Source organism: Elgaria multicarinata, chromosome 1, assembly GCF_023053635.1.
Source record: "Elgaria multicarinata webbii isolate HBS135686 ecotype San Diego chromosome 1, rElgMul1.1.pri, whole genome shotgun sequence".
NCBI classification, from domain to species: Eukaryota; Metazoa; Chordata; class Lepidosauria; order Squamata; family Anguidae; genus Elgaria; species Elgaria multicarinata.
In genome coordinates this window covers 133,627,188-133,771,366 of record NC_086171.1, presented here as the reverse complement: position 1 = coordinate 133,771,366, position 144,179 = coordinate 133,627,188, and positions in this window count along the sequence as shown.

The window sequence follows — 144,179 nt, the reverse complement described above, 5'->3', positions numbered from 1 at the left end:
AGAGCTTCGGCTATTGGGTGGTATAAAAATGTAATAAATAAATAAATAAATAAATAAATATGGAGGTACTTATTTAATATCATTATTCAAGACGTTAGTTATCTACGAATGATACCCCTGCCCCACCCTATACCATTTTGTAAAACCTTTGTTTGCCTTTTTATTTCATTTGTTTAAAAACCTGGATGAAGGGTACTACTCCCATGCCATCCAGCTTTGGGACTGGAGTGCCTTCCTAGTGGTGTACAAAAATTAAGGTGTGTTTCCATTGTAATACCATTTTGTGGATCTTTTGTTTTAACTACCACATTTTAAAATTAATTAATTAGTTCTCCATTACAAATGAGAGCGATAGGGAGAGACTGGACAGGAAACTCTAGGACCTGTAGTGTGTGTGTGTATGTGTATCAGCAAAACAGAACTGAAAATACATTTTGTAAAGAAAAATAAAACATTATATAGGAATATCATCATTTTTCATCATGTATACCGTTCATAAAAAAAAAAGGAGAGAGTTATACGGATTTCAAGAAAAGCAGACCAGATATCCGTGTATTTATCCACTTGCAAATTGTGATTATATAAAAAGGACCTGTAATTTAAAAGACAGTTGGATGTATGACCACCAACTGACGTGATCTATCAAGGACTACAACTCCCAGAATTCTGTAGTTCTTTGTGGCATTTGCTGGGCACAGGCAAGAGGAGCCACCAGGCAGAATGAAAGAGGATCAAGTGTTATGATAATTAGGGGCATGGAAATCCCTGGGACAGCGGACTCCTGCACTGCTGATAAGTTTTGCAAAAATATGAAGTAAATGAGTTAGGCTTCTAGTCTCCAGACTGGATAAAAGTGTTGGCAATAGAAGACAGGGACAGGGAACAGAATCTAAAGGGCATTTGTCTATGTTGTATATATATTCATGCCACAGTACCATTTCTGGCTATAATATAAATTAGACAGAGCCAGAAACATATGGAGCTTAAACAAAGGGAACTAAAAGAAGCTAAAAGATCAGAGCCAAAGGACGTGTTACTCTAATTCCTCAGGGTTATCTTTTTATTTACTCTAGTGGCCCTGATTCTTGTAAGGATAATTACACTTCAGAGAGGAGAATTAACCACCACCCCCGCCTGACTGTTCCCCAAATACTGCTGCTTAGCAAAAGAAAAAAGGCACCAGTGGCATATCCCATAGTTTCGCTCTAAATCCTCCCATATTTCAAAATAAATGCTCTTTATCAAGGAATCGATTGTGGGTTTATGCATTACAATTTTGTATGGGACATAAGGTAACGGTGTGCTGGCATGTTTTCACTGCTTTGTTTGTCATAGCTGAAACTCCAGTCATTTATGAACAGAAATTTTCCTCTTCTTCCAGCAAGGATCACTCTTCAGCTGCCTCCCTCCCAACTTTTAAACAATTTTACACATAAACTAACCATAAACAATTTACCTAGATTATAAAGAACTTGTGTGGTGTAGTGATGGGAGTGTTGGATTGGACTTGGTAGACCTAGGCCATGGCTAGAACTACCTGGTCTAGTGTGGCGGAGGGGTGAGGATCTTGCGATGTGGTTATTATGAGATCTCCCCTTTGTCTACATGCAGCTCACAATGTCCTAGGAGGAACAGGATGTCACACCCACCATTTTTTTTAAAGGGGACTTGTGCATAAAATGGTAAGTTTTTTTTTTTAAAAAAATAATAATTTCCCTGCTCTGTGCCCCGTGCCCAGCTCGTCATGGTTACTCATGAGGAGCCAGGACAAACCGTGATGGTGGGCCACACTTTCCGCAGTCTTGGGATCATCCTGAGACCATGGAAAAACCACAAAAAGGGGGTAGGGTGATATCCATGGGAAAGGGGGGTGGATCATCCCTTCCTGCTCCCGGGATCCCCTGTGCATTATGTGGACACACAGGGATGATCCTGGGATGATTCCCGGGATATCACCACATCTAGCTATGTCCTCTATCTACACCAAGCAGGATATAGTGCTATGAAAGTGGTATGAAAGCAGTATATAAAAGATATAAAAGGCAGGAGCCACACCAAGCAGGATATAGCACTATGAAAGCATTATATGGTATGTGTCAATGGGCCGCAATAGTTGTCAGAGCACTTCAATACGGCTATAAAGCCGTAGTGTGGCTCCTGCCTTTTATATACCGCTTTCATAGTGCAGTATCCCGCTTGGTGTAGATGAGGCCCTAGGTTCTTGTCCCCACTCAGCCATGAAACTCACTGGATGACTTGGGCCAGTCATAGCCTAACCTACTTCACAGGGTTGTTGGGAGGATAAAATGGATACACCACCTTGAGTTTCTTACAAGAAGAAAAAATGGTGGAAAATAAAAAATATAAATAAATGTAATAATAAATAAAATAAAGTTACGCAAGTTTAATTTCCCAAATCGTCTAATTATACAGAATTATAGAATTGCTGCAATTTAAATATGTTCAATAACATCTGCAATCTAGAAGTAGTGGATGTCTGGAGAGACGAGTAGAAGGGAAACATGGTTGTGTCCGTAGGTGCACATAAATATTCACTGGAGTTAGATTGCACTCATCCACCACTCCAAGATTTAAGTTTTTGAGACCCCGTATCCCTCTCCTAAAGTCAAAATAGGGGAAAAATGGGAGAAGGCAAATAAGAAAGTGGTGGTGGTGGGGAAGGCACAAAACCTGGTAAAAAGGGACTGCTGGATCATATAGTATTTACAGGGATGGATAGAACTGCCAAATCCTGTCCCTATTTTTGGGAACCTTTTCTTTCTCTGCTTTTTATGCCTCTTTCACAGGGAGGGGGAGAATTTTGGAGAATTTTCTCCTTGGGAAGGGGAACAGCATTTCCACATACCTTTTAAAAGTGTAGGCACCCCCTAGGGCCAGTGCCAGGCTCTTTGGTGCCCTAGGCAAGGTGAGCTGCTTTCACACACACCCCACTGTATCCCCCCCACCCCAGGTAGGCGGAGACAGGTTACCTGTCCCTCGCCTGAAGTCCTCCTGGCTTGGCGGGACGCTGCGGTGGGGTGGGCGGGCAGCTCCAATTCCGTCCGTTCGCCGCCCCCCCCCCCCCAGCATCCCGGCTTGTCTTTGGCTGGGAGCCCCCAGCCGAAACCAAGCCGGGAAGGTGGGGGAGAGCAGTCAGACGGCTCCATGTTCTGACTTTCGGCACGCACCAGAAGTCAGAACGTGGAGCCGTTCCTTCCCTCCCCCCAGCGTCCCGGCTTAGGTTTGGCTGGGAGCCCCCAGCCGAAACCAAGCCGGGAATCTAGGGGAGGGCAGTCAGACGGCTCCACGTTCTGACGTCCGGCGCGTGCCTGATGTCAGAACGTGGAGCCCCCCGCCCCCGCCCCCCAGTGTCCCGGGTTGGCTTCAGCTGCTGGGCGGGCGCCCAGCTGAAGCCAAGCCAGGGACGCTGGGGAGCAGGGTGGAAGGCTTCGGAATGGCGCACCCGGAAGGTGCCCTCACTTGGCCAGAGCGGCTCTGGGAATGGGAGGGCGACTTCCAGGTGCGCTGTTTGGCACCCCCTTACCTTGGCGCTCTAGGCGGCTGCCTAACTGGCCTCTATGGAAGTGCCGGCCCTGGCACCCCCATAATTTGGAAGATCCTGGGAGTTCTTCATGAATGCCTATTGGAGACCATGTGACCTCATCCTCTCCAATAGGCATTCAGGAAAACTCCTGGGCTCCTGCAAGTGCCAGGGGTATTTGTTTTTTTAAAAAAAGAAAAGAAAAAGAAACAAGAGCTCTCAAAACTGCCTACACTTAAAAAGGTATGAGGAAACCCTGTCTTTCTTTTTACTCAAAGAGAAAATTCTCTGAAATTCTCACCTCACCTAGCCTCTTTTGCCATAGTTTTCATTTCCCCCCCACCCATGCAAAATATCAAAAATGGAATAATCAAATTTTTAGCACTTGATAGAATGTTCTAATTCCACTTAATGTCACTTTCACTTGTTCACTCATAACTCTTTTTATTTGCATGTAATCTGTTATTTTTTTTCAAAAAAATCTACATGAAATCATATTTAGTATTTTTTTTAACATATTTTCTTTTCGAATATACATTTCTAAATACATTTTCTCTGAAAACACATGTTTTGAAGTTAGTTCCTATGGAAATATAGATTTAAAAATGTATCTTCATATGTTTCTGAGCTAGGAACTGCATCATAACATTTGGAGAAATGCAAAAGCCGATTAATTTGCTAGGTTCCAATCCAGACATTAGTATGGGGAGTATGGATTAGTTGAGTTTGTATCATAATTCACAAAGATTGAATTCCTCAAGCATCCCTATGGGTCCTCCTGCCAACCACAAATGACAATGTCGAACATACCAATTTTCATCTACATGTGAAGGTTCTAACCCGTAAACTTACAGAGCTCATCAGACCATGGTTCAAATCCTGGCACTATCCCTCAGCAAGACCACGGGCTTTGCTAGACCTGCCGGGATAAGCCAGCAGGGAGGCAGGGCGACAGCGCACTGATGTTAGCGCACACCGCCCGGGCTTCTAGACGCGGGACGCGCAGGGACGTCGGATCCCTGCAGCGTCCGACTTTTTTTTTAAGTTTAAAGGGGCCATGTGCGGCCCGAAGACTGCGGAGAAGGTAAGGGTTTTTTTTAGTTAACCCCCCCATCCGCTCCTGTGTCATCTCTCCTTCTCCCTCCGTGTGTGTGTGTGTCTGTGCTGTGTCGTCTCTCCTTCTCCCTCCGTGTGTGTGTGTGTCTGTGCTGTGTCGTCTCTCCTTCTCCCTCTGTGTGTGTGTGTGTCTCTGCTGTGTCGTCTCTCCTTCTCCCTACCGGGATCTCCCCCGGCCGATGGGCACAGCGCTCAGCGCTGTGGCCAGTCCGCGGCTTTTTGCGGCTACTCGCGAGTAAGCGAGTAGCCGCAAAAAGCCACGGAAGTAGCTAGACGTTCCCCAGCCCCCGCCTCAGGCCGGGGCTGGGGAAAAGGCGCGCCATAAGCGACTTCGCTTATGGCGCGTTAGAGGAGGCTTCAGTGCGGCCTGGAGCCGGATTCCCCTGTGCGTCATGTGGAAGCACAGCAGGGAAACCGGCTCTCAAGGCGCGCTAAGGCCTCGTCTAGGAATGCCCCACCTCTCTTTATGTGGAGGCAGAATGTATTCCTATTTTCCCTGAAAATAAATTGTGGGAGCATCATGCATAGTCTGCTATGCATTCTGTTATGCATATATTTCCTGATCATGTGCAAAGGTCCTCTAAAGACTGAATGTGAAAGCTGAGAAAATACTGTTCAGCGCATTATTTAGTAAGATAACCATAGCTTTGGGTTTTCTCCCTTGCCACACAAATCGTCCAATTCATTGAATGCCTGAACATCATTAGCTAGTCTTTGTTTTCTGGGAAAGTGGATATAGCATCCTTCCACCTGCAAAGAAATCATTACTCTGCCCATGGAAACCGGTGCAATCTATTTAGAGAACGCCAGACAAACAAATACAGAAATGCCTATAAATAAATAAAAGAGGTGGATTAAAACCATTAACGTCCATGTGGGATCTGTGTTAATGAGTCTCTGCAGAGGTGGGTGAGAGAACCATTTGCAATAAATAATAATAATAACAACAGCAACAACCCTTTTCATATGTACAGTGACACTGAAGGTCTGAGGATAATTCATAATGAATAATTTACCTGGGTAAATGGAGCTTCCTTTGCTAGCTAGTACAAATTGTTTGAAAGGAGATCACAGTTTCTGCAAGATTTATTCATATTTATTAGATTTGTTCTTAACTTTCTGGATAAAGAGAATATTATCCAGCCAGCCAGCTGATGCTGCCCAAATCTGTATTTCCTGGCTCAGAAATAACTTTGGGGGCTTGTAATGCTCAGGCATCATGGCTGTATAATTCATCTCTAGCTTGGATTTTAGCATGGGCTGGAGAAAAACTAAACTCTTTTCTTCCCATGCCCCCTTCCAGCCCCTAAACACCATCCTTACTGCCCCAGAAATCACCCTCCCCTCTTTCTCATCCAGATAGGTATTGAAGCACACTGTTTGGACACATAAAATCATTCTATATACCACTTTCCTAGTATTATTTCCTGCTTTTTATTCCATATTATTCAAATTACCAAAAGAGATGTCATTGTGTGTGCTACGAGGTATAAATGTGCAGGAGGGATATAGTGTTCTCATGATTTGACACAAGATGTAGATTATGGCTCAGTTTTCTGGCTGCGGTCCTAACCCTGGCAGGATCTACACTACTGTCTTAAAACACTTTATAACAGTTTTGACAACTGTTGGGCCCCAGGACACACACCATATCGTTTTCAAATGTTTTCAAAGTACTTTAAAGCACTTAAAAGCAGTAGTGTAGATCCCCTAATGCCAACCTCCAGAGGTGTCCCTTCAGAAAACACAAACCCGTAAAGTCCTGCTTTCTGCTTCAGTCAGGCCTGACACAGCACAGATCCTTCATTCTCTCAGGGACAGATGTTTCTTCTGATCACAGTAAGTGATCACATGCTTCTTCTGATCACAGATCTGTTACTCTTGGGGGCTGTCTATACATCTTATTTACCCCGTGGTGGCTGTGCGGTGGCACTGCATTGGTTATATGATGCAGCTGCCAACTCACAGCCACCACAGGGCTTTTCCCCAAAGCTGTGGGTTAAAAAAGTCACAGACTTACTGTGACTTTTTCTTTTACTGTGAGGTCACCATTGTCTACCCACAATCTGTCGGTGGTGACTTTGCTTCAGCTTTGAACTGGGAGCATGGGAGCATTTTGGGGGTGGATCCTGACCAGTAAGTGGTTACCAAAGAGCAGGAAGGGTAGCATAAGGCAAGGAGTGGACTCAACAAGCCAAATGGCAACCAGAAAGCCTGCACTTCATCCTACCAAGGGGATTAACTGTTCCTACCCCACAGGTCCAATGCCATGTTGTTTCAATGGAATGCAAGGCTAAAGCAGAGCCGTGAAGACACCCCCTTGGTGTTCTGCTGGCTCAGGTGTTTATTCTCGAATTCTTCATCTGTTTTTGTCTTCCTCTCATGAAGACTTTATTTAGCTTCTCACTCAGCCATAACTCCTTCTTCTCTCTGCTCTTCTCTCACTCCCCCCTCCATCAAATCAACTGTCAACATTTCTTTTTCCATTTCCTGGCAACTTGCTCCCTTGCCCCACCCATGCTATATCTATCTGATATTGTAGAGTTCCTTCTACAATATTAAACTTGTCTTTATGCTATTAATAAAGCCAGTGTGGTGTAGTGACTAAGGTGTTGGACTGGGAATTGGGAGATCCGGGTTCTAGTCCCCACTTGGCTCTCAGCCCAACTTACCTCACAGAGTTGTTGGTGTGAGAATAACATGGAGAGGAGGAGGATTATATATGCCGCCTTGGGTTCCTTGGAGGAAAAAAGGTGGGATATAAATGTAATAAATAAATAATATGAGAGGTTCAATCATCAATATGGATGTTCCTGTATATTCTGAAGCACATAGATATATTAAAAAGATTATTTCTAGGAGCAAACTTTCATGGATGCTTGAAATATATACACCAATATAACACATATTTTCTTAAGCTGTGTCTCTTTTGAAGGACTTACCAATTAAACATCCTACCTGAAATGAATATTGTAGATATCTATTAATATATATTACTTGGTAGTTGTTCAGTTGCTAATTATCAAGGGAATAAGGTGAACTGTGTAACACAAGACCACATTCAAGGTGCTATGCCACTCAGATCAGGTATTCACAGGTCCATCAGAGATGGGAGGAAGAAATTACACCTTCAGTACTGATTAGTAGAAAGGATTGATTGCCCTTAATTTGCATTAAGAAAATGAAAATTATCACTGGAATTCTTATTATTTTAAATAAGAATAAATATTATATTTTAAAAATAAAACACTATCAGGATCCCATTCTATGTTTGGCAGAAAGAAAAGATGGTTTGTACAGGGGATTTACTAAAATGATCCAAACCTCTAAACCAGCTGAAGATTCATCTATACTAACCATCTTTTCAAAGAGCACATAAATGACTACAACCTTACAGTCCTCTGGGATACTTGAGGCATAATTTCATATTGTTTTAACAAGATGCACAGGCTGAATTTCTATGGTTGTATTCAGCCATGCCCTTTTATTCTTACATGTCAGAGTTTACGATTTTTCTATCTGCAGATTTCTAATTAAGACCATGTGGTCTAGCTTTTATTTTTACACACACACACAGGACTGTATGATTCCTATAGGCTCTGCCAATTGTAAATGTGTCTATTTCCCATCTAACTTGTGGTCCAACTGTGTGCAATAAGAAGGCAATTCTGCAGATGATCTTTGGTTACATTCGATTGCTGTAAATTGCTGCTGTCCTCTAATGGCTTCTAAAATGTAAACCAAAAACAGTTATTCTGAAATAAATGAAAATGAAGAGTACAGTGCAATGGAGATGTTGTAATTAGTGTAAGATAGGCATGTGGCAGTTTCATTCATATCTATAATGCTTCTAAAGGGGCATTGCAGGTCAGATCTTAGCCCCATAACACGTCTCCTGTTGCATCACTACCCTCAATGATGCTATCCACAACATCTCTTTCACTGCCACCACCCTCTTCTTTTTTAAAAGAGGGAAATTTAAACCTTTTTATTTATTTTGTGGGTGTATACCACCAATTGACAGCAACAACATTAAGACCGAGAAAGCACAGTTAAAATAACAAAACAATATTGAAAACCTTATTTATAAAGAAAAAGATATTTAAATACAACTTATGTTTAAGATTATTAAAATAAATATACCTCCCAGGGAAAGTTAACCACCTCCCAAAACTTCAGCCCAGTTTTCTAATCCTACCCCAATGAAAGCCCATCCTTCTCCCCCTCCCCCTCCCCCTCTCAATGCTCTCTTCGCCCACTCACCACTCAAAATGAAACAGCCAATCAGATGACACCATTCAAGCAGCTCAACGTTCTAACTCCCCCTACTTACCATTGCCTGTAATTAAAAAGGATTTGCCAAAGCAAATCAAGCCCTCAACCGAACACTCAAAAATATACATATAAGCAACAAAATAAAATATTATTTCGTCATGCCCTCTTTCTTGTAACAATATGATAGATAAGCTTCCCCTCAGTAATAGCAATGCAGTGAAATAAAAAAAAGAAAAGGAAAAAGGGTAGAGCTGTATGATGTGGTTGTTTTAGCAACTGCATCTTCATAAAAATGTACAGGGGGCGCTATGAAGAAATACGGCAACTAGATAAGCCCTTCCACTGCGTCCTGGTACTGGCCGTGGAGACGTAGTTGCGGGCAGGGGGAGGAGAGACGTGCTCCCTACCCATTGGGGGATATTTGGTGCCATTGGGCCAGGGGCTGGACAACTGCACTTAAATAGGGCAGCTGTGCCCAGCCCTTCTGGCACGAATTTGATACCATATACAGTTGTCTCGTCTCGTTATTTCCCCCTTTCGGCTGCAATTTATGTTCTCAAAGTCTTAGCTAGAACAGTAACTCTTGAATGTGACTTCAGAGGGTGCCAATAAAGCTAGTCAAATAACTTGTCAATGACCGCCTGCCCCACCCCACCCCCTTCACTTCTCAAGAAGTGCTGCCGGGTTACTGGAAATGGGAGCCAGGAAAAGGGGGTGGAGGCTACATCTGTGTTAAAAAAGCACTTGCTTGAGCCTTGGGCAAGTGTGCAATTGAAGCTGAATAACCCATATGAGAGTTCAACTTTTAAAACCCCAAGGATGCAGTTGCTAAGCAGGCAATCTGGTCCCCTTTCTCTGAGCTGTCAGTATCAAAGCATGTGCAAATTACCCACTGGTCCTGATTTTCACCAGCCACATATGGTTGTCCCATCGAAAAAGAATTACTTAATATTCAGCCCTAGGCTGACCATATGAAAAGGAGGACAGGGCTCTTGTATCTTTAACAGTTGTATTGAAAAGGGAATTTCACCAGGTGTCATGCAGCACCTGTTGATATTCCCTCTCCATCACAGCAGTTAAAGCTGCAGGAGCTATACTAGAGTGACCAGATACAAAAGAGAGCAGGGCTCCTGCAGGTTTAACTGTTGTGATGAAGAGGAAATTTCACCAGGTGCTGCATGCATACAAAAGACACCTAATGAAATTCCCTTTTCTATGCAACTGTTAAAAAAGCTGGAGCCCTGTCTTCTTTTTAATATGGTCAGCCTATCTAAAGAGGATACATTTATACTCCTGTGCTCTGTGTGGATCATTCTTCTGAAAATAACAGCCAGCCTAGATGTGTCACTAAGGAAGAAAACTGCAAATTTTCTGAAAATTTGTGCAGTGGTTTATATGTATGGAGAGTCCCAGTTTTTTTGTGGGGAGGAATGAACGATTCGTTTCTGTTTCCTTACCCCACATGGCTTTTGGGCAATTTGTATAAAAATTAGACACTTCAAAGAGGTGTCTCCAGTGAGGGATGTCACAGGCACCTGACTGATTCTGGACGTCCGATGGCCTACCTTGTGTCCGCCTCCGCAGACCCAGTCAGGCACCCATGGCATGCTCACAGACCCACATTCTGAGCACCTGCAAGGCCTGATGAGAGCTTGGCAGCCATCCGACCTCATCCAGAGCCTCTACTGTGCGCCACAATGGACGATCCAGAAATTACATGCTTCCCCCCATTGCTTAGATGGGCCTTTATGGCTGCCATTTACGCGGTGGGGGGGGAAATGCACAATTTTTGGAACCTCTATTGTAGTGCACAATGTAGGTTCCAGAAATTGTGCATTTCCCCTGTTGTGCAAATGACATCTGTAAAGGCTCCATTTATGCAATGGGGGGGGGGGAATGAGTATTTCCTGAGCAAGGACAGATGTCTGCTGAGCACTTGTCTGGCTTTGCTGAGCCTCAAAAGAAGCTCGCACAGCCCTATGAGCAGGGCAAATGCAGCGGCCATTGGATGTACATCCAACAGATCTCGCATGTGTGTGTTCACCCAGCTGTAGCAGGGGTGAAGAGGTTTTTTTTTTTTTGTAAAAATGTAAGAGTTTTTTTCCCCATAGCAGAGCAGCTGGCATTCTAAGAATGGCCATCTCATAAGAGCATAAGAAGAACCATGCTGAATCAGACCAAGGTCTGTCAAGTCTAGCATTCTGTTCACGCAGTAGCCAAGCAGCTGCTTGTGGGGAAACCCAGAAGTAGGACATGAGGACAATGTTGGAGTGCATAGCAATTGAGTACATAGGCATACCACATGTGATACTGGGGGTAGCATATAGCCATCAAGTCTGGTAGCCATTGATAGCCTTATCTTCCATAAATTCATCATATCCCCTTTTAAGGCCATCCAAATTGGTGGACATCAGTACATTTTGTGGTAGCAAATTCCATAGTTAACCATGCGCTGTGTGGAAAAGGATCTGGCTTTATTCTCCCACCAAGCAGCTTCATAGGATTTATTTATTTATTTATTTATTTTATTTAAGGATTTTTATGCCACCATTCAGCCAAAAAAGGCTCTCACGGTGGCTTACAAAAGTATTTCTTGACAGTCCCTGCCCACAGGCTTACAATCTAAAAGACATGACACAAAAGGAAAGGGGATTGGGAGGGAGGAGGAGTTGCAAAGTTCAGCAGTTACAGTTGACAGCAGGAGGGAGGGGGCTCTCAGCTGGAGCTGGACCCAGGCACGGTGGAGAGGTGCCTGGCTGCTGCTTCCTCCCTCATTGGTGGCCTCTGCAGAGACAGTTGGTAGCAGGAGGGAGGGGGCTCTCAGCTGGAGCTGGACCCAGGCACGGTGGAGAGGTGCCTGGCTGCTGCTTCCTCCCTCACTGGTGGCCTCTGCAGAGACAGTTGGTAGCAGGAGGGAGGGGGGCTCTCAGCTGGAGCTGGACCCAGGCATGGTGGAGAGGTGCCTGGCTGCTGCTTCCTCCCTCACTGGTGGCCTCTGCAGTGACAGGATGACCCTGGGTTCTAGTATTATGAGAGAGGAAGAAAAATGTCTCCCTATCCACATTCTCTAAACCATGCATAATGTTTGACACCTCCATCAGATCTCCCCTTAGCCTCCTTTTTTCCAAGCTAAACAATCCCAGACATTGTATGATTTTGGCAGTTCTATCTCCAATGCCTTTCCTATTTATGCCTAGCATGGGATTTGTCTTTTTAATGGGGCTGATATTTTCCTTGAACTGTCAAACACAACCCCAAGATCTCTATCTTTGGTCAGCCAATGCTAGCTCAGATCCTATCACCATATATGCAAATTTGGGATTTATTTATTTTTGCTCCAGTGTGCATCACTTTACACTTCCCTCAGACCCAACGGAACCAGACTGAAATGGCTTATTTATTAATTAATTATTATTTATTTAGAATATTTATATACCGCTCCCCATTGAAAAATTTCGGAGCGGTGTACAAGGTAAAATGAAAATAAAAACAGAATAAAACAGTTAAAACAAAATTTAAAAAGAAGCAACAACAGAAGCTTGATTCTGCTTTGGGCATCAGACTTTGTCCAAATCTGCTGCATATCCCTAGCTGATGTGCAACAGATTGCCCCCAATTTACTGTTTTCTCCATGTCACCCATCTCCTTGCAGATGCCACAGCCATACCACCCTCCTATACTCCTAAGTGTTCGGGCAGCAGTGCAAATGTTTGCCCTGCTGCACCACAGAAATAGACTTGCTCTGTCTGGACCAAAAACCCAAGGTGTCCCTTTGTACCCACACTGTGAGCCTGTTATGAGATATTACGTTCCACTTTGTAGATTTAAGATGCTTCAAATAATAGGAGACTTTGTGTTCTATGTTTGGCTCCATTTCTATATCTGTAAATTGCACCAATGAAATCCCTCTAATCCCGGCGAGAGAGTTCAGTGTGTATCGAAACATTCTTTCACCTTTTCTTCTTGATATTTACCTCTGGATGGATTGCAGGTCCAGACCTGCACTCAGAAGGGACTAGTAATATTGTTTTAGGGTTATTGGTTTTAAAGATGGCAAGGGAGAAATTCAGGGTCATTATGCCACAAGCACCTGAAGTGAGAAAACCTGTGACGAGGAAACAGGCTTCTGCGGAGATATGAAAGGGCTTTGGGATTGATGGAGAGGCACATCGCTAAGGCTGTCTGTGCGCTGCAGATATTGTAGCATTACAGTTTGGTGAGCTCAAATTGTGGGCCTGAAATCCAGCATTATCTTTAATGGCTTAAAGAAGTGAAAAAATATTCAAGCCCATGTGTCGAATCAAAATTCCTTAAAGGCAGCTATGGACTAATTCCAGATGTTTAAGTTGCTTTACCTTAATGCAGTTCATAAAACAACAACACCTTTTCTGCTTTTAGGAGTAAAGTGCTGGATAGGGACTCTGCATATTTCACTTGACATCATTAATGTGGTATAAAGTATAACAATCTCTGTGCTTTTTTTCAAAAAGCAGGGCTGAGAAGTTAGGGGCTTCTCTCCCACATTCTTTTGCAATGAACTGCAAAGATACTCAGTGCTTGAAAAAGAATGCTTTTTGAGTCAGAACTTGGCATTCCAGAATTCTGCCCCCAGGTGTCAGCCACTAATCTTACCCTCCCTGCTGTCTGTCTTGGATTTCACACAGAATCTAGGACAAAATTGCTTGGTGCTCTTTCCACTGCCAGCACTGCTTTGTCCGGCACACCTCAAGGTCTCAGTGGTAGAATCCTAGAACCTGGCAAATGCCTCAGTGAGATCACAGGGACTATTTTATGGCTGTGAAGATGCAAAAATATGGAGATCTCTTAACTGATGATATAGACAAAGGCACTAGGATAAACTTTAGGCCTTAACTTTATAGCAACTGAAGTTTACTAAGTTGTTTTTATCATCGTCATCATCAACTGGTTAAATCCAGTGGATCTCCACTGATGTAATGGAACTTCCCCTTGCCTTTCTCCACCTTGCACCCCCTCATGTACCCCCCAAATCCCCTCTGGGTGAACCCTCCGAGCAGAGGGATGTATGAAAAGAGGATCACGGGGAAAAGGAAAGCTATTTGACTTGTAGTCTCCACAGGTAAATTGCCAATGCTGGATCTGACCTGTTAACACTGATGATCATGATGATGAAGATTCAAATAATTCAGACAGATATCCCTGCAACCTGGCATCCCAGGCATCTGACAGTAAAATCAAGTGGCAAAGCCCAGGGTACTCTCATCATACAAAGTTGCATACAGACTTCCTTAAATAAGTTGACTTCTCCACAGTATTACAAGGGACTGGTCAGTCAGGCTGTAGCTAGACCTAAGGTTTATCCCAGGATTGGCCTGGAGTCAAACCTGTTCATCTAAGTGCCACACAGGGCATCCAGCGCTCAGGCAGGGGCGATCCTGGAATAAACCTTACGTCTAGCTACGGCCTCAGTCACTCATTTGCCCCAGCTTCCCAATTAAAATGTGAAAATATAACCAGGTGTATTCCTATGGTTCACTGAGCAAAGTTTACAGCTCAGTTCCTTTTTAGAGCTTCATCCCACGTACCTGTTTCCCTCGAATTATCCCCTACAGCGCTAAGCTGTTGGTATTGTTGTTCTTGTTGCTACCGGGCAGCAATATCCTTTACATACCAGGAAGTGGGTTTAAGGGGGAAAATGTAAAAATAAAAAATAAAATCAACAGATGACCCAATCTAATTCAAATTTGGTATGCTTAAAGCTCTCCTTAATATCTATTACTGTGCCAATTTTGATGTCTTTATCTTTAAAACTTACACAGATGTAAGCATTTGTTTAATTTTTCTTCAAATCCTGCTCCTGCACCCCAGTGGCCACTCGGAAAACAACAAATGATACGCTCGAAAACTAGTAGCAAAATACAGTGAGTCTTTTGCCTTTATAGCACAATTAAAGCAGGATGCATGGGAGTACTTCACAATAAAAGCAGATTATAATCTGGAAAACTTCGGAATCCTTTGCACACAATTTGCAGTGATTGCACAGTATAATGCTGGTGTGATAAAGCCCTTACAGAAGGCTTATAATATCCCAAGCCTTGCACACTGCAGCGATGATCAGGAGAATCAAAGCTCCTAAGAGGTCACCCATGAAGAAAAAACGGCAGCCCACTGTACCATTCCTTTTCCCAAGAGTTGCTGTATGGTCCCCACCCAATTATGGCCCACATATACTGGGCCTGTTCTGACAACATGCTAAGCCACGGTTAGCCTGCTAACCCTTTTGCGGCAAATGATTAGTGTACATGTTTAAACTGTGGTTATGTAGCCACCATGGTTATGTAGCCACCATGGTTAGGAACGTTTCACATGACATGCTAAGTCATGGTTCACATGACACGCTAAGCCATAATGTTTAGCCCAACATGCTTAAACACCATGGCTTAGTGTGTCATCTGTACAGGGTCACTGGAATGAAAATGGGACCCAAATGGAGAGCTACAGCCTGAAAGAGGAATTTGAAAAACCACTGCCCTGTGACAGGGAGAAGAACTTTTTCCTGGTTCTAAAGCCAGACAAGCCCTGTTCGGGTATTCTGTACCTGAATAGAGCAAATACATGAGGAACCGGAACTGCTTCAGTCCTGCTCCTCTCTGCCATTGCATTTGTGCATAGACCTCCAGGCTGAGGTCTATGCACAATGGCCTCATCACCTCAGACGTTCATATCATATGACCATATGGATGATGGGAATGGGGCCATCTGACACTGGAAGTGGAGCTAAAGATGTGAGTCCATAGCTCATTTCAATATGTCTCACCCTTTTGTGATAGTAATGTTTGGAGGGGGCTGAAAGCACCCCCAAATCCATGACCATTAGCAAATGTTCTGTCCACTTACCTTTTTCTTGCTGCTTTGACGTATAGCTTTGGCTTGAAGGCATCTACCTTTTAAGTGGGTAGGGTGGGACACCAGGGTATATAATCAGGGCTTTTCCATCGAAGTATAGGCTATCTGGTACCCTCCTCCAGATGATTTGGACTACAACTTCCATCAGACCCAGCCAGCATGGTCCATGTTCAGGGATTATGGGCATTGTAGTCCAAAACCTTTGGAGGATACTGTGTTGCCTACCCCTGTTCTATCAACATATGAAACAGCAAAGCATTTTGATTAGAAAAAATGTTTTAATCAGCCAAAATATCAGTGTCAAAAATAATTTCTTCTGCATGAGACGTGAACATTTCATCTAATATCAAGCTTGATGAGAATTATTTCCTCAGTAGCTATTTAAGAAGTCATGTCATTGTACATCAAGTGATATTAATTTTGGGTTGGCATGAGCTAATGTAATTTTATAACAAATCTAATTTATTGTGCATTGCAGAAATTAATTATGGTGAAGATATTTAGAGCACATATTTGTCATGCTATGACACATTGACAGACGACGGGTCATATTACATCAATGCATCCTTTATGGAGCCATGTTAAACAGGATGTTTTGAGATTTTGTTTTCCACTATTCCAAAAATTGAGGGAGGGGAGTTTTCTATTGGCCAAATAATTCATATGTATGGGAATAAAAAGAAGAGGAAGAAGAAACGTAGACTTTCCATTTACCTAAAAAGTAGCATATGCCAAGTATATGAAAGTAACAGATATGTGGGACCTACAACAAAATGCTTTATTTATTTATTACATTCACATCCCACCTTTTTTTCTCCAAGGGACCCAAGGTGCTGTACATAATTCTCCTCCTCTCCATTTTATCCTCACAACAACAACCCTGTGAGGTAGGTTGGGCTGAGAGTCTTTGACTGGCCCAAAGTCAGCCAGTGAGCATCCATGGTTGAGTGTGGTCTAGAAACCAGATCTCATGACTCCCAGTCCAACACTTTAGCCGCTATACCACATTGTAGTATGGAATGTTCCCTGTTCAGGATTCCAGACATTCCATTCCCAAAATTTGACTTATTATTTTTGCTCCTCGTGACAGTCTGCAAAGCCATGCTCCCCTTCCCAAGGAGAGTCCAAACATTCAGGCAACTGTGTTGATCCATATCAACAAACCAGTTCTACCAAGGCCATAGCTAGACCTAAGGTTTATCCCTGGATCATCCAGGGGTCAAACATGTTCATCTAGGTGACACACAGGGGATCCAGTGCTCAGGCAGGGGCAAACTCTGGATGATCCCAGGATAAACTTTAGGTCTAGCTGTGGCCCAAGTTTCATCTCCAGGACCAGGTCTTCTGTAAATCTAATGGGTCTGAATTGTCCATTTCCTACAAAATGCTTTGCATTACTACAAGGAACAATATATTTTCCCCCCTCTGAGCTACTGTGAGAATAGCAGCTAAGCTCAGACAGAACAGGGAATTCTGAGGATGGTGACAGATGTCGGCATCCCTGCTAATAAAAAATGAGCTACTGTTACATCTTTGTGAGCCTTGGCCTACATCATTGTCCATTCCATGGCCACTTAGCATGCTCAGTCCTCACTGGACAGTTTTTGGGGTTCCCACCCCCCTAAGGTTTTCTTTTTCCGAAAGACTGTACTTCTATAAACTTCAGTGTTTTCTTGAGTATGTTGATAACACACTCATCTGTCATTTTGACTACATAAGGACCAGCCTTTGGAGAATTCAGATCTAAAAATTGGGGAAAAATTAGAAACCAAAGTTAGCTCTACACTACTGCTTTATAGCGGTATCGAAGTGCACTGATAACTGTTGGGGCACAGGACACATTCCGTATACCACTTTCACAGTGTTACATCCTGCTTTTTATTCCACTTTTGTAATGATTTGTCACAAGGTTTAGATCTGGCCCAAATTTTGCACTTTCGAAACTGTTTTTTTCCTTGAAATATGCACTTTTCTGAATTTTGCAATGGAGTTCTCCAATCAAAAAATGTGTGCAAACTTTTTGTATATTAGGGGACAATGGATACATAAAAATACATATATGTGAAAAGAACATTCTAAAATGAATTATGTTAGGGAAGTTGCTTGAAATTATATGCATATGAGGCAAAAATGCAAAATGCACATGGGTTTTCATGGGAACTCTTTCCTCAAAGTTTGGGATGAATTGAATTTAAGATTGGTAAAATTGTCAAAGCTTTGGGATGAACCAAACTTAAGGTTGGAAAAATAAGAAATAGAGAGAACCCCAAATTGACAGATTGCCCCATCAATATTCAGACCACTATTGGTATATATAAAGAAATATCCAAGAATTTGTTAGGTAATATTTCTTTCACAGTCCAACTTCTGCACTGATAATGTGCAACCTCCTTAGCATGTAGCACTTGAACCATAAAGTTGCAGTACATCTGGTGCCCTCAACAGGAGTAGTCCTGGTCAGGTTCCGGACAATCAGCCATACCTTCCACCAGGATATTATCATTTTGTAAGGATTTAAGCAATGCAATTCTCTCTCCTCCCTGGCTGCTTGTTTTTCCATGTTTCTTTTTCCAACTGGCATTCAACATTTTGACCTTGTGAAAGGTCTATTTACATGTAGGGGGCTGTTCAAAAGGAGATCCTTTTCAGATGCAACCAGCAACTTCTCATAGCTGAGGCTTGGGTTTGACAGCCTCTGCATAAAACTAACAGTTTAAGGCTGAGAGTTGCTGGAAGAAGTGTTGATCAGGTCTTCTATCCTGTGTTCCTTGCTGCTTTCTAGTATTACTTCTGGATTGAACTATGACTCTTCTTCTGCCTGCTCCTTGTCTGTTGTGTTGCATTGGAATTTGTTTGTCTATGATCTGGACAGTTGAGTCCTTGTGTTTTGCCTAATTCTTGTTTATACTGATCATCTTGGAAGTCTTGGACCCTTGAACCAGTTGGCTCAGACTCTGGAAACATGACTGTCATGTTTGAATATCAGCTGAGTTTAGGTTGAGATTGAATCATACATTGTTGTTAAACATGAACTCTGCACAATAGTTTAACTATGAACAACCCAGAAAGAGAACCCATGCATTGTTGTTGTGTTGTGAACTCTGGGTTGCTTGTGGTTAACAATGCATTGTTAAATTATAGTGCAGATTTTGTGTGTAACAACAGCGAACAATTCAGCAACCACCCAGGCTTCAGTGAAACCCATACCCAAACCACATTCTAGGTCATCTTGTATGAACCAGGTTTCTGAGTCTCACAGTGTCTGATGATCATGATTAATGCTTATTGAGAATGGTTTTTTGGGGGGATATATTGACCATTTTTAGTTTTTTTTAAAATATCTACTCCTTGCTATGAGAGACAAAGGCAGGATCTACACTATTGCTTTATAGTGGTATTGAAGTGCACTGACAACTGTTGGGGCCCATGACACATCTACACCAAGCAGGATATAACACTATGGAAGTGGTATGAAAACAGTATATAACATGTGTTGGGGGGTGGGTTTCATCTACGCCTAGCAGGATATCACACTATTAAAGCGATATGAAAGCAGTTTGTAAAAGGCAGGAGCCACACTACTGCTTTAAAGTGATATTGAAGTGCACTGCAGGAACTACACTACTGCTTTATAGTGGTAATGAAGTGCATTGACAACTGTTGGGGCCCATGACACATCTACACCAAGCAGAATATAACATTGTGAAAGTGGTATGAAAGCAGTATATGGTACATGTCATGGGCCCCAACAGTTGTCAGTGCACTTCAATACCACTATAAAGTAGTGTGGCTACTGCCTTTTATATACCGCTTTCATACCACTTTCATAGTGGAATATCTGCTTGGTGTAGATCAGCCTATAGGCCCAAACAGTTGACGATGCACTTCAATACCTCTATAAAGCAGTAGTGTAGATCCTGGCCTTTGCTAAACCTACCTTAAAATCCGGGCGAGAGGAGGGGAGATCCCGCAATGCTAGTATCGCTGGATGTCCCTCCAGTCTAGACATCAGATGCAACGAGCTCAAGAAGAGAGCTGTCATGTCCGCCATTTTTCATTCTTAAAGAGACAATGTGCACAAACAGTCGTTTTTTTTTTACATTAAATTCATTTCCCCGCTCCCCCCACCCTGCCCCCTGTGCGTGGCTTCTCCCGGCTATGCATGAGTAATTGTGCGGAGCCAGGAAAAGCTACAGAACAGGCTTTTGAAAAACTGGGGCCAAAGGGTAGGCTAATATCCCGGAGCTAGGCAGGATTGATCCCTGCCTGAGCCCGGGATCCCCTTTGCATCATCTGGACGCACAAGGACAATCCCGGGTATCACTCTGGGATATAGCTTGGTCTAGCAAAGCTCCCTGCCTCTGTATACTGCTTTCATACAACTTTCATAGTGCTACATCCTGCTTGGTGTAGATCTGGCCAAAGATACACAATCCACAGCAAACAAGAATTCAGGGTTTTTGAAAAGTATAATAATACATTCCATGGCATGTTCTTGATAATTCACAGTTGAAACAGACAGAGTTCTAGGTTTCACAGAGGTGAGAAGTGTTTCTTGCACTCATATGGAAGGAAATCCTAAACATGAAGGTCTACAGGCAATAAAAGTACTAGTTGGTAATAATGGACAATAAAAGATGGATAGCACAGATGATGTTCTCAGAAAAGGTTACCAGCCTGGCTAATGGCTTAAAAGCAAGGATGGGGCTGCAATAACACATGTCTTAATGATCTAATTGACAGGGGATTTTAGCCCATAAATGAGCCCAATGCCAAACACGGCATTTCTATTTCACCCTCTTGAGTTGATGTATCAGCCTGTGTGACACCTCTGAAAACCCTTGTCCCTTTTACTAGTGTTTCATGGAGAGGCTGTTAGCTTTTTTAACCATGACATTCATGGTCAAAAACTAGCACCTAGCGATTGAGTGAAAATCTGCTGGGGCCTGCAAGGGCAAAGGACACCCGGCAGATTTTTGGCCCATCACTGCTGTGGGACAAAGGGCATGCAGGTCTGTGTGGAACACACTTCCGCCCTCATCTGCATGCTCTCTTGTGCTTTCCCCCGCTACAGTAATGGTGGTTGGTAAAATTGAGTATTTTCTCCATCCTTTGATGCTAATAACATGCTGTGGGAATTGTGTACTTTCTGGAGGCCCCAGAAAGTGCGCATTGCCAAGTGCTCAGCCAGTCTGGGTCCGGGAACAGGCCTGGCCTGGCAGGGCTTGGCAAACTTGAGGTGTGAGCACCCCACAGGTTCTGCATTCTCTACTAGCACCTAGATGGGAGTGCTCCCTGCTTCCCTCTGCAAAAATGGATAGAGATAAGTTCATGTTCATTTGGACGTTCCACAGGCTGATTAGGCCCACACCAGTTCTTTCCCTCCTCTTGCCATTACATGAAAACTAAGCATAGCCGAACCCTTAGGTCCTCTATTGCTTCTCGCTACAAACCTGGGTTCCAACCCCTTCTGGACCACATCTGATCAGATTCTGGGCCCCAGCAGGAGTGCTGCTGAGTTGTATGCCCCCTGCTATTGAAATTCATGACCCCAAAAGCCAAACTACACTCACCTGCGGCCTGTAAATGAGGCCACAAAAGTTCCTGATAAATCCTCAGTATATAAATAGGTATATCAACCCAGGGCCTTGCTAGACCTACATGATAATCCGGAGGAGAGGAGGGGAGATCTCGTGTTAGGAATAACGTGAGATCTCACCCTTATTCAGACGGCAGCTGCAACAAGCTCTGGAGGAGAGCTGTTGCGGCCGCCATTTTTTAATTTTTAAAGAGGCAGCAGGAGCCAGGAAAGGTAAGTAGTTTTTTTTAAGTCTCCTTCTCTCCCCTCCAACCCCGTTCTCCTTCTCCCACCCACCCCCACCCGCGATGTCCGATCCCACACCCAATGTCTCCCACCCGCAATTCCCCCCCATGTCCCCGGCCTCCATTTCCCACCCCCCATGTCCCCGGCCTCCGTTTCCCGCCCCCGATGTCCCCGGCTTCCGTTTCCCTCCCCAACATGTCGCCGGCCTCCATCTCCCGATGTCCCTGGCCTCCGTTTCCCGCCCCCACATGTCCCCGGCCTCCGTTTCCCACCCCCCGATGTCTCCGGCCTCTGTTTTCCCGCCCCCCCCATGTATGCATACATTCCCCCTAATGTATGCTTTTTTTTTTTTGCAATCACTTTCCCTTGATATATGCCTTTTTAATGCTATTTGTATACTACTTTTATGTTTATGCGTCTGTTCACACAGGTAGTACTGTTAGCAGAAGTCTCTCCATTTTTAACAGGAAACTGTAAAGTAGCCATCAAATTGCAGGCAAAATGTCATAATGTCATGTATGTGAAAATATCTCTTTGTGTGCATCCTTGCATCTGTCTTATCTAATATAAACAAGAGCTCCGGCTCCAGTATTCCTGTGTCAAAGTTAACTTTCTGTAACTTACTGTAAGGCCAAAGGTATTGCTTACAGAATAGAGAGAATTGTTTAGCATAATTAGCTATGCCCCAGTGTTATGTTCTGATTGGTTAATGCTGCTACTGGGCCCTGCCCCTTGCAGGCTCAAATGCTCTGCTGAATTCCCAATGTCTTTGTCTGATTGCTCCCTTTGAAGAGACCAGGCCTTGATTACTAATCAATAAAGCGCTTTTGAACCCTCTGTCGCTGGAATGGTGGAGTCGTGCTTAAGGGCTGTTTGGATTTCGTCCTTGGGTGAAAAGAACATTGATCTAACAGTACAGCATCTCTCTTCTACTTGTCTGCAATAATACTAATGTTTCCCATTCTTTTTACTCATTTTCAAACATGAATGTTTTGTTTTTGACAAATATGGACTAAGTATAATGAGCAGGAGTGTGACTATGTGTTCATATTATTGAAGAGTCAGTAGCAATGGTTCATCTCTCAACACCTGTTTATGTTTTATTTTAAATCTGTAAAAACACTTCCTGCTAATCCCTTGATCTGTACAATAATTTCCCTTTGTTCCAGGATGTTAGAAGTGTCTTTGAACTACCCTAAGAGGCACTCTTCATCTGTTCCCTTCAAGGCAGGGCCACTTTCATCATAAAAAATGAACATCATAAAAAATGAACACCAAAATCAAAGCAAGAAAACAAAGGTGAAGGAACTGTGCCCTGCAATAGGATAAAAGTCAGGCTAGCTGCAGAAAACTATCAGTCATTATTGCTTTAAATTGCTCTTGATTTGTAGAGGGGGAAAAGACCCTGGCGTATTAAACTGACTCTCTTCCTAGAGTTATCTTTTGTGTTTATTTCTTCCACCCTGACTTTCTGAAATTCTCTCTCATTGTTTGACACAGCCGGGAACAAGCCTGTTAAACCCCCATCTTGTTGATAAGTAGGCGTTGTTGCTTATGGGTATCCCGCTGCGCTAGCCTCCTGGAGTCTTGAATTTTCCTGTTGTTCAAGCTACACTGATTTCAGGGCAGCATTCATGATGGAATACAATGTCGCCTTGAAAACTTGTCAATATAGGTTCCCCAAATAGTCTCAGTATTAGTGACTGCAAATCGCCTCCTATCTCTGTGTATGTTTCCATGTGACAAACATAAAAGCAGCTGCAAATGGATCTTTAAAAAAAAGAGAAAGAAGAAGAAGAAAGGAAAAAAGAAAGAAGAAACTAGCGCTCAAAACTGTTGCTTGCTGGATAACTGAGTAAACAGAATGAGAGGCCATCCACATTTCAGCGGTAATCTGAATAGACAGTGAGGATTAAAGAAGATGCAGTCAAATCCAAGGCCAATCAGCAATAGTTTAGTGCATAATTCAGACTCCTGTACAAGCCAAACAACTAAATAAAAGATGGGGATAAGAGAGATGCAGAGGCCCCTGTATAGAGCAAAATACTTCAGGAAGGTAATTTTATGGCTTGACCATTAAATTAAATTAAAGCATATTCAATTTAAAAATGCACCCTTTTAGTACTAGATAACAAATTTCTACTCATTTGTCCTAACAGAGCAGCTGTGTTGCATGAATTTCATGCTGGTTTTATTTGGAACGTGTCCTCAATACAGATTTTTGATTTTAAACCAAAAATACCTGGTTAGTTTATTTATTTATAGCATTTTTATACCACCCAATAGTCAAAGCTCCCTGGGCAGTTCACAAAAATTAAAACCATTCGAAGTATAAAACCAACAGTATAAAAACATGATATAAAATACAATATAAAAGCAATATAAATTGCACAACAATATAGTTGTGCAATAAATCAATGGTCTTCAAACTTTTCCCTATAAATGCTCTACCTTTCCTTTTCATCAAACCCAGGTGAGGTAGTGGCTGTTCTGAACCAGTGCCTGGGCACAGTAATAGACTGGATGAGGGCTAACAAACTGAGACTCAATCCAGACAAGACGGAGGTACTGATAGTGGGTGGTTCATCTGTCCGGCGAGGTGATGTTTGCCCTGTCCTGGACGGGGTTGCACTCTCCCTAACGGATCGGATCCGTAGTTTGGGGGTGCTCTTGGATCCAGAACTGTCACTTGAGGCAACTATGCCCTTATCTGGATAGAGATAGCCTAGCTACAGTTATCCATGCTCTGATAACCTCTCGTTTGGATTACTGCAATGCGTTATACGTGGGGCTGCCTTTGAAAACGGTCCGGAAGCTTCAGCTGGTACAAAACAGGGCAGCCTGTTTACTAACAGGGACTGGCCGGCGAGATCACATTACGCCAGTCCTTTTACAACTTCATTGGCTGCCAGTCCAGGTCCGGGCCCGATTCAAAGTGCTGGTATTGACATTTAAAGCCCTAAAGGGTTTGGGGCCAGGTTATTTGAAGGAACGCCTCTTCCCATATGTCCCTGCCAGGACCTTAAGATCATCTACAGGGGCCCTTCTCCGTGAGCCCCTGCCAAAGGTTGCACCCCAGTTGTGGAATGAGCTCCCCAGAGAGGTCCGCCTGGCGCCTACACTGTACTCTTTTCATCGCCATCTGAAGACCTTTTTATTCTCTCAGTATTTTAACACTTAATTTTAACTTAAATTTAAATTTTACTGTTCTAACTCTGTTTTTTAATCTTATATCAATTTTGCTGCGTCGTTTTATCCTGGTTGTGCTTTTTATACTGTATTTTGTATTTGTGTTTTTAACCTGTTGGTTGTTTTATTATGGTTTTAATTTTTGTGAACCACCCAGAGAGCTTCGGCTATTGGGCGGTATAAAAATGTAATAAATAAATAAATAAATAAATGAATGGGTAAACTCTTTGATTTTCTGGTATCATTTTTGTTTGTGGTTTGTTTGAGAGCCATGTGACTCATGGGTCCAAGAGATAATGGGAGATTGGTATGGGCTCTGGAGAGATGAAGAGAGAAATTGTGTGTGTGTGTGTGTGTTGAAGATGCAGTGCTCTGACACACAGGAACAAATGGAAGGGCCAAGGCTTACAGGCAGAGCCCGGGCTCTCCATGTAGAAGGTCCCAGGCAGGATCTACACTATTGCTATATAAAGTTTAAAACAGTACTGACAATTGTTCAGGCCCAGGACACATTCCATATACCATTTTCAAATCATTTTTAAAGTGTTTTACCCTGCTTGGTGTAGATCTGGCCAAACTTACAATCCATAGCATCTCTGGGGGAAAGGATCTGTTACCAGGTGATGTTTCTCGCCTGCCCAAGGGCCTCTACTTCCCTTGCTCGGCTCCGTCCATTTTCTTCTGCTGCCCCTTACGCCTGGAACGCTCTTCCAGAACATTTGAGAACTACAAGTTCAATCGCAGCTTTTAAAGCTCCACTAAAAACTTTTCTTTTTCCTAAAGCTTTTAAAACTTGATGTTGTGCAGACCTTATACTGTTAGTTTTACCCTACCCTGTGCCTGCTTACCCTACCCTGTGCCTGTTTGCCTTCTCTTCCCCTCCTTATTGTTTTACTATGATTTTATTAGATTGTAAGCCTATGCGGCAGAGTCTTGCTATTTACTGTTTTACTCTGTACAGCACCATGTACATTGATGGTGCTATATAAATAAATAATAATAATAATAATAATAATAATAATGTGAAAAATGTCTGCCTGAGATCCTAGAGAACCAATGCCAATAAGAGTTCAGGATGGGTGAGAATGTCATTTGGTTCATTCCCAAATAAAAATTTACCAACGTTTGCAAAAGCATTCATTAATGCGGTGGTAGTTACTTTTAAAAAGACAAATATGGGAGAAAGTGAGCTTGGCAGATACGAGCAATGTTTGAGCTCTGAGAATATCTGAAAATACTTAATATGGAACTGTAAGAAAATTCACAACCATTCCTAATTTGATTTTTGTGAGTTGTACTAATTGCCCCAATACCGAGACCAACGTGCGGATTAGAATTTAGTTATCCCCTCAAGAACACGTCAAAATATGTTTAAAATCAACATTTTAATAGAAAATAATTCAAAATGCATATTTTGACAGAAAGAGGCACCTGCTTCTAAGTATGCATAGAACTGCCATTCAATAACAAAAAAGAAACAAAGGTGACAGAAACTCACAAACATGCCTGTTTATTTTGCGCCAGTCTGCCCAATATTTCAGAGATTAACTGCTTCCTCAAGGGCTTCCTAAACATAGGACTAAATATAATTTTATACACATATCCAAAATATACAGCAAAAAATAACAAAATAAAACCCATATACTAATTAACTGCATCCACTCACAAATCCATTCCAAATTTCAATAGAAGAAAATCCTCAAAAGAAACTCAAAAATAAAAACTCATACATGAATGTATTTATAAACAATGAAATATAATGCATGTGTTGTTGTTGTTGTTGTTGTTGTTGTTGTTGTTATTATTTAAATAGATGAATGCAGAAACAATGGAAAGTGCATATATATATATATATATATCCTGAGAAAAGAAGATTAAATAACACTGTAAATGGTTTGAAATTTGTATTAGGATGCTAGTGCATCCAAAGTTTTGAAACTGCTTGGGATGAATGTGCTGTATAGCTACACAAAATATTGTAGCTAAGACCACTCTAGGGAAGAACCATTCTGAGTTGCTTTTTCACATGATGGATGTAAGTGATTTTGTGAGCAAGATCCACTGTCCTTTTTGTATTACATTTTGGCAATCCTAGGAGAAGAAAGTCGCTAAGGGCATCAATTTTGATACATATATCCTTTAAAGCCTTTAGGTTGGGCACTGCCGCTTTAATATACTACACACCTGGTTACGACTGTTGTTCTATTCAAAATCATGCTGCTGTAATTAGCCCTGTGTATCAAGCTGAGAACGTGATCAGAACAATGCAATCAATCACCAGACCATGCACAATTTTGATAACACTCACAATAATGCATGCATATCTCAAAACTATTATTTCATGCAAAAGTGAGGGTCGATCTTTGAGTGCAGAGGAAAAGAGTTTGCGAGGTAAAAAAAAGAAGCTGACAGTCAGCAGGGCCACATGAAGGTGAATGCATAAATCAAATAACTATACCATCTGTTATACAAGGAAGAAAACTAAAGGGGAATTAGGTGGCTGATATTTTCTAAAAATATCTATCTTCACAGTTTGCAAAAAAAACCAAAACACAAAAAGTCTTGAGAGCTATCTGAGGAAAACCTTGGCATTGAACTAATTAGTAAGTGGTGTGCTTTAATGCAACTGTATTAGGACAAGTGAGCACAAGCAGAAGTTATTAATCATAAAATCCGAATGCCAAGAAGAGAACGCCATAATCCACTCTAATTTCTTTTCAAGATTAAAAAGTGTTTTGTGAATATTGTACAATTCAAATGTACTTAAGCACACACACACACACACGTTGGTGTAAAGCGGCATGACATCAAAGAAACAAGGAGGCTCTGGATCCACTGTGGATGCAGTCAGTCTTAAGGGGAAATGTATAAGAAAGGTAGAAAGACTAACTACGGAATATTAATAAACATTTTATGCTAAATGTTTTGACTTCTATCCTCAACAGTAGGGCTTTAGCTAGACCTAAGGTTTATCCCGGGATCGTCCCGGGGTCGTCCCTGCCTGCTCCTGGGATCCCCTCTGTGTCATTTACATGAACAGAGATGACCCCGGGATGATCCTGGGATAAACCTTAGGTCTAGCTAAGGCCTAGCTGTGAGGTTAAATGGGTATCAGGATTGGCAGTTTGGAATGCCTGGAGATGAAAGTTGTGAGAGACGGAGGACGCATGAAAGAAGACACAGACACCAGAGCTTTGGGTATAACTAGGGCCTCTTTATTAAATGACCATGTTAATCCAACCCTCCCTGGATCTGAGTGTGACAGTGCGGGAATCACTCTGCTACTCAGGCCTACTGCCTGTCAAAGGGCGAGCCATTCTCCAAAGCAAGAAGCCGTTTCACCGGCTCCCTGCTTATGCGACACTCTGAGAGTGTGGGGAGACCCTGCCACTGCACCCCCGCCCGCTGCCATAAGGGACAGCAGGTAGATGCAGCCAGCATGGTCTCCAACTGCACACCATAGCCTGACTCATGAGTCGCACAACCCTGAGGAGCAGGACCTCTGGATATGCAGCTCACCGCCAAGGGTGCCAGTGTGCTCACCGTCCCTGTCCTATGTTTACATTCCCGCACCTTCCTGCCACGAATTAACCTAATTATAACCCAGACCGCCCTAACGTCCCTAGAATAAAGTAGGCGTTGTGGGAAAATTCCTACTTAGCCCTCCTTCCAAAAGGAGCAACTGGCTAATCCCACACTAGGAACGGGTGGGCGGGAGGGAGCCGAAAACTGAAAGAGGCCGAGCCTCGGGCGGTGCGGCTTTTATAGCCGCGGCCCCGCCCGCGACTCACGAGGCTCAGACTCAGGCTATAGCTAGACTAAAGGTTTATCCCTGGATCGTCCAGGGGTCAAACCTGTTCATCTAGGTGACACACAGGGGATCCAGTGCTCAGGCAGGGGCGAACCCTGGATGATCCCAGGATAAACCTTAGGTCTAGCTGTGGCCTCAGAGCCACGTGAGTCCTCTTCTTTCCAGCCCCTCCCAACTCACAACCGTTGCTTTCCCACCCAAACTTAGGTTGGGCGGGAAGCATATTTTCTTAGAAAAAACAGAAGTATGATTGAGAAAACTTTTATGAATTGTCCTCCAGATTAAGGCCATTTGGACTAAGAGCTCTCATTCTGTAGATCCAGAAATGTTCTCTTTTGTTAAGCATATCAGGATCTTTTGTTTGTTCTATTGGAACCAACTGTAAATCCGAGAGACTATAGGGCTCATCTACATCAAGTAGGATATTCCACTATGAAAGTGGTATGAAAGTGGTATATAAAAGGCAGGAGCCACACTATTGGCCTTTGCTAGACCTACCATTTAGCCCGCAACAGAGGAGGGAAGATCCCGTGATGTGTTTATCATGAGATCCCTCCTCTGTTTACATGCGATGTGGGATGACCTCAGAAGGAGAGGTGTTGTGCCCATCATTTTTTTAAATTAAAGGGGCAGCAGTGTACGAACGCTTGTGTGCTAAAGGTAAACGGTTTTTTAAAATTTAAAATAGTTTCCCCGCTCCCCCCATCTTACTCCCAATGGGCGCAGTGCTCCTGGCTCCTCGCAAGGAATTGCGTGGAACCGGGTCAACTCGTGGCACCCAGGACCACGGAAAAACTGGGGCCAAAGAGGAGGGTGAGATCCCGGGGCAAGGGAGGGATCATCCCTCCCTGATCCCAGGATCCCATGTGTGACATGTGGACACACAAGGACGATCCTGGGGGTCACCCCAGATTTTGGCCGGTCTAGCTATGGCCTATGCTTTATAACTGCATTGAAGTGCACTGAGAGCAGTTGGGTCCCATGGTAATACATCTACACCAAGCAGGATATGACACTATGAAAGCGGTATGAAAGCGATATATGGTATATGTCAATGGGCCTTAACAGTGGTCAGTGCACTTCAATAGTGCTATAAAGCAGTAGTGTGGCTCCTGCCTCTTATATACCGCTTTCATACTGCTTTCATAGTGGAATATCCTGCTTGGATAAAAAAACTGCAATAAATAATTGGTGTAGATGAGCCCCTATGTGTGGGAGAGTTGCAATGTCTTACAACAGGCTGCTCCAGTTCTTTGGTAGAAATCTCAGATTTGTGGTTATGGAATCTTGTTCTTAGGTTCATAGTAGTTTTCCCTTCATATTGTATATGGTGTCCATTGTTTTTTTTTTGTTTGTTTGTTTGTTTGTTTACATTCTATTAAATAAACCACATTAGTAGAAGTACAGGTGAACTATTGTCTAATGCAATATGTTTTGTTGGTAACTAGGCTCTTGAAAGAAGCGGTCTTATGAAGGTAACATACACAGACAAATACACACAGAAAGAATGGGTAGGGAAGCTAAACTGTTTCCCTCGTTGATGTGGTTTCGGAGGCAACCTAAGGTATGGAAGCAACCTAAGACTAGAACACATGAAAGAAACATGCATATAAGGATGGAGGTGGAAGCAAAAAAACAGATACCTGTACTACTTCTATGTGACCTCTTCTTCTGAGGAAAAACAACAACTTCAATGGTCCCATGTGGTCCCATTAGGTCTATACTGTATCAATCTTCTAGTTGTGAGGAGTGAGAGCAAAACAACTGTGTTATATAGGAGCATAACAAGTCACAAAGTTCCTATAAACTGCATGACTGCTGCAGATGTTTCTCCTCTTCTAATTACCACAAGACTCAAAGAGGGCACACTGGAACCCATGAACTGCATGCAAACCTACCTCTCTATTTCAACAGGTATTCTGACTGCCACACATTGCATGGTGTGTTGGGACACGTACTCACAAAACCAGAGATTTCCAGTTTTGGCAATGTAGCTCCAGATCATTACTGCGCATCACATATGCATTCCTATCTGCAATTGTCTTCATTGTGCTTCAGCTTGCACATATTGTGTGGAGCAGGCTTGTGAAACTGCTGATAATGTTCTCAGACTTGCTACCAGTTATCCTCAAATGGTCATCTATAGTTTTCCCTTGGGAAGTCATGTATAGTGGCAGCATCCCAATGTAATATGATTAGAGACTGTGGTGAAAGTCAAACTGCAGAACAAAGAAAGAAGAAGTTATGAGGTCAGATTCACAAAGTGTGTTTAGTTAAGCAAAATAACAACTTTTGCTTTGGAATAAATAAATAAAAAAAACAACCTTTAACGTCCATATCTGACTTTATGTTTGTTTGGTTGTTGTTTCTAAAAGAATGATATGTGGAATGGCAGAATTGGTCTGAAATTTAAATGGCTGGATGTGGGAAGGTATATACAATGCTTTGAAGTGAGTATTATTTATTTATTTATTTATTTATTTATTTATTTATTTATTTCATTTATAAACCGCCCCATAGCCAAAGCTCTCTGGGCAGTTTACAAAAGTTAAAAACAGTGAACGTTAAAAGTATACAAAATTTAAAACCATCAAAAACATAAAAACAACCGTATAAAAACAATGGTATCCATTTAAAAACAGCAGTTCTGGGGTCTGTTAAAAACAAAGAAACATAGTGTTGTTAAATGCTGTTAAATGCCTGGGAGAAGAGAAAAGTCTTGACCTGGCACCCAAAAGATAACAGTGCTGGTGACAGGTGAGCCTCATTGGGGAGATCTTTCCATAATTGCGGGGTCACCACTGAAAAGGCCCTCTCCCTTGTTGCCATCCTCCGAGCTTCCCTTGGAGTAAGCACTCGGAGGAGGACCTTAGATGTTGAGTGCAGTGTACGGCTAGGTTCATGTTGGGAGAGGAGTTCCATCAGGTATTGTGGTCCCAAGCTGTGTAGGGCTTTATAGGTTAAAACCAGCACTTTGAATTGGGCTCAGAAATGTATATGTAGCCAATGCAAGCGGGCCAGAATCGGTGTTATATGTTCAAACCTCTTTGTTCCAGTTATCAATCTGGCTGTTGCATTTTGCACAAGCTGCACCTCCTGAACTGTCTTCAAAGGCTGCCCCATGTAGAGGGCATTGCAGTAATCTAATTTGGAGGTTACTGGAGTATGGACGACTGAAGCTAGGTTATCCCTGTCCAGATAGGGGCGTAGCTGGGCCACCAACCAGAGCTGGTAGAATGCACTCCGTGCCACCGAGGCCACCTAAGCTTCAAGTGACAGAGATGGTTCTAGGCGAACTGCCAAGCTATGAACCTGCTCCTTCAGGGGGAGTGCAACAGGATGTGGCTACAGGATGTGTCTGTATATATGCACAGGCATGCACGTACACACATATTTTTATTAAAATTTTTGTACAGGTGCTGGCATTACTTGTAGACATTTTTTCATAGGATAATACAAATTCTCAGAAAACATTTGTTATTTTTACATAAGTGAAACTGGTCATTTATTTTGCAAGCTGAATCTCTACAGAAGCAGTCCAACTAGTCAATGTGAAGAGTCCCTCATACTAATAGTTTACTCTAGGCAAATAATACATAATAAATGCTAAGTTCTAGACAAAAGCCAAATTCCATTTGGGCAGGTCAGACATCTATTCTTGGGATGTCATGCCTGAAGAACTGGTAGGTGGATATAAATTTAAACAATCACTTGACTGTGGTTTTACTGTAGGAACAGTGAGAAGTGCTCCCATCATGGCCTTTCACAGCAGTGTTCAGATGCCCCCAGAGGTAGTTCTCAGCAGTAGTTCTTTGTTTTCAGAGCATTATTTCATGCTGTAAGATCCTGAACTATGCAAGCATTCTTGGGCTGCCTGCGTTAGAAAACAGCATGAACAGTTCAGAAATAAAAGAAATAATTTGTCATCGGGATATAATTTTGGAAGTGATCTACTTACCAGGAGGTGTCTTATAGTGGGAATGCAAGCTTCTATTTGCTTAGCTCTTTAACACACACATACCCCTCCTTACAAATATATCCTCAGTTACTATCATATAAAATGCTCTATACTTCTTCTGAAATCTGGTACACTACGCCAGCTATTTCGATTATTTTTATTTAAGAACATAAGAAGAGTCCAGCTGGATCAGTTGCCCTTTTCTGCCCTTTTCCCAGCTCTGTGTGTGTGTGTGTGTGTGTGTGTGTGTGTGTGTGTATGCCTGTGTGATGACCAGAACTGTAAAATGTACACTAAGGCCCTTTCTACACCTAAGGGTTATCCCAGGAAAATGGAGGGATCATTCCTGCCTGCTACCAGCATCCCCTGTGTGACATTTGGATGCACAGGAATGATCCCAGGATATAGGGCTGGTGTAGACATGCCCTAAGTGTGGTTGCATGATAGATTTGTATAAAGACAGTATGATATTAAGGATCATCAGATGAGCATTTTATAGCACACTTGTTACTGGGCACTCACAGAGTTTGTGGGTCCTTTTCATGATGCCATCTACCTTCTGCGCACCTCCCGCTCCTTCTGGTCATTTTCCTTTAAAAAAAAAAAAGTCTCGAGGAAATCCATTCCCCCCCCCCACAGTGAATGTGCTGCATTTCCTGCTGTGTGCAGGGAAAGCAGTGTGATAAAAATGTGCACTTCAATGGGCCACGTGGTCTTTGTTTACTTCCTCTTTCTTCAGTGTGTGAAGGAAGAGGAAGCTGCTTGTCCCTACGGTGGGACAGTAGCATGAGCAAAGTGGCGGGAGGGACACACAATTCCGCCCCCATCTGAAAACGCTCATTGACAGTTTTATTTTTACCATGGCAGCACACATGGGTTGACATTTTCACTGAGCTGTCTACCACTACCCTAAGAACTCTTTCTTGGTTGTCACTGCTAGCTCAGATCTTATCAAGTTACTGTATATTTGATGTTGAGATATATTTTTTGCCCCAATGTGCATCAATTCACACCTAGGGCCAATCTACACCAAGCAGGATATAACACTTTTAAAATGGTATGAAAACTGTATTTGTAATGTGTCCTGGGCCTGAACAGTTGTCATAACCATTATAAACCATTATAAGCAGTAGTGTAGATCCTTCTTTGCTTACATTGAACTGCATTTGCCATTTGGATGCCCATTTTCTCAATTTGGAGTGATCCTTTTGGTGTTCCTCACAATCCCTTTTTGTTTTAACCACCGTAAATAATTTGGTGTCATCGACAAATTGGGGCAATTTTGATCAAGTGTGAATAAAAGGCAGACCAGAGTTGAAATGGTCATTAATAAAAGTCATAACATTGGGCCTAGACCCCAGAAAACCTGTCAGACAAGGTATTTCTAGCATCCTGCTAATGAAAACTTTATCCTACAGGAAATCCAGATGTCTAATGGAATGTTATGGCCAAAAGATTGACTGTGGCCAGATCTACACCAAGCAGGATATAGCAGTATGAAAGTGGAATATAAGAGGCAGGAGCCACACCAAGCAGGATATAGCACTATGGAAGTGGTATGAAAGCGCTATATGGTCTGTGTCAATGGGCCCCAACAGTTGTCAGTGCACTTCTATACCACTATAAAGCAGTAGTGTGGCTCCTGCCTCTTATATGCTGCTTTCATACCGCTGTCATAGTGCAATATCCTGGTTGGTGTAGATTTGGCCTGTGTGTGTGCATTCTGTATGATGAAACAGCTTTGACACTTGCAACACCACACAAACCGGTTAAGAGTTAGGGATGCTTGAGTATTTTTTATTGTCCCCATTTTTGACCGAACTGACCTTATTCACATTTCCTAGGCCAGATCTACACCAAGCAGGATATGACAAATTGAAAACATTTTGAAAACTGTATATGGAGTGTGTCCTGGGCCCCAACAGTTGCCACTACTGTTATAAACCATTTTTAAAGTAGTAGTGTAGATTCTGTCCTAGACTAATATGTGGATTGGAATGCAGTTATCGACTTCTCTGAATTTTACCAAAATGCATACCAGATTTGTTTTTAGAATTAAATACATATATAAACGTGTATTTAATTATTTAAATGCAAATTTAATTCATTTTTAAAATAAAAGTAAAAACACAGATCGATGCAGAAAGAAAGAAAATGCATTTATGAATGAACACATGTAAAACTGACAAAGAGAAGAATTAAAGTAATTTGTCCATCCCTATTCAGAGTTAAATCAGTTCAGCATGAATTCCATATTATCAAGACAACATCACTTTCAGAGTCCAGAGCCCCAAAGAACTGGGAATGTTCATACCACTACTATCCCAATGGACCTATATACCTTTGCTTGTATTAAATACTAATGATGAGAAGAAAAGGGCACATTTCAAACTGTAAATAGGTTATCATCCTTTCAGCATCATAGGGTCGTTGCTTAAAAAATTGGGTCAAGAATCACTTCAGTGCCTCTTAAGCACAATGTTCACATTATATAGCTTGCAAAGGACATTTTGGCCAAAAGGGCAAAGTTTGATTTGTACTTCTCTGTGAATAGAAAAGTAGTTTGGTACAATAATAGTTTGAACCACTGCATAAGGTGAAATCTTGAAGACTTAATAGTATCTAAGAATGAATAAATACAAACAACTGACAAAGACTATATCCAATACAATTCTCAAAGTTTCAGGTAAGCCGGGGATGATTAAATCTTCTAAAGGCAATATGGTAACACTGATTATTATGAAAATAGAAGTTGCTTCAATGTCAGAAATCCAAATGGGATTGGCTTGAGTAGAAATCCTGTACTTATATTAAAAGGACTGAACATAGGATTGAGAAGAAGAAAAAACACCTCAATTCCTCACCAAGGGAAAATTAGATAATCTCCCAACAATGGAAGAGGGGGCTAAGTCAGGTGTTATCCAATAGGGATGAGCTCCACTTCTAATCGGACCGGCGAATTAGAAGCGGAGCGGGGTGCTTCGCCTCCCCTTAAGGCGGAGGCAAAGAGGATTAGGGGGCCGACGGAGCGTGGTGAAGAGGATTGAGGTGAAGGCGGATCCTTCGCCTCGATCTGGAGCTCCACCGGAAAGGTAAGTGGGGTTTACCGGTCCCTGCCGCTGTCGCCCATGCGGCGACAGTGGCAGGGCCCGGTAACCCCCCCACCCTCCTCTCCCTTACCTGCCTCCGTCCGCGGTCCCTCGGCTTCTTCAATTGAGCCCGCAGTTCAACCAGGAAGTCTGGGCCGCACTTGCGGCTCAGACTTCCTGGTTGAACCATGGGCTCAATTGAAGAAGCCGACGGACTGCGGACGGAGGCATGTAAGGCCCCCCTCCTCTTTGGTCCCTTACTGGGCTCTGCCGCCATCGCCGCAAGGGCGGCGACAGCGGCAGGGCCTGGTAACCCCCCCGCCCTCCTCTCGTGGCCTTACCTGGCGCCACTCCCCTCCACTGCGGAGCTTCGAAGAGGAGCCGGAGCGTCGCGGCGAAGAGGAGCGGAGTATGGGTGGAGCGGCGCGGAGCGGAGCAGGCCGATCCGAAATTTATGGATCGGCCCACGGGGCGGAGCGGGGGGTCCGTGCACACCCCTATTATCCAATCATCACAAATGCCAGATGGGCAAAATGTCACATGACCACCTTAAAGCCCTTCTCAGAGACACTGAGCACGTGGCAACAGAGAATGAGTAACAAGCTTTGTGCACACCCCCAAAATGTATTATACCCTTCGAGTATTAAAGTTGAACATTTGGGAAGCTCTTGATCAGCTCTCTGCGGAAGGGTTCTCTGATCATTCAACTTGAGGCTCAAAGTTGCCATCCAGGACAAAAAAGTCTCACTTTAAGAAAGACAGAGTGGGTAGTAGGCAGAGAAGGTCACCAGCAATATTTATTTATTTATTTATTATATTTTTATATCGCCCAATAGCCAAAGCTCTCTGGGCGGTTCACAAAAATTAAAACCATAATAAAACAACCAACAGTCGAAAAACACAAATACAAAATATTGGCAGATATCTGTCTGTCTTCTATTGGGGGCGGGGGGGACAATGGTTCTTTTCAATTGGATTACATTTAAATCTTAAAAAAAGGTTAGTCATACGTTTGTTCTTAGCAGCTAAAATTGTATGGGCTAGAAAATGGAAGAAGCTTGAAGCTTAACATGGCAAAGACTGAATTGCTTGTTTTTCCTCCTAAACCTTCTCCTCATCTCTCATTCTCTCTTACTGTCAATGATGTTACGCTTACTCCGGTCAAGGAAGCTCGTAGCCTTGGCTTTATCTTCGACTCCTCGCTCTCCTTTATTCCTCATATTGAGGCAGTAGCTAAATCTTGTCGATTTTTCCTGTATAATATTGCCAGGATTCGATCATTTTTGTCTGTCTCTTCTGCCAAGACGCTTGTTCATGCACTGGTTATTTCACGGTTGGACTACTGCAACCTTCTTCTCTCTGGCCTTCCTTCTTCTCACATCAGTCCGTTGGTTTCTGTTCACCACTCTGCCGCAAAGATCATCTTCTTGGCTCGCCGCTCCGACCATGTTACTCCGCTTCTGAAATCTCTTCATTGGCTTCCAATTCACTTCAGAATCCAATATAAACTTCTCCTGTTAACCTTCAAAGCTTTTCACGGTCTAGCTCCTTCCTATCTCTCCTCTCTCATCTCACACTATTGCCCCGCTCGTGCTCTTCGCTCCTCTGATGCCATGTTTCTCGCCTGCCCAAGGGCCTCTACTTCCCTTGCTCGGCTTCGTCCATTTTCGTCTGCTGCCCCTTACGCCTGGAACGCTCTTCCAGAACATTTGAGAACTACAAGTTCAACCACAGCTTTTAAAGCTCAACTAAAAACTTTTCTTTTTCCTAAAGCTTTTAAAACTTGATGTTGTGCAGACTTCTACTGTTACTTTCTACTGTTAGTTTTTCCCTACCCTGTGCCTGCTTACCCTACCCTGTACCTGTTTGCATTCTCTTCCCCTCCTTATTGTTTTACTATGATTTTATTAGATTGTAAGCCTATGCGGCAGGGTCTTGCTATTTACTCTTTTACTCTCTACAGCACCATGTACATTGATGGTGCTATATAAATAAATAATAATAATAATAATAATAATAATAATAATAAGAAGGTTCACCCACCAAGGCACAATCTACAGTACTGTTTTAAAGCGCTTTCTAACAGTTTTGAGAACTGTTGGGGCCCAGGACACACTCCATGTACAGTCGTCAAAACAGCTACAAAGTGCTTAAAGCAGTAGTGTAGATCCTGCCCTACAGTGTGTAAATGGTTGATTAAGATGAAATCCTACGTACATTTAGACAGAAAATAGTCCTACAACTCCCAATATTCCCCTGCTAAATATGCATGGGATTACATTCTAAATGTCTTTATCCAAAATGGATAAGGTGTCTGAAAGTCTTCTCAAAATATCTGGGACTCGAGGGAGTCACATTGTAGATAAATGGAACTGACAATGCATTAGCTTAGATCTGAAATGGGCCATGTCTGGCCCTGCTACTCTTTGCTGACCTCTCCTGACCCAATTTTGTAAATTTGCTTTGGGAAAAAAATAGTATCCATAATGGCTAATAATTAGCTTGTTTTGACCCTCTTGGATGCTCCATAACCACTACAGAACCCATTTTTGGTGCTGTCAGGGGGTACACCATGCAGGGAGGGGGATCTGGGGGAAAAAAACGTCCCACAGCCTGCAGACCTCCTACAATTGCCCACTCTTGGACTAGATATAAACCTCTTCTTGTTGTAGGATGACTTTGCTTTCTGTTGTATGGGTCTCTGTCCTGGGTATATTTTGTACTTGTTAATATAACATAAAAACAAACAAGCAAAAATGTCTCTCTGAATGTCTTTCCTCACAGGGGGTTATGGGCCTGAATTACAAACTCCATAAGCTCTTGTGCTTAGATTGTCATTTCCAGTCACAGGAGAGGACTGAGTTTACTTAGATCTTGTGGCTGACAAAGACCCAGTAGAACTGGATTTAAATCTTACACAAGATCCCCTAGGTTAGCTGAGCAAATACTTTTTGTCAGTATCTATGGACAAAAGGTATCATTAGAAATGGTCTTCAGAGTAAACTGAGGGATAATTGCAATATTCCAGATGAGTTCACCTCTTTCATAATTGCAATTAGCTGATGGGAATATGATGTAATCATCGTTATTAATTTTTAAGTCGTTTGCAATTGTGGAAAAATGAAACCTCTGCTGGTTGATATTTAAGCTACTGTTTTACACTGTAGAGAAATATGAGTCAGCTTATGCTTTGTGTACCATCTTACATAGACTTCCCCTACCCTGCTTTCTCTGAGCAAAGCACTAAAAGCAGCATCATTATAGACATAAAGTCTGGCCCTTTGTTGGGCAATGTTGCCAAGTGATGTATTAGGAGAGTAACTTGTAAGAAACATTTGACATTTAAATCAAGATAAGTCATCAATATTGGCACTGATGGGAAATAGCTCAATGCCACAGTGCTAATGCCATAAAAACCAAACATATTTATTTTTAAAGAAAATAACTAATTCATTCACACAGAGTTAGAATCTCTCTCTCTCTCTCTCTCTCTCTCACTCACACACACACACACACACACACACACACACTCTCTCACACACACTTTTTATCTATCTGTCTGGGTGTACTTTATTTTAAACCGCAGCTTGACATTGAAATATAGAACCCATTTCAGTGCTAAAATGAATGGATTCTTGTTGTTATTACTGGCTCTTTCCAAGAGAGAGCAGCAGAGAATTGTTGTAGCACATTAGGAATTTAGGTTTTACACGAGAGCACTGCCACTTATACATTTTCAACTTTATAACCTTTCAACCTATTGACCATGAAAAATGCTCCAACATAACATGACACGTATAAATGTTTAAAGTCCAAAGGGTAATTATCTATGTTCATAGTTAAAATTTGATTTCATAATAGAAACCATATGTTCCCTAAAAACACTTTCAAATATGCTGAACAACGCCCAGATTAACCCTGAGTTAGTACACTGGTTAAAATAATAGCAGCATCTTCTTCTAATTCAAGAGTTCATTTATCATTTTGGATCAAGGGTCTCAAGGTGAACTTTCAATATTTGAAAGCTTAGCTTGAAAAATAAACGAAAAGCAAGAGCAGAAATTCTAGAGATGTTTAAATCAGATCTTTTATGTCCTTCAGTGCACTGGATACCAAATTCAAATATGTTATGCAGGTCACAGAGCTGCTTCTCCCTTGCTATATTTTTGTGAACAACACACAGACAGTAAACATTTGCAAAGGTATGCCAAATTGGTGGGACTTCCCTGCACACCTGTGTAGCATTATGGTTTGTGATATGTACAAATGAGAGCCCATTTCCTCTGGCAGCAAATCCTAAGTTTTTTTTTTTAATATATTTTTTTATTTTTGCAGTACTTAAACATACTGCAAATCCTAAGTTAAGGCCATCATATCGTTCTGCTTTCTGGACGGCAAAAAGCAATGGAATGGTACAAACACCACCCTGCCCAATTGACAACCATAGGTAGGCAACTGGGGGAATTTGGTGATTGGGGTCTTTTTTCGATGCTGAAAAATGTCAGACCAAATATTCGGACTGAAAAGAAGAAGCAACCTTCAAAGAGTACAAAATGCGTTTATCAATACTGTCATGTGTAAAGCATGAAATTGGAGGACAATATGTACAGAATTTTCTTAATGGCTTTCTTAAAGTTCATCTTTTTGTCACCCCTCTCTAATGCTTGGCTAGAGTTAATAATGGTTCAGCATGTGATGTCTGAAATGGTGCAATGATAGTTACTGTTTAATCATAGTTGGTGCTTAAACCCAAGATTGAAATCAGGATTCCTGGTTTATCTGTCTGGTTTAAGAGGCAACTATATGGTAATTATGGTTACACTGCTTCGGACACCACCTTAGGGGGCTTCACAAGCCCTGCCCCACTCTGAAGTGCTCCATGGCCACACCACACATCATCACCCATGGGGGAAATGCTTCCCCACCATACATGTGTTCAGATAGTGTGGGAAGGTGAGTTCACATTAGTAACAAAACCAACACATTTGGGCCATTGCAGCTGCAATCTTATACTTACTGCAACTTCCATTGAACTCAGTGGGACTTACTTCTGAGTAGACCTGTATAGGGTTATACAGTGAAGGCATCTTTCAAATAAACACATGATTTAGAGATATACATCCTCTTATCATTTGCTTCTTAGTAAGATAGAAACAGATTATTTTGAACCTTGGAAACTACTGCAGCAGAAAATTGCAAACAACAGACTAAATTGTATATTACAGGAATAATGAGAAGTCAAAGGAATGAGATGATGGTGGTGTGTGTGTTCGTGGGTGGGTTTTTTTCTTTTGTTTTTTTTCTTTTTCTTTTTAAAGGCAAAGATGAAAATGACTTTTCAGTAAGTGCCAGGACTGTGCACCTTAATCTGGTAGAAACCTCCTTCTCTCACTGCCTGTCATGTCATAGTTCTCTGTCAAACAGCCAAAGTGAACACTTCTAGCTAGTACATAATATCCAGGATTATATATAGTGTTCTTTGTCTACAGATTTGAATTGACATTTTCCTCATATATATTACAAAAGGAGTAGGGAAAACTAGTGCAGGCAACATTGTCAAGGTAAGGTAGGAAATCTCCAGAAGGTTTTCTGGAAAATTGGTCTTGTTACAATGAGCCTGTTCAGACAACATACAAGCCATGGTTCACACGAAGTCATGCTTCACATGACATGCTAAGCCATAATGTTTCCCTCAAAATGCCTAACCACCATGGCTTAACGTGTCATCTGAACAGGGTCAATGTCATTATTTCACTCACACACACTATATTCATTAAACAAAAAACCTACGGTTTATAAAACAACGTTAAGGCTCTGCAGTTTTCAAACAAGTCAGTATGTCCCATGCTCAGAGCGGGCTAGCTGCTAGCTGGGCTGAATGAATGACCTGAAGGGGTGTCATTTTGAGTCAAGGGGTGTGTCCTGTGAGTTGCTGCATGGCCTGAAGGGTTGTGGCCTGATTGCTCTCAGCAGCTGAGTGCTAGCTGTTAGCTGCTGTTTTGAAATGATGATTTTGAATCAAGGGGCATGTCCTGAGAGTTGCTGCAGGGCCTGAAGGGGTGTGGCCTGATTGCTCTCAGCAGCTGAGTGGGCGGGAGTCTCATTCTGATTCCTGCAAGCTGAGCAGAAGCAAAGAATAGGAGCTGCCCCAGCTGGACGAGAAGCAAGAAAAGGAAGCTAACCCCCCAGAGAGCATGTGAACAGGGGGAGCAAACAGGAGTTTGTCAGGAGGAATTCCTTAACAAAATGTTCAACTTGTAAGTCACGCTCCTATAGTAGGGGACTTTGTTGTGTACCTTCAGATAGGACAGGAGAAAGCGCAGGCAATTCCAATACCTTCAGAAAGAATGAGACAAAATGGAAATTTAGTTAAGGGTAAGGTGGCCATATGGAAAGGAGGACAGGGCTGCTGTATCTTTAACAGTTGCATAGAAAAGGGAATTTCAGCAGATGTTATTTGTATATATAGAGAACCTGGTGAAATTCCCTCTTCATCACAACAGTTAAAGCTGCAGGAGCAATAGGGTTATCAGTAGAAAACTCATTCTACTATTCTAAATGAGTATTGGGGGGGGGTGTCATTCTAACATCCATAAAACTGAAATTTCTTCACCAATCTCCTTGAACTTTACATGCTTCAGAAAGTATTTTTATTATTATTATTATTATTTATTTATATAGCACCATCAATGTACATGGTGCTGTACAGAGTAAAACAGTAAATAGCAAGACTCTGCCGCATAGGCTTACAATCTAATAAAATCATAGTAAAACAATAAGGAGGGGAAGAGAATGCAAACAGGCACAGGGTAGGGTAAGCAGGCACAGGGTAGGGTAAAACGATTGGTGAAAGGGAAGGAGGGCAGTTTAAAGTAGAAAAGGAAAAAAAATCTCTCTGAATCAAAATGGTTCTGATATGTTTGACTGGCTAGTATATGTGCTCACAATTCCTGGTGAAATTACCACTTACTTAATCAGCCCTGGGGGCGGGGGGAGTAGGGGGAATGCTGGAAGTCTGGGAACGCGTCTTCCAGCTCCTACACCCAGGGCCAATTTCACCTTTTTCCTGTGCTGGTGCACCTGCGCCAACGCAGGAGGAGGGCTAGATCGGCCCTGGGGGGAGGCGGGGGTGGAAGAGGCCGAGGGACTATAAGAAGTTGTATTTAGTTATGATTTTAAAACCACACATGGCAGGTGGGAGGAGGCACCGCAAATGGATGCAGCCCATTTATGTGGGTTCTTTCCTTTTTATGTGGAATTGGCTTGACTGATGTTAGAAATCCCAAAGGCTAGTAAGGCTGTCCTCTCACCCAAGGCATGCTGGGAGTTCTGCCCAAGGCATGCTGGGAGTTGTAGGTGTAAACCTAGGCTTTTATTAAATTCTTTTTAAAAAATACTTAAAACCCCAAATTCATGTTTTTAGATTTTTTTGATCCACGTACATGAAGACCTGTCTGGGTGAACATAATTAAGGCAGTCCCATATGTGGAAGTGGGTAAACATTTCAGGACATACGTGAGACACACATACTTTCTGCTTTATTGGTAGAGAAAACATGAGTGTTGCTTGGGTGGCGTAGATCTGGGTAAAATATTGTGAGAAGCCTGAAGGAAGGCGGTTTATTTTGGAGCAAGTAGGATGGCTTGCAATCTCCAAGAAAGGAAACCCAGAAAAGCAGCCTGAACAAAAGAACTGCATTTTGAAACACATGAGAATTCTTCTTATCAGTATATTTACATTGTCCAAACCAGTGGAGGCTGGTGGGTCTGATATCTGTGGAACAATGAATCCATTCTGGGTTTCAGTTAGAACTCTAAAGGGGCTATAAAAGGTGCTTCTGCACTTTTGATGGCTCCTTTAGAGTTCTGATTGGTTCTGACTGAAACCCAGAGAGGATTCTCTGCCTTGCTGACATTGGAGCCACCAGCTTCCACTGTCCAAACCTGCTGAGGATCTAAATGTTGGCTTTTATGACAACTATGTTGTTGTCACCACCACAACCTTAATGTATAAGCTAAATGCTGGCTTGTATGAGAAATACTTCATTCCCATCACCACAGTCATAATGTATAAGCTATTCATGAAAACTGAGCTGCTCAGGTAGACTTTGGAGGAAGGTTGGTACAGTCTCTTGTCATTAGAAAACTGAAGATAAGGATATTGAATGGGAGAAATAAAAGCAGCAAAACAAGTCTTATAATTACAGAAGCAGGTAAAACTACTACATTACAGTGCATTCTTAATCTAAAAGATGGAAATAACCAAACAACATTTTGAACTTTTAAAAAAATGGTACAGGTTCTCATAGACATTTTAAAATTGAGTTAACCATAGTGCAAAGTTCTAAGTTGTTGTGAGCCAGGCATGCTGAATTAACTCTTTCTTGGCTTTCATCAGGGACCTGAATTGCCACACTCCGGCAGGTCTGTTGGTGCAGTTCAGGAAATTCTAGGTTACTGCATAATGAAACATCAATCCAGTGCTGGTTTTTGAAGGCCATTGGGCAAGACACCCTCAATGGGCCTCCTCCCTCAGTGAATTTACTTTCTCACCACCATTTTCACCAGCTGCTATTGCTCCTCATTCTCTTTCTCATCATTGCTATCTATTGCTTACTTGAAAGGCAGCGAGCCAGTGAACAAGTAAGAAATGGCATCTACTGGAGAACAAACAGATTGAAATGGTGAAGAGGTAGAGGGAGCTCACAGGGAGCTCTTGTCAGCAGGCCCCTGCTAGGGTGTGGACTCTTGACAGATGCCTAATCATGTGTTCCCTTGATATTGGCTCTGTATCAGTCATCCAGGAGAGTGCCAACCTGATGTGAATCGCCAAAATTGCCAGGATTCGACCATTTTTGTCTGTCTCTTCTGCCAAGACTCTGTTTCACGCACTGGTTATCTCTCGGTTGGACTACTGCAACCTTCTTCTCTCTGGCCTTCCTTCGTCTCACATCAGTCCGCTGGTCTCTGTCCACCACTCTGCCGCTAAGATCATCTTCTTGGCCCGCCGCTCTGACCATGTCACTCCACTTCTGAAATCTCTTCATTGGCTTCCAGTTCACTCCAGAATCCAATATAAACTTCTCCTGTGGACCTTCAAAGCTTTTCACGGTCTAGCTCCTGCCTATCTCTCCTCTCTCATCTCACACTATTGCCCCGCTCGTGCTCTCCGCTCCTCTGATGCCATGCTTCTCGCCTGCCCAAGGACCTCTACTTCCTTTACTCGGCTTCGTCCTTTTTCTTCTGCTGCCTCTTACGCCTGGAACGCTCTTCCAGAACACTTGAGAACTACAAACTCAATCACAGCTTTTAAAACTCAGCTAAAAACTTTTCTGTTCCCTATAGCTTTTAAATATTGAGTTTGTTCTGACTCTATACTGTTTAGCTTCACCCTAACCAGTGCCTGTTTACACTTCCCTGTGCCTGTTTGCATTCTCTTTCCCTCCTTATTGTTTACTACAACTTTATTAGATTGTAAGCCTATGCGGCAGTGTCTTGCTATTTACTGTGTAATCTGTACAGCACCATGTACATTGATGGTGCTATATAAATAATAATAATAATAATAATAATAATATCTGAGGGGATGAGCAGGAGTTGACCTCAGTACAGAACTGATGTAGGCTCAATGGGTGTGAAGAGGGTATCATACTGCCTGTATAGAAATGTAATAAATAAGGGTGGGATAATTTTCAAAGTAGCCAAATAATTAACCATGTGTTCTCAATTGGTCAAATAAGGCCACACACACACACACACACACACACACACACAGAGAAAACTATCTTGTGAATTGGGTCAACAGGCCATATGCCTTATAGATCAAGAGGAATGACCATACCAGCCAAAAATGAGTAACAGCACAATCATGTGCACATTTACTTTGAAGTAAGTTCAACTGAGTGCAATGGCTTACTTTCTAATAAATGTCCTTTTCAGGGTTCTTTCTATGTCCTGGACCTCTAAGCAACCCTTTAAGGATGTCTTGCCTCCTTAAGAGATCCACCTTCCTTCTTTTACTTTCCTGTTCCCAGTAATGTAGGGTTTAGGCTGTAGACATGGGTTGATTGACACACCAGACATTGTAGCTTTAACACAACAGTTACTAATATATCAAAACCAGCAAATTACAATTAAAGGTATTCAGTCAATAGAGTTAAGTGATACAAAAGCATTAAAAGAAAATAAAAGCAGCAAAATGCAAGTTCTTCTACCCTAGCTTTATTTAGGCTTTTCCAGCTGCTTCTTTCTCATGCTCTCGTCTTTTCCTGTTCTCTTTCTGGCTGGCTTTCTCCTCTCTTTTTATCTCCTCTTTCCCCAAAAACAGAAAGTACTCTTTGAACCTCGAATTAATGAAACTTAACTGGGAAATGAAATTACTCCTCTCAGGGGTACTTCCTCCCAAGAGAATAACCCCAGGCCTGACCTTTTTACTTTGTTTCTGTAGGTCTCTGTAGCACTTCTGTAAGAGAAGTGCTAAAGATTGCAATGTAAGATACTTGAATGTTAAATTTGTTTCTCAGATGTTTGTGGACTTGCCATATACAAACTGACTATCATTTATGTACAGTTAACTATCCAAAGCAGAATGGTTCGATCCCTGGCTCTGCCAAAACATTTTGGAACATAAGCATTTGGTTGTGATCAACCCAACATTTCACCCAATAATAACATTTCTAGTTATCAGCAGCCTTTTCTTCAGTTTCTAAATACAACCAATTTTGTGCTTTTATTTTTCTGAGGGAAATGGTGTCAGATTTCAGAGTCCAGCTGTTCAAAATGTTAATAATGTAACTGATTTTCAGATACATCTATATGTAGAATTTTATTTGCATGAACTATTTAAGCAGATCTGCTTAAAAACTAACACAAGTGAATTTAATGTTAGAGCTGAAATCCAGATGACTGCAAGCCAAAAATGTTTGAAAAGAGATTGAATGAAGTAACAGAAGGCTACATAATAGTTCCAGAGCAATGATAGGTATTGGCTGTGATCCAGAGCCCAATGTACATGGCACTCCCAGTGCTGCCTATGGCAGACTGAGTTTTTCTGAATACATGAAAGATTTTCTTCCATCAGATTGTAGGGAGGCAGAGAAGGCAGCATGGGGACTACCCATGAAATCCAGTTGCATTGCACAGGATAATAATCCAACCATTCCAATGTCCACCTGGAGCCCTCAATCATGGGGAAGCAATTTTTGATAGTGATCACACCACAGATACACTTTTAAATTGGCCGCTGTGTGCCCTATCATGGGGTAAGGTTCTTCTTCTTCTTCTTCTTCTTCTTCTTCTTCTTCTTCTTCTTCTTCTTCTTCTTCTTCTTCTTCTTCTTCTTCTTCTTCTTCTTCTTCTTCTTCTTCTTCTCCTCCTCCTCCTCCTCCTCCTCCTCCTCCTCCTCCTCCTCCTCCTCCTCCTCCTTCAAAAACAAGTCTGAGAAAACAGAGGGGTACTTTTCCCTCCCAACAACACATTTGCCCCAGAACACAGACATTTACCATGTGGTTATGTGCCCACTGTAGTAATGCATTCTTAATATTTATAAAAGCTTGTATATCTGTTAGATTCATAAGTATATGGTCCTAAACATGAAGAGAAGAATGTCTTCATGGAAAAAGTTGAGCAATTATAGTATCCTTGTTAAAAACAGCACTAGCTGCAGTAGCATCACCACCACCAACAACAATATTGTTATAATATTAATTCAAATACATCAGGGAATAGTGTATGTTTGTTTTCTCCTCCAAGTCAATGTTACTGATCTCCAAAATGATGTTTCATGAGACATATCCCTTGGTCTATAGGTGGATGGGAAAATAGGAGAAATAGCATGTCTCACACTTTTTTGCTCTTTACTCCCTGTGGCCTTTCTGCTGCCACATGTAGACGTCTTTAATTCTATGGCTATCTCCCCTATATCTCTAGGTTTTGTATATTTATTTATTTATTTATTTATTTCATTTTTATACTGCCCAATAGCCAAAGCTCCCTGGGCAGTTCACAAAAACTAAAACCATTCAAAGTATAAAACAAACAGTATATGATATAAAATACACATTAAAAACTGATTAAAAACATACCATACATGATTAAAACATCTTTAAAACATCCTTAAAACATCCTAAAAACATTCTAAAATTTCACTGGATAGGTACTTAGGTAGAGCCCTTCCGTGAGCAGAGCCCTTCCTGTCTTGGAAAACCCCTTCTTCTCTTGGAAGGTCCCTTCCTCTCATGGAAGGCACATTCTGGATCCAATCCAGTGTGGCTCCAAAAATAAAATAGCATACTTTGGTTACTTCTATGGATGGATGGATGGATTTACCTCTGTCCTGTTTTGCCAGGCGCCCAATGAGCCACCACTGCCACTCGTTTTGGGAGGGATTTGTAGATTTTGAGGGGGGATTTGTGCATTTTCACAAAGCAAATTTGCTCAAGTGTGATAAATGGGGGAAAATCTGATTCCATCAATGTGTGGACAGCAGAATAAAAAGCATCTGACAATTGGCAAAACACAAACAGAATGGATTTTACAAAATACATGCATCCCTACGAGATAGTGATTGATTAAAGTAAATGGATCACTATTTGGTAAAACATATTGAAGGCAAGGATGGTGGTGGATCCACATCAGGACCAGTGGTGGAAGGGTGTAATGCCCCCATATCCCACCCCACTATGGTCCTGTGCAGGTCAGGATACCTGTGCTTACTATAGAGTATTTTTTTTAAAAAAAGATGTAGCTGCTAGGTCTGTTTTTAAAGTAAAGTGCTTTGGTTCTCAGTGTATCTTTATTACCACTGCAGGTGTCCCTCATTAGTAAATGCCAGATTTCATAAAGAATAAATTATATGAAATAATTTATTTCATAAACTAAATAAATAAAACCAGATTTGTAGTTGATACTAGGGGTAATGAATTTGTACAAATGTGAATTTGCGCAAATTTGGGAAATTGGAAAATCCAGTTTCTGTCAATGAGTGGACGATGGAATGAAAGGCGACTGACAGTCTGCAAAATGCAGATGGAATGGATTTTACAAAAGCCATACATCCCTAGTTGATGCTGCTGAATTCTGAGGCTTTCAGGCATGTTACACTAGCAATGGGGAATTACGAAGGCGATGGCTGCAATTTTGGACCCAATTACCTGGGAGTAAGTCCCATTAAATGAACTCAATAAGACTTACTTCTGAGTGGATGTGTAGAGGGTTGCACTGTAAGTGATCATTCTTGTGAAATCCCTACTTCTATGTAACATTTGAATCAGCTCTCGGTTCCATGGACTTCATTGAGATGATTCTAGTTTCTGGATCATAATATTAGACATTAAGGCTACTGTCCCAAAGGCCACTGAAACCATGGGTCTACTTTGGACGAGATAGTTTGAACGTGGTGTTGAAAACTTTCCCCTAAGACCTCCTGGTAAGTAATGAAATGAAGATTTTCAAAAGCATTTAACACACTTAAGAGTTGATAATGCATTGAAAGTTAATGGGACTTGCACTCATAAATGACTTAGATACTTTTAAAATTCCACCTACCATCCCTGTTCAGGAGAGCATTTAAGAATGTGCTTAAAGCTAAGCACAAGCATAATTGCTTTTCATAAATAAGGCCTTCAGGAATAAACCTAGCAGAACTACCTCAGCAGAACCAGCTCATATCAGCACATACGGTATAAAGGAGCATAGCAGTGTAGAAAACCTGAATTCCACAAAAATCATTCAGCAAACGAAGAAGTGTTTTTTCGGTGTGTGTTTTTATCCCACCTTTCTGCAGGATGTCATTAGATTCTTTCTGGTAGACTGCAATGTCTTTTGTCTTTATGCTTGTCTTATACATTTTTATTAATAATATTTTTAGGTATGGAAAAATTGCTTGCCAGTGCCTCGGAATCTTTTCGCAATTTCAATTTACAGCATTCTCTCTTCCTTCCATGTTTCTGTTAGGTAGAAAATACCAAGCTAGCTTGTGTGTGTCTCTGGCATATTAGATTTTATGTATAGCAATTAAATTCCCCTCTGAGCCATCTGCTTTATCGGTTGTATAGATTTAAATTTTCAGCTTGTCCTCCCAGTTTACCTCTGCTAATGCCTGCTTCTATCGCTGTCTTTCCTTTAGAATTCACCCACATTTATCCATCACAGCTATAATAATGGTTTCTTCTACCTAAGCTGGTTAATAATCTCAAGCCTAGTGTCTCAAACATTAGTGCTTGAAAAACAAATTACACGTGGAGAGGAAATTAGGCACAGCTTTTCATGTTCATGCCAGTTTCCTGAAGAAGATGAATCTGGATCATTAATAAATATTCTGTACCCACTGTCCAAATGATCTATTTCCATAACCAGGTTATTGGTATTAGGGAGCATAATAAGAAGGAATAACAAAAAATATTTCAGATAGTGATGTTACTGAGAAACATCACAGAGAACCCAATGGTTCCATATTGTAGAATAAAGCATGCCTCTACTGATTAATTCTCAGATTGTTGTGTATTTACTGAATATACAGTATGAGACAGAGATTCCATTTGGTATTATTTTGGCTGCAATCCTAAAGTTGGCTAGTGAGAATGAAATGCTCGACCTTGCACATGAGGATATTTGGCTTCAGTGAAAGCACACCTAGTTTGAAATACATACCCGCCCAGAAACAGGCCAGTGATAAAAGCCCATTTTTTATTGCCATCGTGCTATTAAGATAATGCTTTGGGGAGAGGGTGGAAGGAAAAAGAAAACCCTGCACTGTGAATTTCATGATGTGAAAGACCATACTTTGACCTAATCTGAAGTTCAGAAACAACAAAGTCATATTCTTGTAGAACAAATTGGCAACTGACTATATGAGTGCATTAGGCGAAGCCCTATTTTGGCTTGTAGCAATTCATTCATTGAAATAGCTGAAAACCTCAGCAGAAGCAAAATGAATGCAACATTTGTATGTTATTTTAGCGAAGTAATTCTTCATCATATCCCGTGTGAACACAGTTAAAGAGAATCTTATCAATGTTTTCTATTTTTTTCTGCACACATGTATATAAAGAAGCACTTTATTTAAACAGGTGCAGGTGCATTTGAAAGGCATGCTTTGATTCTGAAAATTGAAAGCTACATTAAGCACCATTAAAATCTTCATAAATAATGCCACTTAGAGGGTTTTATTATGATTATTCTTGGAAGGTAGGAAAATATGTCTATATATTCCCCTACATTCCAAGTTTAGCAATGGTGTCCCCAATCTAAAATAGTAATAATGAAGGAGTCTGCAACAGCTATCGATGTGGTGCATTCACTTAAACCAACTTTACAGTATTCAAGGTTGAGCTTGGAGATAGTCTTGTATGCCTGGGCCTGCGAGCGCTTGGCAAGGGCTCATGCACCCCAACTCCTTGAATCTCGGCAAGCTCGCTCTCCATCCCTTGTTCATATGAATGCATGGCGAATTGAGTCATATGAGTCCCCCTGCAGGACTCTCAACACAGGAAGTTGAGGATAGAGAAGGCTAGATAGTAGGGTGTGAAAATGAAAGGAGGGGCTTCTAAGTAATCAGTGCTGAAAATAATTTGTTCATAGTAAATGCATCCAATTTCAGCACTAAAAATATCCTGGGAGGCCAAGGTACCAAGCCAAGTGTGCAAGCATGTATGGATATAAATACATATTTTTAAAATTGTATACAATCTCTAGTGCTAAGAAGGCAGTACCATGACCATTTCTACAGATGGCTGCTTAATATATCAATTAATCTGACTCAGTAAGGATCATATTCTTCTGTGGTAGTTATAATTACTGATGAGTCTAAGAACTTACTATGCAAATTTGTCTAGCCACAGAGTGGCCGTACTTGCATGTGGTCGTTGAAACACTTTAATTATTGACTGTCAGATCTGAGCCATGTGCAGGCTTCAACTTGTAACAAGCAATAGGAATGGTAAGATAAGGCTACTAGGATGATGCTGTTAATTAAAACAACACAGTGATATTAAAGAGATTCACAGGAAGATATTTTTAAATGACAGACATAGAATTATAAATACTACCATTTCCCTCATTTTAACTGTAGGGTCTTTTGTCATACCTTTGTTATATGCAAGGCAAAGGGTAGAGGTAACCTCAATCTCTTAGCCATTAAGTTAAGATACATTCCCAACTGAATGTATTCATTTTGCAAATCTCCCTTGTTTGGTCAGGGCAACAGTGTTTAGTATCATTTACTTTATGCACCATCCTGTTGGTACATAAATCTAGAGCATATCTTATTATTTCTTTCTTTAATTAAATTTTTTAAACTACCTTTCACTGTCCACACAAGAAGACCTACAATATTCCAAAAACATAAACACACCTTAATAATCACACACATATGCAGGAGCAGCAAATGATTAAGCAGCAAATGCAGATGGAAACAAGGTGTTGTTACTGCTGCTGCTGTTGCCATTGTTTTAAGCCAGCAGTGATAAGGCCATATCTATCTCCTTGTGGAGGGAGTTTCAGAGGTGTAGGGCCTTCACTGAGAAAGCCCTGGACAGAATCCAGTTGGGGGGCTTCTGTCTCCCACTGATTCTCTTCCACCCCACCAATCATGATGCATAAGTGCCCCTCCATCATGTGAAACAATGGCACTTAAGTGCTTCTGGGACAACCCAAAATGTGTGGAAATGCTAATTTCTAGAAGGAGGCAGGTTGGCTGATCTCAAACAAGGAAACTCCGCTGACCCACCTCCTTCCAGAAACATGTTTCTGCTTTTTCTGGACCTTCCCTTGCATAAGTGGTAGTTGCCGATTGTGCAACACATTCAGCAGGACCCATCGTTTGTGCAATGGAATCAGCAGAGCAGAAAAGGATCAGAGTGGGCATAGTTTTCCATTGGATACTGAACCCTGACCTACAAAGACTTTTTTACCTAGGGTGGCCAGATGTTAAAGAAGTGGGGTGGTGGGACAGAGCTCCTTCACTGTTAATAGTTGTGTAGAAGACAGAATCTCAGCATTTTGATAAGCCTGCTGAAACTCCATTTTCTGTACAGCTATTAATACTGCAGCAGCCTTGTCCTCTTTTACACCTGGCACTGTATTTTCATCACACAATGCAGAACCTTTTTCTTGCTTTGATCTTGCTACTTCGTAGGTATCTTCTGACCTTTGAAATGAGCAGGCATTTAAATGCTAGTGTGTATAAAATTCTGAACCTTTTGATACATGGGGGATTGTTGAACAACATACTGAAGGATGTAATATTTGTAGTGGCAAACTGCAAAAACTTCAGGAAATTTATAGTCTGAAGTTGAGTTTTCCAAAATAATGGGGCATGACCAGTCACACTCCCCAGATCCCCTTGGAAACAGCTTTTTCACAGCTCTTACTTCCTAACCTAATATTAGCTATACTCAGACTTAATGTACCTATTTTCTTCTCCAAATGTTGGAGGGTATAAGATTATAGTGTGTCACAAGAAGCAAGAGAGTTTAACTACATTTCAGAAGGCATAGTCTGATAGTTTGCATTGAGTTTATTTATACTTTTATTTTGTTCCCTTTGAGGACTTCTTTGCCTTTAATAGCTTCAAGACTGAAGGAAATTCATCATGTGAATCCTTCTTCATCACTACAAGTCCATTCTGGAAAAAGTAGCACCAGGTGATACTTCCCTGACTTGAGATTGTTAAAGACACAGCAACTCATTTGGGGTGGAGTGGGGTTGGGACACTATGCTAGTCCTCATTAAATTTGCGTTGTATGTCTACTCTCTCTTCAGACAGCTGCCAACAGGAAATCAATGCCCATGAGAACATGACTGTTCTGCATTTTGGAAGCCACAGGGACTGATGTATTTTCATGATGTCAGAAGCATATGTTCTGCTAGATTTTGACATGTCAAGCAGAGTAGAAGTCAGACCTAGCCCTTGTTGCCTTAAAGAAAGAGCCAGATTTAGAGATGGATCAGGAAGTTTAAAACATACTCAAGCTGAGCTCATTTCTCCCTGTCTTCCCAGAAGAGCAGGCCGGTACCCCTTATCAGCCACAACCAGAGACACCTTGAGAGAGGCCCCAGATTTGCAACAACCCAAGAGGCTTCCTGTGAGAACCAAGCAGGCCAGAGACACATCCGAGGAGAGGGCCAGGGCTTTTTCCAGAATTAAGATGGTCAACAAAAGAGCAGAGACACCCTGTGAGGCACAGTTCATGTCTCTTGGTGAGAACTTCCTGAAGGTCTACATGGACTGACAAGGAACTCTTAAGAGTGAAAAAGCCACAGAACCTTTGCAGGACCAATGTCTTCATGATTCAGAAAATTTCTGTTCCTGGACTCATCCTGCACCCTGAACTCTTGTCTGTCTTGAATCCTGTGCCTTTGGGGATTCTGACTTGGGGAATCTATCTCTGGACCTAAAACTCTGTCTTTGACTCTGTGCGGACTGTTTACATTGGAACTTTCTCCTGCCCTTATTGCTGTTGTTTCAGGACTGTTTTATTGGGACTATAACATTTGTGAATAACTGTGCCATGAGTTCTTGCTTTGTAACTGACTTGCTACAATAAAAACAGAATTGATTGTTTCTTTAAACCTATCTTGATCTGGGATGGGATAGGTCTGAAGACCAAGCCTGACAGTAGCAAGGGAACGAAAGAGAATTATTTCAGGGGTCAAAAGAAAATGTAAATGCCTAAATTGACATGCCACCTTTCCACTAAATGGTGATCAAGGTGGCTAAGAGCAGCAATCCAAGTCTATTAAAATATAATAAAGCTGCAACAAAAACATAACTTTACATGATGTACTTTTCTTTATTTGATAAGATATTACAATTTTATCTAGATCATCAGTGTTAGACATGGCCAACATCAAGTTCACAAAATGTTTAATCAATAAATGATAAAGATAATCTACAGCCACAACATCAAAGATGTGGAAATGTTGTCCTTTCTGAATTTTCTAGTAACCTTCAAGATAATGGGTAGTACCCAAAGGGGTGTGTGTGCACATGCAGCTAGCCAGTAGCCCAGGTCAATGCATGGCCCCTTTCACGCACAGCTTGAAATATAGATTTTCAGGAGCAAGACTGATGCATGTGAAAACACTGCTTTCTGGAAGGGGCCTAGCAGTGCTGGCCACATGTGAGCCACTCTACTTGGATACTACCCACTGTGTCTGAAATCTTTGTACCAAAAATGGACTGCATGCACATAGAATTCACTAATTTCCTTGCGCAAAATAAAATAATGTGGCAAACATTGGAGCACTGGCAGCATTCTGGCCTCAGAACTGAAGTGAGCATGCATGGTATAACTTTAGCAGCACTTGCTGCTGTAGGCTTTAATGTGGGAGAAAATCTTACTAACATTTGAAGTGCTACTCAGAACATTATTCAAACAATAAAAGACTGCTTTTCTTGACAACCTGAAAAAAATACATCAGTAATTTTCACCAAAATTTGGAAGAAATCCCCATCCCCGAATGATATGGCTGTTTAAAAACTCATGTAAAAAAAGGTTAATTTGACCATTTTTAACTTGCTGTACCTGTGCCAATTACATTGGCTTGAAATTTGCAACTTGACTTAAGTAAAGGGGTACTCCCATGCCCCCTCCCAGCACAGTTGGGTGTACATATGCTCCACTCAGACTTTAGTGTTAAAATGCAAGCCCTAACATGGGCAGGATCTACACTTATGGGAAAAAAGTGTTAAGGAAGGGTTACGATAACTGATTAGGACACATGACGCTTGTTTTGTAATGTTTTTTCATCATTGTTTTTTCCTACCTTTTAACGTTATAATTTTTTGTGTCTTACGTTTCAAAAGTGTTGCATGAAGTGGCATGTGTCCCCTTTGTCATTATTACTTCCACTCTCTGAGATTTCAAGCCTCTTAGTTTAGCCAATTGTTATCCTGGGGGCGCGTACATTGGATTTCAATGCCTAAAACAACTGCTCTTCCTGCGTATCTCGTCATGTTCCTTAGCTCACCCCGTAGCTGTAGCAGTTATTTCTCGGGGAGGATAGCTGGATGATCATTTCTGTTTTTTCATTGAAAATGGGGGGCAGGGAGGGAGAAGGCAGGAGATCAGGAAGTGGTGGATCACAGTAACAAGTGAGGAAGAGGAACTCCTACCAACAGTGACACAAGATATAGTGTGTCCCCCCATTTAACGAAGAAATACTGGGAAAGTGAAAGATAAGTGACGCTACATTAACTGAGTGTGACCCATGATGTTTAAAAGTGATCCAAAATGAAACGTTACTAGTTGTAAAAACACACACGTTGTAAGCACTTGTGTAGATTTGACCATGGTGGTTGTTTGGTGGAGAATATACTTTATTAAGATAAGCCATGGATGGGTGATGAGCAAGTCAGGAAGAGACATATTTGTTCCTCGTTGGCATTTAAAAAAGCACAAAACCCTCTCATTGGTTTCACTGGAAGGAAAATATCTATGCAATCTCAAATCTAGAGGAGAGCAGAGAATCATGGCGCCTCTCAGGGGAATAAAAAGTCTTTGGATGTAGCAGATCCAAAGGCACCTCCATCTTGCAGGTGTACAACAGGCTGTCAGGGCAGATGTCATCTTCTTCACTGGAGAACTTCTCTTTGCTAGTGGAGGGGCTCATATACCCCATCCCCCATCCCTCCAGCCAGTGGATCTTGGGATTAGGATTCTGTTCCGGAATTTAAAGCAATGTGGTTATTATGCATCTTTTGATGTCCTTGCAACTCTGTATAAAAGTAGGTTGCTTATCAAGAACTTTGGATGAATCAGACAATCTCAGTTTCTCCTTTTTCAAATTTTAAATTTGGTTCGTCTCAAACATTTTCCCATCTTCAGTTAAGTTCATCCTGAACTTTGATTAAAAACAAAAAAGTTCACATGAACATTAATTGCTTTTGTGCACATTTCTCCTAAAACATGGTGTTTTATATACACATGCATGCCAAGCTTCAAGCAAATCCAAGCATCCCCTGATTTTTGGGGGATTTTTGAAAATCTGACACCCCATTTTCAGAAATGGGATTTACTCTGACATTTTTACAGATAAAAACTTTGAAGCAGGCACCCTCACAGATGCCATCTAGATCCACATTCATGGCAAGTTTCAAGCAAATCCCATCATCTCCTGATTTTTGAGGGGTTTTCCCTTTGAACTCACCCCAATTCAAGTCCCATGCTAGAACTCCATCAATTTTCATGTTAGAAACCTCAAATTAGGCACCATGACAGCTGATCTATGTATACACATGCATGCCAAGCCTCAAGGAAATCCAAGCATCCCCTGATTTTGGGGGGATTTTTGAAAAATCCCAGTATCTCAGGGATTTTTAAAGCTGCAGACAGCTCAATGGGCTTTCTTTATTTATGGCCTTTTCAAAGGAAATCCCAACATGCCATGAATTGGGGAGTAGATAAACCTAAATATGAATCTTTTTCCACACTTGAAAAATTTATTTGGAACTTCAAAAAGTCTAAGTGAGCGCAGGAAGGATATCCCCTGAGTCAAAGCAACACACACACAAACCATCCCTGTGAGGCGGGCACACAGGAGGACAGGCAGCACTGGGAGCAAGCATGCCAGAGGCTTGTGGGGTTGAACTACAAAGCCCATCATGTAGTACAGCTCCCAGGCACCAGGCGGGCAGAGAGGCAGTATATGATTTCAATTTTGTGTTTGTGCGTTTGGTGGGGCTACTGTTTAAAAAAACACTGGGAAAAGTCCATTCAGAGACTAAGAAAGAAAAGTTTCCCAGTATCCCAAGTTACTAAGAATCCCATTTTGCTTATCCCCCCCTCCAACTTTGGGATTGGAGGATGCTTCATCAGATGATCATGACTGGGAGTTGAATTTGCCTCTCAGCACTTCAAAAAGGTACCTCTCCCGCTTTTTTTACTGTATTTTTTTTAAAAAAATAGCAAGCAAACCACAGCATGCAAAGTGCTGAAAATAGGCTCAAAATAAACCCCACCCATGACTCTCTAAGCACAGTGAGTTCCAAACTGATAGCTTGAAAAACAAAAAAATTATCCACTAATCTTTTCCGCAATGCAATCCTATGGGCGAAAAAAATCCAAAATGGCAGGCGGAGTGCTCGCCATGCTTCTCCAGCCCCCTGATCCACTTCTCCTCCGCCTGTAGTGGAGGCGGATCACCCCGATCCGCTTCTGCTTCTCTGATCCAAGGAGAAGCAGATTACCACCTTAATTTTTTGCCTTAATATACACATTTTTGTGAGAAACTATATGTTTTCATTGGAGAACTCCATTGAAAAATTGGGAGAAGTGGAAATGTCAAAGGATAACCAGGGCAGGATCTACACTACTGCTTTAAAGCCCTTTAAAGTGCTTTATAACAGTTTTGACAACTGTTGGGGCCCAGGACACACTCCATATACAGTTTTCAAAACGTTTTCAAAGTGCTTTAAAGCACTTTAAAGCACTAGTGTAGAACACCCCCCCATTTCAGTTCGTGTACTGGTTTGAAAGTGTGAAATTAGGTAAGTTTGCAGTGAAAGGTGATTTGATGAATTTCCCCACATACCTACCTGGTGGTGAGATGCATCAAGGAAAGCACAGACGAAATGGGGTTTTGTTGCAGAAGCAGGCTGCTTCTCACCTGACATGCAGGGCATGCACATAGACAAGATGAAGCTGAAATATTTAAAGGGGAAAGGAACCAGTCCAAATTCCCACACTCTTCCCTCAAATGTAAAGTACAAATGGGACAAATATATCTGTAAGCACATGTATTGCACTGCTAATCAGAGAGTATGAGCGGATATGTCCCCCAACCCTCCACTGAGGGCACATTTTGTAGCAAACTTAGATTTGTCCCTGCAAAATGTATCGAATGGCCATTAAGAGGTTAATCCCATTGTTTTTACAGTTCAAAATAAGCCATTTTCTTCACCTCTATATTATACTTCCAATTTTTGTTTTGGGTGATATGCTTAATCTTCAAGTTTAAGCTACTGAACACTTTCTGAAGGGCTCATGCTGTCACTTGGCTGATCTCCCCACAACTGCTGAATTCTTAAATATGTTTACCTGAATAGGTCAATAACTGGTTTCACCCCCCAAACTCCTCTCTAGGCCAGATAATAACAAACTATTAGTTTCTGCTCATCTTCAGTTGTCAGCCACCCGCCAGGGGGTATCCAATGTATTCATTCTTCCTCCAGTTGTAAATGAGAGGAATACAAGTGTATTCGAAATGGAACTCTTTGGCAGCTTTGATATAAATCCTTATGAAAATAATAAAAGAGGGTATTTCATTAAGCCATAAATATCCCATGCAATGGGATTAAGGGCATGAAAAAACATAGCAATGCATTTAACATTCAACGACAATTTTAAATATATATATATATTTAGCAATATATATATTGCTAAATATCTATCTCCCTCACTTATGTGGGTTTAACAGGCATATCCATGCTCTCTAATAAGTTGATAATATCCAGAGGGGTAGCCATGTTAGCCTGTTAAAGCAGATATAAATCATTCTAACATGTTTGAATGAATGAATGAATCCAGGTTTATAGGAATCCACGTTTGATAGCATATCAGCCAGGAATTCAACATTTATCTGGTGGTATCAGCTAGAAGAGAGTGGGAACCTAGTTCTGTGTATTGTTACATGCTAGCCATTGACAGATTTGGACATTAGGGCATTAGTATTTGAGGGCATTATTGCCAGAGATTTAACATCAGCTTCTGCTTACCTGTGGGCCAATTATTGTGTTATCAAAATCCTGAAGGGATAAAACTCATATCACTCTGGTATCATCAAGAATCATAGGGCTTCTTTAATTGAGCATTTTATAGCATGCTCGTGACTGGGTACTCATGGATGTTCATAGGTCATTCTTATGACAATCAGCTTCCTCTGTGTCTCCTGCTCCATTTTCCAGGTTTAGTGCTAAAAAATAAACCTCAGAAAACCCAACTCTTCTGGGATACAGTTATATTTGTCAGGTTTTCCTGCTGTGTGCAGGCAAAGTTGTGCTATAAAATGCCCACTAGAGGGTGCTGACCCATTCAACTGCATTGAACTGTACAAGCCATGTGGTCACTGCCTGTTGCAAATGCGGAAGAGAAGCAGGAAGCAGAGCCACGGTAAAGGAACAGGATTTCCCCCACATCTGAAGGAGCTCATAATCACATTCATCAGGTTAATGTGCCTGCAGCAGAAAAAGAACCATGTCATATGTAGACCCATGTAGTTTCTTTTTTTATTGGTGTTACTAGAAAAGCTAACCTGATGGAGCTAATTATTTTGACTTCCTCCAGCAGCTCATTCCACAGTAAACTAATTAAGGAATATTTGCACCACTCTTGCCACAGTACCTCTCCTCCTCTTGTTCTCTAGCAACTGATATTCAAAAGCATGCTTCTGTTGGCAAATGAGTAAAAACATTTGACCTGTCATTCTTGCCTGAATATATCGTACACGTAGGATGTGGTGCAATTACTTTTTAAAAAAAACGTTGCACAGATTAATAAATGGAACACATATTGACCCATGAGGAAGACAAGAGGGAGATCTGTCTACTGGCCCCATTCACCCTACTCCTGTTGTCATATTACCACTGGCCCCACTTCCTACAATCCATACATTGAGGCAGGATGTCTATAGAAGGTAGCCTATTGTACATGTATAGGTTCCCCCTGTGATACCAAATTCTGATTGCACAAGTAGAGCAGACACCCACCTTCAGGCTTTCCCTCCCAACATGCTGATGGCTGGTGTAGTGTGGGGGGATGGTCGGGGCACAGTGGTAGGAGTAGGCCCAGCAGCTCCAGCCATGTTCTTCCCCACCAAACTGGATAGGGCTATTGAGGATTGGTTTATAAGGACAAAGCAAACATTAACTTCCCCCCATCTTCTATCAGGTATTACAAAGATTTTTCTAAAAAGACTTTCTGATGGGAAGTGGTACCTAGAATGAAACACAATATATAGTTAATTAAGTGAGCTAAATAGTGCAGGGATTATTACAAAGTACAGTTAACTATGTCTACCATATGCTTAGTTTTGCTTTCAATATGAGTACGAAGGGATAATTATATAGTTACTCCATGTTCCACATTTTCCATAATTTACATAAGAAGCACTACACTAAAGTGATGCTAATAGCCTCAGAAAAAGCTCACAAGTAATGAAAGTCATAGATCGGGATTAAACTTTTAATGCCTCACTAAAATAGGGATCAGGGAGGTGGATAAAAGTACAGCGGCAATTGGCAGCAATTAGTTAGCAAAATTTCAATCCTTTCCTTTGGAATCCCTGATCTTTGTAGAATTTATTATTATTACTATTATTGTTGATATGCTTTTATATTTGTATTTATTTAACTGCACATTATTTTGGGGCAAGTGCTGTTTTTTTTAATAATTACTTACTGTCACATAAACTTGGAGATACCACATAAACTTGGAGATATCACATAAACTTGGAGATGTCCGACATGAAAAAATTAATCCCTTTTAGGGTTCGATGGATTTTCCTGGAGCCCCCAGCTTGCCTAACATCCACAAGTTGAGCCGTGGGCTTCCCCCCAGAACTCACAGACTATCCAGGTATTATGATATACGGACTCGTGTCCGGCTCTGTTGGTGGCTTGCCAAGCTGCTGCTGCTGCCCACCCCTACTCATAGCACTGCGTGAGCTTCTTCGCACCTGGGCGAGTGCCGGATGAGACTGAGAGCCTGGTCCGGAGCCTCCATTGTTGTGTACAATGGAGGGTCTGGAAATGGTGTATTTCCTATCCTGTGTAAATAGCAGCTGTAAACATTTAGACAAGATGTGAACCGCCCAGAGAGCTTCAGCTATAGGGCAGTATAAAAATGTAATAAATAAATAAATAAATAAAATTACAGGCATGAACACCTTTAATTTTGTTTAAATGGGGCCTTTACTGACAGATTCATCTATCTCTAATGGAAATGCATTTATATGGCAGGAATCAGTGGGTTGCAGTACACATTGAGGTATACCACATGTACCTGTTTTCTTTTTTATTATCTGTAATATTTGTAAATTTACTTGTAATTTGTTAGAATGGTCTCTCTTCTCGTGAACATTGTGTTTAATGCTAGCTCCGTCTATTTATTTCACACACAGATATGGAATACCATAGGTACATGTACTATCTGTTCTGGAATCATCCAGCAGAATCCACTCTGAAAGAACAAGGACACCATTTGTTCTTGGGGTAAGTATGTAGTAGTACACATCAGGGTCTGAACTGAATGATGTGTTTGGTGCACACTGCTACTTTTCTTAGTGCTGTTTGTACTGTTTGTATGTGTACATTTATTTTATTACATCAAGGCAGGATCTACACTACTGCTTATAACAGTTTATAAGGGTTGTGACAACTGTTCAGGCCCAGGTCACATTACATATACTGTTTTCATACTGTTTTAAAAGTGTTATATCCTGCTTGGTGTAGATCAGCCCCTAGACTCACCATGCAACTGTGATATGGAATTGCATTCCATCAAGTATGTTGTTGTTGTTATTTTGAGATCCTAGTGATATAGGGTGGGATACAAAAGTTTAAATAAATAAAATAAACAAAATTGATGAATCTTTTTTTTAAAAAAAAAAAAATCTTGGATACATTTATCATTTAAAAAACAACTAGAAAACACCAGTTAATCCTAGTTAGCTTTGAACCCGGTACCTTAGAGTGAAACGCACAATGGATGTCTCTGCTCTTATGTAAACCATTCGTTGCAAACAGCAAACTGAACAGTGGCTCAGCAGTCTATCTTACCTGTTGCCCATGCTTCAGGGGGCTATTGGTTTAAAACAAGCCCCACTGAACAGCCATGCATTTATCCTCCCATTTGTTACCTTATTAATAATACAGGGGAAGAAAATCTGTTTGGGGAATTGGGTGGGTGGGTGTCTTCATGAGGACACAGGAGGGGGAAGACAGTCAGCTCTGTGCACAGCTAGCTTCTGCTTCAAACTTGCAGAACCCTGGGGAGGAAAGGTATATTAGGAAAAATGCAGTGGAGGGCATTGTCAGATCAGGCTCACTGCTCTAAAAATGTTATGTGTGCCTTCCCCCTCTGATTCATAGCCAGGGACGTCTTCCTGCTGAGCCAGAAAACTGTTCTCTGGTGAGGCTTCTCAGCTAAGCTCGCCTCCTTGAGGCTTGCTCCTAACGCCGCTTCTGGCACAGCATTGACAGTGTCACCTTTTATTCCTCTCCCTCGCCGCTTGATCATTTATAAAAATTCCATTTTACTGGGTATTTTGGCCAGGCTATGCAGTCGGACAGCTGACAAGCCTTGGATGAGATCTTCATTTCTGCACGGTTGTTCGATGTTTTATAACTGGTAGTTTTTACTTTGTAATGGGCATTCACAGCAGGCAAACATTTCTTACTGGATGAATAGCTCAGCTTCCCACCGTGCCTCAAACCACAAACTTTCATTGCCTCCAAATTGTGGCATGGCGGATGCTTACTGATCACAGCTTTAAGCTCTTAGATCACCGCATTTAACTCACGCTTCTGTCCCTTTAAGATAGCTGCATTTATTTAGCCATTCCAGAAGAGTGGAACAATTGGGGAATGGCTGTGATTGGTGTGATTACAGACAGCAACAAGGCCAGGGACCATGTGCAAGGGGAAAGCTGCTTTCAAATGATCAAGTGTCCGAGGGTCAGCCAGTCAGTGGCAAAAAGAGAGATGGCTGCACAGAAGGGAGGTGTTCAATGACTTCAGGTACTGCAGGTATTTGTTGGGCCCAAACGAAATTAGGATATTCCTGCTAACAACAGTATTGTCCATTTAGTGGAAGGAACAAAGACGACTCAAAGCATTGTGAATAAAGTGTATCCCTTTATCTATCTCTGCAGATATATAAGCTTCACCGAACATATAACTGTATATTTGTATTCCTTTTGCATTTAACGCTGCATATAAAAAACACGTACCAGCTGTGGGAGAGGGATGGGGAGAGACCACAGCATAGTGTTATAGGGTTTCAGTCCTTCTGGACAATTGGTCTGAGAAGGTGGTGTTGGCGAACTATTGCTCTACCCCAGAGGTGGGCAACCTTTTTACTGTCCAAGGATGCATTCCCTCATGGGCAGTTTATCAAGAGTTGCATGTTGGCAGTGGGTGGAATTAAAGCCGGTGGTGGGCAGGGTGAGAACCAAAAGTGGATTGAGTCCTTTTTTTTCTCCTCCTCCCTTTTCTCTCTCTTTCCACCAGCCTCTTCTCTCTCTCTCTCTCTCTCTCTCTGAAAGACCCCAAGCTTACAACTATAGAATCATCATATTGGAAGAAACCTTGAGTTGTCCCATCTCAAACTACAAATTCATTGTAATACTATGTGGATTTTTATCTGCACAGTTAACACCAGATCAAGTTATGAATGTTATTGCGATATCCCCCCCCCTCCCCAATTACCTATTTACTGTGATAACATTGACTGTGTGTTGAGTAGCCAACTCGTTTGCAATTTGTTTTTAATAGGATGAAATTCCTGGCCTAACCAAGTCGGAAAAGTTTTAACAATTTTTATCCAGTTCATGCAACAAAATGGTATAGGGAACCACAAAGGGAAGAAGGGAACATTTTCAAGCATTTGTCTGTTTCATACAGACAGATGCTTAATGTCCAAATGGCTCCATCAATTGGACAAGGAAATATCCCAGAACCCTTTGCAAGATATTCTGAACCCTCCTGAGAAGGCTGTTAATGAGCATTCCAGGATGCATCTCACCATCTGACAAAGGGACAATGCACAGAAGGAAGAAAATGAAAAGAAGAGATCGGAGCAGCCCTGTCAACTGTCTCCATCCAGTAAATCTATCCTCTGCAGTTTCCCCTTGAGGGGACACCTGGACAGCAAGAAGAAGTGACAGGCAGTTCACAGCAGGGGCATACAAAAATGTTGGGCTTCTCAATGCAGAAGAATTGTGTATTGTACAGTAAAAATGTTCAATTTCATGGCCTCATGAACAAATGCTTTATTACATTGGCTAAACATCCACAGTTCTTAGGACCCTCAAATTAACCTGCATATTTCAGCAGTAGTCACTTCATTAGTTTATAATCATTTCACAGCTTGCAAGCTATTTCAATTCCAATAGGATTTGACCTGATCTTCAACCTCACAGACTAATATGTGAATTAGTTGTCCACTGGTTGGTTTTTACACTGTTGATGTGTTCTGATGCAATTTTCAGCTTAAAAACAAACTAACCTGTACCAAAATATATTTAGTATTGTGTCATTTGAGATAGGATATCTTTAAAAAGAAAAACACCATAGACTAACATGGAAATGTGATGGAAAGGACTTATGAGTGAACAGAGGCAAAAGTAACAGAAAATGGATACATAAACGGATGCAGACATTCCTTATGACGAGGTGAAATTTGTTTGCTGTTGCTCCACTGAAACTATTGCCCTGGCGAAGTCATCTCTTATAGCATGTTTCCATTTCATGACAAGGAACTGGAGGGGTTTGGGAGTTAAGGATGCAGAAAAATTCCTTTGGTTCTCAATTGAATACAAGCTTACCTAATGTTGCACTTTCGAACTAATACGCAAAGCAAAACTCAGTTATCCTTTGAAATTCACACCTCCGTATTTCGAAATGGGGGTTTCCAATCCGAAACATGTGTACAAAAATGTGCATATCGGGAAAGTGCACACAAAAATGTTTTATTAGTAAAACTAACATTAAAGGTGCATGATATGAGGGGAATTGCTTGCACAATATCTTGCACATGATCATGTCACAGTTTGCAAGCTATTGCAATTCCAATATGATTGGACCCGATCCTCAACCTCCCAGACTAATATGTGGATTAGTTATCCAGAATAATATTGTGTAATGCACCCAATAGGAGAAATGTGCACAAATGCATACAATTTTTATGTGAATTTTTTAAAAAAACAACCTTAAAGTTCAGGATGAAATGAATTTAAAACTGGGGGGAAAAAAGCTCAGTGCTTAAGAACATAAGAAGAGCCATGCTGGATCAGACCAAGGGTGCATCTAGTCCAGCACAGTGGCCAACCAGCTGTTGACTAGAGGCCAACAAAGCAGGACATGGTGCAACAGCACCCTCCCACCCATGTTCCCCAGCAACTGGTGCACAGAGGCTTACTGCCTCAAATACTGGAGATAGCACACAACCATCAAGGCTAGTAGCCATTGATAGCCTTCACCTCCAGGAATTTATCCAACCCCCATTTAAAGCCATCCAAATTGGTGGCCATCACTACATCTTGTGGTAGTGAGTTCCATAATTTAACTAGGCGCTGTGTGGAGAAGTACTTCCTTTTATTTGTCCTGAACCTCCCACCCATCAGCTTCATGAGATGACCCCGGGTTCTAGTATTTTGAGAGAGGGAGAAAAATGTCTCCTGTCCACATTCTCCACACCATGAATATACTAATCTACCCCTATTTGAGGAACTCTGTCAACAGAAACACTGATATAATTGGAAATGAAGAAGTTGTGCAGCATGTTTTTAGGCCATGGGTGCAACTGAGATGCTGATTGAGAAGGATGACTGAGAAGCCTTAATTTTTTTTAAAAAAAACTGTTCACATCATGCCCAGTCTTGGTTGGCTGCTTCCCTGTAGACTTTGTGCATGGGCAGCCTTTATATTTTTATTGTGTACTGGGGTTCTACTATTGGGGGCATGAACTGAATGGGCTGTTAACCGCACAAGAAGCCATGTGAAAGGACACACCCACATGACTCCCATGTTAAAATCATAACTGCAAAACTCCCTAAAAACGAAAGGATCCTCCTATCCCATCCAGGGATTCAGACGATATTGTTCAGCAATGTGTATACTGTGCTCCAAAAGTAAAAGTCACTGTGCCCCTTACACAACAAAAATATATGCAGTAGAAATGAATATGCAACCTTTGCAGGCTTTTTTAAGTATAGGTTGCACAGAGACTGTTAGGCAAAAGTGGTTATTACAAGAGACCTATTTGGAGGATGTGGTTGAGATAGTAGCTGCATCTGATATTGTCTCCTGATTGAACAGGTGACAAAGGGAAGTAGGGGAAAAATCAACCTACAAGAGATGCTTCCTGATTTAATTAGTAAATTGTTTTAGAGATACATGATCTAAAGATTAATGTGATATTTTTAAAGATTTAAGTGAAGCAAAATGTCCTAAATCCATCAGACAGCTAATCAGAGGAAATGGTACAGCAGTCCTTTATCAAGCCATTAATGTTACTGACACATTTTTTTTATAGCAAGCATCTGTCTTTCCTTCTCAACAACAATCAAGTGGACATAGCGTAATAAGATGCCAACAGACTGTACTTGATTTTGTCTTTTCTTTCTTCCAAAAGTCGCATGATTCAAATAATGTCATGGAGGTGGCTGAAGGTTTATGAGATTTGGTCACCCTTGTATCTGACATCTGTATGGAATTATCTGTATTGCCACTTTGGTTTTGGCAGTAGAAAACCACCATTTAGAGAGCAATCTTATGGTCCCTGGACAGTGTCCCAAGGACCACAGGATTCTTTGGAGGCCACCCTCTGAGGCCACAGACACTGTTTTGACCTTGGAAGGTTGGCCCAAGGACCACAGGATTTTTCAGATCTTCTGCTCTGAGGGTGGAAAGAATGATCCAGCCTTGGAGGGGGAGATCTGCCTTTGGATGCACCACCAGGACCTGCAGCTCTTATGTTTCCAACACAGGCTTCCAATATCAGTAGAGGCAAAAAAGGTGACGGATCAGGAGGCGTTCTTACAGAGGTTGTGGATCATACATAGCTTTCCTATACCCACAACACACCCAAATAATTGGGGAAATTACACTGGTCTTTCAGCTAGTGTAGTTCTTTCAAACAAAAGAAAGGGGGAAATGTAACAAGAAAGACACCCTCTCTTGCCCCACTTCTCTCTCCCTTGCACCTTTCTGGGGTGAGCTGGGCAGGAGTTCGAATTCTTCAGAAACTCTGATGTTGGAACAACCTGCCCCAACCAGTAGGATTGCTCTGTTACTAAATGCTACTCTGCCGTGCCCGGCGTATCCTGGGCGCAGGGAAGCGAATTGTGGGTGGGGGTGGAAAGAGGCAGTGTGGAGGCCAGCCATTGGCTGGTGGTATCATGCCATGGGAGAGGGGAGAGGAATTGGAGCCTATTTAAGGGCTCTGCCCCCTCCTCTCTTCCAGAAAGCGGCTCCCTCCCTCCCTGTAGGCAGTATGGGCTTGCTGGTTGCCTGTTCAGGGGGCCAAGTAGGAATTTTTTGCATAATCTGAATTGGTTATGAGTTTTTTCACCTACTTCATACTGCAAGACAGCCCAGGGAGTATTAAATAGGTTGATTGGTTCAATTCGGTCACATTTATGGTAGGTAGGTGGTTATCGGAGCTTGATAGGGTTGGCGAGCATTCCATGGCACCAAATGGTGAGGGATAATGCCTGAGGCTCAGCAGCTCCAAGCCCAGCGGCCCAGCTGCTGAGATCAGGGTTACCCCTGAGGCCAACCTTTCTCACCCACTCAGAGCTCGGCGGCATGAGGAGGGGTGATACTGAAAGGCCTACCACCCTAAAAGGGGCAGCCAAGGGGTGGCGACGGTTAGCCCCCCCCCCCGTGGCTTGAAATGTCTCGCCCTGATTATCAACGGCTTACGCCATGCAGTTAGATGCCCGCTTAGGTTTCCCTATGCAGATCCATCAAATAAACGTTGGCCCTTGTTTAAACCCAATTACTTTGTGTCACCTCTTTATTTCTGCGCTACACCTACCCGCAATGTAAAATCCATCCAAAACCCTTTTTGGAATGCCTGCAAGACAACAGCAATGAAAATTATTTAGACCCCAAACATTACAGTTTTTCTAAATGATTGTAATTAGCATCAGTGAGCACTGTGAACTTATAATTACGTCAAGTCAAAACAATTTTCAAGAACACCGGGGCCCAAACTCATACCTCCAAGTAAGTTCTGGAGGAGCTTTCTGAGCTGGAAAGATGAGGTGCCATTGTCAGAGAGACGGTTTGTTACCCTAAAATGAGTTCCAACCAGTTGTAAACAGCAGAGCTCGGAAAACACTCAGCTGGTTTACAGCAGATGCTTAAGCCATGCAGTGCGGAAGCAACTGTTGCTTGTCCTGCAGGGATGAGTAATGTAGAGCCTATCTAGCGAAACTTCAGGTTTTGCATATTACTTTGTGGAGAGTAGTAGCTGTCCTTTAGATAGATCTGCTGCAGCACAGAAGCTGCTGTTCTGTTCTGTGACCCCCATATTAGGGCTGATTGTGTGGATCTTTCCCACGGAACTGGTACCATCCCTCCAAGTGTTGAGCCAGCTTCATAGGAAAAAAGCATCTTGATAAGAATCCTATGTAAGGATCCTGTCACCATATTTGTGAGGCAGCCACCACCAGTGGTACAGTCAGGACCGCACTTTGGGCTGGCCACCCGCAGCACAATGAGTAGGAGAGTCCCCAAATATTAGGGCTGCCTTCAGTGGAAGCTGGTGGCTCCAATTTTGGTGGGGCTGAGATTCCATCCTGGGTTTTAATCAGAACCAGCCAGAACTCTAAAGGAGCTATCCGTGGTGCTGAACCCCATCCGCAGTACTTAACTGCCATTCCTTCAAATGGGGTTTGATGAGGTGAACTTAACAATGGACTGTACTCCGTTTAAGATTGAGTTATGGTTCTATCTGTACCTATATCATTGTACTTTGTATTACTGGACATCAACTGTAGTCTTATGGGATCAGAAACATAGGGGGGGTTGGGAGGTTTCATTATTTTGATATACCTGAAAACAGTTTTGTATTGTATGGCATGGAGTAGATCCCAACAAAACTAATTTGGAAGGCATTCAGGGGTTGGGTTTTACATAATTACATGATCTTGTTGCCAAATTTAGGCTAGACAAGGAATTTTCTCTCATTTTTATTTGACACTCCTGTGTAGCATGGATCACTTTGGCTGCAATCCTATACACACTTACCTGGGATAAAGTCTCATTGAACTTAGTGGGCCTTACTTTGAGCATATACCCATTGGACTGTGCTGTTACTTGAAATACCTGGACCAAATTCAAACATTTTGTAGCATGACCTAGTCTTTACAAGCAGATCTCAGTGGGCTGCCTGGCTGTTCAGTGGGCTGTTGCAGCAAGCAGACAGGTTAGACTAGATACTCCTGTCATTTTATCTCATTCTCTGCTGCAACTATTAATTTGTATCTCATAACATTCAAAGGAGAGTATTAAATCTAACCGTACCCAAAGCCAGAAATAAACTCAAGTCACGAGCAGCGTTCCCACAAAATGACTTGATGTCCAAGTGTACAATTACTGTTTGTATGGCAGGAAGTTGAGAACTTCACCCCCTTCCATGGTATGAACATTCCAGCAAGGACATGCTGCAACCAGTGAACCAGTGCATATGCGTAGACTCATAGCAGACATGCCAACAAATGCATGTACTGCATGGAGAACCTCATGTGTTTGTTGTATGCGCAGAGGCCATGTCCTGTTCATCACTCTATCACTACACAGACTTCTGAAAATGAGAAGCCAATTCAACTGATAGGCAAACTACACAGTGGCAGAATTGCATGAAAACTTGATACACAAGAGTCCTTTTAGATGGTCTTGGGTAAGGGAAGCAAACATTTCATCGTGAGCTGAAAATTTGAGCAGAAAGGTGATGACATGTACCACAAGAGAGGTGTGTTATTTATGCTATATAATTGCAACAAATATTTCTGGTGGGATCTTCTTAGTTGCTTCATCTCAACAGAAATAAATTTGTTGCAACATATTTTTCATAGGGCTGGAATTGTATTAGAGCTGACACACTACATTGCAATAGGAGATTCAAAGAATGTGAGGCATGTAACAGGCCTGTACCTTGTACTTGTTCTTGTAGGTTTTCACTCCTGGTAAAAGAAATATTCTCCTTTTAGTAACCTGTAAAAATGAAGGAGTTACAGTCCAGTAGCTGTAGAAAGTGCAGTACCCAGAAATCAGATGGTGGAAGTAAAAAACCATGCATAATAAAACATTAATTGCCCTTTAAACAATGTAACTACAGTACATCTACATTGCATCACACATGGAAATGTTTGAGTGCGTGTAATGCTGTGTCATGGATCAGCTATAAAGATTGCACGACTAAGAGACTCAGATAAAGATAGGTGACTTTATGGGTTATATTACAGATTGTATTGCAAGTGTAAAGCAATAGACAATGTGATTATTACTGTGAAGATGGCAGGTTATTATTGTGAACAGTCTTCCATTTTTGTTGGGTATGGAATATTAACTGTAAATTTCTCTGCAACAACTCTCTTCCATCTTGGTTCTTGTTAGTTGCTCCCTTATTTGCTTCCAAATCAACTTGAGCTAGAGAAATAGTGAAATGGTTCCCCAATTTTTCTGCTCACAAGTAGGGTGGAGAATTCTGAGAGGCCTTTTCTAAACTAATTTATCCATATGGTACAATTTTTAAACTGAGAAGTACAAAATCCTGTCTGTGTTCTGATCTGCACATTAGTCTGGGGGTTGCAGTTCATGTTGATTCCCTTTGAAATGCAGATCCACCCACCCCAAAATCCTTGAGCATCCTGAGGGTGACCTAAGAAGCTACCTTATACTGAGTGAGATCATTGGCCCATCTACTTCAGAATTGTCTATTCTGTCTGGTTGCAGCTCTTCTGTTATTTTTCCTACCCTACCTGAAAATGTTGAGGATTGAACCTGAGCTATAACCCATTTATGTAAAAGAGAGAGAGAGAGAGAGAGAACAAAATCACATTAACTCCACCCCAGGAGAAAACTTGAATCTCTCCTTTTTCTGATGTCATACTTTTCTTTGTTTATAGGTACTTTCTTCTTCAATATTTTTTTAGGGGGGGGAGACCCCTTATGGGATTATTCAAAAATGGAATCTTCCACCTGCACGTCCAATCTGGTATAGCCCACTGAGGATTCTACCACCTCATTTACAATGTATGTAGACCACACATTTGCATATCTGAGATTGCAAGAACACTCATTTCATTCTGATTTTCAACTGCGCTTTCAACTACTAATCAATCTATATCACATCGGGAAACCATAAGAGAAAACTAAATATAAGCACAGCATTCAGCATAACAGCCAAGGGTCGTAAATAAAATGTAATATACTTACAAGTTCTAACTCAGAGATTGCCAGTTCTATCCTATACATGTTTACTCAGAAGTGAGTCTCATTGAGTACAATTGGGCTTATTCCCAGGTAAGTGGGTATAGGATTAAACCCTGAAATGCCTTGTGGTGCTTCTTCATAGCACTTGCTTGTGGTTGGCTTTAAAAATGCTGAAGACTTGGCTTCTTCATTGAAATTTTTCAAGTTTTTTTTTTTTAAATTACATTTATATTCCACTTTTATTTCTTGCAGGAACCAAATGTCACTTACATGATTCTCCTCCTCTCCATTTCATTCTCACTCCTGTGAGGTAGGTTAGGCTGAGAGTCAGTGACTAGTCCAAAGTCACTCAGTGAGCTTCATGGCTGAGTGGGGGACTAGAACCTGGATCTCCTGAGTCCCAGTCCAACACTCAAACCACTACACCACACTACACTACATCACACATGCCATTATTATCACACTGTTCAAGCCAGTTATTGGTAATATCAATTTTCATTCTTCTCAGCCTACCTTATATACACATACAACATGTTCCGGATCTATTATTTCCAAGTCATAGTACATGTGCATGCACACGCGCACACACACACACACACACACACACACACACACACACACACACACAGAGTGTATTTTCTCCACCAGTACACAACATTTCTCATTCTGCAGCAGACATCCACTTGAGCAGCATAAGCCATCTGTACTTTGTAAAACACCTTTAAGCTATTGTTTTAAAGTTTTATACCTTTTAATGTTTTCCTATTTATTTCCTGCTGATATCAACAAATACCCTGCCAAAAGCAATCTTTGGTGGATACTAACATATTCATATTGAATATTTGATCCAGAAATTTTGCAGATAAGTGGAGTGAACATCTGTGCAATGAAGATAATTTTTCATATTTATGGATAGCTCATTTCCATGTCGTAATCCTTGAGATGGGATCAGGTTTGCAAGATTCAGTGCAACGCCAAGCCATTCCTCTGTATTCTGGTCATGGTTAAATAACAATGGAAGCAGCGGTTTTGAAGATGGAATAAGAAGGCATGCGTATTAATTAATGTGAAATAATTATTCATGTGAAGCTCAATATTATGTAAAACATCCCCTTACGAATACTGAATACTGTGTACAACTTGAAATTATCATAGTGCTATAACTCAGTTATAGGAAAAATATTTACACCAAGGGTAAAGCTATAAGGCATAAACAGTGAATTGGTTTTGGCTACCAAGAAGCAGGCATTTGAAGAGCAGCAACTTAACAAAAGTGTTATGTGTGTGATACATTCGACTCATTAGCAGAACACATTGCACAAATTAGGTACATTTGAATATATTTATGTTGTCTGTATAATTTATTCTGTTTATAGCTTTTAGGGGAAATTTGAAAATGTCTATCAAGTAATAGGAGCATGGGTCATTTAAAAGGATACTACTGTATATCAATGATTGTTTCTGTGAGAAATATAAATGAAATGAGAACAGATTTAATTGAATTCTGGGACTGGTAGTCACAGTGGCAGTCGTGCTAGGAGAAGAAGCTCTCCATGCCACCTCCATTTTAATGGGATTATTTGCTATGGCTACCTCCTGTTAAAAAGGCAGTTAGCAGAGAAAAAACAAAAGAATGAGCACTTACCAGTCGCACATGTACACTAAAGCTAAACATCAAGTTTTAAAACACCAGTTTTAAAATCTCTTCACTGGCTGCCAATTAGTTTCCGAGCGAAGTATAAAGTGTTGGTTATTACCTTTAAAGCCCTACATGGTTTGGGTTCAGGCTACCTGTGGGATTGCCTTCTCCCATACAATCTGCCCCATACACTCAGGTCCTCTGGGAAAAATCTACTTCAGCTAGCAAAAACTAGATTAACAACTGTTACCCAGAGGACCTTCTCTTCTGCTGCTCCCAGACTGTGGAATGGCCTGCTGGAGGAGACTCGTCTAACAGTCTACTAGCATTCAAGAAAGCTATAAAGACTGATCTCTTCTGGCAGTCCTATCCAGTGGAATTTTAAGATGTTTTTAGGATGATTTTTAGGATGTTTTAACAATGTATATTATGTTTTAATTCAGTTTTATGCATTTATCATTTATTGTTGTTCCCCGCCTCGATCAGAATGGAGAGGCGGGTAAGAAATAAAATTATTATTATTATTATTACAAAACAAAAAGTCCACACCTTTCTTTAGTGAAGAAAAAGAAAAAACATTTCACTCACAATTATTGCATATAAAATGCAGGCACTGTGTAGGCTTTAAAAAGAGTTTGTTCAGTCTGTTTTGTATTGCTTTACACAGGTCATTTGCTCCCAGAAATGGAAGAAGTCAGAGGGCTTTGCTAGACAAGGGGTTAGCTCGGGCTGATACCCGGATCGCCCCTGTGCATCCAGATGATGCACAGGGGATCCTGGGTTTAGGCAGGGGTCAACCCTCCCTTGCCCTGGGGTAATGGGCTCCACTTGTAGCCTGGTATTTCCGCAGTCCCGGACTGAGCCTGGGACCGTGGAAAGTCTAGCCCGTTCCGCGGCTTTTCCTGGCTGCGCACATGGGGCAGGGGGAGAGATTGTGGCTGGGAGAGATATTGCGGCCAGGGGGGAGATCGCGGCCGGGGGGGGGAGATCGGGGCCCGGGGGAGCACGGAAACCTTTTTTTAAAACACACACACACACACACACCACCTTACTTTTTGCGCTCGTGCGCTCCTGCGCACCCGGCCCTTTAAAAGTAAAAAAATGGCAGAGACGATGGGGCTTTCCTTTACCCCATCACGTCTGACGTGTGGATTAGAGTGACAGTCACGCTAGCTGCAGTGTGGGCTCGCCCCTCCTCCCGACCGGACTTTCAGGTAGGTCTAGCAAAGGCCAGAGGTGGGGGAGGAAGGGGGGGAGCCAGAAGCCACATTGTAGGCTGTAGAGATCCTAAGGTTAGCCATACCCAAAATTCCCATTTACAAAGTGCAACACTGGCTAGCTGCAACACTACCTCCTTTCAGTAACTTGTGGATGAGGTTGCAATACTCACAGCATATTTTGGTTCTCCACACTGTCACGTTGCCTCTGAAGTTTCAGTTTTGTTGGGAAAGGTTATCTAACAAGGTTGAACAAATCAGGACAAAATTCCTTTTCCATTTTCTGCTGACACCATCTATTGAAATGGAAGGGATTGCTCTAGCCCTCTACATGCTGACCTGGGAATTCTTGGATTTGCTAAAGCCTAATCCTCCTCCTCTTCCTAATTCAATCAAGAAAAGATCTTATCAATTATCAGCCCTGAGTTCTTCAGGGACCTTCCAATTACCAGAGAAATATACCCATTAAAATCCAGAATAATTCTTTTATTAAGAAAGAGCCTCCTTTTTTTTATTCCAAGGCAGATTTTCTTCTTCTTTTAATCCCCCCCCCCCGAGTCTAGAGTGGAATTTCAGGATGTAAACAAGAGCAGTAAAGCTAACCTCCTCCCTTCTCAGAGCATCACAGTCCCTATCTGAATCGGGGCCACGCACACTTAGAGCATCATCAGACTGGGAGAAAATCACATTTCTTTACTGGCTTTTCCCCCACTTCTGTCCCACGATACTTCCTCTTCCTTCACACAGGGGGAAGAAAGAGGAAGTAAACAATGACCACGTGGCCCATTCAGTGGGCATTTTTATCATGCTGCTTTTCCTGCACACAGCAGGAAATGTCAGCATGTTTCGCTTCTCAATCCCCCCAAAATTGGATTTACTAGGGTCTTATTTTGTTATGGAAAGAAGATCAGAAGGAGCAGGAGATACATGGGAGGCAGATGGCATCATCACAAGAACCTGCAAAACAAATGTGAGTGGTCGGTAATGAGCATGAAATAAAATGCTCGTCTGATGACACTCTTATACTGAGGTAATTAAACCAATCACACATAACTTTGGTTTGCATAATTAGAAGAACATTTTGACCCTTGGTGTGGTTCTTGGAGCAATCTTGCAGGCCTAAAGTCAGCCTGACACTTCTGGAGCTCCCAGTTTTGGGTTCCCATCTCTGTACTTGTTCACCAGTTATCCTTGAGTAGTAAAGCATTGCCATAGTCAAATAAAGATGTCCCTTCCTGCCTCCTTTTGGAAGGACCCCAAGCCCCCTCCCTTTGAGCTATATTCAGACAGTTCATAAGGAAGGAAATGTATAATTCTTTCTCCTCTTTTTATATTTCCCTCCCTCTCTTGTCAGCTTTATAGCCCTCACTATTTCAACCACTATTTTTTGGCTCAAAATCTTGAACCATAACTGCACAGTCTTTGGTATGCTGCCATCTCAGTCCTCATTGCCCTTCTAAACCTCCTGTTTCTGGAATAGCCTTCAATAGTTAAGTTGCCTTTTTGTTTCACTTTCTCAATAAAAAAAACCCTTTCCTGGAACATTTATGACCTCCTCTCTATTACCCCCTATCAGCCACTTTACAAGGGCATTCTGTTACCCAATGTCTCAAAATTTAGACATGCTCTGAATTGTGGTAAAAATGCTAGTTTCTGGGACAGCTCTACTGGACTGGGCCAACTCTTCTGACAGTTCCCTGACTTCTGGCAAAGTAGAGCCAGGGCTGCAGACAGGAGAGGTCCATTTAGCAACAAAGTAATCTCCCCCACCCCAGTCATTCATATTCTGAATGGTCTTAATTCCCTAGAGATGGAAAAGTAGATTTCCAATGTGTATAGAGACATGTGTTCTGGCCTCAACACATGTTAGGCTGCATGTTTATCTAATCAGCTGAACTCACATCCAATCCACAATTCCATGTCTTCAGCTTTATTCATAACCCAGCTGTATTAGCATATAACTAGTAAAGTCAGAGGATCAATACTTAGAAGATGGATGAATGGAAAGTTGATTCAGCTTGAGGTAGAAGAAGTGGTATGGATGAGATAAAAAGACAATGAAAGGCCAAGCCTTCCAGGTACAACTCAGGATGGCAGGAGATAGAGCATCTCCTCTATGAGGAAAGGTTACAATGGCTGGGATTATTTATATTGGAAAAAAGGAGGGTAAGGAGAGACATGATAGAGGTGTACAAAATTATGCATGGTGTGGAGAATGTGGGTAGGGAGACATTTCCCCCCTCTCTCATAATGCTAGAACCCAGGGTAATACTCCATGAAGCTGATTGGTGGGAGATTCAGGACAGATAAAAGGAACTACTTCTTCACACAGCATATAGCTCAGCTATGGAATTCGCTATGGCAAGATGTAGCGATGGCCAGTTTGGATGGCTTTAAATGGGGGTTAGACAAATTCTTGGATGAGAAGGCTATCTATAGCCACTAGTCCTGATAACTATGTGTTACCTCCAGTAGCGAGACCATAAGCCTATGTACACCAGTTGCTGGGGCACATGGGTGGGAGGGTGCTATTGCACTCATGTCCTGTTTGTGGGTTCCAAGCGAACAGCTGGTTGGCCACTGTGTGAATAGAATGCTGGACTAGATGGACACTTGGTCTGATCCAGCATGGCTCCTCTTATGTTTTATGTTCTTAAGCTGAAATATATTGATCTATTTGCATTGCCAGGACACGTTTTTGATCAAAGAAAAAGCAATCATGTTTAGACTAATTTATTTGTCAAACCCAGAAAGTTGACTTATTTAACAAGGATCCCTCCCCCCCACCCACTTTCCATCTTTCCTTTATTGTCCTTGTTATGATGAACTCAACTATTTGGGGGCATGCAGTAAAACTGGACTTGACTACTCACCATATGGTATGTGATTCCTTCTATGGTACGATAGCCTTAAAGGGAAGGTCATGGTGACTATGCAAATCATGAACGCAGTGCTGAGAAATTGGGTTCTCTTCCTCCTGTTTCTCTATCCCAAATCTTTTTCAATTCTTTAAAAATCATTATAATTGTTGGATATCCAGTCATCTGTCTCCTGATGTCTCATCTCATTTAGCCCTGTTTGTGCTTTAGATATCTGAATATGGCCTTATATTTGCATCAGAATCTACATCCATTCCACAGAGTGTTCTCTCCTTCTGCCTACCCCAGCATAGCATGTGGCTTTATAAATGCAGAGTCAATGTATTTTTAAAACGTTTCTTTTCAGTTTTGTTTAGAATTCTTTCCAGGCATCTAAATTCAGAGACAGACTGTCAGATACTTTTATATATTTTGTCCCTACACACACACACACACACACACACAAATTCACAACACATGCTGAACTGAATCTTTTTAAAAATGCATTCATTTCCTAATCATTACTGAGAAATTGAATGGTGCACAGCAGACGCACTCATTCCATCTATTTAAATAGTGACAATGAAACATGCAATTAACATTAAAGCAAAGTGGCAACCAAACAGTTTACATTGGAGGACAAAGCCCTTATCACACCCTTGGCAAGCTCACAGTAAAGTTAAACGCCCACTCATAAACCAAAATAACTGAGCTCATAAAACACCATCTGTGAGGGTGATTTTGTGTGTGTGTGTGGATGTACACCAAAATGGGGTAAACATTAGCAAATCTTGAGCCATTAGAGAAGCCAATGGGTGTGCAAATTAATGCTACCAAAACCAACAGCAAAGTTAACAATTCAATAGAACAATTCATTATTATTATTATTTTAAAAAAACACCTTCATGACATGAACTCCCAAATGCATTGAAGAAAATGGTGCTGGTTGTTACGCTGGATTATTCGTATATAGTTTTTGTTTCTGGGGTATTTTCTTGCCAGATGCTTGAAGTATTTGAGATCTTAGCTATGCTATTTGTCATCAAGCCTAGTAATGAGTAATCTGACTGTAATGACTCTACAGGGCTTCAAGCAGGTCTTTCCCATTACATGACAACCCCATAACAAACCCAGGCATTGAGAGCTTCTAGGGACACCACCTGGGATGCAACTGTTCCCAATATGTCCTGGAACATTTCCCGGAAGCACCATAGGAAGAGAGTTACATGTTGCTAGAAATCTAGCTTGGTATTTTTGTCCCAACTCCGGTGCTAGGAAATAACTAGTGTCTCTTTCAACTTGTGGAACAGAACCCCTAAAGTGTTTCTGGAAAAGAATTTTATCATTTACGTCACACAGCATTGTAGTGCACAACTTTAAAGCATGGGGAGAAGGCAATAAGGATGTGCCAAATCAGTATTCTCCAACATGGTGTCCTCGAGATGTGTTGGGTGTCAACTCCAACCACCCCCAGACATGCCCAGTAGCAATTTTGGTTGGGAGTGATGGATGTTGTAGTGCACTGAACAACCAATCTGGTGAGCACCAGTTTAGGCCCCTATCTTGACGAGGGGTTTGCCCCGGAGTGAGTTCAGAGTGGTGGCACGTCATCTATATGACGCAGCCGCCATCCTGAAGCCATCCAGAGGTAACCCCCCTAAACTCCTCTTAAAAATACTTTTTTTTGAAGCAGAGGTCTACCACAGCTAATATTGACCCCTGACTGGACACCATCAGCTGGGGGTGCTGCATGTCCCTCTCTACCTCCCCCTCGAGCTACCTAGTTGCTTCTCCCAGTGGTTGTTGTTGTTTTATTATTATTTAATCTATAGAAGCAAACCTTCACATCTACAGATTAAAAAAATGGGGGAGGGGGCATTTTAGTTTGTTCAGCACGAGATAGCTGCTGTATGATTTAATTAATTACTATTAATTAATAGTAAGCTATTTACTATTAGTAAGTTATTAGTAATTAACTTACTAATTAGTAAGTTATTAGTAAGCTATTTAAGGGTGCAGTCCTATCAATCACACCCTTCATGATGGGAAATCTCCAACCTCAGAAGTGCCCATTCAATGCCTCCCCATTTTCCCACCCTGCAGATTTTACTACGTGGGTCCCTGGTCCCTGGAATGGTCACCTGAGGGCCATAGCATTGCTCTATCTGTAAACTATTTCCTGAAAGGGAGCAGCTGTGTAAAATATCTATATAGAAAATATGGCTTCTAAATTCTAACTTATTATTATTATTATTATTATTATTATTATTATTATTATTTATTATTATTATTTAACTTATAGCACAATCCTAGAAATGTCTACTCAGAAGTAGCTCCCACTGAGTACAATGGGACTTACTCTCAGCTAAGTTGGTGTAGAATTGCAACCTTAATATCTATTAAGTGTTCTGTTGTTCTTTACCTTATGGTGAACCTGTGGACCTCCAGATGCTGCTGGACTACAACTCCTATCATCCCTGACCATTGGTCATGCTGGCGGGGGCTGATGGGACTTTGAGTCCAATAATATCTGTAGGGCCAAATGTTCCCTGACCCTGACCAATGCCATGCAAACCATTTGAGATCTTTTTTTCCCTAACACTTTAAAAAGAAGACGCTAAATGTTTTTGTTTTGTTTTGAAAGGAGTATTTTCTTAGTCTTATTTACTGAGGTTTAAAATCTATACATTAGCTTCCCATTGACTTCTTTTCATTATTGTTTTCCAAGTATTATTTTAACAACTAGTATTTCATCAAAGCTTTGTAAATATTTTAATAAAACAAAATTAAAAGTGCCAGATATTTATGACACTCATTATTGAAACATTACCAAACGTAAGCACTTGTGAGGAGAAAAATGCCAAGCCTAATTCACTGGTTACATTCATTTTAATTGTTTTTCTGAGAGCCCAATTGAAATGAAAAATGGTAGTGAATATCAGTAACTAGTTTAAGTCTTCAATTTTGTGCATGCTTATCTTGGGAAAAGTCCCACTGAATTGAGTTCCACCAAGTTATATGCTTAGGACTGCTCTGTCCAGTTTGTATTGCACTAGGTTGCTTCAGAAATGTGCTCAACTTCTTTGCCATGAAAAATCAGTTAAATGGGGAGAGTAAATTCATTTCTGTAAATCTAAATTTAATAGAAAAGTCAATGAGCATAAATAAAATCTGACAGTTGTGACAATTATGTGCGTGTCCATAGATAAATCTTTAAAAATATTGCTCACTGGCCCTATTCATACCAACACTGGAGGAGGGTGGGTATATTATCCATGGAATGGAAAGGAGTAGGAAAACCACAAGGAACTTGCCCTTTGCGTGATCGGTACCCTTGTGGAGCTTTATGATTTACTTACTGTGCTTTTTATACTGTATTTTGTATTTGTGCTTTTAACCTGTTGGTTGTTTTATGATGGTTTTAATTTTTGTGAACTGCCCAGAGAGCTTTGGCTATTGGGTGGTATAAAAATGTAATAAATAAATAAAATAATAAATAAATAAATAAATAAATTACCCTTCCCTGCTCCATGCATAACTTTGCAGCCTCCCACTGCTGCATCCACTCATCCCAGTAAGCATGACCATAGAGATTGCACACACCAGCTAGGGCATCGGCAGAAGTTTCTGAGGCTCTAGCCAGCCATCTCTATGGTCACTGCCATTTTTCACAGTTTTAATGGAAGAGTGGCCACTGATACCTATGGAGCACCCATCACATGACACAGTAAGCCAACTCGACATGCATTACTTGCACTGCAGAGTATGGGTAAGTCACATGACCATGGGCAGGGAATTTATGCCCCACATAGCGGTTAAGCCACCGTGGATCACTCCCAAACACAACCCACGGTGGCTTAGTGTAACATGTGAACCCAGCCACTGTGTGATACACAGTGAGACCTTGATGCACTGCCCAAGGATCCAAAGCCCACATGGAACTCCACATAAGCAACACTTCCCCGTTCAACATTTGTGTATTCTCTCTAAGCAAAGTGTAATATATCTGGTGGTCTCCTATAAGGTCCTGCCACTATAAGCCAATGGTTCCAGGATTTTCCTGACTCCCCAAAGCACCAGAACCTACTTGATTTATAAAGAGCAATGCAACTCTTCTTTTTATATCCTTAACATGTGGGGTGAGATATGCTAACCTTCAATTCCACCCAGACCACAACATAGCTGTTTAAAATAATAAACATGTATTTATTTACTTAACAGGTCAACATTTTGAACAAACAATAATTGATAAATAATTATAATGATGTTTTTTTAAAAAACCTAACAATACAACTTTCACTGTCTTTCCCCCTTCTCTCTTTCTCTTTCTCTCTTTCTTTCTGATATCGCCTATAACTTCCTCTATTGTCCTTCTAACTTGTTTTCTCTACCAACCACTAACTCTACCAAACGTTCCATTCTAGCCTCTGCTGTCGATCATTCCTCCACTTACTCTCCTATTACACACAAAGCAATTCCTGACATGACTCATGTGAACAGTTTGTGCAGAGCTCTGCATGAGGTAAAGTGTGAGCTACCACAAGGCCATAATAAGTCCAACTCAAACAAGTTCATTTTGACTGGGTCCAATTTTTCACTGATTTAGAAACAGAGCTGTGCACAGCCCCTTCGACTTGCCACGGAGGACATTTCAGAGCCTCCAAAATGGCCACGGTTTGACTCAGGGTGCTTTGGGGGGGAATGCCCTCCTTGACTTGGTGCTGAAGGGAGATCCCCCCCAAAAGTGATTCAGCATTGCAGGTTGAATTTCAGCATTGCAGCATCCCGGGATGCTGATTGTGTGGCCAGCACCCAGGAAAGCCGGTTGCAAGGCCAACTGGGAGTCCATGGGATTCCCGACTCTCTGTTCCTCACTCCCAGTCCCCTTACCCTCCACTCACAGCCCCTGACCCCCTTCCCCATCACCTCCAACCCAGAGCTGCTGCTGCCGGGACTTACCTGTAAATTGTGACCTCCTCCCAGAGAGCTGAGCTGTGTTTTATAGTTAAGATCATGGTGGCTCTCTGTTTTTACTATATCTATGGATGCAAACTATGGAGGCCATAGAGAGCCATTCCTCTTTATGGCTGTTGTAAATATAATAAAAACAGAAAGCTACCGGGATCTTAACTAAAAAAACCTGCTCGGCTCTCTGGGAAGAGCACACAGTTTACAGATAAGTCTCGGCGGTGAGCAGTGGCGGCAGGGGGAGGTGACTGGGAAGGGGGGAGGAGGATGGAGAGGAAGGTGAGTCCAATGGATTCACAGCTGGCCTTGTGCTGGTTGTTGTGGGCAGGCAGGGGGAGCAGCCCAGCACTGCTTTGAATTGGCCTGAGGCTTTGATACCAATCTGCTTTGGCCTTGGGGTGTCTTGGGAACTGGTACCAATTCAGATCCAGGCCAAAGCAGGGGAGTCTGCCGAAGGCGATTCACAGCCCTATTTAGAAAGCAATCTTATGCCCACTTATCTGACAGTAAATCTCTTTGAACCCAATGGAAATCACTTCTGAATAGACATGTATTGGATTGTACTCTTAAGCTGCATTGCTATATATACTTACCTGGAAAAAAGTCAAATTAAACCTAACAGGGCTTAGTCCTGGGTAGACATGTACAGCTTAGATCTAGGGTGGCCACTTACAAATAATTAAAAGGAAAAGGAAATTATCATCAAATAAGAGGACAGAAGAGGATACAGAGTTGATAACATTTGTATATATTTATTTATATGTGTAGCTGCACAAATAATTTCTATAATTTAAATAGAAATAAAATACATCTCACCATAATAGGAAAGAATGTGATCTAGGATGGTCGCTTACTAATTGTCAAAAAAGAGAACTTGTATGACCAAAAAACTGGAAAAAGAAGTCAGCTTTGCACTAACTGATATGTATGGGTCTTTGCAAATGTATACATTAAAATAATGAGAGAGAGAGAGAGAGAGAGAGAGAGAGAGAGAGAGAGAGAGAGAGAGAGAGAGAGAGAGAGAGACAGGCCAAAGATATAGCCCCCAAAACAAAAAGAACTGAAGCAAGACCAGGCATAAATATTTTCTATACATGGCCATATATTCTTTAAGTTTATATTTACATTCCCCTCTCCAACTCCACACCCTTCCTGGCTTTCTTAGAGCACATTCTGTCTTGGAGCACATGGTCCTTTCTTCCCTACATTCTCCCTCTCTTTGTTTGTGTTGTTCTGCCCAATGCAGAGAGAAATCTTTCAGTTTGCTGATCTCTTCTGAGCCCCCCCCCTTGTCAAAGTAAACAACAACAACAACATTTTTTAAAAAAATCAGGCAATCACACCAAACAGCTGCTTTTGATAAGAACCTCTGGCAGGGACAGGTCTGGGGTCATTTTTAAAAGACAAGTAAGCTCCATTACACATTGAGCCATCTGTGCTGGCCAAAACCGCCTGCTGGACTGAGTTTCTTTTATTTTATAGACTCTATAATACAGAGGGTTAGATTCAAATGTGCCTTTTGACATGTGGAAGATACTTCCCTTCTCACAAGGGCTGTTTTCTACCTTGCGTCAGAGGGTTACATTTTCTTCTACTTGCACAACTTCTGTGCAAGAAGAACTGCTTATAGGACCTATCTATTACAGCACTGTGTGAACTCCCACACTTCGCAAAAGCATTTGCAGAACTGTGCTAGGAGCTATTTTCCGTCTGGCCATGGCTGTTTGGACCTAATCCCAGAGTCCATAAGAGCTTTGAAGTGCATGAACAATTATGATAGGAAATAACACTTTACTATAACTTTACTATAGCCATATTGTTTTGATATGGTGTAGCCAAGACTATCTCGATACTGTCATAATAAAAGGGCTTTCTGCAGTATAAGCACTGTTTAATACTGCTGCATCTGATGAAATCCAAACCTAGAATGATGCACTTTTCCTTCTGTGTCAATGGGAATGAATGAAGTCCATTCTTAGGCGTTTAGGCAATCTAGGCAAAATGTCACTCCTCCTGCATTCTTCAGAATTGTCTGTGAACACTGAGAACTATAACAATATATGGTGTATGATTTGGGCCCTTAATTTTGTCGTGAGCTAAGACTGGAGTAGTGAAATTACCTGGGCTCAGTGATAACCAAGCTAAGATGGCAAAGGGTGGGGAGAGATGTTTGGATTTACAAATATTTGCACATAAATTTATTTCTATTGGAGTAAGGGCCAAGTGACATATCATGCTAATCTTATGGCATGTAGTTGAAGGCTAGCTTTTTTTTTTGTTTACTCTAGTGTAGGCATGCATGGGCCCATCAGACCCCTGATTAACTCAGCAGTCCTCTCCCTTGGAAGGCATATACACCGCAGTTGTGTAGCTGGTCCTCTCCAGCCTTTCCTCTCTTTTTGTGAATCGTGCAAAGAGCTTTGGCTATTGGGCGGTATAAAAATGTAATAAATAAATAAATAAATTTGCTGCCATCCTGCACAAACACACACACACACAAATCATGCCTCCTCACTAAAACAGAGACTTGGCTTGATGCCAGTTGAAACTTTTTAATTTTGTTAAAACCCACAAGAGAGGACTTTGGAAAGCAAGGACTAGAGAGAAATGTTTAATTTCCCCCTCCTGGTACATAGTGGTCAGGGCCCTGCACACTTAGGGCAGTGTCCAGCTGGGTCATTCAAAACACATTGCACTAGTGGGCATTAGGTTCTGAACTATGTTCAAGAGAAGAATCCAAGCATTTTTGCATGACCCTTGTGCCACCTGTTCTGCAACCCATTGTATAACTGTATAACTGTTGTGCATTCCCATTGTGCAATGCATTGCACAATTGCTTGCATGACTGGTTGTGTAAGCATAATGGGCAGCTGCTTGCTCAATGGAAAGATTCAGCAGAGCTCTGCTAATGCTATTTGAGTTTGCAGAATGTCACCATTGGAAACAGAAAGCTAACCCTCAGCTACACATAACATGATTAGTGTAATGAGTAGTTTGGCTCTGAAGCTCTTTGTACACCTCCCAGTCTTCTGGGAGGGGGGAGAGGATCTCACAATATTCTTCTCATGAGATCCTCCCTCTGGATCCATACGCATGCGCGACATCCCAGGAGAAAGGAAGAATGTCACACTTGCCATTTTAAAAATAATAATAATAGGGGATATGAGCACAATTGCATTCCAAACAACAATGTACATTTAACCCCCCCAAAAAACCAACCCCACTCCCCCCCAATGGGCATGGAGTGCCCAAAGAGCTCCATGTCCCATGCCCATATCCTGCCTCCTCGCATTTACTCATGAGGAGGCAGGACGTAGCAGGGGCAGGCACCCACACATCTCCTGCAGTCCCAGGATGGTCCCAGGACTGCAGAAAACCCGGGAAATACCTATTTTCTGTTTCCCCAGGATTTCCCCAGGGTCATTCCTGGTTGACCCCGGGATCCCCTGTGTGTCATTTGGATGCACAGGGACGACCCCAGGGTGACCCCAGGGGAAAACAATGGTGTAGAAAGGCCCTGAGTATCAGTAAGTCAGTGCCAGTAGGTAATGAAATATATTGTTAAGTAAGCACCAGTAGGTAAAGAAATAAAGAGAGTAAAAGGCTTGTTTTGGTAAGAAGCTGCTGTCACCAAGTCAGAAGTGAACACAAGAAAGGCAATTCCAAATGGTAAGGTGAGAAATATGCAAAAGGAAAGGCCAGACTCAAACTAGGTCCAGTTAAGATGAGTTTTGATGATTTCTCCCATCCTCAGGAGTGTCTGTTTTGGGGTGGGTTGTGTGTGTGTGTTTTACCAAGGAATATTTCTTTTTATTCCTCCTAGTGTAGAAGTGTCTGGGATTGCACCTCAGACTTTCTACTTACATATAGTGTGGTCTTTCCACAAAGACATGACTCCTCCCTTGTAATTTAGTGAATACTTGTTAATACAAGGAAGCGAAGCACAGACAGGCAAGATCCTTTGATCTATATCTATATTGGGAGCCAGTCTGGTGTAGTAGTAGTAGTAGTAGTAGTAGTAATAATAATAATAATAATATAATTTTATTTGTGACCCGCCTCTCCTTCTGGATCGAGGTGGGGTACAACACAAATAAAAACACCATAAAATACATACAACTAATTCAAACGTTTTAAACCAGTGCATCATTAAAAGCAACACACGATTAAAAAAGGCATGCCGGACTCGTGACCGGATCGGGATGAATCATTAGCTCAAGCAGTTCTGTAAAGCCACGTGACAGTGGCTGAGGGATTAGTGTAATGGCTAAAGTGTCGGATTGGGAGTTGAGAGATCCTGGGTTCTAGTCCCCACTTGGCCATGGAAGCTCACTGGATGACTTCGGGCCAGTCGCAGACTCTCAGCCCAACCCACCACACAGGGTTGTTGTTGTGAGGATAAAATGGAGAGAAGGAGGATTATGTATGCCACATTGGGTTCACTGAAGGAAAAAAGGCGGGAAATAAATGCAATAAATAAATAAATAATTTTTCATTTTAAAGCAAATGAAAACCCAGAGCATCAGCTTACCCTTTAACAGGACTGAATGCCATCTTCCATGCTTTTTTATTATTATTATTTTAAAAAACAACGTGTAATATTCTACTGCTTTTTCACAGGCCACATTTTTTAATTTTGCTAAACCTTTTGAAAACTTAGGTTTTCCACCTCCTCCCTGCAGTTCACTTGAGCCTTGCTTCTTAATCTCATTCAGCATGTGATTGGCCTATCCTAAAACATGCTTGATGTAATGGATCTGCAGGAGAGAATTTTTAATTGGACTTCCAAAATCCCCTCAGGAAATAGAGATGGAGGCTAGTATTTTTCATTTGAGCCTGAGGCATTTTGATGGAAACGGAGAGGTAGGTAATAGCTTTGGCAGTTGCTTTTTTAATCAGATCTACTGCTTAGGCACTGCTGAAAAGAAAATTAGAGTCCATAGATACAATTGGTACTTTGTGATCAAGTCCATTTTTCTTCCATTGAGGATGTTTCATCGGTTGACAATTTTCAATTAGATCCTCTTTTCTTCTGTTGATAATGAATTCTTTTGTGTGGGTTTCTCTCCAAACTTCACTGCTGTGTGGCCTACTGAATATAGTAAGGTGAATGGCCATTTGTAACACATTCTATAGTGTGGTATTTGACTGAAAGGGACTCAGGCTCTTTTGTCCTAAATTTACATACACCTAAGGGGGAAATGGGGCTTTAATCATTAAGCATTACGTATGGCATTGAAAAAAGAAGAGCAGCACAGGACTAATTTTTCTCACAGCTTATACTGCTATACATAGCTGAATCAACTTGAGTACGAATGACTATTTTACAGGTTTTCACAAGCCCTGATATTATTCTGAATTGTGGGCCTATTTCAAATGAACCGTCTCATTCTCTGTTAAATTCTGAAGATCTGCTTGTATGTACTTTTGGAAGTGAGACCTAAAAGCAGGGATAGGTGAATTAATCTGTTCTATGCATTGCCCTTAACACTTTCACATGTTTACCCATAGCTCTATTTCGTCCCATTTCTGCATCTTTCTACCTAGCTACCTATCATTTAAAAATGGATTTAAATTGTATTTTTAGACATATTTTCTCTAAAATATATATTTTAAAGCATATTTTCATTTTGATACATTTACAAAGCATTGATATGTCCCCTGCCGTGTTCCCCCCTCCCAAGGCAATAGTGACTCCTATGACCTTGGGAAGAAGAATCTGTTATCAGGCTATTTCCCCTTCTCTGTCCCCTCCCTTCCCATTTGGTCCCAGCCCTCCCAGCATCACGGAAAGCACTGCAGCAGCTGCTCCACCACTAAGGCTGCAGTAACAATCTTGGAGCAGCTTGGGGAAGATGAAAATGTGGTGGGGTGGTGGGCAAGGAGGAGAGATGCCAGGAACTGCAAGATCCTACTGCCTCTCTGTCATTGTCCCCACCCACTGCCAGTAAATCAGCTAGATGAACTCAGCGACCCATCTAGCTGAATTAGGGGTGTGTGTTTTTAAGGAGGAATAGGAAGCCTCTGTCCTGCCCTGCCTGGCTCTTTTCAGGCAGGCCTGTCTATAAGGAGTGCAATCCATAGGATTGCACTCTTAAGCAGGTGAGAACTGCATCACAATATCTATAGAAACGTGACATTCAGCAGATAATTACATTCTGATCTGCCCATTAGTTTGAGAGGTGTGGATCAAGCCAATTCATTTTGGACTTCATAAAGACTGAGTATCTCCAGTATCACTACCTGAAAGTATTCTGCACTTTCCAGCGGTAACTGCAGGCACAGTGATTGTTAGGGATGGCATGGGCATCTGGCTGCGGCTGGAGGTCCAGTGTTTTCTTGCCAGTTCACTCCCCCCCATACTAGTCCACGGATCCCTGTACTTGCCCAACTTGGTACGTGCCAAATTGGGCAAGCACGTGGCCACCTGATTCCTCATTGAGCTGCCATTTTGCATAAAAATAGTGGCTTGGCTTTTTGTTTTGTTTTATAAATAATTATTTCCACAAATGGCAGCCATACAGGGTCCATTTATGCAAAATTATGCATAAATAGACCATTTACTCCTATAGTTTTGCGGAAATAGTTATTTACGAAAAAGGTTGAGACATTGTTTTTACGCAGAATGGTGGTTTGGTGAAGGATGAGGCAGCCGTTGGGGGTCCAGCGAGTGGCATGCAACTTGGGCAGGGGTAAGTTCAGCCACTCCTGGTGACTGGACATACAGCACAAGAGTGGCCTGTATTTTGCCACTCTCTTGAAATGCAAGCCATTGCAGTTCTGAGCCGTCATGGGACTGGAGGACTCTGAGCATCGTTCATGCCATAATCTAGACATTTGCAATCCAGTCACTCAAGGATAAGAGCTCCGAATTTGCTTCTCTTGCCTGAATGGAGAGGAAGGATTTACTGGGGATATGAGAGGCCCATGGATACTTTGCATTTCTTGGGATGGATATATTTGGTAATGTTGGTTTCTGTTAATTTCTCATTTTTCCAATCTTAAACTAGTTTCATCCTTTTATTTTCACATGTATTATTTTTTTAAAAGTCAGCATGAAAATCATTTATTTATTTATTTATTTATTACATTTGTATAACCACCCAATAGCCAAAGCTCTCTGGGCGGTTCACAAAAATTAAAACCACAATAAAACAACCAACAGGTTAAAAGCACAATTACAAAATACAGTATAAAAAGCACAACCAGGATAAAACCACACAGCAAAATTGATATAAGATTAAAATACAGAGTTAAAACAGTAAGATTTAAATTTAAGTTAAAATTAAGTGTTAAAATACTGAGAGAATAAAAAGGTCTTCAGCTGGCGACGAAAGCAGTACAGTGTAGGCGCCAGGCGGACCTCTCTGGGGAGCTCATTCCACAACCGGGGTGCCACAGCGGAGAAAGCCCTCCTCCTAGTAGCCACCTGCCTCACTTCCTTTGGCAGGGGCTCACAGAGAAGGGCCCCTGAAGATGATCTTAAGGTCTGGGCAGGTACATATGGGAGGAGGCGTTCCTTCAAATAACCTGGCCCCAAACCGTTTAGGGCTTTAAATGTTAATACCAGCACTTTGAATCGGGCCCGGACCTGGACTGGCAGCCAATGAAGCTGGAAAAGGACTGGCGTAATGTGATCTCGCTGGCCATTCCCTGTTAGTAAACGGGCTGCCCTGTTTTGTACCTTTTCCTGCACATTTCTCCTAATATTCACATTTTAAAGCAATTTTGCCTAATAATTTCCCTACTTTATGCATCTTTGTGAATATTTTTCTCCTAACATATGCATTTTTTGAATGGAGAACAAACTTCAGAGAAGTAAAATATCAAAGTATAATTTCAATTTGGTTCATGTATTTGAGGGGGTAATTTGAATTAGATAAGTTTGTTTTAAAATGCAATAAAATACAAACTGAACAAATTTCTCTCCCATCCCTAATGACACCTAGGAAGAGAGTATAAAAAGACTTCCAGTATGGAGCAGCTACAAGCTACATCTGTACAGGATTGAACCACATTGTAATTTGGGTAGCATTTTTGTGAATTACAGTTGTAGGTTAATAATCTTCTAAACAAAAGAGTTAAAAGAAGAGCTTTTCACTGAATTCACTTAACATTTTAGTAGGAGTTAAAAATAATTAAATGTTAACTTATCCTTACAAATAAACAGCCAAAATATTTGTTTGCCTTTAAAAACAACAGCAGTCATCCTTAAGCACTTGTGAATTTGCATGCTTTTTTCATACCCTAATTTCACAAGCAGATACGTGGACTATGCACCATTAATAGTCTGCTTTCATTATATTTCCAACTGGGAGCTAGAAAACATATCAAGAAGAATGTTAACTCAAGACTTTTGGCCCCATTTGGCAGACAGACACAACACGGCTTGGATTCTTATCCAAACTAAACATTTTGTATTTCACAAAACACTGCTTTCTGCAGTCAGTTTATTAGTGTGGAAAATGATGCAAAAGGTTTGCACAGAGCCCGAGTAAATGCTGCCTTGACAAATCCAGCCAGCAGACTCTTACCCAAGAGAGGCTGAAACAAGTTTAAGACCAGAAGTAAATTATCCTGAGATTTTGGGCAACCTACTAAAATTACTGGAAATAAAAGTCCTACTTATGTGTCAGATGCTCCTTAGAATTATTTCTCTCTCTCTTTTTTTTTTTTTAGAAGTTACCTTAGTGATAAATTCCAGGATTTTAAAACCTGGCGTTCTATATATTTGGACAGTTTAGTTTAAACAGTTACTGGAGAGCTTTGGAAAGGGATGTCATGAAAAGAGAGCACTATTCCCCCCCCCCCAATGTCAGTGGACACCACCTAGCCAAAATTAAGCACTCTTCAAGTGCAATCCTAATCCCATCTGGTGTGAAGGTACCTCTGCCAGCTGAGAAGAGCTGGGCCAGCATGGGAAATGCTTCTGCCCTGGGAGAGTGAGTGACACCCATGAAAAGCACATACGCCTTTGCTAGACCGGGCTATATCCCAGGCTGATACCTGGGATCGTCCCTGTGCATCCAGATGATGCACAGGGGATCCCGGGATCTGGGAGGGATCATCCCTCCCTGGCCCCAGGATACAGCCCTACCCTTTGGCCCTCTTTTTTCCCACACTCTCAGGCAGCGAGTGTGTGGCCCGTTTCCACGACTTTACCCAGTTCCACGTGATTACTCACGCTGAGCTGGGAGATGCGCCCATCGGGGGTAGGGCGGGGGAGCGGGGAAATCATTTTTTTTAAAAAAAACACACCACACCACTCACTGGTTGTCGCTGGAGCGCTCCTGTCTCTTAAAAAAAAATGGCGGGCGCTGTAGTATCCCTAAGGCATAGGGACCATACAGGTGAGCTTACCTGCTCAGCCTGCCACTTGCCCCTAGACTACCAGGCAATAACTTCAGAGTCTTTTCCTTGCTGGATTCCTTTATTACTAAAACCTCGTAGAACAGTGACACTCCAAAAACCCTGTAGCAAGGCCCACACCACCAAGTGGCTGAAACAGAGGCCCCGCCCTGGCCTTTGATGAGGACCTGGAGACTAGCAGCTACAGGCCTCTTAAAGGTATATACATCCACATATCACATCCCCCCTTCTCCATAAAAACAATATCTTTTGTTCAATTAAATCTTAACCCGTCAATCTCAGCTCTTCACCACTATCCCATAACATAGTCCTTAAACTTTGCTGGTAGTCTCACTTCTCGCCCACTCCGTGTCCGTTCGATTCCATCTGCTGTTACATCTGACGAAAGCTCCAGCTCACCTTGAGGTCCTTCTGGCAAGACCACTGCCTCAGGGGATGCCAGCTCCTCTGCAACCCGTAGGTCCACATTGGTTGCACCCACAGGGGAAAAGCAATCCCTCCTGAGGTGCCCCCTGTTCCTTCTATAAGTTTGACCTTGGGGAGTCTCAACTACATATGAGCGTGGCTCTCTTCTTTTCTGAGCTACTGATGCTGGCATCCAACCTAAAGCTGTTTTCAACCTGACCCTATCTCCTACTTGCAAAGGTGGAAGAGGTGCTGTGTGCTTGTCATAATATGCTTCCTGCTGCCTCTGTCGATCTTGTAATCTAGGGTGCGCTCCACGTGGCACCCTGGGCTTCAGGGCAGATGTAATAGCTGGCAGTGTGCTCCTTAGTAAACGTCCCATGAGCAATTGGGCAGGAGCAAAACAGGTGCAATGCCTCTCTTCATGAGGTCGTCACGCCTTGCGTGTAAACGAGGGCGAGATCTCGCGTTATTCACAATGCGAGGTCTCCCCTCCTCTCCCCCGGATTTTCAGGTAGGTCTAGCAAAGGCCATAGACAGTGTAGGATCTGTATACCCCTCTAGTTTTCTGTGAGGAGCCAGGATCAGGCCCTTTAGCTTTGCCTGCCTCAGACTGGTATAGATATTTTCTCTCCATTAGCTCCAACAAGAGGGCAATTAAAATATACAGCAAAATAGCAGCAGATAAAGAAAGGTCATTTTGGCTCATTCCTCCCCATTACAGATCCTTTTGGCACAAGTTGGCAAGGCTTTGGAAATCATGGACGATGTGCCATTTCTTCCAACTCTCACCCTATTTAGGATTGCAGCCCCCATCTTCCTCGTTTAAATGGGAAAGAATAGATTGATCTATTATTTTATAGTTTTCCATATGAAGTGCCCAAAATGGATCACAGTCAAAATCATTAGATCACAAAATATAGGCTAGTCATAGGTTTGGCTGTCATTGATTTCAATAGGATATAAGAGTAGGTTGTGCCTTAGTAAAGGTGGCATTTAGAATAGCTTTTCTACTTCTAAACATCATTTTGGGACTTTGCCTTTCCATTTTGTTATTAGTTTTGTCCTGCTGGTGCTGCTCCTCTTTATCTTGAACATTTTTGGATGCTGCCTCAGTGGAAAGATTGCTACAAAAGTAGGGTGACCATATGAAAAGGAGGATAGGGCTCCTGTATCTTTAACAGTTGGATTGAAAAGGGAATTTCAGCAGGTGTCATTTGTATATATGGAGAACCTGGTGAAATTTCCTCTTCATCACAACAGTTAAAGCTGCAGGTGCCCTGCCCTCTAAATCTGGTCACTCTAGTATAGCCCTGCAGATTTAACTGTTGTGATGAAGAGGGAATTTCACTAGGTTCTCCATATATACAAATGACACCTGCTGAAATTCCCTTTTCTATGCAACTGTTAAAGATACAGGAGCCCTGTCCTCCTTTTCACATGGCCACCCTAACAAAAGAACATAAGAAGTACCATGCAGGATCAGACCAAGGGTCCATCTAGCCAGCACTCTGTTCACACAGTGGTCGATAGAAGACTATCTATCGATCACACAGTGGTCGATAGATAGTCTTCTCCAGGAATTTATCCACCTTCCTTTTAAAGCCATCCAAATTGGTGGCCATCACTACATCTTATGGTAGTGAATTCCATAGTTTTAACTATGTCCTGTATAAAGAAATATTTCCTTTGTGGTACATGATATTCCCAAATACTTTGACCTTGTGCAAGTTCTCCTTTCCTTTGAAGAAGCTAACTATCTTACCACAGCCATGATATTCAAGCATGCAACACCACACAGCCAGCTTGAAGGGAACAATCCTGGAAAAACATTACCACTTGATTCTGTTCCATCACTTTAACTGATCAACTGGGTCTGGTCCCCACAACATCCATATTGTGTGTGGAAGAAAATAGCCAGGGATGGCATTTGCATTTGTATGGAAGGATCAGCAGTGTGGGAGGGTTAATGATGCGCCCACCCACCCATCAATTTCCCAACAACTTGCAAATCCTTCTTTCCTTCACACAGACTAGAGATTTCAAAAATCCACAATGGATTCACCTGTGTTTAGTTTTCTATAAATCTAACCCGATAGAGAAGAGCGAAATCACTCAGCATCCACCACCTGGGCACTCACCCTGATGCTGCCGAGGCCTGCCCCCATAAGCCAGGCCGTGCTCGCCTCTGCCAAGGGCTTGTGAGGCTCATGAGCCCCCGCAAGTGCTCAGCTGCTGCCTGCCCTTTTTGCCTCCACATTAATGGTGGACGCCATTGGAGCGAAAGGGGGAAACCCATGTTAATAGGTTACCCTTGTATTAATAGGGCCTTTAAGGCCCTATTGTCACAGGAGGATATGTGTGATTTTCCAAGGCTGGGGAAATCTCACGTTTCCCCCTTCCATACTACTTCCCCTTCCACCTCACACTTCCCCCTTTCATGTCAATGATGGCTACCATTAGCACGGATGGGGAGAAATATGCAATTTTGCTGCTGGCAAGTGCTCACCAGTGGTCCACACTCACTGCTGGATCTGCAGTCGGGCACTCTAACAACCTGTGGCTTCTACAGCTGACTGGCTTTTCCCATCTCATGTGGTTTCTGTGGACTTACTGAACGGTTTTTGACTTTTGGGGGAGATTTGCACTAATTTACATTGGCACTAATGCCAATAAGTGCAAGTGCACAGTTGTTCTAATACGAATTAGCACTAGTGCAAATTAGGGCTAATGTGAATCAGCGCAAGTAGAATGGTAAAAAAAGGAATAAATTCAATTCCGAGCAAAAGACACCTTACAATCCACGAAACACAGACAGAATGGATTTAATAAAATCTGTACATCCCTTGTGTGTGTGTGTGTGTGTGTGTGTGTGTGCGCGCGCGCGCGCGGGCACACACACACACACACACACTTTTTTTACACAGCAAAGCTCTGCTTGCCAGTACAGATGTACGTTTGCCCTTAGGGTCCAATGCTTCCAGATCAGAGGGAATGGCTTTCAAGATGACTTGAGCCTTTCTATTTAGAATTTAACCACAATGCTTTCAAATTAATCAGGGAACATGTCTAAGCAATGGGAAATTTCCCATCCTTTCCCTTCCAAATTATTATCTCTTTTAAAATAAAGGAAAGTAAACGGAGGCATTTCACTGCTTTAAAAGAAATGTCTTTTGCAGCTGCCTGCTTAATAGTATGGCTTCATTAAGGCAAGTAAGGGACTTTAGGTCAATCAAATGCATCCTTTAGTTAGCCTACAATCCATTGTTCATGTTTGGGAAGAAGCTTCATTTTCCTTTCCCAGGATCACACTTTCAACCCAGAGCATAAGTGCAACTGTTTATGTCTCTTTTTTTGTTCATAAAAGCTCAGCTGTCCATGTCACTTGTTCAGCTTTTAATGCACCCCAGCTGTGCACCCCCATTGCTATGTTTAACACCTATTGGTCTTCAAAGTCTGTTTTTCTCTCACGACAGTCCAGTGAGGTCGTATCTCTGCTAGAGGCATGTTGAGGATACACCTCATCATATTTTTACACACACACAGTCACACACACAATTCAGTCAGACAATGATCTCAAACTACTTAAGCTGACTGGTGGAATAAAGCTATTTATTTAATGGGGAACTGCCAGGGATCAAACATGCCCCTCTTTTCAATTGACAGTAATTTGTTTCCATTTGTAAAATGTACAGTTAAAAACACACACACAAGACAATACTAAAAAAAATGGGTTAACACAGAGAAAAAAGGGAGTTGAAATGTGATCTTAAATATATTGATGAAGAAGTAAATTTAGGCTGTGATCCTAATACCCACTTCCCTGTGAGTGAGTCCTATTGACCTCAGTAGGATTTACTTTTGGATAGAGAGTGCAATGAAAAGAATTGCTCTGTCAACTAATCAAGCATACTTACTGCTTTAAGTAGGGTGACCATATGAAAAGGAGGACAGGGCTCCTGTATCTTTAACAATTGCATAGAAAAGGGAATTTCAGCAGGTGTCATTTGTATATATGGAGAACCTGGTGAAATTCCCTCTTCATCATAACAGTTAAAGTGCAGGAGCTATACTAGAGTGACCAGATTTAAAAGAGGGTAGGGCACCTGCAGCTTTAACTGTTGTGATGAAGAGGGAATTTCACCAGGTTCTCCACATATACAAATGACACCTGCTGAAATTCCCTTTTCAATACAACTGTTAAAGATACTGGAGCCCTGTCCTCCTTTTCATATGGTCACCCTATTTTAGTGCTTTATAACAGTTTTGACAACTATATCTGGAGTGTGTCCTGGGCTCCAACAGTTGGCAAAACTGTTATAATGCGCTTTAAAGCACTAGTGTAGATCCTGCCTTGGTTACTGATGCAGGGCTGAATATACGAGTGCAAATCCACCACAGATCACTATCACAAAATGTCATTAAATGAATGGCAGACTCACTGCCAAGTTATTCAAAAGTAAAGTCCTCTAACCTATTGCAAATTGCTAAAATAATTTCCAGTGTTGGCCAGACAATCCTCTCCTACTGGCTGTGCCAGCACTGTTGGAGTAAAATATCTTACTGGCAAGCACTTTCCTGTTAACTTATCACCATAATCAGAATGTTTTAGACGTTGAACAGAACACACCTGTCTGCTCTTTAAAAAGCAAAACAAAATGAACACGACTTAGCTTACAGGCTTACCTCCTGAAAGAGAGAATGTACTGTTACGTGATGCGCTCTCATTAGATCCGTGTACAAACTTGCACACATTCAAATGAGACCTACACACCCACTTATAAGGAATCTTTAGGCTAAGTAAGGCGATTCTCACCCAAAGAAATCTACACCATTGAAGAGGATAACACCATAATGGCACGTTTTTTGAGGTTTAAACAGATACAAATGCGCAAGCTAGTTTTGGGGAACTTAGCTGAGCAAGTGGAGGCTTAGAAGTAGTTTCAAGTCTGAGAAGTAGGCTTTCTGAGACTTAGGCCCTTTCTACAGAAGGAGGGATGGAGGGGGGAGGATCTTGCAATATTCTGATTGCGAGATCCTCCCCTTAGTCCACATGCGGATGTGACATCCTGGGAGGGAGGATTCGTCCCACCCATTTTTTAAAGTTTTTTTTTAAAAAAGGTCCGACCCTGTTCCCTCCCACCCCTGATTCCTCTCGGTTCCTTCCCTCTACTGATCCCCACTACTTGTGGGGAGGAAGGAAGAAGCCAGGATGGGCGGCCACACCTGCTGCAGTCTCGGGATGATCCCGAGACCTCAGGAAGAATCAAGGTTTCCCAGGGATTATTTATCCCTGGGAAAACCCATTCTCATCTCTCCTTCCTCGTGGGAGTCCCTGTGCGTCATTTGGACTCATAGGGACTTGGCCGTGACCAGCCTGGATTTTCAGACTGGTGTAGAAATGGCCTTAGAGCACACATATACACACAGCAGGGGAAAGAGTAGAGGAAATCTCTAAAAGTAATGTATCTTTCTCTGGGCTGAAGCCCTTTCCTGTAGACATGTACTGGTGACCGTTGCAAGTCTTGTGGTCTCAGGTGAAGTGGAAAGAAGGAGCAAGAGCTTTTCCTCTTGGAGGAGAGACTCAGCAATTTTGGCAGTAGTGTGGAACCTTACACTGAGGGGGTGGGTAGGGCACCTAGTGGTTTCAGCAGCATGGGCACCCTGACTTTAAAAACCTGAGGGTTTTTATACAAACTAGAGAAAAGCAGTGACATCACTGCTTATAAGCACTGGAAGTGATGCTACTTGTTATGGGGAAAAGACTGAGCTGGTCTTACATCCCATAACAAAAGAGGGTGCTTGGGAGATGATGGCTGTACTTGCCAGAAACAAAAGTCTTACTATTTCTATTCACAAAAGGTGACCATGGGTGCTAATGACTGGAGTGTCCAGGCTGGAGTCCAACAATAGCATCCATTGCAGTTGTATGACTAGGGGCATTACCAGATATCACTCTTGCCATCCATCATTCATATTGTGCTCAATTTTACCTCCACCCTTGTCTCTGGGGAATGCATTTGAGGAGGTCTATTAGAAAATGAATTACTGGACCTAGCCTTGTGTGATTGCTCTCAGTCCCATTCCTTTACCTTTGTCCCATCTCCGCTGGAGATGGGGGATGAAGATGCCTTGGCTTTTTGGCTGCCTCAAGATGGAGTCAGTACTGCTCACTCACAAGAGAGCGACTTTAGGCAAGGAAACATAAGGTGCAACTGGAGGAGAGAAAATCAGTTGGGGAGGATGTATGGGTGAAGAGAGAACTATTTTATTGCCTGTCCTTTGGGCAATTTTGTAGTAAGTTTTATTACAGTTAGATCCACTGGCTTCTGCTGACATCATCTGCCCACTCTTCCAGTGTAGAAACCCAAAGTGTACATAATGCATTTTTCATCCATGCATCAGAAAATATGGTCCAAGTGCTCACATTACTCTTCTTATTATATCCTAACCGTTTTTGTAATAGATGGGGCTAGCTCAGGGTTCATAAAGCTAAAATCAAACATGGCACCCAAATATTTGGCAAGCAATGTGCAGAATTTCAGGTGGCGTCGATCTGTCTTACATGTATACTAGCGTAAGCTATTACTGGATGTATTTGCAAATATTAAATATCCTGCCAAAGGTTTTGACTGCTTTTGATATGCCTCCTTCAGCCCTTTGAATGACTAACTACTTTTAGATCTTACCCCTGACGAGTGCAAAACAACACAACTAAATGAGTTGTAACTTTTACAGGGCTATTTTCAAAAGGCAAAAAAAGCCGTCTAAGGTGTCCATTCCTAGAAGGAAATTAATGGGTGCTTTGGGACCTCCTCTCATTGCTCCATTGAAAAATCTTCCTTTTAACCTTTAGCTCCATGTTCATTATGGTCTTTAAATCTGCTTTTTAGCAAAGAACTGGTTTCGGTTGTTGTTGTTATTGTTGTTGAAGACCAAGGGGGGAAATGCTTTAACAACACCTCCCCCCATCCCACCATGCTTTAAAAGAAAAGAAAGCTCAAAATCAGCAGCAACATAAAACATGATCAACATCCTGCTGTGCTGTGCTTATTTTCGATGACCTTTTCACACACCCTTCACTCACAAGCAGGGGAAACAGCACAGCACAGTAAATCAACTTGGTTGGTCTGTGTATGGAACACACCCATTCATGACAGTGGTACTTACTGAGGGTGCTGTAAATGTCCTTGACATTTGAGGGCTGGAAGAAATAGGAAAGGATGGTTGGGGGGAGGGGTTTGAGTGATTTTCAGTTCCTGGCTTCATTCTTTTCTGGTGGCATCATTAAAACTGAAAGCCATACAATTTTGCCCACTGAAAGACCTTTTCAATACTTAAGGATATGCTTTCAAGCTCCAAGTGCATTCACAGATGTGGCCGCGCCTTTATCAAGAAAATATATCCAGGTTTTGTTTGTGGTGTTGTCAAAATCTTGACAGCTAAAGAATTCATTATTGGAAGTGTAGATTCTTTTCTGCTGTCACTCGCAATTGAGGGGAGGCCTTCCTTTCACATGTTGGATCCAATGCCACATTGATTATGCAAATAGTCTTTGTGAGCGCCTGAGGCATACATTACTTACCTTCTTATTTTAGCAGCTTAGAAAGCAGTCCTGAACTGCAGACTGCTCTTACTTTAGTAAATTGTATTCCACTAAGACATACATTTTCTCTACTTCATCCTGATCTCAGGAGCCAATATCACCACTATCTTTATTCCACTAAGCTGAAGTTGAATTTCATTCTTGGGAACATTACCCACCCCATTTTTCTACATCTGTGAAGAAGGTTGCAGTAAATATTCTAAGTATAGTGGGTGATCCTTCAGTTCAAGGCTTTGTATTTCAATGAAAGCCATCTTCCAAAACTGTCACCATCTTCTTCTTCATCATCATCTCTTTATAATTGATTTCTACCCATTTAATTTTCATTTTCCCTTTAACCCTTCTTCTTTTAACTTGCAATTTTACAACCCCCTCCCCCAATTCTTTTCTCCAGCACAAGCGTGTATCTGAATGTTTCATTTTTCTTTGGGTTCTGCAAAACATCACCATAAAGATGTGTGAATCAGAAAAGCTTGAGCTAGTCGAGGTAATCTGAATTCCACCTTGAGTTGAAGCTCTGCCTGATTTGTGTCCATATCAGATTGCAAGCTTTGTGCTCCCCCCTCTCTCTTTTTCTTTCCACATGAAAATATGTATGTATTTTGGAAGCACATTTTTCCAAATGCATCCATCAGTTGTGTGCATTTTTTATTTTTTTGCATTTCTCCCCATTTATCAGAGTGTGTTTGTGAGCATTTTTCAAAAGTATGCATTTTTCCATATGCATTTTTCAAATGTACACATTCATTAAACATGTCTTTGTTTTGTTTTGTTCCATGAATCACATTGCAAGCTCACAAATGTTTGGATTTCAACTGCTGTTTGTGGCTGGATCTGTGTTTGGTTCCAGGAGGTGTGAGCTGGGTAAATTCTGGTCAAAATAAACTGAAACAAACTGTTCATACATTCCTACACCACAGCGCCCTCACTCCATGTGTTCTTAGGCAATAGGCAGCAATGACCCAGCTTCTGTGAGCCCCTAGAAAAGGGTTCAAGAACAGGGAATAGGTTTGGGAAACTGGAGATGTGAGTTCAACACACACCCAGCAGTAGAGATGTCTGGATTTTATTAAATCCATTTTGTCTGTGTTTTGTGGATTGTCAAGTATCTCTCGTTCCATCATCTGCTCAATGATTGAATCTGATTTCCAGTTTTCCAAATTTGCTCAAATTCACATTTGTGCAAATTTGCACTTGGGAAAATGTGCAACCCCAAATGCACAAATCCCCCCATATGCATTTTCATGTTTTTACCCATGGGGGAAATTCACATTTTTGACCAGTGTTGTTGTTGTTTTTAATAAAATTTACATAATGTTCCACGACTATATTTGTGTAAAATGCTAGAGAGTAAAAAATAAAAATAAAAATCTGCGCAACTCAGGGAAAAAACAGCCCACTGCAGAATCCATGGGTCAGATTCATAGAAATCTAAACTCATTTGACTCCATTACAACATTTGTACACCCAGCCATAGCAGCAGGTGGGAAAATGAAGCACAATTTGCCCTCACCAAGTCACCAACCTCAGGATCTAGTCATATACACCAAGATCATATGGGCTGCAGGAGGAACCCTATCTTCGTGGAACAACTCATGTTTCACATATAGGGGTCACATGCAAGGGATCCACATAAATCTACACTTGAAAAAGTGGGGGAGAGGCTCCTACATACTGAGACTGCTAGACCACTCAGCAAGGGGTTGGTAAACCAGTCACCCTAGCAGGGCTCCTGTGCATTCAGCATTTGCTTTGCAAACAGAAGATACCACATCCCTCCTGGTTTCAACTCCATGGTGCATCCTGTAACTCATGAAGCTTACAAGAGTGTAGGTGCATCCACGTACTAGCCTACTGGGGCAGTCCATTGCTGTGTACACATATCCTCAACCATTTAAAGTCTTTTTTTGGGGGGGGAATAGCTACAGTATGGTTTGATTTCATGAACTGAGGAAGAAACCACCCATGTTGCATCCAATTAGATTGGTTTCTAGAGTCACCTCTGAATTCGATCTAGAAACTTTTTTTCTGTTGACCACAAGGGAAGCCTAAATGGACTAGAGAGTCAAACATTGGAGGAAGCGGAACAGCAGGATATTTTTAACAGCAAATTCAAAGAGTGGAAAAAATAAGCCAAGGAGCAACTGCTTGAGGAAGTTAAACAGTAGGGGACTTTTAAGAGAAATCACAAATAGTAGTGAGACAAAAAATAAGCCAGAAATGCAACAGCTAGGGGAAACTAAGCAGCAGGAGACTTTGCAGCAAAACAGAAATAAAGCAAGTATAAGCTAGGAAAACATGAGTGGGGAAAACTTAATCAGTGAAGAAACTTTAGAAGATGCAAATCAGAGCCAAACCTAACAGGCCAGAAAGCAGCAACAACACAGTAAAGATAACAAGACCATGGGAAATATCACAGTAGGCATTTCAAGAAGGCAACACTTCTTCACAGTTTGGCTTGGGATAAAGACACATCCCTGTCAAATTTCAGCTGGGATTGAAGTAGTAGCTCTAAACAGGGGTAGTCGTTTCACAAGAGGGGGGGAAATAGAATAGAAAGAACAATAAAAATGATGCAGTAAGGATGGAATTCTATGCATGTTGTAGACAGAAAAATGTCCTGCAATTCCCAGAATACTGGGAGTTGTAGGATCTTTTCTGCCTAAGCATTGCACCCTAAAGCTTTTTGTTTTATTTGTTTGTTTAATCTTACTGTCATAAACTGCACACATGTCCTGAATTTATTTCTGCCTTTTCACTCTAGATTCTGATCTTAGCATCCAGCTAAACAGAGCTGCCATTGATCTAATTGATTTAGATGTTCTTCGGGTTATTCAGATGGGAGAAATTGTACCTCCCAAACAGTATATCTTATGTTTGTTATTACAGCAATGGCAAATTTGAATGTATCTTTATTTTTAAGATAATGGAAATAAAATTAGAAATTCAGATTCCAAAACCTGAATTCAGATGCAGATAAGAGGATCTATCAAAAGGACACATCTGAGATGTAGACAAACAAACAGTGCAAAAATGGCATTACAATGTGGTTTGGTTTTGTGTACTTATTGTGAGTCTTTGTATTTTAAATTTCACCTTGTTTTGGGGGATTTACAAAATTCCGCATCCAGAACAACACTTCAAAGGTAATGTATCCAATTTAATAATTGTGTCAACATGTGTGTTAAACTTTCAATTAAAGGGATATCTGCATCTTTCGGCATGATTAACTGTCACATGAGACAAACTGTCACTTTAGACAGACTGCCAAAACAGACATTCCTTTAAATCTGTATTTAGCAGCTATATCTCCCCCCCTTTTCTTTTCATTTTTACTCTCTAGAGAAGGTGCAGGGCACCCAATCCGAATTAGGACCCTACCATGGGAGTAGTCAGGGGGTGGGTTTAAGGTTTGGATTGGGGGTCCTGTACTTATTCTCAAGTTGTTTGTGTGTGTTTTTTAAACAACAACAACATAGTTGTTGTTGTTTAAACAACAACACATAGTTGCTAGATACAGATTTAAAGGAATGTCTGCTTTGGCCCTGACCCAGGGTGTAGAGAGGCACTGACAGCCTGAGCATGTCATACAGTCAATCTAGGCCAAAGGTCTATTTCAGCCCTCTGTCCCTCCCCAGCAGTGTCCATAAAGACACCACTGGAAAGCTGACAGGCAGGACAAAGTGTAAACCTATGAAGTTTGTAACCAGCAACTGATATCCATATGTACACTATATTGGATATCCATTTCCTGGCTAATATCCATTGAAGATCTTTTTCTCAACGAATCTCAATGACTTTTAAAACCATTTAAAGCCCTAAAGATGCTTCCTCTTCTCAAATACATTTGTATCTAATATGGGGACGGAGTAGCAGGAACATACTACTCATAAGCATCAGAAAGGGGTGCTTATGTTGGGAACATGAAGACTACGCTTTCTGAAGGTCACTTCAACTTGTAGAATTTGGCAGCAGGATATTGGGATGTGCCAACATTGCCCGGGTGTGGGGGGAGGTCCTTTTCCCTATACACTTTAGGTAGAAATTGTGGAAGGAAGGGGTTGAACAGCCCTTAGGATAGTGGCCATCACAATATCTTGTGATGATTAATTCCATATAATAAGCTAATTATATGCTGAATGAGTCTGAGACTGAGGATATCATCAGGTGGGGGAAATCGCATTTCCTTACCGGCTGTCTTGTTTCCTGCTGCTCCTCTGCTATAGCGACAAGAAGAATCACACAGGAGAGAAAGGGGAAACAAGCTGCAACCACCTGGCCCATTCAGTGTAGTGGGACACCGCCCTCTAGTGGGTGCTTTATAGCAAAATTTCTCTGCACCCAGCAGGAAATGGCGACCAATTTCGTTATAGCTCAATAGAGTTGCCTTTTGTTAGGACTATTTTACTACAAAAAAAAAATGGCAGAAGAAGCGGAAAACCAGTGGCGGTGCGCAGGAGGCGGACAGTGTCGTGAGAGGGACCTGTGAAAATTCATGAGTGTCCAGTAATGAGCGTGCAATAAAACACTCATCTGATGACGCTCCAAGTATATGTAACCTGTTCAGCTGAGGTTTTTGGCCTGGAAACAGCCTTGGCCACCTTGTATGATGACCTATGTTAGGAGAGAGATAGGGGGATTGTTATTCTGTTGCTTGTCCTTGATCTCTCAGTGGCTTTTAATACCATTTATTTATTTATTGCATTTCTATACCTCCCAATAGCCAAAGCTCTCTGGGTGGTTCACCATGGTATCCTTTTTGGGTGTTTGTCTGAATTGGGGGTGGGAGGTACAGAATTGCAGAGGTTTCTTTCCTACTTGCGGTGGTTAATTCCAGAAGGTGGTGCTTGGGGGATATTACTCAGCCCCATGAATTCTCCGGAATGGTGTTCCCACAGGGGGATGTTTTCCCCCCATGCTATTTAACATCTACATGAAACAGTTGAATTGGGTCACCTGGATGGGGTACACTCCCCCTGAAGGAGCAGGTTCAGAGCTCGAGGTTTTCATGGAGCCATCTTTATCATCTCAGGTGGTCTCTGTGACATGGTTGGTGGCCCAGCCACACCCCTATCTGGGCAAGGATATGTGGTTCAGTAGTTTGTGCTTTTGTAACCCCCAATTTAGATCACTGCAATGCACTCTGCATGGGGCTGCCTTAGAAGAGGGTTCCAAAGCTCCAACTTATGCAAAATTTGACAGCCAGGCATGGGACCAGAAGGTACGAATATTTAAGACCAGTTCTGGCCCACTTGAATTGGCTGCCTGTACATTTCTGAGCCCAGTTCAAGATGTTTGTTTCGACCTGTAAAACCTTTCCCAGCTTGGAACTGCAATATCTGGCAGAGAGCCTCTTCTGGTCTGCGATACACTATGATCATCATCAGAGGCACTTGTTATTTATTTATTTATTTATTTATTTAATTACATTTATATACCGCCCCACAGCTGAAGCTCTCTGGGCGGTTCACAAAAGCTAAAAACAGTATTCCAGGGGTGGGTGCAATAAACAAATCCACACAGTGGATATGTCTTTTGTGATGTCTTGAAGTAATTACCTGAGAAATAACAGGCAGGAATTTAGCCTGTTTGTCACCACCCTGGCCAAAGGAAGGAAACGTGGGAGGATCAGCCAGGAAAGGTTCCCTGCACTAATAGGAACAGTAGGTCAGATGGATATATTACTTGTTCCTCATAAAAGCTTTCTTCTTCATATTGATTTTGCTTTTGTTTTTTCCTGTATATCAGTTATGGATTTCTATATTGGTGTGTGTGTAAGTCATTTGAAGACTGCTTTTTGTAATAGGAAGTGGCACAGATTTTAATCATCATCATCATCATCATGAACATCATCAACACCAACAACAACAACTACTCTGAGTTCTGTCCCTGTTAAAGTACAGATAAACTCTTCAGCTTTCCCTTGCTTTTGACTCACCCTGCTCGCAGCTACACATGAACTTGGCCTGCCAGCTGTTTGCCTGTGGAAGTTTTAAGCACTGTCTGGAAAACATGGAAGTCCTGAAGCATTTCCCTGGTGGCATCTCCTGCTGCTAGTTTACTGGCTTTCTCTTGCTTGCTTCGCTGAGTTTCTTTTCCATTATTAGCATAGCTCTAGTCAGGACGAAGCCATGCATCACATGCTATCTACTGCATATTTCAGATTTGGGACTTGCTCGTAATATGGAAATATCGAGAAAGATACAGTGTTGACTCTCCTCCCATTCGGTTTGCTTTGCTTTAACTCAGTTCTCTTATCTCAACTGCTTTCTTTTGCATCCTAAGTAGCACAAGATAGTAAGATGTTATGCCTAATTCTGATGGCTATTTTCCCCCAACACACACACACACACACACACACACACACATGAATGCCATGAAAATGAGCTTTTAAAGCTTATAAAGGTAACCTCTCATTTCATGAACTGATGTTGAAAGATATTAAGAAAATTTAAAATCATCCACTCAGTTTAAATCAATAGGTAGAATCAAGGCAATGAGTCTTGAGAATCAGGACTCTTCTGAGTTGCATTGCCTGAAGGAGATACTACTGTTATAGATGGTGGGACTTATAGAAATTGTGCTCACCAACCCAGTCAACAACAACAACAATAATAATAATAATAATAATAATAATAATAATAATAATAATAATTTTATTATTCCATTGAGATGCCATGGAATTCCACCTAAATTAGATTGAATATATCAGAACCCACTCTTACACAAACCATTGTTATACCCTTGACTTTAAAGCAACTGGGATGGTAAACAAACAATTTATATAAATTTATCATAAGTGAACAAACATTTTATATAATTTATTGTAGAAGCCACCAGGAAGAAAGAGGAAGTAAACAACATCCATATGGCCCATTCACTGGGCCGTTTTTATCGTGCCGCTTGTCCTGCACACAACAGGAGAATGTGGCAAGTTCCATTTCAAAAAATAAATCAGACTTACTGGGGTCTTTCTTTTGTCATGGGAAGAAGGCTAGAAGGGGCAGGAGACACATGGTCATCATGAATAGGACCCACAACAATCCGTGAGTGCCCAGTAATGAGCGTGCAATAAAATGCTCATCTGATAAGGCTTTATGAAAGAAGTATATGGAATGTGTCTCAACAGTTAGTGCATTTTAATACTGCTATAAAGAAGTAGTGTAGATGTAGCCTTGGTCTTCAAAGGGCAATTAAGTCCCATTAGGTTTACAAAGGACCTGCTCCTGGTGGAGATTAAACTGCTAGAATAGGTTCGGTGATATGGATCAACACAGTTCCCTCCATGTTTGGACTTGCCTTAGAGGTATAGCTATGGAGATTGTCATGATGACCAGCTGCCCTTCCAAATTTACCTCTACATTACTGGATGGGGCTGTGATTTGATTGGATAATCAGTATGGATGAAAAGGGGAGTGTTACTGATATAGATTTCTCTCTTTAAGCTGCGATGTGCTGCGAGCGGAGAGAAGAAATGTGGTTACTGTGTGGGTGGGGGCAATATAGTTTGGGAAACCAGCTTCCCCCCCAATACTGTATTGAATTTTAAACATACATACATACATTTTTGTAGGTGAATACTAAACTTGATCCTGATAGTCACTTTTGTTTTAATTTTGGTATGTGTGTGATTTTAACTAGGGATGGCCCAAGCACCTGATTGAGTCTGGGAATCCAACGGACTCTGTCCATTCTCCCTGGACCAGTCAGGGGCCTGTGGTGCCAGTGCAGATCTGCGTCCAAGTGCTTGTGAGGCCCCTGCGAGTGCTCAGCTGCAATCTGCCCCCGCTGCCGAAATTGCACACTTCTCCCTGCTGCTTCAGTGAGGCCTTTATGGCCGCCATTCATGCAAGGGGGGGAGTGCGCAATTTCTGGAGCCTCCATTGTGTGCATCACCTGATGAGCAGGGGCAGGCAGCCATGATGGGGTGAGCATCCAACAGGGTGGATACGGGTGAGTTCGCCCACCCATGACTTTTGTAAACTGCCCTTGGAATTTGTTGAACGGTAGAATCTACATCCAATAAATAGATGAATAAATACTTATGCAGAACTCTCAGGCACATTTTCCTTAGACTTCACAATATGAAACATCTATATAGCATAAATACTTTTTGTAGTCCATGGTGGCTCTGAAGTAAAGGAAAGATCTGTTTCATGGCAACGTTATTGGCTTGGGCCAAAAAACACTCCGATCTCATATACCATCAACAAAACTGTGTTGGAAATAATCACATTTAAGAATAATTTGCTTCCCAGGTTTCATCCTTATTCAAATCACGAATGGTTGTAGATATACATATTGAAATAGAAATGTTTGCTTTGGCAGCTCAGTTGAAAATGAGATTCACAGATCTCGAGTAAGAAAGGGTCCATGTGTTGCAGTGCAGAGAAGCATGACCTATCAAGTGTTTCCTCTTCAGGGGGGTTTCTTCTTCTTTTTGCAGTAACAGGAACAGTGCTATGATAGATAGCCTTGCTATTGTTTCCCTCTCCTGGTATGAAGATTCCATTCTAAGGTGTGTGTTTTTTGTATAAGGAATTTCTTTGCAGGAATCCAGCCCAAAGCATAGTGCAGGGCTGGGTCAAGAAATCAAGGAATCCGAGCTGAATTAAATAGTAGAGCATGGAATCATACAACTGTACCCACTTAATAGCTATAATACTTATTTATGAGTATCAGTTATGTGGATGTACTAAATTTGTCCCTATCACTGAATAATATCCTCTAAATCTGGGGTAAGCAACCCAGTGCTCTCCAGATGTTTTGGACTACAACTGCCATAAATCCTGGCCATTGGTTATGTTGGCTGGGGCTGATGGGAGTTATAGTCCCAAATAGCTGGAGGATTTCCTGTTCCTCTGGAGCTGGCCCACAACCACCCGCCCAAGAACCTTGCCCAGGAATGGAACATTTACCACTGGACTGTAGTTACTAATATTTTCTGGGTCCAGGGTTGGCCAACTAGAGTTGTACCTGACACTTTTATTGCTTCCTTGGGTCTCCTCTCTATGCTACATCAGTTAGCCAAGTTTTCCAGGCAGTTAGCCTCACCGCCTTTCTGACGGTTACCATTTTCCCCAGAGAGGAAACAGGCAGAAGTGTGTTGCATGCAAGGTGCAAGAACTTGGTGTGCATGCTTTAGCCATAGATATCCTTGTGCAGTCATTCCCTTTTATTATGCAACTGTACACCAGGAACAGCCTTATCACACCATCCACTGCTAGGACAAGCCTCTCTGAAACCCTTTCTTACCGAATGCCTACTTCTGCAACCTCCTTGCACTTAGAAACACAGTCCAGCCCTAACATTACTCACACATCCCTGGCCTAGCTCATCTACTACAACCCTCAGTTCTGCTGCTGAGAGAACTAAGAATTTCTTCACAACATGATTTATTTCATATATGTTTAGTTCGCTGCATGATTTGCTTGTTTTGATTTCTGAATGATTTATCACATTAATTCCCCCAGTTAATGAGTATACATGGTAAATTCTTGATTGTGTTTAATAAAAAAACCCCAGTGTGTAAGAGAGTAATTGACTGGGTATATACAACACACCATGGTTTGTCATGGGTTAGTTAACCCATGACAAGACATGGCACTGTGGGCAACAGGTTGCATATCCAACCCTTGCTCAGGGATTCTCCTGTCATGTGAGCCTGATGAGCATAGATTTCTTACGCAAGAGTCACATAACTAAAACACACCATGGGTTATGCAAAAGTTGTTTAACGCTCACATCACCCATGCTTGCTGGGTTCGTACAACATGACAATCCTGAGCAGGGATTCCATATTCAAAATGGCGTCCACACATATTCCATAGATGTTGCAGCCTCATCATGTGTTAATTAACCCTTACAGGGGGCCATTGTGTCATGAGAACAGCTCCATTGGTTCCCTTCCTGTCAGACATTCTGTTACCAAGGTTAAAAGGTCCCTTAATGAATGCATATCTTAAGAATGTGCTTAGGTCTGTACACATGTCTAGAAGAGCACATTTGGTAACATCTCTCATAAGTGTTTGCATTATATACAGATGGGGATATTTTTTAGCATGCCCAGTAATTGCTTTTAAGGGCCTATGCACTATTCTTTGTGTTGTATTGTCTGAATTGAATGGTCACCAATGGTTAAACTCAGTAATTTTAATATGAGGGGGTGGAAAAGTTCTGCCTGTATTGAAAGAAACCTGGCCAGCTGCCAGCTGTTGCTGAATAGTTACCTCTTTAGAGACAAATATGACTTATGTCATGTAGGGTAAAAAGATGAGTAACTTATGTACTCAGTCTCACACAGTTTAAAAGTTATTTATTATTAGCAAAGCTTTAAAACATGAATATCCCAGCACAAAAGATCTTATTATTTTTGGCACCATAATACATTAGCACTGCCCTTTACAGCAAAAAGAAACATTAATGAAAGCCTCTGATACATGCTCTAGATCTGAAGTACCAGGGAATAAAAGCCTCTGTATGCCTCAGCCATCAGGATTTCAGTGCTATTTAAGGATTTGAACAATACCTCATTCAACACCTAAACCATAGGAAATCAAAGCAAAACAGGTTCCTTGGCAATTTCATTTATGAATAGAATATATTAAATATTTCATTTTTGTTAAGGTTTCTGTTTTATAAGTTTTCATGGGAACAAAGCAATAAATAACTAAAAAAAAACCCTTCCTTGGTTTAAAAGTCCCCTTTGTAGATTCCGCAGGAAATCTGCATGAACTGATTTCAATTGTGTTGGTCATTGGGGTACTAATTAGGACACGTTTTAAACCAGTGTAGATATTCCGCCCCACCCCCCTCCACGGTTTGCACTACAGACAGATTATGCCTCTGGCTACTCATAATTCCCCCTCTTTTAATAATAATGAAGCTTGCGGTCACATTATTTATAGCAATCAACACAAAATGATTTGGCAGTACTGATGGAGTAGCTGTACGTCACATCATAGTTTTTCCCCTTGAGTTACGAACCGGCCAGTGTCATGTTCATTTCTATTATTGCAGTTTGCCGTTGTTTCGCTAATATGTGCCGACAGAAGAGAAGTCTGATTTTCCCCAAGGGTTGCAAGACCACTGTTAAAATAAAGAGCAAGGCTGCTGGCTGATATTAGTGAACTATCTTTGTCGGAATATGAACTGCTTGTTTCTACACGCTTGCCTCCTGCCCTGAAGAACTTGCTCAAATTTAGCTATAAACCTCCATCCATCTACAATTCTTAGTCATGCTTCAGATTTTCAACACCATTTGTTAGATGTGAGTTACCCCCATTCCTTACGCAGCTATGGTTATAACATCTAGTAAGGGATAAGGTGTGTATGAGCTGTGCTCCAGAAGAAGCATAAGATATTTGTAGGTTTTGTAAAAATGTGATTTTTTCACTCCTTTTTAGGAGTTCATATGGTGAAATCTGAAGGATGGGGAGGGAGATAGAATGATATGTTGTTTATACCAGTTTCCAGGATTTTGGGGGGGGGGGACAAAATGGAGTATGGTTACCAGGGAGACAGGAGATAATTGTTTCTGTAGAGTAGGTTTATACCGAATCTATGTATTCTTCTGCCTGAGGTATGTTTCACTGCTCTTTCTATTCTCTGAGGGAGTTAAAACACTTATAAATTAAGCTTGCTGCTTGGTAGTTGGAAAAGCTGAAACAACGTATCCGGTGTATGGAGAGTATGGATGAAAGCAACCAGGCAGCTTTGACTCGCACAGAAAAGTTCTCTGATGTGGATGAAGAATGCCCTGGTCTCATGTTTCTCTAATTACTCCATGTGTCTATTCATTCCAGTGAGCAGTCAAATCTGAGATTTAGGTTCACCACTCTGCCACTGACAGCCATCCAGCTCTAAGGTATTATTATTATTATTATTATTATTATTATTATTATTATTATTATTATATTTATTTGTATCCCGCCTTTTGCCCAATACTGGGCCTCAAGGTGGTCTTACAAAGTTTAAAACATACATTGTAAAACCTAGGAAAAGAAATGTAAAAACAAACAAACAAATAAACAAAAAACACATTTAAAATACACAACAAAATTATAAGTCATTAACATAGGCGGAGGACCAAATTACTCTCCAGAGGCCTGCTGGAACAAACAAGTTTTAGCCTGCTTCCGAAAGCCCATCAAGGAGGGAGCCAGTCTAGCTTCCCCGGGAAGAGAGTTCCAAAGCACTGGAGCAGCCACCAAGAAGGCCCTCTCCCATGTTCCCTCCAAGCGCACCTGTGAAGATGGTGGGACTGAAAGAAGGGCTTCTCCAGAAGCACGGGCAGGCTCATAAGGGAGAATACAATCTTTCAAATAACCTGGACCCGAGCCATATAGGGCTTTATAGGTCATAACCAGCACTTTGAATTGTGCCCGGAAACGGACTGGAAGCCAGTGGAGCTGTTTTAACAGGGGAGTTGTATGCTCCCTGTAAGGTATTAGTGAACTAACCACAGCATAGGATACCATACCATAATCATATTGCTTGACCCTTTGCAATTGTAGTTTCCTGGCATTTGGGAGCTTGAATGAGCATGGAAAGCCCCTAACACATCACGTTAAACCAAAGGCTGTTGTTTATTGAATTATATTATCGGGATGCATTCTAGCAAATCATAGGCATCCAAAGTATTTTCAGCTTCTCAGTTTTTGTGTCCTTTTGAAGATGTTTGGGAAAGTATTTGATAGATTGGTCTGATAAAGCATTAGACCTCCCTCCCTCCCCACCCCATACAATTCAGAGTGACTCATTTCTTGTGAACTTGCTTGGAACAATTTCCAGACTCACAGAGGAACCAGCAAGAACCATTGAGGTTCAAGAGTGTACAATCTAATGTTTTCCCCATTACTGTTTACTGGCTTATTCTTTACATCAAAGATATATGATAAGAAAAGGAGCATAGCTAAAACAAAAATATATGTGATGCCAAAGAGGAATACCATTGAAAAGTATATGAATACATGAGCAAGATGGTGAGTCAAAGTGAGTTAATTTGTTCCAGGGAAAGCTCATAGCTCAGTGGTAGAACAAACACTTTGCAATTCAGCTGGTCCCAGGCTCCATTTCTAGACTTTAGTTAAAAAGAACAGGTAGGAAATGATGGAAGGATCGTTGTCTGAGACCCTGGAGAGCCACTGACAATCAGAATAGACAACACTGGGCTAGGTATATGAATAATCTGACGTGCTTTAAGGTAACCTCTTATGTAATATATACAGATGTGGGGAGGGTATATTACAGTCCTTGAAATTGAATATAACAATCCTGAAAAAAACATGTGTTCCGTATCTTTTAGTGCCTGAGCTGTGCTACCAGCTTACTCCCAAGGTTTAAAACACCTTGGACTTTATCTAAATGTGCATGGTTTGATTTCAAATTGGTTAGCACTGGATAATCCAGAGGTTGTTTTTTTAAAATTTACATTTAAAAATAACCCTAACCATCACATGTATTAGCTTCTGCCTATGGAGCAGAATCCTCAACTGATCTCTCAGCGTCATGAGGAGCAGAACATTCACAAATCCCAGATGAGGGCAAATATTGCATCCAAATTCAGTTTCAGCCCATTGAAATGGATTTAAATAGCCTATTAATTTGCTAAAAGGAATTTTGTAAGGTTTGTATTCACTTGACTCCATGATCAGGAATCAAGACGGTGTGTTTCTGTTTCTGCCCTCCAGCAAGCATTCCCAAATACACTAAAAAACCAAGCTGTAACAATATGAAAAGTGCTATGAGAAGGAGTCTAGCAATGTTGTGTTTCAGAGGAACAGTCATTTCCTCTGACCTGGAAAGAGAGAGGCCACAAACTAAGAAAGCTCTACAAAATCTATACTTAAATAAATCTACAGTTAGATGATTTGATATTTTAAGATAAATGTCTGTTTGATACTTTAAGAGAAGACTTCCTAATCAATCCAGCAATCTCAAAACACAACCTGCTGAAATGTTCTGCACAGTTTAGGTGGTTTCTCCTCATTAATTTACACGGGATGCAATACAGAGGACACTGTTTTTGAATAAAACATATGATCTAGTGATTAATCAAATTCCTTTTCCGATGTGAGCAATAATCTGGCACCTGAAGGGTATGGAAGGACAGAACAAGAGCATTCAGTGAAGAAAGTGGAATTCCCAGTTTGATATCACCAAAAAAGAAAAAGGGGAAAAAGCACTTATTCAGCAAAAGAGAATATCCAAGTTTCTTTCTTTCTTATGAGTGTCTAAATTAAGGTTACCTTGAGAGTGATAACATTAGTTAGACGTGACTACTGTATTAATTTTGGACAATGTGCTTAATTTATTATTCTAGCTGTTACAGTGGAATAGTACAAAAGCTTCAGTCTAATAAGCTACAATGCAGATTCTTCTACTATATAACAAAGCAATAGCTTAGGCTGTATTGTGAGAGTCTCAGCTATTAGGCAGTACAGAAATGCAATGAATCATCATCAATGCTCCCAGCCGATTTCTAGGTCCAATTCAAGGTGCTGGTGTTAACCTACAAAGAAGTCCTTGGCTTGGGGGCACAAGATCTAAAGGGCCACCTCTTCCCATACGTTCCTGTTCATGCCCTGAAATCATCACTTGAGACCCTGCTCTGAGTGGGTGACTGCTTGGAAGCAGACCTTTTCTGTGGTAGCCCCTAAATTGTGGAATGACCTCCCTGGAAAGTTCCGCATGGCCCCTACTTTGTTGACTTTTCAGCACCAGGCAAAGACCTTTTTATTCTCCCAAGCCTTTAAAATAATTACTCGTTAATGTGTATTATTATTGGTTTGTATCATTTTTTACATGTGTATGCTTTTATTATGTTTGTCATCCTGAGAACTTCAGCTTTCTAGTGCTAAATAAATAAATAAATAAATAAATAAATAAATAAATAAATAAATAAATAATCACCCCATCCTGATACAGGTACTGGTGCATTTTATTCCTGAGTTGTTTAAAGGATCAGAGTTGAGAGATATGCAGAAATAATATAAAAAGCGACACACACACCCCACACACAGGGAGGGAGGGGGAGATCTGGTAGTTTCATCCACACGGTTTGGTGACATGCTACTGTGGTATGTGTGTGAACTCCATAACTGCATGGCATGGGACCATTGTATATGTCATTCATACTTCTTTCTCTGCTGGGAGGGAAAGTAGTAATCAGGTGTGTGGGGGGAAATGGGTTTGACTGGCATTGCCCATGCAGTGCTTGCAACTTCAGATGTTCTGCAGCCGCATAGGATAGCACCACAGATAAGTGTGTGCATGTGTGAAGGGATCTTTAGATATTCTCCCACTGAACAGTTGAAGCTCCATGCTGGAAGGCAACCTTACCTAACAAAATGCTCACCAGATGTTTTGGACTGGCGATTGCTGATGATTGGGGATAATGGGTATTAAAATCCCAAACACCTGAAGGATACCAGGTTGAGGAAAGCTGCTGGAAGGAATCCATTACCATAACTGTAGGAATATAATGAAGGGACAGAACTGCGGAATCCACGCCAGAGGAAATTGTGAGGAGAGTAGATTACCCTCATTAAATTGAGATGCAAAAGCAGCCTTTAGTTTTCAGCCTCTCATTCTGAGCTCTGAGTTTCAAGATTACAACCTCCAGCTCCTCCACCATTGCAGTTTCAGATTTGGAGTATTTTCAGTCTACAACGTATTTTTTTCTGCTGGCATTATCCATTTAACTTCTAGGTAAAGCAGTAACATAGAGTAACCATACAACAGTGCCTCTTCCATCCCCTGCCACACATATGGTTATTGTCTGAGCTGCACTAATATCATAAAAACCAAGATGGGAAAGAATAGGATGAGAAAGGAGAATACACAATTTCCCCCAATGTAGGCATTTTTGACTGGAGAACTGCATCACAACTTTTGAGAAGAGTAGAAGCAAAAGGATAATTATGTTCCAGTTCAAGTATTAGTTTGGGAAGTCCAAATTAGGTCAGTTCATATTAATTTGCAAACCAAGCTAATTCCTCCCATCCAAATGTTACAACTTTTAAATGCTTATTTGCAAGGCTGTAATAAGCTAATAACACTGAACAACAATCTGAGAATATTCACAAATATACATGAAGGGCCTATAATTCTGAAATGCGTCTACAGAGTTCTAAAATATACATTAAAATATTCAATTTTTCCACTGAACAGTTCAGAGTCTAATGATTTTGATGTTGGCATAGTGATATATTATGTGTTGGGTCTAAACAGCTTTGGTCTTTGCTAAAGGGTCTTCAAAGATGCATGACACAATTTTAGTCAAATAGCTCAATTTACTTAATCCAATTTTAAGTGCGGGAAGAATAACAATGGTTTCTGCTTACCACATCCCAGAGTAAACGCCACTCTGCAGTCATGAAGATATCTCATATGGTCACTAAATATTTGGTACTTCTCATGTTTACACCCCAGATTTTTACATTTGAAAATATTGTGCTGGATTTAAAATAGAAAGGCTTTTTTGTTGACTGTTAATTTTTCTTGTTAATTTTCTATCAATATCCAGTGGAATTAAATATATGGGAGAGGTTTAAAATGAATAAAATAACAAATGCTAAAATAACATACTAAAGCCAGCCCTGATTATTAAAAAAATAGACACCAGTTATAAAATGTTAGGGTTCTCATGATCTCCATATAAACTGCAATGTGTATAATGCTATTTATATTAATAAGAGTGAGTCAGGCCTTAGCTAGACCTACAGTTTAGCCCGGAACAGAGGAGGGAAGATCCTGCAATGTGTTTATCGCGAGATCCCTCCTCTTTTTACATGTGACGTGCGACGACCTCAGGAGAGGCGTCGCGCCTGCCATTTAAAAAAAAATATTAAAGGAGCAGGAGTACATGAACGCTTGTGCGCTAAAGATAAGTGGTTTTTTTTTAAGTTTAAAGTACTTTCCCTGCTCCCCACACCCTACCCCCAATGGGTGGGTCCTGGCTCCTCGCGATGAATTGTGCAGACCCAGGTCAACCCGCGGTGCCCAACCACATGTTTTGCAGTCTTGGGTTCAGCCCAGGACCACAGAAAAACTGGGGCCAAAGGGGGAGGGTGAGATCCCGCAAGGGAGGGGTCATCCTTCCCTGATCCTGGGATCCCCTGTGCGTCATATGGACATACAGGGATGATCCCGGGGATCACCCCAGGTTAAAGCCCTGTCTAGCTATGGCCTCAGTTAATCGTAGTCCACCATTATAATCAGAAATGGGGATAATGCTATTCTCTTAGTATATAGTCAGTATAGCTCATATTGAAAGTGTGGCTCAACAGGTGGTTCTGAAACTTTGCAGTGTTGGAGCAGTGGAATTCAGGATGGTTTCTGCCACTCTAGAGGTATAAATGGCAAGAAATGCTACTGCTGTGGCTTATCCAGCACTGAGCAGGGGGTTGAGCTAGTTGATCCTCAAGGTCCCTTCCAACTCAATTATTCAAAAGACACAATCAAAACAAAAATAATAGCAGCTCAGTTAAAATGTATACCACAGGTTAGGAACTATAGCACCAAGTCCAAAAAGTCACCAGCATGGTTAATAAGCAGGGTCGAGGAAGCTATGAGAGATAAGAATTATTCAGAAAATGGAAGTCTTGCCCAAATGAGGAAAACAAAAGGGAGCATGAGCTTGCACAAAGGAGATGCAAGCAGACAATAAGGAATACACACACACACACACACACACACACACACACACACTTTGAGAAGGATATTGCTAATAACAACAAGGCCAACAATAAAGAGTTCTTTAAATATACCAGAAGCAAGAAACCAGTTAGGGAGGCAGTTGGAACATTGGATAACAATGGAGTTAAAAGGAATACTAAAGGTTGAATATGAATCAGTTCTTTTCATCTTTCTTCACAGCAGAAGATATAGGACAAATGCCTGTGCCTGAATGCGTGCTTTCATTAAGAAATCTCTGGAACTGAGGCAAATAGGGGTGACAAAAGATGAATTTCTCAACTTTATTGACAAATTGAAAGTCAATTAATCACCTGGCTGAGATAGTATCCCTCTTAAAGTTTTTAACTCAAATATGAAATTGCTGATCGTCTAACAAAAATATATAACATGTCCCTAAGATCGTCTTCTGTACCAAAGGACTGGAGAATGCTCAATATAATATCAATTTTTTAAAAGTGATCACTTGGGGATTCAGGAAATTAGAGGCCAAGTAGTTTAACATGTGTTCTGGGTAAATTGGTTGAAAGCATTATTAAAGTTAATTATTAAAGCATTTAATATAATTATTAAAGTATTATTAAAGCATATAGAAGGACAAGTCCTACTGTGAACTGCCCAGATAATTTTTGTGAACTGCCCAGAGAGCTCCGGCTATTGGGCAGTATAGAAATGTAATAAATAAATAAATAAACAACATGTCTTCTGCAAAGGTAAGTGCAGTCTCACTAAACTTTTAGAGCTCTTTCAGTGCCAATAAACATGTGGACAGGGGTGATGCAGTAGACATTGTTTACTTGGACTTCTAAAAGGGGATAAACAGACTCACCTCTGTCTGGATTCTCTGGGCAGCCCCTGAGCTGCCACTGTTCACGCCTCCCCAAGCTTCCATGCTCATCCGGATCCACTCACTGTGGGGCCACATGCCCAACAAGTGATTCCGGGAACTGGGTGTCCCCATAGTGAGCCACTATTTGCATAGAAATGGCGACCCAGGGACTTCTGGAAATTGAATGTTGTGAAAATGCTGACTGTAAAGGGAACATTTATGCAACATTATAGTTTGTGGCTGGGATCCTTGTTTGGGCTGGCGAGCAACTCCTGCCTCCACCACCTATCAAGTCTTCATGCTCCCCTTCCTTGTAAATTTATGGATGATAACTCATCAATGGCTACTAATCTTGATGGCTATATCTACCCCACAGTATTTATTTACTGTGTTATCTGTACAGCACCATGTACATTGATGGTGCTATATAAATAAATAAATAATAATAATAATAACAGTATCAGAGACACTATGCCTATGTACACAGCTGGTAGAGAATATGAGCAGGAGAGAGCTGTTGCCCTTGTGTCCTGTTGCCCAAGAGCAGCTGATCGGCCACTTTGTGAACAGAATATTCACAACATGCACAGGATCACACCCTTAGTGGATGCTATGGCTGCCAGTTGGTACTTCCAACAGAATGCTCACTTCCGTTGTTTGATAACTTCAGTTGCATAAACTGAATATATATATATATATATATATATATATATATATATATATATAGTTGCACTTGAACCGTGTATGAAATCATCCCAACTAACCTATAGTTATTAGTTATAATTGTAATTTGGATGTAGCTAATTTTGTTTGTTTGTTTACTATTCTTCCTATTTAATTTGTGTGGATATGTGTGTCTGCATTTGTATATGTATGTACATATGTATGTTTAATTGAAATATAACTGAAAAGAATTGTGTGTTTTTTGCCCTGGATCTCAAAATTAAATTGAAGCTCATTTGCTGGAACTGTATGGAGAGTAATTAGGATGTAGAATTCTTAATTACCTATGGAGTATTGTAAATTTGGCTACTATTACTATTGCAATGCTGTCAGTAAGAGAGATCTCTAGTGTATTAGCTAATGACCATATAGTGAAAGGTGTCTTCCAGGAAATGTAACCAAGACATCAATTTAGTATAAACTTTACAATAGGTATGTCTGAGAAAGGGTAAATTAAATGCCCTTGCATTAGAGTCCATTATCAACTTGTCAGGCAATGATTATGCTTGCTGTCTTAAATCTTTAAGAGGAAATATCTTTTCCGTATCTTAATAGCAGTTGCCTTCCACCTCCCCATACACCATCATAGCGTTAGAGATATTATAACACCCTATCAGGTCTTAAACATGCAATTTAAGTCAAAGATAATTTAAATCTAATTATAGGAATTCCAGAGTGGTAGGCAATGTGGATTGTTCATATTTTAGGTGAAATTATTATCAGCAAGTTGAGTAACATAATAGGAGGGAACTGTCTTTAAAACTACTTCATGTCAGTGAGAAGGGAAAAAAGGACTGTTTGAATGTTGCACTCTCTCACTGCCTTTAGAAAGAAAGAGCTAACAGACTATTATATGAAACACACACACACACACACACACACACGCACACGCACACACGCACACACACACACACACACACACACACACACACACACAGAGCCCTACACCAGATTATTTTAAAGGAGAAGAGGTTGAGGAACACTGCATGGAGAAGCAATGGGGAAGCTGGAGCTTAACCGTTTCCCAACACACAGTTTCTTGACTTCTAATCCCTCCCAGATCTTTCCTCATCATGACTTTCAAAACACATAGGGTGACCATCTGAAGAGGAGGACAGGACTCCTGTATCTTTAACAGTTGTACTGAAAAGTGAATTTCAGCAGGTGTCATTTGTAGGCATGCAGCACCTGGTGAAATTCCCTCTTCATCACAACAGTTAAAGCTGCCCTCTTTTGTATCTGGTCACTCTAGTATAGCTCCTGCAGCTTTAACTATTGTGATGAAGAGGGAATTTCACCAGGTTCTCCATATCTACAAATGACACCTGCTGAAATTCCCTTGTCTATCCAACTGTTAAAGATACAGGAGCCCTGTCCTCCTTTTCAGATGGTCACCCTACCAATGTTTACTGAGTTGGTTGGAGGAATAATCAATTGCCTCCACATACTATCATCTTTTTATTCAACCCTTTGCTGCTGCCTGCGCTAGAAGGTCTTCCTCAGTCTGTTTCAGCCCCTTGCTTTTCCAAGGAAAAAACAGCTGCCTTTCTAGGCCCAGCACCCTCCATTTTTGGCACCATCAGGTTGGTTTTCTACCACTGCTCATCTTTGTTCTTTGTCTTCCTCAGGGCCGGTGCCAGACTATTTTGTGTCCTAGGCAAGGTGAGCTACTTTCACCCCCTCCCCGCAAAAATGCCAACTTTGATTTTTAAGAACATATGTTTCCTAGAAAAAATAAGAAGCACAAAACTTGAAACTGCTAAATTTATTTTAAAGTGCAAGAAATACATCATGCCAATTATAGCAAACAAATTGTAAAGGAATGTCTATGGGTCTAAAATGCATTATTAATAGGAATATCACCTCCAAATCATCCCCCCCCCAACTCACATGCCCGCGCACATGCACACTCAGCATCACTCACTCCAAACAAGCACATGCATGCATTCACTCAATGACCCCATGCACCCCATTCACCCATACATTCTCTTTCTCTCTCTCTCTCTCTTCCGGATGTGTTCCGGAAGTCCGAACCCCCACCCCAGCGTCCCTGGCTTCGCTTTGGCTGGGTGGGCGCCGGGCGCCATCTCGCCCACCCAGGCCCGGCTGAATCCTTTGGGCCGGGCCGGCTCACAGCCAACGTGCATAAGTGCTGTGCCCGGCGCCCCTCTTAGCTTGGCACTCTAGGCGGCCACCTGAGTGGCCTCTATGATAGCACCGGCCCTGGTCTTCCTTATGTCTTCTGCATTCAACCTTTGTTTCTGTCCCACCTCTCCACCACTCTCAGAGTCCTTGAGCTTTTGAAAGAGCCCTTGTCCTGACTCCATTATGTTCTGTTCACTTGGCCTTAGCTATTTTAGGCGTTTCTGATTGTATACCTGAGAACACTTGCAGTCTTGCATGGCAACTCCTGACAGTCATGAATCAGAACATACTTCAAGGTGGAAAGAGGGGAACCTCTGCTGATTTGCACATCCTTTGGAAGTGTTTTCTAAGATATAGCAGCATTTTGCAGAAACCAATGCCTGTCATAGACACTTATTATTATTATTATTATTATTATTATTATTATTATTATTATTTACATTTATATACCGCACACATTTTTATACACACACACACACACACAATCTGAATATTAGTAGATTGTGCAGATGTACAAATATAAGGGTTTTATAGACAAATGTAGCTAGTACATTTGTCATTGTGTGTGTGTGTGTGTGTGTGTGTGTGTGTGTGTGTGTGCGTTTTGCTTTCCATTTCCAAACTGGAAATTAGAATATTTTGTGCAATTTATCTAAGCCACATAAAAGGGAAGCAGTTTCTACTCCACTTCATAACAAATAACCGTATTTCATTTGCTTTCCCAATTATGATTTCATAGCAGCCCTCACGGGGTGGAAAATAAGCAGCTGTTTTATAGCGCTGCACAACATTTGTTTTTCTTTTCTGTTATTGAGCTTATTTAGAACACTGACATTTAATGCAAGGCATGCATATTTTACATCTAGTTATAAAGGTCTACCACACACTTAAGCAGATGATGATTAGCTTCTACTGACACATATTTTTGAAGGTTTATGTCCATGCCGTATATATCTATATCTCACTAATAATTCATAGTTTAGACAGAGTATATTACCTGGTTGATACTGGATTGGGCCCAACTTATATTTTTTTAACTTCCTCACTTTGATTTATTTTCTAAACACCTGCACAGACTTCCTATGAGTACTCCACTTTTTCAGAGATGGGGCCGGAGGCTAAAATGTTACAGTTGCTCTTACTCAAAATGTATGTTTTCCCCGGAGATTACAAAAGGTATAATTTCATCATTTCAACTCATGGTTCCTAGTACAAAACTGCTTGAGTTTATGCCTACAATTTATGGCATTGCATGAACCCTGGAAGGAATTATAGTTTTATAATACCTATTTGAGACGCATTATTATTCTTCCCATTATCCACGTTTATGTCTACAAAACATTCTGTGACTGGCACTTGATGGAAAAGCCGGTTGAGCTGTTGCCTCTTGAATGATTTTCAGCAATTTAAGAGACAACTGCATCTTGACAAACATATTTTTTATGCAACAGATTGGCAAGGAAAGCATTTGAAAACCTTACTGATCTATGATTTACTTAGAGCTAGGTTCTGCAGGCAACGTTTAATTTTTGTTAGTAATATCCCCTAATAATTGGAACAATCATTTTCAAAATAAAAAGTTAACTCTGAATGTCCCCCCTCTGATGCGTTTTATCGAAAATAGCTTGTATTAATAGTCAGTTTCAAAAGTGTTGTGACAGTGCGCGTTGTCAGTCCTTCTACAAAAAATCTAAGAAGAGAAAGATGGTTGACTTCAGAGATTACAAATGGGGTGTTTTTAAAGAGAAAAATAATAGAACCTTCTTCACATTTCTTGCTCATGAAGGCAAGTTGCTCAAAATATTTTGACGTGTTTATCCGATTAGCCCAGCATTTGTATTGTTCTTGTGATTTTATTTAGAGACTGATTCCACAACCCCCTTTAAGGCTTATATTCAATCTTCGCTCACTGGGTTTCTTTCTTTCTTTATTTTTATTTATTTTTTTGCTTTTTCCCTTTGGTTTGAAAAGAATTTCTCTGCATAACAGAAATAATTGTTTGTAAGTTGGTGTAAATAATGTACTTGCCACTGAACAAACAAAAGGTGAACATTATGAGACCCAAAGGTCTTGTAATTTGACTCCAGAATGCAACTTTGGAGCAATGGGCAGGCAAAGGCAATGTAACTTCACTATTAATGACTGAGGCTGTTGTTAACTGAAGTTTAGATATCTTTGACTCTCTCACATCAGGTGAGTCCTGTCCATGTCTTGTCTGTTGCCAAGCAACAATCCCTCATAGACATTTTGGTGGTGTGTCCCCATTCCCGGCTATTCTAACACTATATGTTTTGTTTTTTAAATGTATACATTTAACCTCATTCTAGTCCTGCTTTCTTTTCTAAGTACTAAATGACACATGCCATTAATCATGTTAACACATTTAACAGGTATTTGAATAGTCACTACAGGAGAGGGGAAAGCAAGATTGGGGCTGCTCAGGTAGAAAATGGGTGTTTAGCTGTCCCACCCTCATCCCCGTTGCGTTCCTGACAAAAATCAGCTCCTACCCCACGATTGTGCCAAAGGTGTTAATGGAAACTTTCCTCCCAATGTAAGAAGCAATGTCAGGGGGATGGGTGAGTTTTGGCCCTTTCCACACCATACGGGTGTAGAGGGAGGGAGGCGGAAGATCTCACGATATTCTGATTGCAAGATCCTCCCCTTAGTCCAATGCGCGTGCGAGATCCCAGGAAGAAGGAGGGATGTCACGCCCACCATTTTTTAAAAAACAGAAGATGAGCACACGTGTGCTCCAACTCAAGTCAAGATTATTTTTAAAACAATCACCCACTCACACTCCCCCGTCCACCCCGGATGGGCACAGAGCAACTGAAGAGCCGTGGTTGGTTGCCATTTTGCATCACAGGCCCTGTTTATCAAGCAATACATACATTTCCTAGGGCCGCGTACTGAAGCTACTCCTCTTTTACTTCCCACCAGCATTTCTCCCATATGACCTAGTTCTGATTCAAAACGGCCAACCACATATATCAGAGTGGCCAACCCTCTGAAAATGGTGGCGCAAGCGGGACAGCTCTGGGGACTCTTCAGAATGGCTGACCACATATAAGAGAGGCTTATCCTCCCAAAATGGCGGTGAGAGCGGGATGGCAGCACCACGCCTTCCATGTAAATAAATCTGCTGGCATAATTTATAGCCAATGAAAGCATAGCGGATCAACAATCCTGAATGGCAAATGACTTTTGAGCCACAGAACACTGGCATCACAAGCTTCAAGGGCCACATTATAAAAGCAATGGCTGCTGATTGTAAAGATGGAACCAAAATGGTGGGCGCAGCTGCCAGCTCCCTTAGTGCAATGACAGCTGGGATATGGGGTGGAGCATTCAGAGGACTCAGGTGCTCATCTAACAGGTTTGTGGTTAACGTGTGATTACGGAAATTAGGAACTGGAGTTTCCCCCCATAAAAATTAAACTTAGTGCAGAAAGTGTCTCCCCCCCCTTATTTCAAAAGACATCTTTATCTGATCTGTAATAAAGTCCTCCATAATATTTGGCATGATATAGAGAAGACCCAAGAAGCTCCTCCTTTTCTCTCATCTTTCTTCATAGGATTTTTAACAACAACAAAACCAAACCAAAAATGCCTCTCAGCTTTCAGGCATGACCTAGTTCCTTCCTGTGCCATGGTTAACCCTTCTGGCTGCTGAGAGTATTTATAGGAAACAACTGTGTAATTTAGCCAATCTACATGGTTCTTTCTTACAGATGTTACCAAAGAGCACCCCATTGATGATTCAGGCCAGAATAGAAGATGTCCATCATTTGATTCATCAGTTAGGGACGTTGGAGGAATCTGATTTGAGGATAGAGCTTGCCAGGGTTTTACCATCTCGGACTCCTGGACTCCGGCTCATGCTTCCCTGAGCTTGAACAACGTTGCGTAATGAGTCAGGCAAGGTCGCGGTTGCCCACTTTTTAAAAACAAATATGCACAAATTATGATTGGCATAAGATCACTGGCATTTGACATGCCTGCATATTTGAAATGGCAATTTGTGCAACATAGCATCCATAAATCGCACATTTTGTGCAAAATTGTGCAATTTACAGCTGTAATTTTGCACAAATTGCAATTTCCGTAAATACTTATACCTGCAAGTTTGCACAAATTGTGGCTCGTGAATATTTTTTTAAAACGCAGAAAAATTTCCAAGTTTTGGGAAATGACCCACTGCTCATCTCGCAAATGCATGCCAAATCAGGGGTACTGCAAGGATTTTGTGAGCCAAAAGCAAACAGGATGTCTTTGCAATGGCAAATTGCAATTGGCTGTTTGCTCAGCCAATGTTACATTTTTATGACGTGTGAGTGTTTCTCTTTGGGTGTCTTTAGTTCAGTTTAGTTAGTTTGGAAGTGCTTTTCTTTCCTTGTTGACAGCTGCACTGGAAAAAAACACTGAAGGAGGCACTGACTTCAGGTTGTAAACAAGCTCACTTTGTTCAAATACGCAGGCAGTATTTCACTGTGTGTGCCATTGCTTCTTCTGTTCATATGCTAACAGGTTCTTGTGGTTTATGTCATCAGCTGAAAACCAAAAACTGAATAATAACCTTGAATTCAGTCTCTCAGTTCTATGCAGAGATTGCCAGGTTGTTTGTTTATTTTGAGAAAGCACAATTTAGAAGTATGGGATCTGGAAACCTATAAAAATATATTTCTTCCCACAAAGCCAGGAGTATTTAAAAAAGTGAAGTGTGATACAAAATCAGGCTAAAACCTATCCATAGTGTCATAGACTGCTCATTGTTTTCATAACAGATTCTCAGGAACTGGCAAAACATGCCAGGGTTGTTAGTAAAGATAAACAGATGCCAGTTTACACCCAGGGGAACAGAAGATATGAGCATCCTCATTCTCCATACAAATTACCTATGAAGAAAACTAGAAGTAAAATTTCAGACAAAATATTGCCATGACGGCACAGAAAGGGCATAAGAAAGCATCTCCTGGGAAGCTGAAAAATAAGGTAGGAATGCACCTATATTGCTTTTCTAAGACTAAATGATTTGGGTCTGCATATTATACTGACTCAGGGTTTATCTAGCCCAGTAGATGCTTCTGAGTAACATGGGATGAGGATCATATTAGTAGCATCTATAAGGAAAACCACTTCCTTGCCCTCCTATAAAAGTGAAAAACAGCTCATATGTGCATTGAGATTGGCTCAGGAAATACTCTCATCTAATGTCGCTGGTGGACTTTGGTGCACATGGGATCAAGGAACAGTTTGCAAAAATGGCACCTATGAGCACCAACCGATGTGTATCTGTCGAAATAAACTCATGCCACAATGGATTTGTTACTCTTTATGGAACCCCAGAAACATATTGCTTTTTTCACAAGAGGTTTAATACATATCCAAAGGAAGTGAGGCAGGTGGCTACTAGGAGGAGGGCTTTCTCTGCTGTGGCACCCCGGTTGTGGAATGAGCTCCCCAGAGAGGTTCACTTGGCGCCTACATTGTTTTCTTTCCATCGCCAGCTGAAGACCTTTTTATTTTCTCAGTATTTTAACACCTAATTTAACTTAAATTTAAACTTTGCTGTTTTAATCTCATACTTTAACATATTAATTTTTGCTGTGTGGTTTTATTCTGGTTGTGCTTTTTATATTGTATTTTATATTTGTGTTTTAAATTTGTTGGTTGTTTTTATGCTCTTCATGGTTTTAATTTTTGTGAACCGCCCAGAGAGCTTCGGCTATTGGGTGGTATAAAAAAGTAATAAATAAATAAATAAATAAATAAATAAATAAATAAATAAATCACTGCTCTGGAATCTGTTTAGATGTGGAACGGTATATAAATGTTGTAAATAAAATAAAATAAAATAAAATAAAAATCCCTCTGCAATGTATCACATAAAATGGTGGTGATGGGCCTCTAGATATTGTTAGACTCCAATGTTTAGGAATCATTGGAGCTGTAGTCCAACAACATTCGGAGGGCCACAGGTTCCCTTTACCTGACCTGCAACCATGCCTTTCATCAAGCAATGTTGGCAGGATCTACACTACTTTATAGTAGTATTGAAGTGTACTGACAACTGTTGGGGCCCATGGTGACACATCTACACAAAGCAGGATTATTTATTTATTTAAAATATTTATATCCCACCCTATATCACTAAGATCTCAGGGTGGTGTACAGATAAAAACATACAGTATAAAACAATAAATATACAGTTGAAAACAAACTGTAACACTATGAATGCAGTGTGAAAGCGGTATATGGCATGTGTCATTGGGCCCCAACATTTGTCACTGCACTTCAATACCGCTATAAAGCAGTAGCGTGGTTCCTGCCTCTTATATACTGTTTTCATAGTGGAATATCCTGCTTGGTGTAGATCTGGCTGTTGACTGGATTCCCTTAACCAAGCTTTTCCCAGTCTTTCAGGGCTACCCCACTGTTGGCCTATTTGCTTCTGGATCTGGGTTTTTAGCCCACCACTGCCAACACTAACATCTTTTTAAATTAAGAGAATGAGAAACTTCTATTTCCCAGCATTTAGAAGACTTGGATCCCATGTTTTTATCTTTCCATATTTTACTCATCATTTAGCATCTGTGCCATGATTAAAACTAAGCAAATAGCTGGTTTATCTATGTGAATGTATTTCCTGTGTTCATATGTTCTTCATTTGGTGGGCCCTTTTCCAAGAACAAATATCCAAGGACAAATATAAGTAGCAAGTGAATAATGCATTTTGCATTAATTCCTGGCAGTGGGATGTTTTGTAACACTTGGGGCTGAAAGGGAAATAATAATAATAAAAAAAGTCAATGCTGTAACATAAATCCTTACAAGTCGTCATTGTATGAAAAATTGTCTTTTTTTGACCTATTTTCTTTGTAGACAATATTTTCCCCCCGAATTTCCAAATTTACATTGGCAGCAGTGGTTAAAAAACAACCCAAAAACACTCGATTGGTGTTCCTATGCATGTAAATTGCACCTTTTCAACATGTGTCAGTCTCTGGGTGGAGAAAATATAGCCCCCAATTGAATTCAGTAATGTAATTCATCTGAAGTTTCCTGCTGACAATGCGAGCCCCAAGAGCCCAGTACTTTGCGACAACAGCAGAACGCTGCGATTGTACGACATTCTGTGCCTTTGGCTGGGGACTGCAGCCTGTTATGTGGATGGCAGAGAGAGCAATTATTTACAATTTAACTTTGATGTGCAAGGAAAGTTTTATCGTGTGTCAAATACCATGTGTGATGCCGGAGAGAAATTTATCATAGGTGACATGCAACGGAAAGAGGTTTTCCTTGCCTTCCCAAGCTGGTGGATGGGTGAAGTACAAAAGCTCACAGGTATCCAAAAGCAGCACATACAGTTCTTCCATAGACTCAGGCCTTAGCTAGATCTACCCTCTACCATGCAATTGAGGAGTGAAGGTCTCGCATTGTGATTAATGCAAGATCCCTCCTCCATTTACACATAAGGCCAGCTGACCTCATGAAGAGGGGCGTCGCGCCTGCCATTTTTTATTTTCTTAAAGCGATGGCAGCGCACGAATGCTCATGCGCTGAAGGTAAGTGTTTTTTTAAAAAAATTAATTTGGTTTCCCCGCTCTCCCCACCCTAACCCCGATGGGTGCAGCTTCCAGCTCCATGCGAGTAATCGTGTGGAACGGGGTCAAGCTGCGGAAATGGGCCACACGTTCCACGGTCTTGGGCTCAGCCTGGGACCGCAGAAAAACCAGGCCCAAAGTGTAGGGCTTTATCCCGGGGCAAGAGAGGGATAATCCCTCCCTGATCCCGGGATCCCCTGTTCATCATGTGGACGCACAGGGACAATTCTGGGGTTTGCCCCGGGATATAGCCTGGTCTAGCTAAGGCATTAGATACCTATTAGTACTTCCAGTTAGGCTAAGGGCTTATGTAATAGCTCCCCTGAAAAACAAAAAAAATATAGGTAGAAAATTCAATACTTTAAGGATGCTACCAATTGTGGGTTTTAAGTTTAGCTTTCTTTAAGAAGCCTAACTTTAGGGTGGATTCCTGCATTGAGCAGGGGGTTGGACTTGATGTCCTTGTAAGCCCCTTACAACTCTGCTATTCTATGATTCTATGAATTATTGTAGCCATTGCTGTAATATGAACCTGTACAAAGGCGCCGACCATCATCAGCATCAACATCAGCATGAAGGATGGGTGAGAAATTAGTTGGGTTCACCTTTTAATGTCAACTTTCCAAATTCAGACTTCCCAAAACTATGCACAAACTAGAATGCGGCATTACGGCATTATTCTTGCTTTCATGAATTTTGTGATAAATTTTGTAAATCAAAACATCTGCACACACACAAAAACATACACCATGGGGAAATGTGCACAATAATGCACACAATAGGGAAAAGTCTGAACAAAAACACATGTAATAGGGGAAAGTGTGTGTGTATTAGATAAATGTGCATGATAAATGTGCATGAAAAAATCCATACATTTTTGTTCAGACTTCTTTTTTTAAACAAATTTGCAAACTGATGAAGAATGGGATAGAATGAACTTAATATAGGAAAAATGAAAAACTGAGTTGAATTAAACTTGGCAGATTCATCTGGCATGCTTGGGCAGCTGCTGGGGATCAAGCATCTCAGTAGGGCTCATTAAAGCAGATGTGTGGTTTGGCTCACCCATTAACCTGGCCATGGGTTTCAAGATTAGGGCCAAATCCAGGCTAGAGCCCTCACCCCAACAATGGGTCTTTGGGTGTTCCACCCAGCTTCAGGTAACAAGCTGTGACTCTGGGAAGCTGACCACCATTTACATTTCCCACCATGACTTGGAATGTTTGTCCATCACGCAGTCAAGGTCATTGTGAGACATCTTAAATGGCTGGTGATCTGTATCCAAGGAAGTATACATTGGCAAATGAAGTAAGGTGCTCAATTTACAATGCAGTTTGACAAAAGAACATGGCCATTTGGTGGTGATCAACCACAGCAGCAACACTAGATTTGAGAGGGTATGCATGACCTTCTATGCACAGGTGGAAGGTATTATGGGGCCAGGTAGACTAGTCCACCCACCACCAGAACTGTGCATCACCTCCCGTCTGTCATGACAAATGTCTAGGGAATAAAGAACTCGTGGGGCACTCACCTTGAGAGTTCACCAAACCCTGGTTGTCCAACCCTGTTCTGAGAAGCTGGGCCAGATGAGCACTCAGGAGGCTGCACGAGCCTCCCAAGCCTCAGCAAACTGCACTTCCCAGAGCCTCCAGCATGTCATTAGATTGGCAGGAGAAAACACTAAATCCCCCCCACCCCATGTTAAAGCTGGCTGCCATTAATGCAGCAGGGAAAAAGGCAAAGGGCACAGGTCAGGGTGGAGCCATGCCTGACTGCTCTCAAAGGCTTGAAAGCAGTCAGGCGCAGGCCTGTCCTTGGTGCTGGGCATGCCCACCAAAGCCCATGAGGGGCGGATGCAGGGCATCTGCTGCCTTCACGGGCCCAGAAAGATTTTTGTCCCAACACTACAAATGTCCAATGGATGATTGTAAGAAGAGTTCTCTGTGCATACATCCATATACACGGAGATCTTCCTACATGTGAAGAGGGATCAGAAGGGTTCTCTACTCAAACGTTGGATCTGTTGGTGTGTTTATCTGTACCTGCAGAGTTCTCCTTCACAGTAATATGCAAAAGATCATGTATACCCTCTTATGTTACACTGCCAGTGGAGTGAGCATCTTTCTCCCACTAAAAGAATGCAACTGGAAACAACATTTCATAATGTCCCCCCCCCCCAAATTAGAAGGGAACACTGTTAGGCTGCTGAGGGTACTCTTGCTACAGCTTGAAGTGAAGATGAAGCTTTGAAGGGTTTGTTTGTTATTTTAAGTAGTCACACAGACACACACCCAAAAGGTATAAGAATAGACCTTCCTGAAAGTTGCCAATATTCCCAACACCACCTTCACAGGGGAACAAATGATCCCCCAAACCTGGGGGATTTGGGGGGCAGCTTCAATTTACACCTAACTCAACTAAAACATAACACTAATTCTCTGGTTGTTCTTTACTAATTCCTTTTATGGAAATGAGTAACTTCATTTTCCACATAGCCAAAATGCTAATCCCGAAGAGATCACTTCATATCTGTTCATTTCAAAAGGCTCTTTCAAAAGCATGCCTGATTAACCTGCCATTCTGAGCAAAGCTTGGGAATCAATACAGTAAACTGCCTTCACATCTAATGTAGGCCACTGTCAGTCTGCTTTAATTCAAATAGTTGAAAGAGTAATCAGAACCATAAGTGTACCTAGCGATGGCTGAGCTTCCCAGGTTGGGTTCAGAATCGGCTCACCTATACACACTCATTCATTGAACAGAGGGAAACTTGCTTAGGTATAAGCATGCAAAGTAAGAATCATACAAAACTAAATGCAAGTTACATATCTTAATTTGGTTTACAAAGGAGGCAGCAGTGAAGGGGAAAAGCTGCTGGTTTTCCATTTTTATAATACAGCCTCATTTTCAGAAGGATTAGAGAAGGTGTAACTCTGTCCTGTTTTGTTTTTTTTCTTCCCACAGTTAATGTCATCTTACTGCTGCTTCGTTGGAATACAATACAACGTCTTGTTTAGATTCACAGCAGTGTCTTGACAATATTAACTGTACACCTGTACCCTTCTTTCAAAGGAAGGCATCTTCATTTTCATAAAAAATGTGTTGTTATTTTTTAAGGAGAAGCAGAAGATTATACTGAGTGTATAACAAGGCCAGCCCTTTACATGTTTCCTATTGCTGTTCATCATTTGTTGTTTATAACTTAAATTGACAGTTCATGTACACAGAAGAAGGATATCTTTTCTAAATGAAGCGTTCCTTATTATATCTAGATCAGAAAGTGACATATGATGGTAAGTGATAAATCCCAAACAAGTATTTCATTCCAGGGAGTAGTCACAGTCGACGGAATTGAACAAACACATAATGCAAACAAGTTAAGTCAAGTTAAGATCTTGTGAAATTTCTGATTGCCTTGTTAAGAAGATACAGGGATAGGACACTGTGACCAAAGAATACATTTACAGCAAAGCCCACTCATTGATTGGGCTTTCTTTTGCTTTGCACTGCAATCTAAAAATCAGGTGTGTGTGTGTGTGTGTAAAGAATACTATTCTAGAAGAGGTGCTTGTGTTTATATCTGGTATTTTTTAATTAAACAGATTAAACAGGTTTATAGAAGATTATTTGCTTAATTTCTTTTTATTCAGCATCAACTATTCTTGCTGATTAAAATCATCCTCCTGCTCTTACTTTTCCGATTTGCAACTATATTTTCCAGGTCTCAGGACTTGTGATAAGAGGTGGCTGAGCGGGAACCACTGTAAAAGCAGAGTGCTGTTTGTGCATGTTTATACGAGGCAAGTTATATTATGACAGGTCAACTGGAATGCTCTTCTAACAACATTCAGCTATTGCTGTCACTGTCTTGAGCAGTTGGTTGAAGTTGGAAGCCAGGAGAAAAATAAATTCATCATGAGCTGGAGGCCACAAAAGAAATGATAGAAAATGGGGGAAGGGCTTGATAGAAGAGGACACCACCAATCAGCGATAGTTATGGTCTTGTTAAAATTGTGGGAGCTCAATTTGCATGGACATTTCAGAAACAGTATATGGCTTCCTCAAGGAATGCCTTTTCTTCCTGCCTGATTGCTAAGATAATCTTTGGGTGTTCTTCTCTGGGTGCTGCCACCCAATATGGTGTGATGAATGGCTACCAGGCAAAGAGCCCTCTCTGTACAGTACCCCTCACCACACACACTCCTTTGTGAAATGCCCTTCCAAGGGAGATCCACTTGGCATCTTCATTGCATACATTTAGAGGCCAGGTTAAAACCTTCCTCTTTAATATTTAATCTGTTGCTTGATTATTAATGCCAGCTCCTCAATGCTTCATTACTGCTGGCTCATCCATTTTTAAAATGGATAGCTCATTTTTAAAATGGATGAGCTATCACTAATATTTTAAAATATTTTAAAATGTGCTTAATGTTTAATATTGTATGATTTTTATACTTTTATTGTTTATTGTATTTATTGTTTTGTTGTTGTTTGGTTATATTAATAAATAAATAAATGCTCTTGTCGGCCACAGCTTTTCATTTGTTTTGTGCTGTTAAATTTTTGTACAATTTAAAATGGTTGTGCAAGTAATGCTATGCATTAAAACTCGGGGGAGGTGGGAATCAGCATGCATTGCTGTGCACATTGAAAGTAGCATTCTTTTTAGGTAATAAAGATGGTTTGTGGGTTCTAGGGCATGTTGTTTTCCATTCATTGAAATGCACAAAGATCTTTTACATTTTTTAAAGGAAGCACATGTGAGCATCTTTTTACTTTAAAAAACGTACTGTTCTGGAGATAGAGGGAGTGGAATAAGTGGTTTAAATGCGCATGATGGCCCATTTGAAGCCTGCCGGGCTTTTTAGTGTTCATCTAATTTTCCATTTAAAGTCCTCTCCAACTTGATTCAGATCCATTATATTGCTTAGCAAGAAGTGTCTGTGTAGCTGAATAGGCAATATTATGCAGAACAATGGTTCAGGTCTTTCATCATGTTTAGAATGAGACACACACAACTTAGGCGGGCAGAGAGAAAAGAGAATGGAAACTGCCTTCTCAGAACTAGATTACCTTCCAAGCAAGCCAATGTTGTAGATATGTCAGCCTTCCCCTAGTACTCAGGGTTCATGTTGATAGTCCAGTAACCCTTCCCAGCCTAGGCCATCCAGTTTTCAACCAGTTAGTTTCAGTGGGAGCTGGGCAGTAGATGGCTCACCATCAGACCCTGTCACAAAGTTACATGGTACCATTTGAAGAGGCTTTGTGTACAGTGATCATTACAAATTTTGGAAGTCCAAACCAGAATACTGGACAGCAAAAAAGTAGCATCTGAGACCATGAGAAGGTCATTAGGTTTCCTAAATTGGTGGAGAAGGAATGTAGGTAAGGGAGAATCAGAGATGCTCGAGCTCATAAAAGATATTAATTTTATTCATTATTTATTAAACACTGCAGACATTGATGCCCTACTCCACGTTCACCTTGCCTGACCACGGGAGGGCCATTGCCTGTGAAGGGGGGGGCAATAAGGAGATGCTTGTCAAGCCCCAGCACTGATCAGGCTTCATAGTGATACTGGTTGGAGGAGGGACTGACAAGATGATATTAACCTTTGGGGGGGGGCTCCTCCTGGCCTCTTTGAAGTGTGGCTCACAACAGAGAGACTCCTGGCAGAGCTATTCCTAACTTTGCACTGTTAGGGGCTGTGGCAGCAGAGCAGCTGGAGGGCAGCTGGAGGACTGTTCCCACTGCGTCTGGATCCCCCCCTCAATTCAGTGCATATTGCTTGAGACCTGACACACCCCTTGCACACACCTATGATCTGATTGTGTTTCTAAAGCACCTCAAGGTTGTCCAGCTTCCACACTAGGGGCTCAAAGGATTCAAAGACCAAAGAGAGGTCACTTGACTTGTACCTTACAAAATTCTGCCTAGTACTTTGAATTATTGGGCTTTTTAGCTCCTTCTGATAGCAAGCACAATTTTGGGATTGGCTAATGTTCATGATATCGCGTATAACATGTACTTTGCTCTTTATGGCTGAACCAATATGCAAATGTTATTACACGCCCCTATGCACATGCGCACAAAGAGAGACTGAAGCACTACAGTGGAGGATTCAAGGCTGAATTAAACATTATAGAGAATATGGGCTACCGTCAATAATGGTAGCCCTGTGTGAAGTTTCTCTCTACCTTCTGTAATATCTAGTTCATCCTAACTCATAACTGGCCATCATTTCCCTCCTCCTGACCACCTTGATTTCATGCATGTAAGAATAGAGTTAGTCAATAAATGTCGGCCTTTAATATTTTTTTTTTACCTGAGTGCACTAATGAAATGTGTTGCACATGCCTATGAACCAGATCCATTTGAATTGCAAGGTGCAATGCAATCAGACTCAAGGGACGTTTCACTGTGCTCTTCAGAAGACTGGATTTGGGTTAGTTCTTTTTTTTTGGGGGGGGTGAGGGAAGTGATTGAAATTCTCAACCAGCCCTATCAAATTTTATTTATTTATTTATTTATTTATTTATTTATTTATTTATTGCGCTCTTAAACTGCCCAATAACACATATTCTCTGGGTGGGCATACAATACATTAGAAAAAACCAGAAAGCACATTGTAAAGATGCATTCTTTAGTGGTCTACTGCTTAGCTTTGTATTAACATTTATATTTTTATACTGCGTGTTATTTTGTTACCCATTTTGGAATATTTTGTTGATTCTTTTTTTAAAAAATACAATAACATTTTCATCAGTTTGGGATTGTCATGCTAAAGTGGCTCTGATAAAATATGTTCCTCCTTTTCTTTTCTTTTTATAGCACACAGCACCGCAGTGTGGTGTCATGTTTTAAAAATATGCGATGATCTAGTAGAACAATAGAAATTATATTAAAAAAACAAACACATTAAAGACAGGCCTCATTCAGTGATGAAACAACCTCTTCTACTGCCTTGATAAGCTCTTTACTGCCTATTGTAATGAGTCTAAAATATTCCCATCCCCCAAAGCTCCAGTAGTACAGCTGTATTTTAATGATACTGGCAAAGAAAACATGATCTGATCGCCAAGAAAAGACTGGGAAAACACTGAATACGCAAAATGTTCACCTAATACCGATTATGATCCTCCAAGTGTATTATGTTGCATTGATTTTTTTAAAAAAAACAAAAAACAGAAAATGTTCATATTTAAATCAATAAAAGAGATGCCATTAAGCCACAGTAATATGTGGGGGGCGGGCGGGGGGGGGGGCTTTGTCACATCAAGAATGTTTACGATTTTTGCCCTGTAAAATGCTTGACACAAATTAGACAGAGACCTCCATCAGATGAGCGTTCTATTGCACCCTCGTTACATGGGTCCCTTTCACGATGAGTTCCATCACACCTACTCCCCCCTGATTTTCCTCCATGATTTATAGCTCCATTTCATTAGTACATCAAGCTAATGGCCCCTTTCACGTGGGTTTGTGGTATCGCGCAATACCGATGAAACCTTCCTTTCGCTTGTTTGTTCTTCCATTCCACCACACCCCATCTCGCCCTTCTTCTGCTTCCAGTTCATTGGTTTTAATATTGTTATGGGCGTGGGCTCCTTCCCCCCCTCACTCTGGCTTTGTTGTCTAGCGATTTACCTACATGGTGCCGGAGGAGAACTGCCCCACCCTCCCCTTTTGTCAGCAAGCTCTCCCTTCAAAGCACATGCCCCCAACAAAGGAACTAGCGAGGGGATGGCACTACATGGGGGATGAAGTGTGCTTTAATTCTATTTGGGGAAAATAATCCAGTCTTTCCCTGCTCTAGGAAAACACGAAAAACGGAGGGGAAGGGGCGGGGTGTCTGCAGGACAGGCATGACATCATCTGAGTGCTGCGTTGCAAAACCACAAGCCAGGCATAATGAGAGTGCGATAAAATGCTGGTGTGATGGAGCCCAATGTTGTCTCCCACCTGCATGTACAACTAGTTTCTATCCACACCTTTGCTGAAAGCATAGGACAGGAATGCAGAAACTTGGTGTGAGTTTGATTCTAATTTTCCCCCTCTAGAGTTTCAGATGTTTGAAAAGGCTTCCTAAATTATGGTGAAACATTTACTCAGATTGCTCCCCCCCCCCGAACAATCCAGATTATGGCCCTTTGTGGCCTTCTTAGTGTCACTCCCTTTACATACTTCTGAGAAAGATGGGCTCCTCCTGTTTCTCCTAAGAGAGCTGGGAGCTGTCTTCACAGTGTTTGGTTGGTGCTGCTCCACCACCAACCCCTGTGCTCTTGCTAGTGTGTGGTGGTCGCAACTTGTCCTAATGAGGGGAGGCAGCACAGGCTTTCTGGCAGCCATTAGGCTCACCTCACCCACCCCTTCCCTGGCTTCTGGTGACGAATAGGAAGTCACCTTCCACCCAGAAATGCCTCCGGAGTGGCTCCAAGCTCTAGCTGGAAAACTCAGGTAAATCCCCAACTGTGTATCTTCACCTCTTTCCCCCAGCTGCATCATCTAACACAGCGGTTCTCAACCTGTGGGTCGGGACCCCTTTGGGGGTCGAATGACCCTTTCACAGGGGTCACCTAAGACCATCGGAAAACACATATTTCCGATGGTCTTAGGAAACTGTATTGACTGAACTATGTCATGTATCATCTTTTGTATTATTAAAGCTATTGTTATGTATTATTTTCATTAGCAAACCATCCCATGACAATGGATCGTGTAGAGAAGAACGAAAATAATTTTATGGTTGGGGGTCACCACAACATGAGGAACTGTATTAAAGGGTCGCGGCATTAGGAAGGTTGAGAACCACTGATCTAACTAATGCAGGTGGATTTGGAGCCACCCCAGGGCAAAGGTGACATCAAGACAGCTCCCTAGAGGAGGAAATCAAGTGTCTGAGCTGAAATGAGCCTAGGGCCCTGCTCACAGCATCTGGTATCAATTCTGCTCACAAGAAATTGAGCAGGAATGTAATAGGGATGGGGAAGGACATTGTTTGCTTCACATTATAATACAAACTTACAGAATTTCACACTTTAGAACCAAAACGTAAATTGGAACCCTATCAACACTGTGTACCTATGTGTGTATTAATGTAATGTACACACAAAAGGTTGGGTCCAGATTTATGCTGGATGAACTGCACTGATAGAAGTGGATCTCCCTGCGCCCTCCTTCCCACAGCAGCTCCTCTAACTTCCTGAAAAGAAGTCAGGAGACCTGCTGAATGGGGTGAGCTGTGTGGTGTATGGAGGGAAGAGGGCTCCCCCAAAATTGGGTGGAGGAACCTTCTGTGAACGGAGTCCTTCTTTCAGAAGGTTCCTTCTTCTTGTGCAAGTCAAATCCTGGCTCAATCCATAAATCTGTATAGTAGTGAAATAATTTTTATTTTTTATATATATTATAGGGCTGTGCAAGCCTTGTATTCGGCTTTGGATCTCCAAATCCTCAGCAGCCATTTCATGATGAAACCGCCATTTTAATGCACAGCCCTAGGGCTCTGCCATGTGGAAAAGCCTACAACTCCCAGGATGCACTACCTGGGAGGGAGGGACTTAACAGGCTAGGAACAGCAGGTACTCCTGGCCTCACTGCCACCCATCAGTGCAATCATCCAACTGGCTGAATCATCCAGGATACGCAAATTCCTGGAAGTGTTGCCGCATGTTTGCAAGTGCCCTGCAGCCACCTGCTTCCCTAGAGAGCCTTTGCTTGGTAAGTCCCTCCCTCCTAGGCAGTGCTTCCTGGGAGTTGTAGGCTTTTTCCACATAGCAGAGTCCTAGAGCTGTTCACTGAAATAGTGGTTTCATCATGAAATGTCTGCTGAAGCCAAGGCTTACACAGCCCTAATATATTAGGCAAAATCACATAAAATATACATAATTAAGAGAAATATACCCAAATATTCATACATTTCTCTACCCCCCCCCAAAAAAAAACTTAAAAAAAATCTCCAAGTTTGGGACAATCCCAACTTAAGATTGGAAAAATGAGAAACAGAGAAATCAAAACGGACAGACTCATCTATCTCCAGATGCTCACATACAGGTTGAGAGAAAATACACTCATGTAGTTTATTAATAAGGGAGAATTTAAGCCTCCCTGGCTGGAAAATAAATTTTGTTTACTAAGAATTTCTACTTCTCAGTTGGGAGATACCCTATTCATTCATTTTGCAAGGCAGTCCTTTAATATCTGAAACGAAGGCTCCTTAAGGTATAGGCATGACTATGAGCTCTGTGTAGTCAACAAAGCTTTCACTATTTTGTGTGCTCTTCATCCCAGGTGAGTACAATGACAGATCTAGATATACAGTACTTCTAAACATATGATACTGTTCTTTTCCACTTTAAAAACCATCTTGGTGACACCATGGCTTTTTCTGAACATTTTGCTGTGGGGAGATGAAATTGGACTGAAGAGAATCAATCCAGACAGCAGAACCAATATCTGCAGAATGTTATTATACCCACTAAATACTTGTTTACTAATTCCCATCTGCATGTGCCTCAAAATATCTCTCAAAGTTTTGCTCCTTAAGCTTAGTGGATAAAACGACACACTACTTGTGTATGCATGTGCCACATCAGTATCAAACATTATGAGAAAAGCTGAGTTTTTACACTTGCCTTAAAGCATTTCCAAGTTGCAGAGGTCTACTAATTATGGAAACTGCATAATGCAAACAAACTAAAGTTTCTGAGCAATAAAACTGTAGAACAAGGCTGAGCTTTCGCCATCAATATGCATAGTTATCTTTTTGAGACTTTTGTTTGAGCTTGGGAACAGGTACCAATGGGTTTGTTGTTGTAGTTGTTTTTTAAAAAGTGCATATTCTAGATCAGATCACATGCATTTTTTGAAAAACTAGAAATCGGAAGGAAAATTGCAAAACTCACTGACACTAGCCCTGATACAGCAGGTACACTATGCAGCTGCAGTAGAATTATAATTTCAGCACCCATGATATTTCATCCAAATTTATTATCCAGACAGGAATATTCATTGGTGGACTTCCATGTACATAACATTGCCCAATTGACCTGGGAACTGGCACTGTCTTCGATACAGTTGCTTCCCCTTCCCCTGAAGGATTGGGACCAAAACATATAAAAGAGCATGGGTTGGAGTGATATTTAATCTGGATCAACTGTGATGATGGACGTGTATTTCTCCAGCTCCTCCAGCCCCCTGAAAATGGTACTTAAAGAATGAGGAGAACCTGCTGAATGAGGTGCCCTGCAATATGTGGATGAGGGGGGAATACCAAAACTCAGGCGGAAGGACTTTTCATGAGAATAGCCTTTCTTCTTGCAGAAGGTAAATCCTGTATTCTACTCCAGACTTGTGATTCAGCTCCCAACATAATTATTAGTTATTCATTTATTTGATCTAATCCCCATCTTTCTAGGCATCCTATCATCACAGAATGGCTTACAAGAACCAATAAAATAATAATAATAATAATAATAATAATAATAATAATAATAATAATAATAATAATTTCTTACCTGCCTCTCCCTCTGGATCGAGGCGGGGAACAACATTAGTTACAAATACCATAAAACACATAAAACTGATTAAAATATATAAAACTAATACAATATTAAAATAACAGTCAAATATCTTAAAATTCGACTGGGCGGGTCTGCCAGAAAAGATCAGTCTTTATAGTCTTCCTTAATTCAAAAAGATGAAGTCATATAAAATATAAAATAACAGAAGCAGATTAAATAGCTGTAAAATGAACTCTGGCTGGGGAGTGCTTTGGATTTTAGGACTTTTGCTGTCTGAACATGAATAGGATTGCATCCTGCGCGAAGGGTTAAATCTACTATCCTTAAAAGTAACTTCTTGTCTGTTGAATGATGAGGGTTTGGGTGGGTTTTTGCTTTTTTATAAACAAACATCACAGAACAGTGGAGTTTAGCAACTCCACTTTTCATTATACTTGAAACATTGGGTATAACAACAGAACACTTGAGTGCTTTTATAAATAAATCATACTGTTTCCTCCAACACCTAGTGGAGATTGCCTCACTTGGTTTTCTGGAGGAGTTATCCAGAAACAATATAGGAGGGCAGTATTGAGTTAGATGGATCCATTGTCAGACTCAGTAATAGCATCTTCCTGCGCTCCCATTCATCCTCCACTATTTTCCCAATTGAAATCAATTCATAGATAAACACAATCTAGGTCCCTATCTTTTTAAAAACAGCTCATCTAAGATCAACTTCAGGAAGCGATGTTGATTCGGGAAATGGTGCAGGGTTGGGGTTGTTGTTGTTTTGTTTGTTTTTTAAATGCACTCACTCATCCAGTGCTACTTTTCCAAGCTCATAAAAGTACAGCTGAAAGTGTCCTCCTGGAAGCACCGATTCTACCTGCGGTGAAGAATTTTATTTATTTATTTATTTATTAAAACATTTGTATCCCACTGTATATCATAGGGATCTCAGGGTGGCATACAGATAAAATCAATTCAAACAGTATTGAACAATACATAATGTACACAGATAAAATGTATTAAACCATAAACAAGCTACCTTTTATGATGTTCAATTCATTGGTGTAATAATGAACAAGATGATTATAATTACCTTTGTAAAGTTTATTAGCAAAGTCCCTCCCCCCCCGCAATATTTATTTATTACATTCCTATACCACCCAATAGCCGGAGCTCTCTGGGCGGTTCACAAAAAACATTCAACATTTCCATTTCTTCAAGGTGCAAGGCTGCGATCATATGTTAGTGAGCAGTCTCCAACTCTTTGGAACTTTTGTGGGCATGGCTTTCCTTATTGGTTTATTTCTCCCAGTCATGGCTTTTAGGAAACCTCCAAACCAAATCAAAAGGAGGGGGATCAGTCGATCCAGGAAGAAATCAATCAATCAATCGAACAAACAAACAGACAGACAAACAGCACAGTATTGTCAACCATTCTAAAACATTGGGAAGAAACAGAACATCAGGTCTCTTGATGGATGTCACCGCTCTATATGAGCTTTGTTATTGTCCATAATGCAGAAGAAACTAATAGCCCTTATGGCAGAGGTGGGAGACCTATTTATTTATTTATTTATTACATTTTTATACCGCCCAATAGCCGAAGCTCTCTGGGCGGTTCACAAAAATTCAGCCCACACTACTATGCATGGTGTGGAGAATGCAGACAGGGACACTTTTTCTCTCTTTCCCATAATACTAGAACCTGGAGTCATCCCATGAAGCTGATTGGTGGGAGATTCAGGACAGATAAAAGGAAGGACTTTTTCACACAGTGCATAGTTAAACTATGGAATTCACTACCACTAGAAGTGGAGATGGCCCCTGAGAGTTTCTTCAAAATGAATTTTGGCACTTAAGAACATAAAAATCATGCTTGATCAGAATAAGGTCCATCTAGTCCAGCATTCTGTTCACATAGTGGCCAACCAGCTGTCTACCAGGAACCCACAAGCAGGACACAGGTGCAACAGCACCCTCCCACCCATGTCCCCCAGCAACTGGTGTATATAGGCTTACTGCCTCTTATACTGGAGGTAGCACATAGCCATCAGGGCTAGTGGCTATTGATAGCCTTCTCCTCCAGGATCAGATGCATGAAGTGTTATCCTCTGTTGGCAGGTATATATACACATTTCTGTGTATGTAAAAAATGGGGAAAACATTTTGTTTTCTCTACCAGCCAACTAAAGATAAGGCTTATGCCATAATACATTTGTTACGCTGAAGTCCCTATAATCCCTTACCGGAGAGTAAACACCCATGAACTTAGTGAGACTTGTTTTGAGTAAATGTGTATAGAATTGCATTGTTCATCTGTAAGGTGGCACAGGGCTCTTTTCTTGTTTGGATTAAAATGCCAACTCTTTTTAACATCTGCAATTGTTCCAGAGACATGAAACATGAATTCATCTAGTAAGCAGATTATTTTTTGCTCTGACCTTGATTGTGCCTTTCTAATTCTAATTATGTTATATATTATATTCCTTCTACTTACTTTTTAAAAACTTGTTTAGCTTTAAAAACAACAACACTATATTGAAGCAGCTCCATGGTTTCCCTAATAGCTTTTGTTTTGAGCAAATAAACAGGTATGGAGGCAAAAAGGTGAACTTTGATGTTAAAAAAAAACACAGCACAATCCAGTGCTGTGTATTTTTGCTGACTGTGTTTTGTGTGTGCTTGATTTTTTTTTCCTGGTTCAAGCAAAACTAGGTCACCCTACAAATGCTACTGCTTGCAATACCCAAGACTCAGCACACAATGTTTTCCTTCTATATATACTTTGAAAGGTGAAATCGGAGTTCAATGCCATGTTAGTTCAGGGGGAAAAGTCAAATGTGCTCAGAAATATGATACATGTACATAGGGGAAGTTCAAGAATAGTAGATGGGAATTCTTTGCACGGGAAGGAGGGAGGTGGCCTAGGGACATCATAAAAGGAAACTGTTTTGATTTCAAAATAAGTTTCATGTCTAACCTTCAATGTATCACCACTGCAGGTTAAAAAAGAAAAGAAAAAGCTATACGGATGCCTTTTTCTCCCAAGTACGAAGTGGTGACCGAAAATTCTAGTTTGAAACTAAATTGCTCCAAAATTGTCTCTTCTCAGCAGCACCATCATGTGTTTTTCATTTTATGTTATGGTTTAACTGGGAATTTCATTACCAGCAAGATTGCTGCTTCAGTCTTGAAACAAAACAAAGCAAAGCAAATGGAATTCAGAGGCAAAATTTGGTGTCCACTGTGCTGGATTCTCTATGGCAGAGTTGACTGAGCTTGCACAGGAGCTGATGATAACTATTGGAACATGAGTAGGCTAGAGACCTCTGAGCCTGGTCGATGGTACGATTTCTTTAAGTTCACATATGCTAGGCAGAAAGCCACATCTGTCCGGCCCAATTTGCACAGAACAACAACCCAGGATAAACCAGAAACCCTGGCTTGTCAGGGGAGAGACAAACCAGAGTTGGAACCTGGGGTTTAACTCTGGGTTCTGGCTCGTCTCTCCCTTGACAAGCCAGAGTTCCTGGCTCACATGTCATGCTAAACAACCCAGGGATGGAGTGTCCCTGGATTTAGGTAATCCCTTGAGTTTAGGCACTCCTGTTTGTTCTGGAAATGATTGGCCAGCATGCTGGTGCATGTTGCCACATTCATAATAGCCCAGATTTTAAAACAACAATAACAACAACTGGTTGTTGTGACGTATGAATTGGGCTTTGATTTTTTATTCTGCAGCTCCACTTGAAT